Consider the following 144179-nt stretch of genomic DNA (forward strand, 5'->3'; position numbering starts at 1 on the left):
TCACCACACACTGCTGTCCTTGAATGTACAATCCTCCTGTCTCCGCCTCCCAAATACTGGGATTACAAGTGAATGCCACCATGCCCAGATTCTACTTTTTTAATAGAACTTTGTATTCTCTTTAGTTCCTTTGGAAGCACAGTGGAGATAAGTCATACATAATGTATTTTTAGTTTAATTCTTGTCAAGCAATAACTCATACACTCATTTGAGGAGTTTTCTACATTTTGAAATCTATGAGTCTTGAGTAAGCTGCTGCTTGTCTATACCTGTTTCCATTACATTCCTAAAACTAAATTTAAATGACTACTCTAACTGGCAGAGGTGGTACCATTCCTGCTGTATGACAGGGTCGCAGCTGGGAAGAAAATTCCACAGGGCTGGAAGACTCTGGCAAAACTGAAGCCATTATCCCTCTTGATTTTAGTTATAATAATGAAAATATTTATGAAATTTGAAAATTGCTTTGAATGGGGATTGCTGTTTTGTAATAGTCTGAAAATTGATGTGAATATGAATGGGAAATGCCCTAAGATGTGTGCTGGGAATAACACTAAGAATATGACTATGGGAGAACTTTCAAGAAGCTACACAGAAAAGAGCTCTTTGCTCCTCTGCTTACAGCACCTAACTCACTTAAGGTTTTAACCATGAAAGGAAAAGGTAATTTTAGGCAAATTATATCTACTATGCAAAGCTCTCCATATGTTGTTTATAAGTTAGGGGTCAACTGTGGTATTCCCCTCAGGGGGCTAACACTAATCAGAATACTTTTCCACCTCCAACATCCTCTACTTTCCTATACAGGAGTGTATGATGAATGGAAAGCACAAAGTTAATCTTACTAGAAAATGGACTGACATCAGGACTGGCATTCCTACAGAGGCAGGCAAAGAGCTCCGTGGTGCCTGCTCACTAAAGCACAAAAGAGTTCTCTTGGTAAACAATTTAATAGGTATTATAGAAAATTAGGTGTAGGCATTGTATTTTAGAGAAATAGAATAAGTTCAGTGGGGGGTTGGTGGTTGGGTCAGAATAAGTTGATAAAATACCTAGTGGTCATAATAGTATATAAAATTAGCAGTTAATTTCAGAAGTAGAGACAGTAAGTCTAATATTTAGTAGTTAAGACAGAGGATAGAATAAGTTTAAAGTTTATTATGGTGTTGTAGAGTAGTAGTTAAGTTTTGTAGTTCAATTCATTACAAATCAATTAAAAAAACAGGAAAAACAGGTGGCTTCAAGGTGTGTCTGTTATGTAGAATTCAGGTTAATGAAAAACTAAATGAAAAACAATGTATGTGTAATGTGGTTTTGAAAAACTGAATGAAAAACAAAATACATATGATGTGGTGTGCTTTAATTTGTTAGATTCATGTATAAATAAAGTATATTCTAGGGCATAGGCAGAGATGCCTTCCCCCTGCTACTAAGCATGGCATCTATCATTCTTCAATTTCGCCAACCCTACATCTCCTTCAAGACCCCTGGACTGGCCAAGGCTGAACCCCAGAACTCTAGTAATTGTGAATGTTAGACCCAAGGGGCCCCTATCATTTACTTCTTTTCTTTACAAGTAAGAAAGCCAAAGCTCAGACAAAGAAAATAACTAGCCCAGCATTGTTCAGTGTCTAGTATAGTGCTAGTACATAGTAGGTTCTCAATAAATAACTGCTAAGTTTATGATGGATACATACTTACCAACTAACTAGAGCTGGCATCTGATCTAATTAGTTGGTACCCATGCCATATAATTTTAATGTCATTCCTTCTTGAACAAATAGATGTAATAATGAATTGAGAGAGTAATAACTAAAATTACATTGTTCCTGACTTACAGATTTTCTTTTTCTGTAACTCTAAGTCTAGTCTCTAGGGTCCCCCTAGGAGCAAACAAGGCAGCCCTTGCATGCAAAGCTAACAGATAATCCAGATCTCCTTTGGGCTTAAGGCTCATTTTCTATTGGCTGCCTCTGTGATCCCAGGAGTTGGCCTGCATTATTTGGGGCTGCATGCAGAGTATATAGCTACCTTTGCATGTTAATGAGTTACAGTATCCACCCATCCTGAGGAATAGTTGGTTTGGGCCCTAAATTACCTATTTTATTGTCAAGGAGCAACTAGCTATCTGTTATTATTCTCTCAGTTTGCATCTACCCCAGGGGTAAGGGGAGAGTGGAAAATAAAAAGAAAAAAATCTGCTTTTGATATTAAATGTTTTTAGAGAGCATAAGAGAGCTAATATTAACTGCATATTTAGCATAATTTTTCTAAAAACAGTATAATTACAAAAAGACATATTATGAATTCAGTAATAATAAAGAAATTATATAGTATAATCTGATACCGTAAAAACAAGATATATTGCTTAAACCAAGATGGTCATTCATTTTCACATAAAGGAGAGGAACTGGCTCTAGAATAACAGTATGTGCAATAAAAACTGCTATTTAAAAGTGTGTGTGTGTGTGTGTGTGTGTGTGTGTGTGTGTGTTGTTGTTGTTGTTGTTGAGGATCAAAACCCAGGGCCTTGTCCATGCTAGGCAAGCTCTCTACCACAAAGCTACATCTCTAGCCATACATCTACCATTTACTTAAGTTCTCTGTGCTAAGCACTTTACATGGTTTATTTTAATACCTCACAAAAACCCTATCAGGTAGGGCTTTTATCAAATTTTATACATGAGAGCTGGCTGTAGTGGCACACACCTGTAATCCCAATACTTGGGAGGCTGAGACAGGAGAATCACAGGTTTGAGAACAACCTCAGCAAATTAGCAAGACCCTGTCTCAAAATAAAAAATGAAAATAAGTCTGGGGGTGTAGCTAGAAGTAGCACCCACCTTGGTTTAATCCCCACTACCAGAAACACACAAAAACTTTAAAGATGAAAACTAAGGCTCAGATCAAAAGAAGGAAATCTCCCCCAAAGCAGAAACAAAAGACAAAATAAACAGAACTTGAGAGAAAAAGACATGTAAGCTAGAGACTATTGGTCTAGCAATATTAACATGGTATCATGCAAATACTAGAAATGTTATTGTATTGGAGGTTGGATCCAAGGGCATTCTACCTCTGAGCTACACTCCTGCTCCTTTTTAATTCTTATCTTGAAACAGAGTTTCACTAAGTTTCGAAGCCTGGACTCTAACCTGTGATCCTTTTGTCTCAGCCTTCCAAATATTGGGATTAAAGTGTGGGCCACCATAACCGGCTGATACTGGATATTTTAGCCTTTTCTATATTTGTGAAAGAGAAGTATGAGTGTGCATGTATGTACCTGCTTGGTGGGAGCAGATTAAATAAAAGTCAGCATGAGGCCCTGGGTTGGATCCCTAGCAACTCCAACCTCCAAAAACAAACACCAATTCCTCATATTATATGGTAGAAATTTAGAAACAGATCATCTCTAATCCTAAAAAAGTAAAATAGCACTAAGTTTCAGAGTGATATCCAGTAGTTATACTCTGCCAAAAGAAATTTTTGAATAAGCCTTTGCTCCTATATGGAGGCTCTGGGGACAGAATCTGCTTCAAGGCTAGTAATAGCCAGTTCCTTTTCACACGTTCTACATGGCCCCTTACATTCTCAAAGCAGCAACATCACTTTGAGTCATTTCTGTGATTTGGCTCCCTCTTCTGCTTTCAGGAAAGAAGTTTATCTGCTTTTAAGGACTCAAGATTGGAGCTGGCCATATAATCCAGGAAAATCTCATTATTTTAAGGTCTGTAATTTTAATCACATCTACAAAGTCACTTTTGCTGTATAAAGTTACATATTCAAAGGTACCAAGGATTAGGCTATGGACATCTTTTCTGACAAGCAGGAATGAAGGGTAAAGTGGATGGGGCAGTGGAGAGCTATTTCTTTGTATTATTTTTATATTGGAATTTGAACCCAGTGTCTTTTTACCCTTGAGCCCCAGCCCTTTTTATTTTTATATTTTAAAACAGGGTCTTGCTAAGTTGCTGGGGCTGGCCTGAAACTTGTGATGTTCATGTCTTAAACTCCCAAGTACTAGGATTATAGGCATGTAACATCACACCTAGTGCAAAGTTGTTTCTTAATAGGCCCTATGCAAGTCAGCTTTCGTTACTATAATAAATACCTGTGATAAACAATTTATACTTGTATGTGGGATTAGGTAAATTTTTCAAAAAGAGCCCTCTGAAAAACTTGGAGCTGTTGGACGTGGCAGGAAACTGTGTGAGCAGTGACGGGTGGCTTGCCTTCATGGGCGTACTTGAGAATCTCAAGCAGTTAATATTTTTTGACTTTAGTACTGAAGACTTCCTGCCCGATGCATCCTTAGTCAGAAAACTTAGCCATGTGTTATCCAAATTGGCTGTTCTGCAAGAAGCAAGGCTTATTGGGTGGCAATTTGATGATGATGATATCAGTGTTATTAAAGGTGCTTTTAAACTAGTAATTGCTTAAAGGGGATCGTATGCCAGTGAGTGCTTTGGGGACCCCTTTACCTTTGGCCTGATGACTTAAGAATCTTGCAAAGGAAGCCAAAGAAGATGAGGTGCCAGGGGGTTTGGTGTGATGAGCCCTGCAACAGTTTAGCATCTCCTCTGTCCAGTCGGGATTGGCAGCATGTTGAAGAGGCTCGTGCCTACGGCGTTGTTTCTCTCAGCCCAGGAATACCAGCTCAAACGTGGCTATATCGCGTGCATGCCGAGTACACTGTCTAGTATGTCATAGACTCAACAGATACTTGCTGACTATGAAATACTTAAATTACCAATAAATATCTGTTGAATAAAGGAAAAAAAAAAAAAAAAAAAAAAAACAATTTATAAATAGAAAAGGCATATTTCAGTTCAGAGTTTTAGAGGTGTCAGTCCATGATTTCTTGACTCCACTGCTTTGGGCCTGTGGTAGCACACCATGTTGAAAAAGCATGGCTGGCAAGCAAAAGAGGAAGAGGAAGGGGTCAGGGTCCTAAAGACTTACTAAGACCCAAAGACTTACTAAGCCACGCCCCTTAATACTTTCTACCACCCCCCAGTAGTATTGGGAGAGGACCAGTAAAGGGAACCAAGCCTTTACCACATGTAGCTTTGGGGAAGACATAATATCCAAACTACAGAAGGACTTGTGATATTCTTTGAATATTATGTGCATATATTATTTTGACCAAAATGTTAAATTCAATTACCAAATTTACAAGTACTGAATTCAAATGGACTATTTTAGATAATAATTCAAACATAGTCATTATACAAGCAATCTATCCTATACAGAGTCCATTTTTGTGTTTCTAGGCAAAATTACCTAGAAGCTGCCAGGCTTGTTAAGAAATACTTGCCAGTCACAACGATAACCAGCCCCTTGTGAAAATCCTGATTTAGAGGAACCACAGAGTTCATTCAATTCATCAATTCCTTTGTTCTTCCCATTTTATCGAAGGATTTACTTTTAGCCAGACCCTTCTTGAAACAAGGTCTCACTAAGTTGCTGAGGCTGACCACAACCCTGTGACCCTCCTGTCTCAGTCTCCCAAATAGTAGAATTACAGGCATGGGCCTTCACATTCTGATTTTCTTCTTATTTTATTACTTTTATTTTTTATTATTTTTATTTTTATGTGGCATATATTGAAATTGGCATACATTTAGACTGTGCTTGATACCCTCTCCCCCTGCCTTGCCCTTACCCCTCCCAATAATAAGTGTCCAGGTTAATCACGCTACATTCATACTTTTACACATATTTGGATGTAGCTCCTCCATTAATCAACCTCAGCCTTCTTCCTCTCCTACCCTTCCTTTCTAGCTTTGCTGAGGTTTTCCCTCCATTATCTGGAGTCCCTCTGGTATCCCTAATGCTCCTTAATTTGGGCATATAAGAGAAAACACATGTCCCTTCTCTTTCTGTGCTTGGCTGATATCACTCAACATAATATGTTCTCCAGGTCTTTCCATCTTCTTTTGAATGATATGATTTTGTTCTTCTTTATAGCTGAGTAGAATTCCATTATGTGTATTTCCCATACTTTTGCAATCCATTCATCTGTTGATGGAGACCTAAGTTGGTTCCATATTTTGGCTATAACAAACTCTGCTGCTATGAACATGGGTATGCATATGTTACTGTAGTTCTCTGATTTCAACCCCTTTGGAAAGATACCCAGGAGAGGTATAGCCAGATCAAATGGTGGATCCATTCCCAGTGTTCTAAAGAATCTCTACACTGATCTCCATAGCGGCTAAACTAGTTTGCACTTCCACCAAAAATGTAAAAGGGTTCCTTTTTCCCCACATCCTCGCCAGCATTTGTTGTTGTTTGATTTCTTTATGCTTGCCACTCTGATTGCAGTTAGATGGAATCTTAGCGTAGTTTAGATTTGCATCTCCCTGATGGCTAATGATGTTGAACATCTTTTCATGTATCTATTGGCCATTTGTATGATGCTATCCCACTTGTTAATTCTTGCTTTAATTACACACACTTTGGAGGTCTTGTTGAGAAAGTTACTACCTGTGTCTATATGTTGGAGTGTTGTGCCTATGCCCTCCTCCAATAACTTCATAGTCTCTGGTCTAATTTCTAAGTCGCTGATCTATCTCAAGTTGATTCCTGTGCATGGTGAGAGGTAAGAATTTAGTTCCACCTTTCTACATATGGATAGCCAGTTCTCCCAGCACCATTTGTTGAAAAGGCTGTCTTTTCTACATCACATAAGTTTGGCCCCTTTGTCAAAGATTAATTGACTATAGTTGTGTGGGTTAGTTTCTGTGTCTTCTATTCTGTTCCACTGGTCTGTTCTTGTGCCAAAACTATGCTGTTTTCACTACTATTGTTCTATAAATAATTAGAAGTAAGGGATTGTGATGCCTCCTGCCTGATTCTTATTGCTGAGGATTGCTTTGGCTATTCTGGGTCTCTTATTTCTCCATATAAAATTCATGACTGATTTTTCTAGGTTCATGAAGAATGTTTTTGGTATTTTAATAGGAATTGCATTGAATTTATAGATCACTTTTGGCAGAATGGCCATTTTTAAAATTTTTAATGGTGTACTGTATTCATACATCATAATGGGGTAAGAAACTTCCGTAGACATATATGCACACATCGCCCAGTTAGCCCCTACTCAATCCCACCCCATTCCCTCCCCATCTCTCCTTCCCATGCTTGGCTTAGTGGTTGACATCTAATATTATAGCAATTTATCCAAAATTAACATTGATAATCTCACATAACAAATTTGTCTGATATCAAGCTTTTGATCACTTAAAGATAACATTTCAATATTTCTTTTTGTTTTCTTTCTTATCAGAGGATATTTTTAAGGTGAAACTATCATACATTTATTTATTTTTCAGAAAAAATCTATTGTAACATGAAATATAAACTCTAAATACCCAAAAAAATCTCAAAAAAGAACAAAATTAGAAGATGTACATTTTCTGATTTCAAATTTTATAAAGCTACAATAATTGAAACAGTGTAGTGCTGCTATAATGGCAGATATATAAGCCAGTGGAGTAAAATAAAAAGCCTAGAAATAAATTCTTCCATATATGGTCAAGTTATTTTTGACAAGGTTTCCTAGAACACTTGGATAAGGAAATAATAATCTTTTCACTAAATATTATTAAAAATAATAATTACATAAAAATAATAAAATTGGGCCATTACCTAACACCATAAACAAATATTAACTCAAAATAGATAAAAGACCTAAATGTAAGTCTTAAGACTATAGACTTTTAGAAGAAAACCTGGGTCATAAAACTTCACAACATTGAAATTGGCAGTGATTTCTTGGATATGATTTCAAAGGCATGGGCAACAAAAGAATACACAAGTTTCTAAAAAAAAAATTCGTACATCCAAAGACAATGTAAACAGAGTTAAAAGTTACTGATAGAATGGGATAAAATATTTCCAAATGCTATATCTGAAGGTATATTAATATTCCAAATAGAAACCCTAAAAATTAGCAACAATAAAAGCAAACAATACAATTTAGAAATAGGTAAAAGACTAAAATAAATAATGAATCTCCAAAGATAACCAATCTTAGTTGTCTGTTGGATGGAAAATCTTGTTTCTCTGGTTCTGGTGTGTGTTACCTATTTCTTCTTTGTAGCTAATCTCTTTGAGTATTTTCTCAAGCGCTGGTTTTGAAGACATAAATTCCTTCAGTTTCTGTGTGTCATGGAAGCTTCTTATTTCCCCATCTAATTTGATAGAAAGTTTTGCTGGGTAGGAAAATTTTGGCTGGAAGTTGTTTTCTTTCAGAGTTTGGAATATGTTACTCCAAGCCCTTCTGGCTTTCATGACTTGGTTTGGGAAGTCTGGAGTGATTCTAATTGGTTTGCCTCTGAATGTCACTTGGCCTTTTGTTTTTGTTACCTTTACGATTCTCTGCTTGGCTTCTACATTGGTCATTTTGACAATTATGTGGCATGGGGATCCTCTTCTCTGATCCTGTCTAAAGGGAGTTCTATAAGTTTCCTGGACCTGTGTATCAACCTCTTGCTCTATGTTTGGAAAATTTTCTGCTATTACTTCCTTGAAGAGATTGTTGATCCCTTTGGTTTCACCTTCTTTTCCCTCCTCTATTCCGATTATTCTTAGGTTAGCTCTGTTAAAATGGGCCCATATTGGGCCGGGCATGGTGGCGCACGCTTGTAATCCCCATGCTTGGGAGGCCGAGACAGGAGGATCGCGGAAGTTCGAAGCCAGCCACGCGCGCTGACTTAGGAGACCCTGTTTCGAAATAAAAATGTAAAAATCAGTCTGGGAATGTAGCCCAGAGGTAGAAGGGCTTCCAGGAACCCCAGTACCACCAAAACAAACAAACAAATAAACAAAATGGGCCCATATTTCTTCAATGTCAGATTACTGCTGTCTGATTTTTTTTTCTAAATTATAAACTATGCATTCGTTTTTGGAATAATCATCTTCTAGGAGTGAGATTCTATTCTCCATGTGGTCTAATCAATTGTTTATACTTTGAATTAAGGCGTTTACCTCAATGATTGAATCCTTTATCTCTTTTAGGCTCTCTCTAAATTCTTTTAGAAGGTCCTGTATTATTTCTACAATTATATTCCTGATTTGATCTTCTGGAGATCTCTGAATTTCTGTGTTATCAGGTTCTGATAGTATGGGGTTGTGGGCATTCATTGCTCCATTGCTGTTCCTCTTTCCCATGATTTCAGAATTTTGTGCCTTCCCTGGGTCACTACGATTTCACTTAGGGTGCTCTGTATCTCGAGTTTGTGGTAATCTCAGCCACCATTACTCCTTTACTTGGTTGTATCGCAAAGTCTCAGACCCAGGGAGTTAATCGAGTCTGCGCGAGACCATGGGGGTGCCGGGCTTGGCATTTTCCCATGGGGAGCTGAGACTAGGATGTGGTATCTTTGCCACCGCTACTCCTTCACTGGGTTGAACTGCAAAATCTCAGACCCAATGAGATTATCAAAGCTGCGCCAGTCCCTGGGAGTGCAGTACAGGGATTTCTCCTTTAGGGGCTGCGATTTCACTCATGGTTATTGTGCGCGCTGATCAGGAGCTGTCGCGGGGCACAGTGAACTCACCGTTACTGCTGGCAATATGGTGCCACTGTCACACCCTCGGCCGTGAGGCTGGCTCTGCTGGCAATATGGCGCTGCTGCCATGCCCTTGGCAGTGAGGCTGGCATATTTCTTTTCTGGTTTTGAGCTCCGTTCTGAGTCCCTTTTCTCTCTGGAGCCTGGTCCTGTGAGGGAAGATGGTGCCAGCGTGGCTCCGTGGCTGCATTGCGAGCTTGATTTCTTTTCTGGTCTCTGGTTGTTCTTCCAGTCTTTTTATCCTCTGTCCCTTGTTTTTATAAATTTATTTCTCTGTTGCTAGTGTTTTCTGGCTATTAAAAGCGCTAATTTTGTGGCAATAGAGACTGAGTTTTAGCAGGACTCGTAAATGCTGCTTTTCTCGGTTGCCATCTTCCCAGAAGTCCCCAGAATGGCCATTTTTATGATATTTATTCTGCCTATCCATGAGCAAAGGAGGTCTTTCCATCCTCCAAGGTCTTTAAGGAAATCAAAGGAATTCCAATAGGAAGAGAGGAATTAAAACTACTCTTATTTGCAGATGGCACAATCCTTTATCTAGCATACCCCAAGATTTCAACCAAAAGACTACCGGAGCTGATTAACCAATTCAGCAAAGTCGTAGGATATAAAACAAATCTAAATAAGTCACTTTTCTTTATACCAACAATGAATCCACAATGAAAGAAATAAAGAAAACAATTCCATTCACTATAACCTCAAAACCAATAAAATGCCTAGGAATAAACCTAACCAAAGACTTTACATAAAAGACTCCTACAATCAAAATTATTATTTTTAATTTTTGATACTAGGGATTAAACCCAGGGATGTTATACCTCCAAGCTATACTCCCAGCCCTTTTTTTATTTTACTTAATTTTTTGTTTGTTTACAACAGGACCTTGCTAAGTTGCTGAGGCTGGCCTCAAAGCTATTATCCTCTTTTGTTAGTCTCCTGGGCACTGGGACAACAGGTGTGCACCACCATGCCCAAACTGGATGTTTCTTCTTTAGTAGCTCCTTCCTTGGAGAAAATAAGTATAACCCAAATTATATCATACAGGTCTTAAAGCTAGGCTGACTTGTTTTCTGTCTCACTTATTATCTGTGTGATTTTGAGAAGTAACATAATTATTTTTCTTCCTCTGTAAAATGAAGAGAATGCAACTATCATATGAGACTGACATAGGGAAAAAGTGACAGAATACAAAGAACTTGGCACACAGTAGCCACTAAATAACTATTGACTTTCTCTGCTTACATAATAGTATACATAAAATGTGTTCAAACTAGCAGTGAAATAGTCCTATTGCTAATGATAAATCATAAATGTAATCACTCGAAAAGACAATTAAAGGCCAAAGAACCTTCAGGAAGAAATCATCTTGGGGATTGATGTCAAAAATATCTAGTAGGTCTAAATGTCAATAAAACTACTAACTTGCTTAAAGTAAAGGCATAGCCAGATTTATAGTATTTCCAAAAATTTATTTCTTGAGCTAATTAATCATTAAATTTGAAAGAAAAAAGTTCTAAAATCAATGTTCTTCTAACACTACTAATATCCTAGTAGTAATAATATGCTTTTGATGTGAGCATAAGGTTGCACGTTAAAGGAGTAGGAATTCATGGTAATGATAAAATGGCATTACTCTGGAAGGCAAATGTGCTTGGATCATTCTGGCTCTACTCCCCCTGAGACGAAGTGAGCATGTTTGTGGCTACAGCATTTAGTTTTCCATAGATCCCATGCAGATGTGTGAATTCAAGTGTCCTCAATTAAAGGTTTTCTGTTGCCGGGCGTGGTGGCGTACGCTTGTAATCTCCGCGCTTGGGAGGTGGAGACAGGAGGATTGTGCAGGTTTGAAGCCAGCCTTAGCTGGCTTAAGAGACCCTGTTTCCAAATATAAAATAGGTCTGGGAGTGTAGCCCGGAGGTAGATGGCCCCTGGGTTCCATCCCAGTACCACCAAAAAAATAAAATAAAATAAAATAAAATAAAGTTTTCTGTCATAATAATCAATGTTGATTTAAGAATTAGAAATTGAGCCAGGTGTGGTGGTGCATGTCTCTAATCTCAGTACTTAAGAGCCTAAGACAGAAGGCTCATAGGTTGGAAGACAGCCTCAGCAATGTAGTGCAACTCTCAGCAACATAGCAAGACCTTATTTCAAAACAAAACACCAAAGGGGCTAGGGGTATAACTTGAATACACCCCCCACTCACACACAATTAGAGATTGGTTATTTGAACAAGCAAGCAAAAATACTATATTTACCTGAAGATATATAGAATAGTTCCAGAATCTTCCTGGATAATTCTAGATAGTTATAAAAATAACCTGACCAAGATAAGCACTTCTGTTTTTATCTTAGGGATTGGATCCTGTAGATATTGAGTGAGGGTAATTAACAAATGTGGTCTGGCTAACAATACATTCTTAGAACTTAACACAAGTGAGAAAAAACCTGACATTTCAGTCATATTGCCGTAGTTACAGAAAGCATGAAACCAAAGCACCATTGCTTAGTAGGACAACTATTGAAAACTGATCTTAGTCTCAAATCTAACCTGTAAATATGATGAACTTTCACTAGACACCACCATCACATAACCATGACAGTCATGTATACTGTGTGTACCCTGTATACATCATATATACCATGACAGTAAGCATACTACACTCTAATTTCAGCTTAATATTAGAACAGGCCAGTTCTCCACTTACAATAATTATTATAAATATAATGTATCATATTTGTGAGTCCCTTTATGTAATACTTGCAAAGACCATACAAACATTAAACTAAGTTTATGCATGTCCTTATCAGAAAACATAAGCCCAATAGAAGAGAGGGGAAGCTTATAATAAATTACTCTATTCCCTAATGTACATGATGTACATTCACAAACATATCAAAGTTAATCATTAAGCCAAATACAAGGATGGAGGGGAAGGGAATGGGGTGGAAATTGGGGAAGGGCTCAATGAGTCATATGTGCATATATGCCTCTACCATCTTGTACTCCATTAAGATGTATGATTACAATGCACCAATAAAAATAACATAAAAATATAAAATAGTTACCTTGGAATTTTTACAATGTTTATTATTTAACTCCAATTTTCACCACCAACTCCTCATAGCAGTTTCCCCAAAAATAAGACAAAAGGAAATCATTTAGATAACATACAAAAAGACAATATTTATTTTACTGGGGATTGTCTACAAGAACTTAAAAAGGACTCCTAGTTGAAGATATTACCAAAAACACTACTGTGTTTCATCTAACCCTTTAGTGCCCAGATTAAAAAAAAAAACTTATCTGGACAGAATGAATGATCATCCTTACAGTGGGTTACTTAGGTATATAGAAAAAAAAATCCATATATAGGTTGAACAAAGCAGTAAATATATGTACTAGTTTCTTTAACTAGTGATGGATTAATGCCTCCAAGAGCTCCTAAGACCTGAGGACCACTTCTAGCCACAATAAAACAATAATCAGCATCTCTCCAATTTACTGCCCACTTCTGCCTTAGCTATTTTACTGCTAAGAGAGAAGGGTGGAAACAAAGTGGGATTCCTCCCTGCAGGCCACAGAACCGTCAGCACCAGCAGCACTGGGAATTTCAAAGCCTTCTCCTCCTCCTTGCCATGAAAAGAGGCTGTCAAAAGGACTTTGGGTGAGGCATTTAAGGGTCTTGCTTCCCAGAATTACAAAGACTTGGCTAGGAAGCAGTCTCATACCTACACAGGAAAACCAAGCATTCTTTCTAGTGAATAGCAGAACAAAGTAGACAGTCTATTGTGCCTGTATCCCAGCTTCAGTGACTTCTAAAACAAAAGTAGAGGAAACACCTTTACTTCTACCATTGTCATGCACTCTGACTTCCTCAGAAATGCCAGAGTCCAGATCAAAGAGGCAGAGCAACACTTGTCCCAAAACCTGTGGGAAGCAGGCATTCTTAGCCCTCCTGTCCTAAGAACAGGAATTACAAATAGCACTTCTTATTAATATTGACTAATACATGTTTGGAGAACATGTGACATAAAGTTCTCAACTTCCTACCAATAATGTGAGTCTGTGTGAAAGAAGGGGGTACCTCTAATTTCCAAATGATTCTTTAAATTATATGTATCTATAGAGGGGGGATAGGGAGAGAATGGAACCCTAATATGCAAAAAATGAGTATACATGTTGGAGCCTTGCATGGCTAGCTATTAATATAACACACAAATTTTTCTTAACCTTTTATGGCAGGGACAGGAGGAATCCTATGGCCTACTTTGTAAAGAAAGAAAAGAAACATATAACTATTCTTTTTTTCTCAAGCAAACAGCCAAGTTTTAAGTGAAAATAATATCTCATCTCAGTATAGAAAATGCATAAACAGCAAATGCTAAAAAACCTCAAACAGTTGCAGATTCACACAGAAGTTATAAAATATATCAGAATTGTTCACTGTTTCTCAGTCTACTCATACTTTACCTGAGATGCAATTAACTCCCTGCTCCTCTACGTGTTCTGAGCAGATTTAAATCCTCATTTCCAATGAATATCAAAAGACTACAAGGAAGCGAATGAGGGAGAAGGCAAAGGAGAAACTGAAAAGTCTCGGAAATGACTGGTATAAGATAAACTGGCAAGAAATGAGGAGCTCCAACTATATTGTAAACATGTTGGGGTGATCCCTCATACCTGGGGACAGGCACATAGTCAATACTTGATTTAAGTAGCAGAGGTGAAGACAAAACACATCATTAGAGACTTCTTGGATAAAATTCTAATACACAATGAGTCATGTGCAATGGACTGGAATGGTCTTGGTCAAGAAACTGCCTCTGGCCAGACATAGTGGCACATGGTTGTAATCCCAGTATTTGGAAGGTTGAAACAAGAGGATCCTGGGTTTGAGGCCAGCCTCAGCAATTTAGAAAGGCCCCGGGCAATTTAGCAAAATGCCATTTCAAAATACAAGATAAAATAGGTCTAGGGGTATGGCTCAGAGGTAGAACACCCCTGGGTCCAAACCCCAGTACCTGCCCCCCTCCCCTACAAAGGGAGAAGCCTCTGTTTTTTCTGTAGTTCTCACTGTCATGACCAATGCCTATTTTGGAGGCATTCAAAGCAGAGGAAAATGCTATGGAAGGGGTTGATGATTACAGACTTTTAATAGCCACAAACATGACTAAATAGGATCTCAAACAATAGATACCAGACTGAATCAATTTTGTTACCTATTATCTGCAAGTCAAGTTCAACTTTAGCATTTAAAGCCAAAATGAGTTCCCTCACAAATAAAATTTCTTGCTATCATTTAACACAAAAAAACACGAAGCAAGCACAGGGTCCTTAGGAATTGTCACAACTCTTAACAAGATTAATTCAACTGTTATCCCCACTTTTTGCTTTGTTCCCTAGTTGGTGGCCTTTACCAAGGATAACTGCCTTTATAATTCAATGAGCATGACTCCACTCTCTTCTCCAAAGGTCCCATTATTTTTAGTTTTTCAGTGCACAACACATAATGATCCGTAGCTCTTATGAGCTACCTGGTTTTAAGGGAGCCAGTAGTTTCAATTTCCATGTAGCAATTCCCCAGATAATGAATGGAGAAGGTGTTGGATCTTCAGAAGGTCACACTGAAGGTGAAATTAAATTATTGCCATCACTGCGAGGCTTTCTTTAGGTTTTCAATCAGCACTACTGAGTCCGTTTCTTCTTTGGATTGCTTTTCATAGATGTCATACTTCTTCCAATGCTACAGGGAGAAAAAATACAGGATGAATTTTCTAGACAATGTTCTTTCTCTGAGTATTTATGACCAATGTTTATTTTTAGGTTTTCATGCATGGAATCATGAGTGGAATATTTTCCTGGTTTTGGTTTTTGTCATTTGACCTAAGAATATTCATCTATTTGAACAATTAATGAAACAAAACAATCAAGAATTATTGTTGAAGATAGGAAAAGCATGGAATTGTTACATGATATTCAATGGCTGTCTCAAAAGATAAACAAACTTGGACATTTCCAAAACTGGAAACAGTCTTTTCAAGATGAGTAAAAGGGTGGCATGCTTTTCTTCTTCTTTCTTTCTTTTTTGTGGTCCTGGGGATTGAATTTAGGGGCATTATACCTCTGAGATTCACTGCCAGCTCTATATTATTTTTTACTTTGAAGCAAGATCTCACTAAGTTGCTGATGCTGGCCTTGAACCTGTGATCCTCCTTTCTCAGCCTCACAAGTACTGGGATTATAGGCATATACTACCATACCTGGCAATGTGAGATGCTTTACTTTAACTGCTTCACTGGGACCTTTATTTTACCTTTGTTTTCTTACCACTCAAAATTGACCATTGCTCTAGAAATAAAATAGGCTTTAAAATCAATGAACATCTATATGAATGGCAAATATATAGGATTCCCTTAAAGTCATAGTGTAGTTAAAACTTTTGAAAAGCTCTTTATTTCTTTCCAGATTTATCTAACATCTTTTGCTAGACTGCGGCATTATGTATAAAGCAACCTCATCTTGAACCCAATTCAAGCATGTCTCTTAGGGTGAAAGCCAATATCCTGGTATTTGCCTTATTTCCTTGTAACTCTCAAGAAAGGGTAAAATCTGAGTTCAGTTCTTTCATCTATAAAATAAAGTTGTTAGACTAAACCAGGGATGGCCAAACTATGGTCCACAGACCAATCTGGCTAGCTGCCTACTTTTGTCAGTAAGTTTTATTGGCATATGCCCACTGGTTTCCATATTGCCTATAGCTACTTTCATACTACAATGACAGAGTTGAGCTGTAAAAGAAACTGAACGGCTTGCAAAGCCCAAAATATTTACTCTCTGGCCCTTTACAGAAAAATCTTGCCAACCCCTACACTAGGTTATGTCTAAGATCCTTTTCTATTGACATTCTATGATTATTTAAGCTTAGGGAAAGAAAAACAAGAGCAACTTGGACAGCCTCAGATCATGCTCTTAGAGATGGCCTGGGTAAGTTAGGCATAGCCAATCTTAGAGAGTATTTAAACATGGCTTAAAACACCCAAATTGTTCTAAATAAATTATTTACTTCTAACACATCTAGTAGGGTGGCTAAAGTTAAAAATACTGACAATAAAAAATACTGGCCAGGTGTCGTGGCATGTGCTTACAATCCCAGTACTTAGGAGGCTGAGATAAGAGGATCTGGGTTTGCGGCCAGGCTCTGCTACTTAAGTGAGACACTCTGCAACTTCGTGAGACTCTGTTTTAAAATAAAGAATAAAAAATCGGGCTGGGGTATAGCTCAGAGGTAGAATGACACTGGGTTCAATCCCCAGGACCACAAAAACCCTGACAATTTCAAGGGCCAGTGAAGATGAAACATAACTAGATCTCTCACATATTGTTGGTGGAAATGGAAAATCATAGAGTGACTTGGGAAAAGTCTAATAGTTTCTTATAAAACTAAACATACACTTGCCACATGACCCAGAAATCTCATTCTTAGGCATTTATCCAGAAGAAATGAAAACATGTATTCTACATGAGTGTTGATGGCAGTTTTCTTTTCAATATAGCCCCAAAAAATGTATCCCCAGTCCTATTTTTCTGAAACAGGGTTTCACTAATTTGCTGAGAGCCTCTCCAAGTTGCTGAAGCTGGCTGTGATCCTCCTGTCTCAGCCTTCCAAGTACTGGGATTATAGGTGTACAGCATCACTTATGCTAAGTGAAGACAGCCTCAAAAAACTATGGATTGCATGATTCCACTTAAATGACATTCTGGAAAAGGCAAAATTTTAGAGACAGAGAACAAATCATTGTTTTCAAGTGTCTAGGGTGAGAGAAGAAGTTGATTGTAAAGAGGCATGAGAAGTTTTGAGGGATGATGGAAATATTTTATATTTTGGAGTGGAGGTGATGAAATTGCATATGTTTGCTACAACTCTTAATTACTTAAAAAGAGTAAATTTTATTGTTTTTAAATTACATGTCAACCAAACTGTTTTTAATGGGAAATGCACAGAAGAAATTTTTGAAAAAAATTATCTTATTCAATAAATGGCACTGGAACAATTGTCCTTTAAGCATTAAAAAACAAAGTTAAATGCGACCTCATAGACTACACAAATAAATATCTGATGAACTAAGGACCTAAATGTCTGAAACAAAATCAAGTACTACTAAAATATATAGGAAGCTGGTCATGGTGACACACACTTGTAATCCTAGTACTTAGGAGGATCATGGGTTTACAGTCAGGCTCAGCAACTTAGTGAGGCTGTTTCAAAATAAAAAAATAGGGCTGGGGGTGTAGATCAGAGGTAGAATGAACCTGGGTTCAATCCCCAGTACCATACACAAAAAAGAATACACACACACACACACACACACACACACATGAACAACTATATAAATCTAAAGTGGGAAAGACATTCTACACACAAAAATTAAAAAGTTTACTGCAAACATGAATACTTTCTTGTATACCATTAATCATCCTAAAAAGTCAAAAAATGGATGACAAGCTAAATGACTAAAATCTGACATATAAAAAACTTTATAAATCACCAAAAATGATGAATACCACAGGAAAAAAGGACAAGGAACAAGAGCTTTATAAAATAATTAAAGCCAATGAATTTATGAAAAATATAAATCTTGATATGTAAAAATAAGATGCCTTTTTCTCATCTATCAACTTGACAGTAGTTTGTAGAATTAGATGATACCATGTTGACAGAAATGTGCCCAAAGAACCATTTAGATAGACTACTGGCAGGTGTATAAATTGGTATAACTTAGTTGTAATTTCTGATTCTTGTAAAAAATTTAATTTTGCCTATTTCAGTGTTCCTGAATCTCAATATGAAAATGCATACACTATATAGGTAAGGTGGGTGTTTTATTTTACAGAATATATTTCATATTTTTATATATTTGTAAGATAGATCAACCTCCTTTCCTTTAACCTCTGTAAAGTATTTCAATGCATGAATGTGCTAAAACTCATTTAACTGGTATCCTTACTGAATATTTATCTTGTACAATCTATTAAAATGAGGATTTGTCTATAAGTCAAAGATTTAAAAACAGTACTGGGGAACTGGGGGTGTAGCTCAATGGTAAAGTATGTGTAAGGCCTTGGGTTCCATCCCGATACCCCCAACTTGACATATATGATAAAACAAAGCTACAAAAACATTTTAGGTCAAAGTCATATAAAACAAGTGGCAGGGAGGTGGATGGCTTTGACCCATGCCCTGTAGAGAAAGTTGGTTGTGAAAGCATAGTTTCGAATCTCTCCAAATACCACCATTATAAAAACTCAGACAGGAAAAATAAGTAGGGCAAGTAAGAAAGCAAAACCAAAATTCACTGACACAATCTACATCTAAATTGGACAAAAACAATTCCCCCACCTTGAACCACCAAATAAGAGTGGATGGCCAGGCATTGTGTCACACACCTGTAATCTCAGTATTTGGGCTGAGACAAGATGATCACAGGTTTAAGGCCAGCCTCAACAATGTAGCGAGGCTTTGAACAACCAGGTAAGACCCTGTTTCAAAATAACAATAAAAAGAATCAGAAGTATAGCTCAGAGGTAGAAGGTCCCTCGGTTAAATCCCTAGTAAGAGAAAAAAGGAATGGGTAGGGACAAACTTGAGTAGATACAGGACCAAAATAGTACCAGCTGTGGAAGAGAAAAATCAACATGGCATTTGAGAGGTCTGAGAACTTGAAAGGAATTCAGCTAATTTGTGAACATGAGGTGAGAATGAAGGGGGTTTGCCCTTTCAAACAGTGGTTGAGTATAAAGAATCCATGGTTAGACTAGGAATGGCCTAACCTCTCTATGAACTCTCAAAACGAATCACTCAAGACAGGTGTCAAAGCACATGCCTATAACCCCAGTACTTGGGAGGCTGAGACAGGAGAAGCTCAGGTTCAAAGGCAGCTTCTTCAACTTAGTGAGAGCCTCATTAACTTGGAGAGACCCTGGTTCAAAATATAAAAGTAAAAAGGGCCAGGGAGGGAGTGTAGCTCAGAGGGAAAACACTCCTGAGTTCAATTTCCAGTACCAAAAACAAAGAAACAAGGAAACATATATAAAAACAAACAAAAACTAATCACCCAAACCTCCCTTGCAAGACAAAGCTCCAAGTCAAAACCAGTGGGATTAGAATCCATATTGGCCTGGACAGGGATACAAGAAACAAAAAAGAATCCCGAATAAATGCAGAAGTAAAAACAGAGGGAAAAAAAAGAAAAGAAAGGATGGAGAGAGGGAGGGGAGAGGGGAAAAAGGAAAAAGGAAATAAATATTAGAGGAGATAGTCATTCACGGCAAGATTTCAGAAAGCAATTCATCAAAATGTTGAAAAATTCTCAAAAACAATACAGGATGAAGCTCTATAGTCATGAAATCAGAAAAAAAAATCTATAAAAAGCCTACATCTAAAAGTTCAGCAAGTAGTTTCATGTAAAACTGAGCAAGAGATTAATATCCTTATAGAATTAAAACTCACCAGAAATGTCCAAAAATTAATTAAAAACTACAATAAACATTTCAAGTCTAGCTGAACTATATTAATAAATTGACATGATGTGAAAAATGTAAATATCATAGAAAAATATATAAAATGTCAGAAAAAGAAAATGTCAGAAAAAGAACAACTCAGAAATGATATGAGAAAATTCAGGAAATAATTAGAAGTAAATGGAAACTATTTATTTTCAGAAATGGAGAGTAAGCTGGAAGAAATATGGGGAAATCAACATATCAAATAATTAGGCAACACTTAAAAATAAAAGATGTATGGGACAGGAATTAGGTAAGGACTAATTGGGTGATGTGTGCATGTATACCTCCGGCATTTTGTACTCTATTAAAATGTATGACTACAATGCACCAATAAAAAGTTAAAAAATAAATAAAAACAAAATTATTTTGTAAAAACTAAAAGATGTAAAGTAGCATAATTTAAATTTAGAAGACATGAAAATTATTCAAGAGGATGTGACAAATATAGAAAGCAGGTAAAGTGAACAAAAATGAGAATAGGTTGAATAGACCTTATCTGAAACAGAAGGGACCACATGTGGTTTGAATTGAGATTTTTTTCATATTTGCATATGTATATAATGAGAAATCTTGGGGATGGGAACTAATTCTAAAAACCAAGTTCATTTATGTTCTTATGTACAGAGCCTGAAGGATAATTTTATACAACACTTTAAATAATCATGAGCATAAAACAAAGCTTCATGGTGTGGAATTTTCCACTTGTGGCACCATGGTCTTCAGAACACTTCAGATTTCAATGGAATGTTCTGGCCTTTGGATTTTCAGATTAGATGTGCTCAACATGTACCTCAAAAATCAACCCAGAATGATCAACAACACCAAGATATAGTCTGGCAAATTACTGAATTTTGAAGAAATAAAAACCTTGACAACCAGGGAAAACAAAATACAGAAAGAAAATTGTGTCATCAGATATCTTAGATATTTTATGCCAGAAGAAAATGGACAACACGTTTAAGATACACAAGGCCAAGTATGTGATTTTATTCCTTGCCAAAGTTACTTTAAATTATACCTGGTGGCACACATCTATAATTCCAGTACTTGGGAGGGTGAGGTAGGTTTAAGGTTTAAGGCTATATAGGTTTAAGGCTAGCCTCAGCAACTTAGTGGGACCCTCAACAATTTAGTGACATTGTTTCAAAATAAAAATAAAATAAGGCTGGGGGGTGAATCTTGGAAGTAGAATGCCCCTGGGTTCAATCTCCCATACCCAAACAAACTTCTTTCAATTAGAAACACACCAAACTCCATCAACATGTAAATAATTCAGGAAATGCTGGCCCCAATGAAATTCTTCCTGAGAAAATATTAAAAGATGCAAACAAGGTGGTTGTGGTGGCATATACTTGTAATCCCTGTACTTAGGAGGATAAAACAGGAGGATTGAAGGTTCCTGTCCAGCTTCAGCAACTTAGTGAGAGCCTTAGGAACTCAGCAACACTCTGTTTCAAAATAAAAAAAATAAAATGGGGCTGGGGGTGTAGATAGGAGGTAGAATGCCCATGGGTTCAATTTCCAGTACCACACGCAAAAAATAGGAGCTTCAAACAACCAAAATGACAGGAGATATATCAACATAAATACCAGTAGTGAGCATTAAGAACATAACCACACATAGGAGAATAAATGAGGGCTCCATATGAGAATATTTAAGTAAATATGGATCCTGCTATGCTCTATAATAGCAGTGAAACCTTGAGCATGTTACACCTATCATTTGGGTTCCTCACTTTCTGCAACTGTACAATAGAGATAATATATACCTACTTCAGGATGGAGACAGATGAATGAGGAAAATGCTTAAAGTTTCAGAAATTATGAACTACAGTTATTATTACTGTTACTGTTATTATCTCATTTATGAGTACATGTCTATTTGTTTATTTTTGCTGTTCTTATAATGTTAAATATAGTCACATCTAGGTGACAGGAATAAGAGTGATTTTAAGTTAGGCATGATAGCACATTCTTGTAACCCCAGTACTTGGGAAGCTGAGACAGGTAGATTGTAGGTTTTAGGCCAACCTCAGCAACTTAGTGAGGCTGTCCACAACTTAGCAAGATCCTGCTTCAAAATAAAAGAATAAAATAGGGCTGGGGTTATAGATCAGAGGTAGAATGCCCCTGAGTTCAAGCCCCAGTACTGCATATACACAAAAGAGTGCTTTTATTTTTGATTATCTGAAGTTATAATTTAAATACATGATTATTTTATAAGAAAATATTAATATTTAAAAATGACTCCTGAAATATGTTTTGGTTTCTGATCATAGACCCAATATTTGGCTGTGTTGGACCAAAAAAAAAAAACAATTTGTTTCAATAATATGAACACTGAAGCAGAAACGACCTCTAAGAATACATTAATCTTTTTAAATATCTTTTTTCATTCCTAAAACTTGAATTTTTCTCATTTTTTACCATTTATCCGCACTGTGGCCTTCCCCTGAGCACTGTATTGGATATGTCCTTGTAATATAAAAAGAAAAAAAGTAAAATCCAGGTACAGTGGTGCACAGCTACAATCCTAGTACTTGGGAGGCTAAGACAGGAGGATCAAAGGTTTGAAGCCAGCCTCAGCAATTTAGCAAGTACCTGTTTCCAAATAAAAAATAAAAAGGGCTAGGGGAATGACCTTGAGTTCAATTCCAAATACCCACCAAAAAAGAAACAATTACAAAGGCTCTGGCATAGTATTCAATTTTATGAGTTACATATCAGTCTAATTTTAAAATCACTTGTAGATAAATCAATCCACAAAATTGCCAGTCTGCAATTCTATCCTTATACTACCAATTTTTAAATATAAGGTCACCAACAATAGAATAATGGCCAAAGAGAAAAAATATCATAGGTGAAAAAATAAGTGTTTATGAGACTAATTAAATTGGCTTTTGTTAATAATCTGAGCCTAGAAAAATAGTGTCTTTATATGGAGTTTGTTTGTCTGTTTGTTTGTAATACTGTAGATAGAACCCAGGGGCATTCTACCTTCAAGTTAGACCCCCAAGCACTTTATTGTTGTTTTGTGTGTGTGTGTTTTGAAACAGGGTTTTACTTGGTTGTTGAGAGTTTCACTAAGTTGTTGAGGCTGGTCTTGAAACAGGGATCCTCCTGTCTCAGCCTCTCAAGTACTGGGATTACAGGTATGCACTACCAGGCCTGGATTTTATATGGGTTTCTTACATTGCAAAGAAATAAATTTAGTAGTATAATGGAATATCACATATGAATTTAACATTATTTTCAAGATTTGGTTACAATACTTTTAAGTGCATTGTCTACAGAAGTGAAGTGGGTTTTATGCACCTTAAGCACCAGGTAAAAACACTGGTCTTCTGCATATGAATGAACCTATTTCATAGGAAGTTCTACAACATGAATTGGAGAGTCCCATACCTAAAGAGCATTGTTGCTTCAAAAAGAAAAAAGTTGAATGTGGTGCCTAGGTATCTAATTAAATACCATTTTAGGTGGCTATGGCTATTAATCCATTCCTCCCTTTAAAATTGATAAACAAGGAAAGAAATAAACTTCTATTCTGCCTAACAGGAATTGAATTTTGCACCAACCAAAGAGCTCAGAATAATTGAAAGCAGTATTTTATAGAAAATACCAGCTTATAAGTGAAGTGATAGAATGAGCCAGGCATGGTGATACATGCTGGTAATCCCAGTTACTCAACATGCTGAGGCTGGTGGATTAAAGGTTTGAGGCCAACCCAGACAAAAGAAAACATACAAATAAAAAGGGTTGGGAGTATAGCTCCTGATTTCAATCCCTAGTATCTCTCACACACACACTAAATAAATAAAGTATAGAATGAGAAAACTGCCATTTTACAATCCCTAAAGAAATTATTCGAGCAAAAATATTCATGATGTGAAAAGCCAGCTACAGTGGTGCATGCCTGTAATCCTAGTACTTAGGAGACTGAGATAGCAGCACTGCAGGTTTGAGGCCAGCCTCAGCAACTTAGTAATACTCTATTTCAAAATAGAAAATAAAAAAGGCTGGGAGTGGACCCTGGAGGTAGAATACTCCTGGGTTCAATCTCCAGTTTTTCTTTTTTTTTTTATTAAAGGTATTAGCTGAAGGGCTGAGAGGGTGCTAGCATAATACCACACTGAGTATCTCCAATGACAAGGAGAGAAATAAGGGCAGATAAAAGGAGGAAACATACTGTGATCACCTCAAATACAGTGGCCAATCATAGCCTCACATGGTGGGACAACTGGTTGCTATATGTCCACAGACAATTGATACAGTTGAAAATCTTGAATATGGGCTAATAGATATTAAGAAATCAATACTTTTTTTTTGGTGGTACTGGGGTTCCTAGAAACCCTTCTACCTCCGGGCTACACTCCCAGACCTATTTTTATATTTTTATTTGGAAACAGGGTCTCTTAAGCCAGCGCGGCTGGCTTTGAGCCTGCAGCGATCCTCCTGTCTCCGCCTCCCAAGTGCGGGGATTACAAGCGTGCGCCACCACGCTCAGCTATGAATTAATACTTTTTAAAACTACAGTAATGCTAGTTTAGGTATGGGGAAGGAAAATACTCTTAGTGTTTAAAGACATATACTCAAATAAAATTTTCAAAAATATTTGGAAGTTAAAAGGCTGCTTTCTGCTCAGGAATGTAAAACTGGCACAGTGCTAAAAATATAATTGGTTTCCAAGAAGTAGGGAGAAGAACAGATTTTTTTTTATGGATAAAAGAAGTGGAGATAGAAGTAATTCACTCTGCAGTCCCCTGCCCTCACCCAAAATATGGCCAGCTACCAGGCGTGGTGGTACACGACTGTAATCCCAGCATTCAGGAGGCTGAGACCAGAGGATTACAGTTCACGGACAGCCTCAGCTACTTAGGCCCTTTACAACTCAGTGAGACCCTGTTTCAAAAATTAAAAGACTGAAAAGTAGGGCTGGGGATGTAGTGAGGAGGTACAATGCCCCTGGGTTCCATCCCCAGTACAGCAAAAAAATATATATATATATAGCCAGCAGCCCTATGAGTCACAAGGAAAAAGTAAATAGAGAGAAATGCAGTTGGCCAAAAAGTTACTATGGTGATGAGCAAAACATCATAAAAATATTAGCAATCCTAAGCACACCCCTACTGATGACTTCATTTGTGGCTACCTCTAAGTAAGATTTTTTAAGAAGCACTATTAAAGGCAGGCATAGTAGCATACTCCTGTGATCTCAGTACTTGGGAGGATGAGACAGGAGAATCTCAGGTTCAAGGCAAGCCTCAGCAATTTATCAAGGCCTTCTGCAACTTAGTGAGACTTTGTTTCAAACTAAGAAATAAAATAGGGCTGAGGATGTAGCTTGGAGGTAGAATGTCCCTGGGTTCAATCCCAGTACCACAGAAAGGAAAGGAAAAGAAAAAAGAAAAAAAAAAAGAAAAGAAAAGAAAAGAAAAGAAGCACCACTGATGGTATAGTATGGAAGTAAAGAGTGTTTTTGTTTTTTTTGTTTGTTTTTTGTGGTTGTAGGGATTAAACCCAGAAGCATTCTACCTCCAAGCTACACTCTTAGCCCTATTTTATTTTTAATTTGGAAACAGGGCCTTGCTAAATTGATGAAAGTCTTGATAAATTGCTGAATCTGTCCTCAAACCTGTGATCTTCCTGTCTAAGCTTCCCAAGTACTGTGATTAGTCTTATGGCACCATGCTCAGGCTAAGAAGGTTTTTTTTTTTTCAGTACTGGGGATGGAACCCAGGGACATTCTACCTCTGAGATATACCCCCAGCCCTATTTTTAGTCATTTTATTTTTTGAAACAGGGTCTCACTGTGTTGCAAAGGGCCTCGCTAAGTAGCTGAGGCTGTCTAGGAACTACAATCCTCTGGTCTCCGCCTCCTGAATGCTGGGAATATAAGGGTGTGCCACCACACCTGGCCTCTAAGTATTTTGAAAGGACATAAATAGGCGAGTATGATGGTGCACACCTGTAATACTAGTGATTGCAGGTTTGAGGGCAGCCTCAGAAACTTAGCATGACCCTCATTAACCCAGCAAGATCCTGTTCCAAAATAAAAATAAAATTAGGCTAGAGGTGTAGCTCAGAAGTAGAATGCCCCTGAGTTCAATTCCCAGTGTCTGTCTGTCTGTCTGTCTGTCTGTCTGTCTGTTTCTCTCTGTCTCTCTGTCTCTCTCTCTCTCTCTCTCTCTCTCTCTCACACACACACACACACACACACACACACACACACACACACACACACGTAGGGAAACAATTCATACTTTTGGGATCCCTGGTTCTAGTCCGAGTTCTCTAGTTACCTCTATATATGACAGTCTTTTAGAAAGTCCTCTTTGGCCTTAAAACTACCAATTCACAAAGTGAAGAAGTTGGATGAGAACTTAGAGTTTTACAGACTTATGATTAAAGGGAAGTAACTAAACGTGTAAACGTACATCTCATCAGATGACCTCTAGTGCCATGTTTGCTCTAATATAACTTGGTGATCACAGAAATAAAAGGTGTCTTTGCTGCATATGTAGTTCAATTTGCAAAGATTGTTGTCATGTAAATAAAGCAGATTATTCATTTAGTTAAAACTAGACATAGCCGGGCGTGGTGGCGCACGCTTGTAATCCCTGTGCTTGGGGGCAGAGACAGGAGGATCGCGCAGGTTCGGAGCCGGCCTCGCTGGCTTAAGAGACCCTGTTTCCAAATAAAAAAATATAAAATAGGTCTGGGAGTGTAGCCCGAAGGTAGGAGGGCTTCCAGGAACCCCAGTAACACCCCCCCACAAAAAAGAAAAAAACTGGACATAAAAATGTTCTTTTCCCTTTTTCTATGTCTGGCATTTTTATTATACTTTTAGTTTTAAAGAATGGATTTTACTTAATGGTCTGCAACTACCATGAACAAAAACATCCAGGTTTTCAGTAGTCCATCTTGTCAGTATATTTGCCTCACTGAATTACAGGATTGTCTGACTCATCGGGACAAAAACAACATATTATGTTCTAGATGGCAAATTGAAAAACGCAATTTTCCAATTTCTGAAAAGGATAATTGATCTAATTTTGTTGTCAATGTTAATATCATTCACTCTATCACCAAGACTCAAAAACTTGAAATTCTTTTATTTTGTCTACCTTTCATTATCTGTAGAGAGCCACCAAGCCATTATGAGTTCCCTTTAATAATGTCTCTTACATTAATCTCTGCTGCTACCACCTAAATTCAAGTCCCTATTATCTCTCAGGTCCAGATGACTATAATATTCTCTTTCCTTGCTCATGATGTGTACAGAGATTCTTTTATTATAAAACTAATATATGCTCTTAGAGGCAATTTGGAAATCACAGAATTGCAGACAGAGAATATTATCAGTTACCGACAGTCCCTTGGCCTAGAGATGATCATTTATTCTGAGCCATTTCTTTCTACTCAATGTTCTATGTATACATTAATACATTTGTATAAAAATTACAAATACACCAAATGATGTGTGTACATATAAATATATCACTTTGAATCTTACCATTTTGTATCATTATACTGCACCAATAAAGCTCTAAGAATTAGGGCTGTAATATAGGTTTATAATCTGTTTCTTACAAGATTTTTAAGTCATTAAATGCTTTAAAACTTAACTTTTAAAAACAAATTCTTGAGCCAAATGTGGTAGTGCCCACCTGTAATCCCAGTAACTCAGGAGGCTGAGACAGAAGGATCACAGACTCTAGTAAGACTCTCATCAACCTAGTGAGACATTGTTGCAAAAAATTTTTTTAAATAGGGCTAAGGGTATAGCTCAGACTAGAATGTCCCTGGGTTTAGAACCCAGTAAAACACACACACACACACACACACACACACACACACACATAAACAAACACAACTAAATTGATGTTTCATTGATTTCTAATTTATCATGTTAGAAAACAAATGATGTGTGGGTATGATGGCACATACTCAGTACTTGGCAGGCTGAGTCAAAATTACAAGATCAAGGCCAGTTGTGGCAACTTAGTGAGCATCTGTTTCAAAATTTAAAAAATATTGCTGGGACTGTAACAGCTCAGAGGTAGAATGCCTCTGCCTTCAATAGGGATTTTTACTTTTTGTTTTGAAACAGGGTCTCATCAGGACTAGCTGGTCTTGAACGTATGATCCTTCTGTATTACAAATTTAAAAAATTTAAGAAATAAAAAGGGCTGGGGTTAGCTTAGAGGTAGAGCATATACGGTTTGAATCCCCAGTGACAAAAAAAAGAAAGCAAGAGAGCAAATGCTGTTAAGGTGTGGTGTCTCATGCCTGTAATCCTAGCTACTTGGGAGGATGAGGCAGCAGGATCACAAGTTCAAGGCCAGGAGGGGAAGTTAAAAAGATAATGTCTCCAAATAAGAAATAAAATAGTCTGGGACATAGTTTAGTGGTAGAGCATCTGTGAAGCATTTGCCAGGCCCTGGATTTGATCTCCAATACCACAAAAAGAAAAGAAAAAAAAAAGAAAACAGTGGATTTCACCACCATCTTCCAGTAATTCGCCAAAATGAGGAAACCAAAGGGAAGAGGAGAGGAACCCAGCACATGTTCTCTAGGCCTTTTAGAAAACATGGAGTTGTTCCTTTGACCACATATATGTGAATCTACAAGAGGGTGATGTTGTAGACAATAAGGGAATGGGTACTGTTCAAAAAGGAATGCCTCGCACATGTTACCATGGCAAAGCTGGAAGAGTCTATAATGTCACCCAGCATGCTGTTGGCACTGTAGTAAACAAGCAACTCAAGGACAAGATTCTTGCTATTGATTCTTGCATATTGAGCATATTAAGCACTCTAAGAGTCGAGACACCTTCCTGCAGCAGGTGAAATGAAATGATCAGAAGAAGAAGGAAGCCAAAGAGAAAGGCACGGGGTTCAACTGAAGTGCCAACCTGCTCCACCCAGAAAAGCACACTTTGTGAGAACCAATGGAAAGGAGACTGAGCTGCTGGAACCTATTTCCCAGGAATTCATGGCATAATAGGTATAAAAACAATAAATAACGTCCCCTGGGCTATAAAAATGGTGTTAATGAGTAGAAGCATGGTGTTTTCTCCCCTAAAGAAATAGTTAAAGATTTTTTAAGTGTGTCATGTATTAGCCTACTTACATTAATATTATTATTGCTGATTAGCTTATTGTGCATCAAGTGTACTCAATAGGTTAGAAAATGGCCAAACATAATTTATGAAATATTTATACTGGTTTGAAGATGGTCTAAATCACCATGGGGAAAATATGTATAAAAATAAGTGGAAGGTCAAATGTTATAAAACAAGAAAAAATCAGTTTCTCAAATATATTGTAAATAGCTAGATTTTTTTTTGGTGGTACTGGGGTTCCTGGAAGCCCTTCTACCTCTGGGCTACACTCCCAGACCTATTTTTATATTTTTGAAACAGGGTCTCTTACGCCAGAGCGGCTGGCTTCGAACCTGTGCGATCCTCCTGTCTCCGCCTCCCAAGTGCAGGGATTACAAGCGTGCGCCACCACGCCCAGCCCAATAGCTAGGTTTTTAAGGATCCAGAATTTGCCTCTGAATCCTACTACTTAACAGCATTCTTTTTTTTTAACAAGTTAGTTACTTGTTCTGAATTACTTTAACCATTAATGGAGCAGGGCTCAGAAAACAAATGTGTAAAAACATCCATCTTTGTCCTATAATATGTTACTATAGAACTCAGTAATTTGTACATAATAGCTTATCTTTCATAGCTTTGGAGATTGGGAAGCCTAAGGTCAAGATGCTGGCATGTTTGGTGTCTCAAGCCTGGTTCCCACTGCTAAGAGATGTGTTGCTGTATTCTCATCTGCCCAAAGAGGATGGGGGTGCAACTAGGTAGGAATAGGCTAGTTGCTCCAGCTCATTTGTAAAGGATTCACTAAGGTGTAGGGCCCAGGTCCTCTTCCAAGACTTCTCTTAAGGCCCTGTATCCTGTGAGGATTGAGTTTCACATGAATTTTGAGAGGGAAAAAGAGCATGGGTAGTGTTATTAGGTTTAGCTGAAATGGAAACTGGCTTCTCATTTAACCCATCTGTGTGCATTTTATCTCATTTTAAATAAACATCTCTATCCTTGGAAAAAAAGAAAAGAAAACAATGCATTTACCATCCTTATGCCATTGTCAGATTATTCTCTTATATAAATTCTATTCCTAAAAGTATAATGAAAGAATTAAAGATTCTTGTTACATTTTACCACATTGCCCTCCAGAAAGGTTGAGAATTCCTAATCTGAAAATTCAAACTCTGAAATGTTCTGAAACTGAATCTTTTTGAGCAATGACATGGCACTTAAGAAATTTTCAATTATAGATTATATAGATTCTAGATTTTAGATTAGGGATAAACAACCAGTAAAGTTTATGCAAAAATCCAAAATCTATACAATGCTGAAATCTGAGACACTTCTGCATTTAAGCATTTCAGATAAGAGATACTCAATTTATATACTCTTTTCCAGGCTCAGACACACTGCATACAAGTGCCACTTCTCCATCTACTTGTTAAAACTTGTTATTACTCTTTTTTAAAATCAGGATAGAAACATCTATCTTTCAATGCTTTGGCCAACATGTCTTAGATATACTAGTAAATCCAAACATGTTCATACAGATCATGAGTAATAAGTCTCCATCCTGCTATGAAGAGTAGAAACCACAATGGGCACTGGGAATGGTAAGGCCTGAGATGAATTGGATATAGCACTTGGCCTACCTAAGATTCCAAATGGAAAGACTCTAAATACATCATACTGACCAAATAAAACATGTAATGGGGCAATTCAGGCCTAGGTCACCAGCTTGCTTTCAAGCAATTACCTCCTCTCTCTAATCTGTTACCTCCAGACTGTTGTCAGAGTGATATTCCTAGTTCGGTATGATGGTGCCACACGCCTGTAATGCCAGTATTTGGGAGGCTGAGACAGAAGGATCACAGATTCAAGACCAGCCTCAGCAACTTACTTAGTGAGGCTCTCTGCAACTTAGTGAGACCCTATCTCAAGATAAAAATAAATACAATAGGGTTGAGAGGTAGAAGATCTCTGGATTCAATCTTAAATACATACATACATACATGCATACATACATACATACATACATATTCCTAATACCTTCTTATAGCAACTTATTCATAAGTGATCCCAAATCTTCTTCTCAGAACTCCCCTATCCCAACTTGTGTTATATGAACCTCTTAGGAGACTGTGAGGTTGCTGAAGAGGCAATGAAGTAAAATGCCTTTCCTGACAGCCTCCCAGCCTCCATGCCTTTCTTCCCTAGCCAAATCTCAAACAGAATGAGCAAGAGAATTCTGAAATCAGTCCTGGGTCAAACCTTACCTTACCAATACTTAGCTGAGTGGCCACAGCTGAGTTATTTAACCTCATTGGTCCTACTTCTCCATCTGTAAAATGATACTAATAGCACCTACTTGATAGGATGGTTAAGGCAATAAAAGGAAATCACTTATACTATCTGGTACATAACAGACTTTGAATAACTGGTTACAGAAGCTTCGGTACCTGTACAATTCCCAACTTTCAGTATCTATCACAGTAGCTATTGAAATGAAGAAAGAGGTAGTGAAAATTCCAAGAAAAATATCTATCACCGTGATTTTCAAAATATGGACTACAGAATATTTTACCAGGACAGAAATCATTTGTAAGCTCCTGTTAAATATGTAGATCCCTGGGACTCAATCCCTGACCTGCTGAACCAAAATTTCTGCAGACAGGGCTCAGAATTCTATTTCATACAAGTGTTCCAGTTGATTATGATTCAACTAAGGTTGAAGAACTGCTAGTTGCCATAGTGACCCCATTTATATACAATCATTGCCTCATCAGCTATCAGACTTGTGGAGCTACATGCCTAGTGGTATCCTATCTCCCTGGGTCTAGCAGTGACCCATTGTTTGTGAAGATGACTTAGTGAAAAATTGATTCTGAAGAAGCCTTTCCTGACAGCCTCCCAGCCTCCATGCCTTTCTTCCCTAGCCAAATCTCATCATTAGCATTGTGAATTACCCATTATTATGAGATTTGGGGATTAAAGATGAGTGGAAATTGTGTGTGTGTGTGTGTGTGTGTGTATGTATGTGTGTGTGTGTGTGTGTGTGTGTGTGTACACACTAGGATTGGCTCCAGGGGCATTCTACCTCTGAGCTACACCTCCAGTGTTTTATTTTTTTAATTTTCAAACAGAGTCTGGCTAAGTTGCAGAGTGACTCGCTGAGTTACTGAAGCTGCCCTTGAACCTGTGATCCTCCTCTCTCAGCCTCCCAAGTACAGGCATGTGCCACAATGCCCGGAAATTAGTATCAATAGAAATACTCATCACTTCGATTTATTAAGCACTTACAATGTGTCAGGCACCAATTTCTATTGACTATTGTGTATTAAATTAATTGAATCCGCATAATAACACTAGAGGCAGGTGCTATTGTTACCTCCACTTGACAAATGGGAAAACTGAGTCACAGTGAAGCTACGGAAGTCGCCTAAAGTAAAAAAGCCAGTAAATGACACAGCAGAGATTTGAATGCAATTTCACTCTAAAATCCAAGCTATTATCTAGCGTGTTTTGGTACTTCCATAAAATAACTGCCCTGTGCCTGTTATTATTAAATTTAAGATATATACAGAAACATTGATATTTATTTCATTTTGTGTCCCTATTATTTCATAGATAAGTATATCACAGAAGCCTGTAATGTTTTAACTTGTTAGCTACAAATTCTAGCATAAAGCTGAGCATGGTGGTGCACATCTGTAATCCCAGTATTTGGAAGGCTGAGACATGAGGATCACAGGTTCGAGCCCAGCCTCAGCAACTCAACAAGACTTCTCAGCAGCAAGTGAGACCCTGTTTCGAAATTTAAGAGTTAAATAAAATAGGGCTAGGGAGTATATCTTCAAGGTAGGATGATTCTGGGTTGAATCCCTACTACCCTCCCACACAAAAATTGAAACCAACTCCAATAGTTAGGTAAGGTCTGCTCTACTTCCATGTGTTTAGAGTTCAGTCTCTGAGACAATTTTAAGAGTCTATTAGTCTATGAAGCTAATTTTACAAAGCAGGCTCTTCCTTCTGTATGTTTGTATAAAATATTTCACCTGCCCCAGAAAGAGAAAGGAGCCCAGAGATTTGAGATGGGCAAAGTGCTTTGGAGACTTCTTAGTTAATATTCTTCACCTGATATACAACTTAAATCTACTTTTTCTATAATTCTTTAAACAAAACATAGTTGAAAATAACCAATTTATTTCTTTTTTGGTATTGTAGGTTCAATCTACATCCTGGCTCTATTTTGTTTCTAATTTTAAAACATGGTCTGCCAGGCGTGGTGGTGCATGCTTCTAATTGCCGTGCTTGAGAGGCTGAGACAGGAGGATGGCAAAGGTTCGAAGACAGCCTCAGCTACTTAGTGAGGCTCTCAGCAATTTTGTGAGACCCTATTTCCAAATAAAATATAAAATAAGTCTGAGAGTATAGCCTGAAGGTAGAAAACCCCCTGGGTTCCATCCCCACTACCACAAAAAATAAATAAATAAAACATGGTCTAAGTTACAAAGGGCCTTGTTAAATTGCTAGCACTGGTCTTGAGCCTTCAATCCTGTCTCAGCCTCCCAAGTAGTAGGATTATAGGCGTGTGCCACTATGTCTAGCTAAAAATAACCAATTTCAAAATGAAATTGTGATACATGGTACAACATAGTAACCTTTTTTTGTACTAGGGATTGAACTCAGGGGCATTCTACCTGAGCTACACGCCCAAGCTCCTAATTTTAAACAGGGCCTTGTCAAATTGCTGAGGATGACACTGAATCTGTAATCTTTTTGTCTCAGCCTCCCAAGTGTTGGGATTACTTGTGTAGGCCATTGTGCCCATTTCAACATGGCAAACCTTGAAAACATGATGCTAATTGAAATAAGCCAGATAGAAAAAGACAAATATTGTATAATTCCACATATATGAGGCCCCTAAAAGAAGCAAATTATTAAGACAGAAAATAGAGTTGACAGGGGAGAGGGGAATTATTGTTTAGTGGGCACAGATTCTGTTTGGAAGGATGAATAAGTTCTGGAATTAGATAATAGTGATGGTAGCACAACACTGTAAATCTACCTAATAACAAACTGTACACTTAAAATGATTGAAATAAGCCGGGCGTGGTGGCGCACGCTTGTAATCCCAGCATTCGGGAGGCTGAGACCAGAGGATCGCGGTTCGCGGACAGCCTCAGCTACTTAGTGAGGCCCTCTGCAACTTAGTGAGACCCTGTTTCAAAATAAAGAATAAAAAATAGGGCAGGGGGTGTAGCTCGGAGGTCAAATGCCTCTGGGTTCCATCTCTAGACCCGCAAAAAAAAAAAAAAAAAAAAAGATTGAAATAGCAAATTTTACATTATATCTATTATGCCACATTTTAAAAAAATCTCAAAGCCTCAAATAATATCAACTTTCACCCCCCCTAAAAAGAGTCAGTGCGTACCAATGTATCATCATTCTGGTCTCCAAACATTTCTTTAAAAATCTTTCCAGGATCAGGAATTGGAGGGAATATAATAATCTTGAGCCTGTAAGAAAACAGAGACATTTTAGATCAAAACTTTCAGTAAATATAAGAATCCCACTTAAATACAGTCATATTAAAAGAAGATATGGACAAAAGTCATGATATACAAGTGAATTTGAGTGACAAGGCAGTTGGAAAAACGTCCTTTAAAAGGGTCATAGGAAGGTCCTAAATTCATTAAGTTTGGATGGAGCAAATGGACCAAGAGGATAAGCAATGTACCTTTGTACTGTCATTTAAATAATAATAGTACTTTAAATAGATCAAAATGAAGCTTGCTTTTTATAATATGGGGGTGGACAACTCAGGAACATGGTACAATTCTCTTTTTCTTTCTTCTCTCCTCTCCTCTTTCTGAGCCTTAGAGTCCCCTTAGGTGGGCCTGCCTCATCTCTCAGGGAGCACAGTCTTTGATCCTCTTCTCTAGTACATCGAACTAGGTTTCTCATTCACTTTATGATCATCTTCTTTTAGTCTTTTTCAACTCATATGCTAAGGACTCCCCAAATCATATCTCCATCCTTGAGCTCTCCCATAAACTCCAGATTTGTGTATATGATTGCCTATTTAACATGTCCATCTGGATAACAGGCATCTCAAATAATATGTTCAAAACTGAAGTTTTCACCTTTCTCTGGAAGCCCTAGCATTCAGTTATTCAAGCCGAAACTGTAAGATGTGCACTGGAATCCTCACTCTCCCTCCCACCTCCACAGATATGCAGCCATCAACAAGTCTTATAGACTGTATTTTCAAAATATATCCTGCACCTGACCACTCCTTACTGTTCTGTGGCTAACCCTCTAGCATAGGCTGCTTTTATCTTTCTTGCAAAACACTGCAATGTCTCCTAATTAACTGACCGGCTTCCATTTTGCCTGTCCATTCTTTACTCAGCAACTATAGTGATCTTTTATAGACCAGTACATCAGATCACATCCTTCCCCTTGCTTAATGTGCTCCAATGTCTCCTCTTATGCTTAGGATGAGATCTCAGTTCCTTGCTATGGCCTGCACGATTTCATCTGCCCTTGTCTCCAGCTACTCTCCCCCTTGTACATTCTACTCCAACCAGACACACTAACCTCACTCCAGTCCGAGGACCTTTGTATTTTAAGTTCCCTTAGCCTACTATGTTCTTTGTTTAAATATCTGGATGGCTCACTCTTTTATTTTATTTAGGTCTCTCTCCAAATGTCTCCTTCTAGCCGGGCGTGGTGGTGCATGCTTATAATCCCAATACTTGGGAGGCTGAGGCAGGAGGACTGCAGGTTCATGACCAGCCTCAGCTAATTAGTGAGGCTTTCAGCAACTTAGAGAGACCCTGATTCAAAATAATGAAAACTAGGACTAAGGGTTGATCTTGGAGGCAGAATGCTCCTGGGTTCAATTCCCAGAAAAACGACAAAAAATTTCACCTTTTGGAGAGGCCTCTTCTGACCATTCTATATAAAATATGTCTCCTCTCACTGTCTGGCCCAACCCCTACCAACTTTAATTCTTACTATGTGAAATCAGTGTGTGTGTGTGTGTGTGTGTGTGTGTGTGTGTGTGTGTGTGTGTCTCCCTGACTAGAACATAGATAGAGACATTTTCTTGTTCACTACTACAATCCCAGCACTTAGAACAGGACCTGGCACATAAACAGACATTCAATACATAATATGCATATTGAAAGAAGGTTTCAATAAACATTGATAAAACAATGTTGATAAAACATTGGCTCTGGATCCAGCTTAATAGCCTTATTTTGACTTGAGGTACTAACTACAAGTGTAAATATCAGCCCATACAGTGAGATAGAGAAAATCAAACACTTTTAAGTATTGAATACCATATATTAATGACAACCTGGTGAAGTCTTCTTTCCAATAGCATTAACAACAGCCTGATTTGCTGATTTTTTTTTAATGTTGAAATCTAACACAGGGCTTCAAAAATGCTAAGCAAATGTTCTACTGCTGAGATATAGCCCCGAGATTGACACTAGGAGAACTCTACCTCTTAGCCCTTTTTTCTATTTTGAAATAGGGTCCCTAAAGCTGCAGCATCGGCCTTGCCTCATGGCAGGCTACAATGCCAGCTTCTAATGTGGAAGCCCAGCAAAGACTCTTAAAGGCAACAAAAACAAAGGGCCAAGTGACATTCAGAGGCAAACCAATCAGAATCACTCCAGAATTCCCAAACCAAGTCATAAAAGCCAGAAGGACTTGGAGTAACATATTCCAAACTCTGAAAGAAAACAACTTCCAGCCAAAAATTTCCTACCAAGCAAAACCATCTATCAAATTAGATGGGAAAATAAGAAGCTTCCATGATAAACAGAAACTGAAGAAATTTATGTCTTCAAAACCAACATCTGAGAAAATAGTCAAGATTAACTACAAAGAAGAAATAGGGAATATACACCAGAACCAGAGAAACAAAATTTTCCATACACCAGACAACTAAGCAAAGAAGAGTAATAAGTATTTCAAACAAAAATAAAATTTTAACATGTTAGGAATTAAAAGTTATCACTCAATAATCACACTGAATGTAAATGGCCTCAACTCCCCAATAAAAAGACATAAAGTGGAAAAGTGGATTAAAAACCAGAATCCATCCATCTGCTGCTTACAAGAAACACACCTGACAAGTAAAAATAGGAACAAACTCAAGGTAAAGGGCTGGAGCAAGGTAATTCATGCTAACAGAACTTGAAGGCAAGCAGGAGTAGCAACTATGATATTAGACAAGTTAGACTTCAAAATCAAACTTATTAGAAGAGACAAAAAAAGTCATATTTTACTGGTAAAAGGAATAATCCAGCAAGAGGAAATAACAATAATCAACATCTATGCCCCAAACATAGGTGCTGTTACTTTCATAAATCAAACTCTTTGTGACATGCAGTCACACATAAATCCCAATATAATAATACTGGGAGACTTCACACCTCTCACAACACCAGACCAATCTTCCAGACAAAGGGTCAGTAAAGATGCCTCAGAACTAAAGAACACCATTAATCAAATGGACCTGTTGGACACATATAGAATATTTTACCCAACTACAGCGGAGTTTACATTTTTCTCAACTGCTCACAGAACCTTCTCCAAAATAGATCACATCCCGGGACACAAAATGAGCACTAGAAAATTCAAAAAATGTTACATACTTCCCTGTCATTTCAGATCATAATGGAATGAAACTAGAAATCAACTATAAGAAGACCCAGAGAAACAACATAAACATGTGGAGACTGATCACCACACTTTTGAATGATGAATGGATCATAGAAGATGTAAGAGGTAAAATCAAGAAATTTTTAGAAACAAATGAAAATAATGATACAACATATCAAAACCTCTGGGACACTTTGAAGGCAGTATTAAGAGGAAAATTTATAGCACTGAGTGCTCACATAAGAAAAACAGAAAATCTTCAAATAAATAACCTAACAACACACCTCAAAGCCCTTGAAAAGCAGGAACAATCGAACCCTGAAGCCAGCTGAAGACAGGAAATTAGAGCAGAAATTAATGAAATAGAGAATAAAAAAACAATACAGAAAATCAACAAAACCTAAAGCTGGTTTCTTGAAAAAGTTAACAAGATAGATAAACCACTAGCCAACCTAACTTAAAAAAAGGGAGAATCAACCCAAATTATGAAGATAAGAGATGAAAAAGGAGACATTACTACTGACAGTGTGGAAATCCAGAGGATTATCAGAAACTACTTTGAAAAACTATACTCCAACAAAATGGAAAATCTCGAGGAAAGTGACAACTTTCTAGATAAATACAACCTTCCTAAACTGAGTCAAGAAGATATAGAACACTTAAACCAACCAATAACAATCAAAGAGATTGAAACAGCAATAAAGAACTTACCATCAAAGAAAAGCACAGGACCAGATGGCTTTCCTAGTGAATTCTATAAAACCTTTATAGAAGAGCTAACCCCAATACTCCTCAAACTATTTTATGAAATATAAGAAACTGGGACTCTCCCAAATACATTCTATGATGCCAACATCACACTAATACCCAAACCGTATAAAGATGGTTCAAGGAAGGAAAACTACAGGCCTGTATCTCTGATGAACTTGGATGCAAAACTATTAAACAAAATACTAGCAACACACATTCAAAACCACATCGAAAAAATCATACACCATAACCAGATAGGGTTTATCCCATGGATAAAAGGCTGGTTCAACATATGAAAATCAATCCATGTAATTCATCATATAAACAGAATCAGAGACAAAAATCACATGATCATTTCAGTAGATGCGGAAAGAGCGTTTGACAAATCCAACATCCATTTATGATTAAAACACTGCAGAGAATTGGAATAGAAGGAACATACCTCAACATCATAAAGGCAATCTACAATAAGCCCACCGCCAACATCATATTAAATGGGGAAAAACTTCAAGAATTCCCCCTAAAAACAGGAATGAGACAAGGATGTCCATTATCACTACTTCTCTTCAATATAGTACTAGAGACTCTAGCCAGAGCAATAAGGCAAGAAAAGGAAATCAAATGAGTGCAAATAGGAAAAGAAGAACTCAAACTTTCACTATTTGCACATGACATGATACTATATTTAGAAAACCCAACAAACTCAACCAAAAGGCGTATAGAACTGATCGACAAATTCAGCAAAGTGTCTGGATACAAAAATCAACCTTTAAAAATCAGAAGCTTTCCTGTACACCAACCATAAATCCACTGAAAAAGAAATTCAGAAAACACTTACACTCAGGATCTCCCACAAAAATTAAAATACTTAGGAATAAACTTAACCAAGGAGGCAAAAGATCTCTACTAAGAAAATTATAAAACATTGAAAAAAGAAATCAAAGAAGATCTTAGAAGATGGAAAGATCTTCCATGTTCATGGACTGGCAGAATAAATATCATTAAAATGGCCATCCTTCCAAAATGATCTACAGTCAAAATGCTTTTAATATACTGACTAAATATAGAAAACATTTCTTGTCCTGTGGGGAGATGGAGGACAGACACCAAGTGGCTTCATATATTATTTTTAAATTCCTTGAGCATGTGGAGCAATGTCTGCAAGAATTAGAGTAAACTGTCCCCACTTCCACAAAAGAAAAACCAAAACAAAACATAAAATAACTATGCAAACAGTAGTAACCATAGCAACTGCGCTAGCAGCAACTGTCAAACCTGCCTGGGCAGGTGACTTACCTTTTCAGGTAGAGCAGAAGGACTATGATTGCACTGGCAACAATGACTGGAATGATGAGTAGCATGGTTATATAGAATGTGGAATTGGGCTTTTTACCTAAAGAATGGGAAGCAAACAAAGATGTGAGAACTAGAAACATTTTAGTAATAAGCCAGGCAACAGCACCATTAGATTGTGAGATCACAGCTATTTATGCTTCCTACCACAAACTATCTTCCCAAACCCTTTTTATATGCATTTTTTGTATGTGTGTGGCACGGGTGATTGAACCCAAGAGTGCTCTACCTCTGAGGTACATTCCCAGACCTTTTCATTTTGAAACAGGCTCTCACTAGCTTACCACACACTGGTCTTGAACTTAGGATCCTCCTGTCTCACCCTCTCAAGTATCAGGATTACAGGTATGTGCTACCCTGCCTAGCTAAATTCTTATCTTCTACCTTAATAATTAAAAAAAGTCTAGCTCTGGTGCCTGAACTTTCCTGGATGAGTGAACACCTTAAACATTATCTGTAATCAGGATATCTTTCATTTCAGACTTTATTAAGAAAGATGTATTGATTAAATGTGTCATCTCATTAATAGCGGCTATCTTTTCTTATTATTTACTTACACTACCAGAACACCTAAAGAAGCCAGTAATGGTGGCATACACTTGTACTTCAGTACTTAGGATGCAGAAAAAGGAGAATCACAGGTTTGAGGACAGCCTCAGCAATATAGTGAGACCCATAGCAATTTAGCAAGACTCCCATTTCTAAATTCAAGAATAAACAAAAGGGCTGGGGATATAACTCAGAGGTAATGCCTCTGGGTTCAGTCCCTAGTAACAATAAAAAAGAAACATATAAAGTGATACTAACAACTACTACTACACTACTATTATTCTAAGAATGTCTACTAAATGTCTGGTACCATACTAGATACTTTGATATACTTATCTCCTATCTATACTACAGAAGTAATATTATCTCTACACAGATGAGACTGAGGCGGAGAAGTTTATAAACTTGTCAAAAGGATTTAGTAAATGTTGGAGTCAGGTCTCAAATATAATATGGTTTAATTCCAAAGCCTACCTTCCTAAACCTACCACATGGAATGTCATTTTTCTATTTATAAGTTCAACTTTCCCACTAGAGCATGAGCATCTAGAAGGCATCATGAGGGCCTAGTATCATTGTTTAGGTGGCCTCTGACACCAAGTGATTCCTGCCTCCTGACAATGACACTCTTATGTAATCCTCTGTCCTTGGGCACAGGCTGCACTAATTGACTTGCTTCCAAATAATGGCACAGCAGCAGTGCTAGGAGGTTATTTCCAGGATTAAGTGATAAAAGACCAAGGTCTCCACAGTGCATGTTACTCACACATTCTAATGTAGATCACTCTCTTAGGGAAGCCAGATTTCATGTCAGGAATAGCCCTATGGGGAGGTCCAAATAGTGAGGAACTAAGGGAAGTCTCTGTATTAGTTCCCAAGGCTATTCTAACAAATGACCAGGAGCTAGGCGACTTAAAAGAATAGACATTTATTCTCTCACACTTTGGGAGGATAGAAGTTCAAATCATGGTATTGGCAAGCTGTCCCTCTAATAGCTCTAGACATGAATCCCTCCTCACCTCTTTCTAGCTTCTGGTGGCTAAGTGCATCACTGTGCTCTCTGCGCCAACTCTACATAGCCTTTTCATATGTGTCTGTGTGTCTGATCTTTTTTTTTTTTTGGTGGTACTGGGGTTCCTGGAAGCCCTTCTACCTCCGGGCTACACTCCCAAACCTATTTTTACATTTTTAGTTGGAAACAGGGTCTCCTAAGCCAGCGCGCGCGGCTGGCTTCAAACCTGCGCGATCCTCCTTCCTGTTTCTGCCTCCCAAGCGCGGGGATTACAAGCGTGCGCCACCACACCCGGCTATATGTCTCATTTTTTTAGAAAGATATGAATTCTTATATTAGGGGCCCACTCTAATCCAGTATGGCTTCTCCTGAACTCAATCATAGCTGCCAAAACCCAATTTCCAGATAATGTCACGTTTATAGGTATGGGGGTTGAGACTTGCACGTATCTTTTTTGGAGGAACATGATTAAATTTGCTACAGCCTTTACCTAGCAACCAGTGAAGAACAGAGGCTTTACAACAGTCACATGATAAGCTGAAGTTTATCACATGATAAACTCCAGTGCCAGTCAAGCCCTCAGATGAGATTACAGTCCTACTTGTAGCTTCACTGCCACTTCATGAACTATTCATAGATTTTTGTTTGTTTGTTTGTGGTACTGGATATTGAAGCCAGCCAGGGCATTCTACCCTGAAGGTACACTCCCCAACCCTTTTTTATTTTTTATTTTGAAACTGAGTCTCTCTAGGTTTCTGAGGGTGGCCTCAAACATACTATCCTACTATCTCAGTTCCCCAAATACTGATATCACAGGCATGTGTCACCATGCCCAGATTATTCAAAGATTCTTGACTAAAATAAAATTTGAGATGAAAAATATGCACTGTTTTAAGTTATTAAACTTGGGGTAATTTGTTACGTAGCAATAGATAACTGATATAACCATGCCTGGTACCTAGCTTATTCGGCCTCTTAACCAATAGGGAAGTGACTTCCTTCTTCAACAACCAATCTCTCTGACTTTTACACAGCTCTTTTAAAATTTCTTAACTTGGTTCTCTATCATCCACTGAAGCCACAAAAAAAAAGAAATTATTCCTTTGACAATCCCACAAATATTAGAATTCAGCAATTATGACTTGTCAAGGTGATTTTATAAGTTGTTCCTCCTCACCAAGTTTTAAGGTTCTTCTACATCCTGATTACCCTTTCCAGTGTATTCCAGTCTGCCAATGTATCTCCTGCAACCTGGCATCTGGACTGAAATACTGTGCACTTCTTTTTTTGTTTTTGTTTTGTTTGGTTTTGTTTGGGTGTCGGGGATTAAACCTAGGGGCATTCTACCTCCAAGCTACACTCCCAGCCCAATTTTTCATTCTTTATTTTGAAACAGGGTCTCATTAAGTTGCAGAGGGCCTCACTAAATAGTTGAGGTTGTCTGTGAACCGTGATCCTTCTGTCTCAGCTTCCCAAGTACTGGGATTACAAGAGTGCACCACCAGACGTGAGTCTATAGTACACTTCTGATGAGGCCACACCACTTAGCCCCACCTGGCAGGTGCCCCTTGTGCTGGGGGGCTGCATCAGCACTGCTACCAAGTTCATGCATGCTTTTTAGGGATATGTGAGATATTTAGGGATATTGGTTCCCATCAAGATTGCAGTCCAGTAAAGCCCTGTTTGCAACTCCACAACATACAAACAAAGCTCAGGACTTTTCAGTCCTGTACTTAAGCCTGGCTTGCTCCACGTCTCCACTAGCACTCGCAAATAATTTTTTTTCCAAACCAAGACACAGGTTTATCTTTATTAAATGCCATCAAGATCACTGCTTCGCCCCCCTTCCTCCCCCTCCTCCTCCTCCTCCTCCTCCTCCTCCCCCTCTTCTTTGCAGTACTGGGGAGTGAATCCAGTGGCATTCTACCTCCAAGCTACACTCCCAGCCCTATTTTTTATTCTATATTTTGAGACAGGATCTCACTGAGTTGCAAAAGCCCTCACTAAGTAGCTGAAGCTGTCTGCAAATTTGTGATCTACCTATCTTAGCCTCCCAAATGCTGGGATTACAAGCATGCGCCACCATGCCAGGCTCACACTGCTCCCCTCTTGATGCTATCAGCTAGCATATAGGATAGTCCTCTAGCATGGTGCCACCTGCACATTTGATCATGCCTGCTTTCTATATGTTTGTTAAAGTTGTCAATGAAGGTGGAAATAGGACAGAAATTTGGACTGTGTTTTTCTAACAAGCTATATATTGTCAATTAACCCTGGGTAATTTGATAGCAATTAAACAGAAATAAATTGTGATTATAAGTACTCTGTATATCAAAGAAGCATGATGATCCTCTTCCCCAGTCTTTTTTTCTGCTTTAGCCTAGCTTCTAGGTATCAAGGCTTTAAATTTTAACAAAATTCTGTTTTCTTACCTATACTCATCTCTTGACTCCAATCACTCCAAAGTTTGTCGTCCTCATAGCATAACTTATTTGTTTTGGCTCTTATTCTGACTGTATAAAAAGCATCAGGAAGAACACCAGGAACCATGAAACAAATTGTACCCTTAGATATAAAATAGAAATACACAAAGAATATTACTAGCTTATTCTTCTTCTGCTATTGAATCATAAGAGAACTATCTGCCAAATTCTGTATATGATTAAGACTTTGGATTGCAATTCAAATTATCTGACTTTGACTCCTGAAAAAACTGGCAATGACCCACAGAACAAGAGTTGTTTTTCCTAAAGCAGTTCAAATTTATGCTGTGCTGGCCTGCCCCACACCCAGTTACTTGGAGTCTAAGCTCAAATAGCTAAATCTGAATTTACTGACCTCTATGTTATTTCTCCGAAATTCAGGATTCTGACATTTGTCCTCGTCAACCTTAAAAATAAAAAGAATGAGTTCTAAATTTTTAGAATACATTTTGCTGGACGTAGTGGTGCACATCTATAATCCCAGATCTTGGAGAGACTGTGATAGGGATCGCAGGTTAGAGGCCAGCCTCAGCAACTTGGTGAGACCCTGTTTTAAAATTAAAAAATTAAGCCGGGCATGGTGGCGCACACTTGTAATCCCCGTGCTTGGGAGGTTGAGACAGGAGGATCGCACAGGTTCGAAGCCAGCCTCAGCTACTCAGTGAGGCTTTCAGCAACTTAGTGAGACTCTGTTTCCAAATAAAAGTATAAAAAAAAGGTCTGGGAGTATAGCCTGGAGGTAGAAAGCCTCTGGGTTCCACCCCCAGTACCACACACAAAAAAAGAAATTAAAAAATTAAATACAGATGGGGGTATAGATCAGAGGAATAATGCTCCTGGGTTTAATCCCCAGTACCATACCCACACATATACACATAAACACACACACACACACACACACACACACACACACACACACACAACACGTTTTGCATCATTTAGTCGTTATTTGTAATACTGGGGATTGAATTCAGGGACATTGATACTCTAAGCCACATACCCCAGCCCTTTTATTCATTTGTTTGTTTGTTTTTAAAACAAGTTCTTGCTATTTTGCCATATTATGTCCTTAAACCTGCAATCTTCTTATCTTGGATTTTCATTTATTAGGATCATAGGCATGTGCCACATCACTTGGCTCATTAAGTCATTTTTAACAAACTTTCCTTTTGTCCCATTAAAAAGAAGACTAGAAGCCGGGCGAGGTGGCGCACGCTTGTAATCCCTGCGCTTGGGAGGCAGAGACAGGAGGATCGCGCAGGTTTGAAGCCAGCCACGTGCACTGGCTTAGGAGACCGTTTCCAAAGGAAAATGTAAAAAAATAGGTCTGGGAGTGTAGCCTGGAGGTAGAAGGTTTTCCAGGAACCCCAGTACCACCAAAAAAAAAAAAAAAAAAGAGGACTAGATATAGTGGATAAATTTTGGTCTTTTAATCGTGCTAGGTCAATTACTATTCAATGAGAAAACAGAATCTTGACCACACCTCATACTATTCACAAGAACCAATTACAAATATATTGCAAATATAAATATGGAAAGTAAAATCATTGAGTAACACATAATAGGCCTTAAAATGAACTCATAGAACATCTTTATGACCAAGAAAGACATTTCTTAAACAGTATCAAAAAAGCCCCATTAATAAGCAAAAAAATTTTATAAAGTGGCCTATTTTGTTTATTTTTGTGGTACTGGTGATGGAAGCCAGGGATATTCAATCTTTGAGCTACACTCACAGCCCTTTGTATTTTTTGTTTTGAAACAAGGTCTCTCTAGGTAGCTGAGAGCCTTATTATGGTTGCTGAGGTTGTCCTCGAACTTGTGATTCTCCTGTCTCAGTCTCCCAAGTATTGGGATTATAGATGTGTCCACCATGCCTAGTTAAGTGGTCTACTTTAAGTGCAAAACTTCCACTCATCAAAATATTTTTACTTAAGCCGGGTGTGGTGGTGCAGACTTGTAATACCAGAGCTTGGGAGGCTGAGACAGGAGGATCACACAGGTTCGAAGCCAGCCTCAGCTACTTAGTGAGGCTCTCACCAATTTAATGAGATCCTGTTTTCAAATAAAGTATAAAATAGGTCTGGGAGTATAGCCCAGAGATAGAAAAGCCCCTGGGTTCAATCCCCAGTATCACAAAAAACCAAAGTAATTTTTAATTTATTTACCCTATTGGGAAAATAAATAGGCAAGACAAAGAAGGGAAGATCACATTTGCAATTTCTGACAAAGGTCTTATATAAACTTTTTTCTCTGCAAATTGTTATGAATATGACAATATTACAAAAATACTAACATAAGACTTGAATAGGCACTTTACGAGAATATGTGCAAACTCCCAGTAAACATACAAAAAAGCGCTCAACTTGATCATCAAGGAAACATAAACTGAATCCACAGATGATGATACACACACCTACTAGACCATAACACATGTTGGTTAGGACCCGAAGGAAGCATCTAGAAGTCTCAATTTCTGCTTAATATTGTAAATTGGCCCAATCATTTTGAAAATTATTATTATCTACTAGAGATAATCATATATAACTTTATGACCCATTGATGCCTATATATGTCCAATAGTAAGTGAATAATCATACATTTCTGTTCATAATATCCTAAAGTGAAAACTGTCCATACCCATGAGAGAAAAGACAAATCAAAAGTGGTATATTCCCACAATGGAATGCAATGGGAATGAGTCATCTGCAACTATGGGAAACCATACTAGAGAATCTTATAAACACACTGTTGAGTGAAAGAAGGCACACACACACACACACACACAAGAGTACATTCTGTAGAATTCTATTTATAGCAAGCTTTAAAAGCAGCAAAGAACCAAGTCTGTGGAATTAAAAGATAAGATAGTAGTTGCTCTTTGGGAGAGAAACAATTGAAAGAAGACATGGGAGCTTCTGGGGTGCTGGTTACCTAGGTGAAAAGTCATTTTTGAAAATTATTTATGAGAAATCATTGAGCTAGATGCTAGAATCTATATAAATTTTCCATAGTAGATTATATATAAATAAAAAGTTGGATTTTTTGTGGTACTGAGCATTGATCCTAGAGCCTCATGCATGCTAGGCAAGCATTCTACAATTGAGCCACACCACCAACCCAATAAAATGTGTGTGCATGTGTGTGTGTGTGTGTGTGTGTGTGTGTGTGTGTGGTACTGGAAAGTCAATCCAGGGACATTCTACCTCTCAGCTACAACCCGGCCCTATTTTATTTTGAAACAGGAACTATCTAAGTTTTGGAGAGTCTATGTTGCTAAGGCTGGCAGTGAACCTGCCATCTTCTTGTCTCAAGTTCCCAAGTACTGGGATTACAGGTCTGCACCACCAAACCCTGCTCAATAAAATGTTTTTGAGAGGGTAGAGAGAGCGAGTCATCGTTATTGAATCTATAAAATACAAAAAGTGAATAGGCTTGAAGAAAGTAAAATGCAAAATTCTCATCCACACAATTTAAGTCACTTGCTATCTGGTGAAAAAAATCAGTTCCTTAAATAAAAGTATTTTTTTAAAAAGAGTGAGAAATCAATGCATGATAATCCATTATTTAGCCAGGCGTGGTGGAGTATGCTTGTAATCCCCGCCATGCTTGGGAGGCGGAGACAGGAGGATCGCGCTGGTTCGAAGCCAGTCTCGCTGTCTTAAGAGACCCTATTTCCAAAAATAAAAAAGTATAAAATAGGTCTGGGAGTGTAGCTCGGAGGTAGAAGGGATTCCAGGAACCCCAGTACCACCAGAAAGAAAGAAAGAAAGAAAGAAAGAAAGAAAGAAAGAAAGAAAGAAAGAAAGAGAGAAAGAGAAAGAAAGGAAGGAAGAGAAAATCCATTATTTAGTTTAAACAGTCAAGTCCTATCAGAAATGCCTCAGCTGGACATGGTATCAAACTCCTGTAAATCCCAATACTTGGGAAATTGAGACAGGAGGATCAAAGGTTCAAGACCAGCATCAGCAACTTAGTGGGGGCATAGGTCAAAAGTCAAAGATAGAATACTACTAGGTTCAATCCCCAATAACAACAAAGGAAGAGAGAGGGAAAGGGAGGAGAGGGAGAGAGAGAGGAGAGAGAGAGAAAGAAGAGGGGGGGGATGAGAAGCCTCAACATGAAACAAAGCCATTAATTGTGGCATTCATCACCATTCACTAAATAGTATCTACCAGCATTTGTAAAAAGCTGAAAGATGAATGGAATAATGAAGAATCATGCCTTCTAAATTACGTACAAGGACAGAGGAAAAGCATTTGGAATCAGAGGCCTGCAGGAGTATTACAAATGTCAACTACCATTTGAGGGATCAAGTTGCAGACTGGTGACCCTCCTCCCCAGGCTCATTCCTCAAATGTATAAATTCTAAAGCTAGAAAATCATTTGGTACATTTAAGTCACTAGCTCCTGTTCAAATGTAAATTTCCTTGCATAATTTACCAGCTACTCCATACCTCTGAGGGAAGGAAAACAAGGGCACACAGCACGAAGTAGATAGTTTGCAGGGCTGGGTTAGTAGAAAACACAAGTCACTCTTTATTTCTGATTCTGTCAATGAGGTACCTCCATCCATATCACCTGTGTGATGGTACCCCTTCAACCTCCTCAAAGAATCTTACAAAAAGAAAAAATATCCAACCAGCAGAGCTCAAAATCAGTGAGCATACATAGAAATGATGACATTCTACAGGAGGAAAGAGCTGATGAACATCTGCTAGGAGAATATTAAAACTCAATCACATAAACAGTTAATTCAAAGTAGACTATGGTTCTGATTTAGAACTAACTTCCATAGTACATCTGTTATTTTTAGTTTACAAGTTTGTACAAAATTTTAATAAGACAACACAACTTTATTAGGTGATAGCTATGCACATGGTGGTACACCAAGTATTCTTGATCAAAGTTAAATACATGAAGACCAACCAACCTTTGAAGACATGTGGACTTAGTAGCTGTGTGGCCTGGAACAAGTTACTTAACTTTTCTGAGCCTTCATAACTCAGAAAGATGTAGGTTACAATAGCGTCTGTTTCATGAGTTGTTACAAGTTTGTAAGCACATAGAATATCTTTCTGAATACAAATAAATGATGGCTATTATTAAGGGAAAGTATTGAAGTGGTTTCCAGTAGTTAATACTACTAGCTTTGGAATTAGAACTTTGCCTAAACCTTAATTCTACAGCTTACTAGAAATGTGACCTAGGAGTAACTATGTTTTCACATTTGTAAAACAGAAACCAAGTTAATGTGAGCTACAAATGAGACAATTCAGATATAGCACTTACTAATATATCCAGTACATAGTAAACATTCAGTACATTTTAACTGCTATTAGAAACAAGAATAGCACAAAGCAGACTCTGACTCTTTCCACCAGGAGTTTATATTTTCAATGGAGAAAAAAGTCATACATTTTATCAGGTTTTAAGCAGCAGGTCATAACTGAGGGGCAAAATGAATTAATATAAGTAGCATGAGTCTCAGGATTCCACACAGAAGGAAAGATTAAAGGCTAGAATCACCAGTAATATTTCAGTTTTGAGACAAATAGTTTCATTGTAAATCCAAGCATCACACCCCTCCCCACGTGAGTCTCTGTGGTATTTCTTGGGGACACCATGGTTTCTGGTATGAATGATTGTCACATTTTGGCTAGCAGATTCATCTGCAAATGTCCAGAGAGCTCTGTTCTGCTATAGACCTGACCCCTCCCCTCTGGAGTTACAGCCTGTCAACACTGGCTTATTTTAGTAAGCATTTTGAAAGTTTCATGATGAGCTAAAACAACCCAACTAAAGAATTTGCCCACATAAAAGATGTCAGGCTCCTTTAAAAGCCAGCATTAAGTCAGGTGTGGTAGAACACACTTGTAATCCCAGTACTTGGGAAGCTGATACAGGAGAATGGGTTCACAGACAGTCTCCACAGCTACTTAGTGAGGCTTTCTGCAATATAGTGAGACCTTGTTTCAAAATGAAGAAAAGAAATAGGGCTGAGGGTGTAGCTCAGAGGCAGAATGACCCTGGGTTCCATCCCCAGTACCGCAAAAAAAAAAAAAAAAAAAAAAAAAGAAAAAGAAAAAGAAAAGGCAGAAAAAAACATTTTTTTTTGCATTTAACATCTAAAACTCAAATGCACAAGGGCCCAAGCAGGTAGAAAACACGTGAATGGTACAGTCTTCATGGTCTTGAGGCGCCACCTTATGGAAGTACATTTTGAGGATGGCATGATTTTAAATCTAGGCCAAAAGTTATCATTTAATAATCAAAGAAACTAACCAACCCCCATTTTATGGTCCCAACAAAAATGTATAAGGATCTGGATTGTGACCTCTTCTTTTTTCTCCCTTTGGTACTGGAGATTGAACTCAGGGGAATTCTATCTCTGAACTATACCTGCAGCCCTATTTTATGTGTTATTTGGAAACAGGGACTCACTAAGTTGCTGAGGGTCTGGCTAAGTTGATAAAGCTGACTTTGAACCTGTGATCCTCCTGTCTTTGCCTCTCATGTACTGGGATTACAGGCCTGCACCATCAAGCCTGGTTTGTGACCTCTACATGATCATAACAAAGGGACGAATGCCCTGACATTATACCACATTCTGATCAAGGCCCCACAAGGGTCTGTAATGAGTATGTTTTTTTTTCTTCATGAAGTTTGCATATTATAAAATTATTATGTAAATGAGCAAGTAAATTCCAGAACATTAGATTCTGAACAGAATATATATAATCCATTAGTGACTACTCAAATTTGATTACTTTCCTTGGCACAAACTCCAAGAAAACAGACTGGACTTATCAGTTTCTGAGCATCTATATGCTCTGATCTGTGCCTGGTGCCTAGACATCTTTTCCTACTATATTTTGACCACATTGATCTCCTTGTTTTTTCACACATGTCAAGCTCATGCTTTCCTCTGTCTTTGTGACATGTTTGCCTCTGTCTTTGGAATTGCATGCTTGCAATTCCAGTACTTGGGAGGCTGAAACAGGAAGATTGGAGTTTCAAGGCCAGCCCTGGCAACTTGGTGAGACCCTCAGCAAGTCTATGAGACTCTGTTTAAAAGTAAAAAATAAATATGGGCATTGGTGGTGCACACTTGTAATCCCAGTATCTGGGAGGCTGAGATAGGAGGATCGTAGGTTCACAGCCAGCCTCAGCTACTTAGTGAGACTCTGTTTCAAAAAAAATAATGAAATAGTTCTAGAGCTGTAGCTCAGAGGTAGAATGCCCCTGGGTTCAATTCACAGTAGCAAAAAAAAAAAAAAAAAAAAAAAAACTAACTTACCCAGTTATATACTTTATTCTAATATGTAAGCTTCAGGAAAAAAAAAAAACATGTTCATCAGGTATCAGGTTCACTGACATCCCTAGCACATAAAAGTTCCTGGTACATGGTAAATAGTTAAAAATTTTGGTGAGCAAACAAATTAATGAATGGCTTGAACCGATACTACCATATATCCTCAAACCTTACAAAATACCCTATTTTAGACAGAAAGTTTTATTATTGACTGGTTACAAATGTAAGACATCTATTTCATTGATATTTCAAAGTAAGAAATTAAAGTGAAATAAAAATATCCAAAGAAAAACAAAAACAATCTAAAAAAACACTTACGTAGAAATGACTATGCATCTCAGTTTGGCTGTTATTGACTTCCACTTCATAAGATAAGCATCTGCTACTAAAATTCTGTGGATTTTCCCATTGCACATATAAGACACCAGCTTGGAAGAAGAGATTTGTAATACATGGAGGGCCAGGTCTCACTGAAAGAATAAATCAAATTAGTTTCCAAAGTTTACTTTATTTTATATGTATGTGCGTATATATGTATGTATATGTGTATATACATATATATATATAAAATGTGCATATGTACACATAATAAATAATGAAGATTCACAAAGTTAAATCAAAATAGGACTGATACTTTTAATGACTTTGGATGATCAGATATATAGTTTTATTTATTTATTTATTTTTTTTGCAGGTCTGGGGATGGAACCCAGGGGCATTCGACATCTGAGCTACACCCACAGCCCTATTTTTTGTTCTTTATTTTGAAACAGGGTCTCACTGAGTTGCAAAGGGCCTTAGTAAGTAGCTGAGGCTGTCCAAGAACCACGATCCTCCTGTCTCAGCATCCCAAATGCTGGGATAACAAGCGTGTGCCACCACACCCAGCTAGATATACAGTTTTAGAATTTCTGATTAGAAGCAATCAGTAGATTAAAAACTGCCTAGTAAAATGAATTTAAGGAACAGCTTTGGGAGCATATGGTAAATGTCATAATCTCTGCATTTGATTAGACAATGCCCAGGTTCTAATCAGAAAATCTAGCTGTAACAGAGAGAATAAAGAAAAGAAGTACCTGCATCTAGATATGCTTTCTTGATGGGGGTACCAAGGATCGAACCCAGGAGTATTCTACCTCTGAGCTATACCCCAGCCCATTTTATTCTTTTTATTTTGAAACAGCATCTAAGTTTCTAAAGACCTCATTAAATTTCTGAGGCTTGTTTCAAACCTTTAAAACTCCTGTCTCAGCCTCCCAAGTACTGAGTTTGCAGGCATGTGCCACCACCACACCTGACTCTAGATGTGCTTTTACCTAATAGGTAACAATGATCCAGTTACAAGGGGTTTCGATTAGCTGTCACTCACTCACGCCAAAGACCACAGTTAAAATATTACCCTAGTCTCCAGCATATGCCATAACATGAATGAGCACTGAAGACATTAAGCTAAATGAAATATACCAATCACAAAAGACACTTTTTGCTTTGAAACAAGGTCTTTTTAGGTTACTGAGCATCTCACTTAATTGCTATGGCTAGTCTTAAACCTGCTATTCTCTTGTTTCAACCTCTTAGATACTGGAGTTACAGATGTGTACCACCACACCCAACTTTGAGGTCCATTTCACATTGGTCAATATTCAAGTGTTTAGTATGAATGACCCTGGGTTCAATATCACGTATCAAAAGATTATTCCTAATATCACAACTGATTATATCAACTTTAATGTAAGCTTTTTCTATCTAAGAGATTTTTCAGGAACTATATGAGCATAATGAGCAAAAAGAATAGATCCTAGAGTCAGACAGCCTGGGTTCCAATTTTGGTTGTACAGTTATTTGCTCAAAATCTGTGTACTCCTAAGTAAACAAGGGCAAGCATCTGATATGTGAGGTCTTAATAAACAGAATTCCCAAGCTTGCTTCTTTAAAAAGGACCCTTAAAGAAAGATCTATGTGAATACATTCTCTTGATTTAGGAAGATCAGATGTTAAAACCAGAATTAGCCGGGCGTGGTGGCACACGCTTGTAATCCCAGCATTGGGGAGGCTGAGACAGGAGGATTATGGTTCTCAGACAGCCTCAGCTACTTAGTGAGGCCCTCTGCAACTCAGTGAGACCCTGTTTCAAAATAAAGAATAAAAATAGGGCTGGGGGTGTAGCTCGGAGGTCAAATGCCTCTGGTTTCCATCCCCAGACCCACAAAAAGAAAGACTAGAATTATCATTATTTTTATTGACTGTTCAAAAGATATAACATGACTTTATCCACACTATCCTTTAGGACTTTTGAAACTTACCATGGGAAGTTAACGGCACTACATTGAAGGATGGCCTAATTTTTCCTGCATCATCCTTGACCATTATTTGGACACTGTGTTGTTCAAAACTGGAGTCTTTCACTTTAGTCAGATCAAAGGAACAACCGATGTGTTGACCTTCTCTATAGATGTTTTCACACTGAAGAATTTTTCCCAGGCTCTTGTGCCTACAAGAAACAACTTTTTGCATTATTTTGAATAAGGCATTCATGAGATATGGGAAGAATGATTTTAAAGATTGAAAGAGATGTCCATTTTTAGGGTTTGTCTGGTGTGTGTGTGTGTGTGTGTGTGTGTGTGTGTGTGTATGATACTAGGAATAAGAACATTGTACTAAAGAGTTGCATACCCAGCCCTTTTTTATTCTTTGTGGCATTATAGATGGAATACAAGGTGTTACCGACTAGCTCAGTTCTGTGGGGGGCAAGTCCACTAGCGGTCGGGGGCCTCAGAAAGATGGGACAAAAGGCAGGCGAAGTCCTGCAGATCCTTATCTGCAGCGGTCCTTTTCCCTCTATGAATTCTTTAAGTTTTTAGTCACGACGCTTTGGAAAAAGGACCTGAGGTGGACAAAGGCTTCTTGAGCCAATGACACTTTATTATGAAAAACCCAAGAAATTTATACACTTCACCAGTAAAGTTAAGAGAAAGGGGGGCGGGTGTCTCTCAGCTGGCTGTTGGCCTTTGAAGAATTAAATTCTGTTTCTCTCCAAGGTCTTGCAGATAAGCAGCTCCAGGTGGCAGCCTCCCAGGATAGTCGAGGCTTGGGAGCTTCTCAGGGGAATCTTCTTTTAACCCTTCCTGGAACTTTCCATCTTTTGGGCTCAGTTCATATAACAAGTGTGGGGAGATTGGGTAATTCAGGTATTGGCATCTTATCTTCTGAATCTGAAAGCTTAAGCATACTCACAACACAGTTTGGCAGACAAAATACCACAAACAACACCACAAGGTTTTTAGTTCTAATTGTCAGATGTATTTTCTTAACTGCTGAGCACTCTTTTTTAAACAACAAGCCTATTAAAAGTCTACTTATCTTTAATAATTCACTTCCCTGTCACAAACTCTCTGCAACCTGCTTTTAACCTTCTAATTTCTTTCTTTTCCAGTTGGAACTTTCTTATGATAAGCTCTTTTTCATGCAAAAATGCTTTTCTTACTCTTACGGTATTTCCTTTTCTTCATACATATATATATTTAGAATGTCTGTCCTTTATTTTGTCATATTCATTTCTAACTATGCGGCCATTTTTTCTGTCTCCTGGAGTGCTCACACTGAGATAAAAGTTAACAGTCTTTTTCTTTGGGTCTATTATATTTGGGCAGCTAAGTTGTTTCTTTAAGGTCACACACAAAGTTTTTTCTCTGTCTCTTGGCAGGATTTGCCAGAGTTAACGATGAAGGTCGGAGGCCATTTGTGATTGCTGCAGCTGGGGTGCTTATCACAGTACCTGAATTCTGGCCAGTCTCTCATTATTGTTGAGCAGAGCCAAGGACGTTTAAACAAATTATTAGAAAGTTTATCTCCACGGACTCAGTTTCTTTTTATAGTCCTAATTTCACATCACTGGAGCAATTCGTGTAGAAAGTTAAAGGAAATATTAATAGTCATGAAGGGTAAAAGTGGGGGATATTTTGGCCAGAGACGATACCTCTTTCTCGGGGCGTTCTGCCGATTAACTATGTGGAGTGGGGGGTCTCAACACATAGATGCCGAGGCAGCAGGATGTCTTGGCAACAAGGGCATTCTGCCTTTGAGCTACACCCTCATCCCTATTTTTTATTTTTTATTTGGAAACAGGGTCTCACTAAGTTGCACAGGGCCTAAGTTGCTGAGGCTGGCTTTGAACCTGCAATACTCCTGTCTCAGCCTTCCTAGTACTGGGATTATAGGTATGCACCACCACACCTGGATCCCCCTGTCCTCCTTTAATTTTTATTTTAATACACGGTCTTGCTAAATGGTCCAGGCGGGCTTCATACTTTGATCCTTCTGCCTCAGCCTCCTAAGTCACTGGAATTATAGGTGTGTATCACCATACCCGGCTAAGATATTTTCCAAATCATACTTAATAATGGGGTTTATTTCATGTTCTAAGGGGAAAAGATTGTTCTTTGCTGATGGACACAGGTCCAATTAATAGCTTTGGAAACAATGGAGTCCTGGCCTTCTGCTTCTGTATGACCATAGTTGGTATGAAGCCAAAATGAGAGCTTTTCTGCTTCTTGAAAATGCCTATGTGCTGAATTCCATGGTCCCTCTCTGCCCACTCCTTCTTTATTATCTGGGCTTGCTCCTCCCCTTCCTCCCTCTTCCCAACAGGTCATATTCACATTCTTCTTTATTTCAGACTCCATCATCCACTCACTCTGATTTAGCACTCCCATCTTTCCATTATGCATTCTATTCTAGGGATTCCTATTCCTGACTGTTCATCTCAGAGGTAGTTCCACATTCTAAAGTGTCTAAAACATGCCACACTCTCTTCCCCACCCAATCTGCCTTTTCTTCCAACCTTTCCACTTCCATCATTTGGGGCTCATTTTCTTTAGGCCCCTTAGATACTTTGAAATTACCAGGTTCCTTCCTTTCCCTATATTCTACTACTGACATTTGCTTGCAGAGCTTCTTGAATTCTCATCTTCTGTGTTATTCTCATCGCTCAGACCTTGATTCATGTTCACATCCCTTCAGGCCTCCCTCCTTCTCCAGATTGACCTTCCTGAACTTCACTATGAATATCTTTCCAATGCTGCCAGACCAACCTTTCAGAACACAATGGTTGGTGTGTGTGTGTGTGTGTGTGTGTGTGTGTGTGTGTAACTGGGGATTGAAGCCCAGAGGCATTCTACATCTGAGCTATACCCTAAGACCTATTTTATTTTGAAACAGGGTCTCAGTAAGTCGCTGAGGGTTTCGCTAAGTTGCTGACCCTGGCCTTGAACCTATGATCCTCCTGTCTCTCCCAAGTACTAGTATTACAAGCATGCAATACCATATCCAGGTCACAATTTGGCTTTGCATGCTATCTATAATGTAGTACTGCTGTTTTCTTATTTCCTCTTCTACACAGGTCACTGGCATCTTGAATGGTACAGATGGGCAGGATGCTCATTATATGCTTCTGTCTAGGCTGTATCGCCAGACACAATGGGAATTGTATAAAGGCTCTGCAAAACAAGGAAGATAATTTTTGTGGTACTAGGGATTGAACCCAGGGGCATTTTATCTCTGAGATATATCCCTAGACAATTTTGCATTTTATTTTGAAAGGATCTCATCAAGTTACCATTCTGGTATCCTGCAGTCTCACACACCTACAATCTTCCTGTCTTCAAGCCTCCCAAGAACTGGGATTATAGGCATGCATTACTGTTAACTAGCTAAGAAAAACAATTTTCTTTCTTTTTTTTAATGTGGTACTGGGGATTGAACTCAGGGGCATTCTACTTCTAAATTGTAACTCCAGCGCTTTTTCAATTTTTGTTTTGATACAGGGTCCTACTAAGTTGCTAAGAGGCTGGCTTTGAACCTGCAATTCTCTAGTCTCAGTATCCCAAGTACTGGGATTCCAGGTGTGAGCTACCATGCTCAGGTCCCACTCTTCTCCTTCTTTCATTTTGAAATAAGGTTTCACTAAGTTTCTTGGGTCCCACTAAGTTTCTCAGGGCCTCTAAGTTTCTTGGGGCTTTGATAATTTACTGAGGCTGACCTGGAATCTGGCTTCCTGTCTCAGCCTCCCAAGTACTGGGATTATAGGTGTGCACCACTATGCCTGAAAGGAAGACCATTTAAAAAAAATGAATGAAAAGTACCAGATCCTTGGCCTACTGTCTCAAACTCATCTGTAGCCATTTAAAATGCTGATTCTGCCGGGCGTGGTGGCACAAGCTTGTAATCCCCACGCTTGGGAGGCGGAGACAGGAGGATTGCGCAGGTTCAAAACCAGCCGCTGTTTCAAAAATATAAAATAGGTCTAGGAGTGTAGCCCAGAGGTAGAAGGGCTTCCAGGAACCCCAGTACCACCTAAATAAATAAATAAATAAATAAATACTGATTCCTCAACTTCTCCCAGAGCATCTGAGACAAATTCTTCAGAATTTGGCTGTGAATAAGTTTTTTTTAAAGTTTCAGATCAAATTTATTTATTCCTACAAAGACTGCAAAGAAATGCTTCAGCATAGAAAATATTCTTGCCACTTCAGAGTTCATAAAAACCTTTTTCTTGTAATTTCAGGTCCTTGTGGTTTATGAAAAATATGTTTTTTTTTAAACTTAACTGATTGTCACAGCTGGTTTTAGGATCAGACAATCCTGGAATGTTTTCCACCCACAGCCAAAACAGAAACTAAGAAAATATGATACTTTTCTTATATAACTAAACAAAACTATGCATAAATTATTTTTATTCTTTTTTTTTTTTTTTTTTTGCAGGTTTGGGGATGGAACCCAGGGGCTTTTGACCTCTGGGCTACACCCGCTGCCCTATGTTTTATTCTTTAATTTGAAACCGGGTCTCACTGAGTTGCAGAGGGCCTCACTAAGTAACTGAGGCTGTCTGCGAACCATGATCCTCCAGTCTCAGCCTCCCTAATGCTGGGATTACAAGCGTGCGCCACCATGCCCGGCTAAATTATTTTTTAAACAACGAATGTAACTCTTCTAATAGGCAATCTTTAGGCTCTTTTAATTTTTTTATGTGTTTTACAAAAACTCAAGGACATGAGATGTGAAATTTTATAACAATTTTGTTAGAATTTAAAAAGAATAATAAAAGAAATACTGCTTTTGAATAGATAACCGTTTTGTGAAAGGTTAGATGATAATTTAAGATAGTAAGTGACCTCTGTTAAAATCCACAATCGACTTCCTCTGCAGAATCACACTGCAGACGTGAGGAGGAAATGGATAAATTAAAGACTATCTTCCAACTCTGAAGATGATTACCATGGTTAAAAATTCCCTAAAATTCATTGCCCTGGCTAGTCTGTAGCTATTCAGGTCAGACTTCTTTCAATGCCAGACCGTCTCTGTCAGGACAACAAATCACTGCCCTGGGGCTTCAAAGAATTATTTTGAATTCAAGAAATAACTCCAGATTTGCTGGCAGGGCGTTAGGAAAACTGACTTCGGCCGTCTGTATGATGTGATTTAGTCTGGTTCCTAAACCATTTCTGGGGGTGTGCTAATGAGCACTGTGTCTTGACTTTGTGCTTTCGTGGTTTCGACTGCAAAGGATCTATCTAGGGGATAACAGAAAGGGAAGAGAAATGGGTTTGTTGCCAATTGCACATGTAGAGGAAGAGCAGTATCATGTGCAGACGTATCTACAAGGGGGTGGGCATGCATCACAGATACCAATAACAACAGCTACCACATATTCACTGCTTACTCTATACTTGCTAACAGTTACTAATGGCTTCAAAAACTTTTCATACAATAAGAGCCCTCACAACAGCCCCATGAAGTAGGCACTGCTGGGCATGGTACCTCATGCCTATAATCTCAGTACCGGAAGGCTGGGATAGGAGGATAACAAGTTCGAGGCTAGCCTCATCAATTTAGTGAGGACCTCAGCAACTTAGCAAAACCCTGTTTCTAAATAAAAAACGACTTGGGCATGGTATTGCATACCTGTAATTCCAGTACATGGGAGGCGGAGACAGGAGAATTGCAGGTTTATGGCCAACCATAGTAACTTAACCTGACTCTCACTAACTTAGTGAGACCATTTCAAAATAAAAAAATAAAAAGGACTTGAACTGTAGCTCAAAGGAAGAATGCTTCCAGGTTCAATCTCCTGTACCATACCAAAAAATAAAAAGGGCTGGGAGGTATATTTTATTTTATTTTTTATTTATTTTGGTGGTACTGGGGATAGAACCCTTCTACCTCTGGGCTACATTCCCAGATCTATTTTATATTTTATTTGGAAACAGTCTCTTAAGCCAGTGAGACTGGCTTCGAACCTGCACGATCCTACTGTCTCCACCTCCCAAGTATGGGGATTACAAGCGTGTGTGCCACCACGCCCGGCCTGGGGGGTATATTTTAGAGGTAGAACCATCCCTGGTTCAATCCTTAGAAGCACAAAAAGTAGGCACTATTATCACTATCTTTATTTTACAGGCTATAAAACTGTAACTCAGAGAAGGCACTTGCCCCAAATCATACTGCTAGGAAGGAAGAGAGTCATGGTTTGTACCCAAGCAGCATGGCTTCAGAAAAAACAAGTGAGAGCACAGGATAGAAACCTAGACCAACACTGTCTAACAAAACTTTTTGAAATTATGGAAATGTTGCCTGTGTTGTCTACCAAGATAGCCATTGGCTACCTATGATACTGGCTAGTAAGACTGAGCAAGTTAAGCTTTAATTTAATTATGTCAATGCCACATACGTCTACCAGCTGGAGAGCAGTTCTGTGAATGTGTATGATAAAGATATGATCTTTGATACTGGCCCCCATTTAGTGCTAGTGAGCTGTCACTTTCTTGAGCCACCTCCAGTTGTTGTACAGGTTGTGCCCAAAAAAAAGGCATCAAGAATGGGCTGAGAGCCAGCCCAAACACCACCTGCTATGTGTTTTGACTGAGCCCAAATGGAAAGGAACATTTCTGTCCAGAGAAAGGGACATGCTTTTTCAAAGTGGGCCGTCCAGTTTTTTCTAATTCTTTCATTTAAAGGAAATATTCTTTGTGTATTTCACACTGGGACTGAGTTTGTGTTAGTATGTCCTTAAGGCACTCCCTCAGTTTTGTCTTATCAAAACCCCAACGATTATGCCTCCATCTACCTCTAGTGCCACCTGATTCTAACAGCTAGGCTACTTTCCCACACTGTCTGCCATAGAATGAGATACAGGGTTTTGTTTTGGCTTTGTTTTTATTTTGTTTTGGTTTTCGTATTTTTTTTTTGTATTGGCCCCAAGGGCATTCCACTTCTGAGCTCCATCTCCAGTCCTACTTTATTTTTAATTTTTAAACAAAGTCTTACTAATTTGCTGAAGTTGTCCTTGCACCTACAATCCTCCAGTTTCAGTCTTCCAGGTACTGGGATTACAAGCGTATACCACCACACTAGGCAAGATAGTTTTATTTTTTAAGTATACAGTTATTACTTCAACAAACAGTCCTTATATGCCTTCTGAGTATTGGTACTGTATTAGATAGTGGAGCTCTAAAATGTCAAAAGATACCACCTCTACATTTGAAGACCTGATGGTCAGAGTAATCGTTACCATAGAGAGATACTCTGGATGTAACAGCAGTATCTCAGAATCAGATGGGGAAAGAGAGGTAAGAAATTTTTCAGTAAAATCTGGACAAGATGCCCCATGAGATTAATATTAAAAACAATCAGGGAATTTCAAGAAGAGGTCATTTTTGAGAAAATAAAATCATCATCTGGAAACAAAATATAATGACAACCTCTGGTACTAAGCCCAATGACTGTCTCACATAACCCCGTTTTGGCAGCCACTAGCTAGAATCCTCCAAATGATCTAACTGGGTGGAAGAAAAACTATTTCTAAAAACACACAAGTCGCATAACACTTCATTACTCAAAGAAGATCTCTATGATGAAAATTATAAAACATTAAAGAAACTGAAGAAGTTCTTTGAAGATAAAATACCTCCCATGCTCTTAGATAGGCAGAGTAAGTATTATCAAAATGGCTATTCTACTAAAAGTGATCTAGAGTCAATGCAATCCCTATCAAAATACCAATAGCATTCTTCACAGACCTAAAAAAAAAACAGTCCTAAATTTCATATGGAGAAACAAAAAATCTAGATTAGCCAAAGCAATTCTCAGCAATAAGAACCAGGCAGGATTTTTTTTTTTTTTTTTTTTTGCGGTACTGTGGATAGAACCCAGGTGCATTCCACCTTCAAGCTATACCCCAGCCCTACTTTTTCATTCTTTACTTTGAAACAGGGTCTCACTGAGTTGCAAAGGGCCTCACTAAGTACCTGAGGCTGTCCATGAACCACAATCCTCCTGTCTCAGCCTCCCAAGTGCTGGGATTACAAATGTGTGCCAGCACTCCTGGCTTTCAAGCAGGATATTTCACGAGAGAAATATAAGTGAGATAGTTTTAAGACACCTTTCCTTTTTCCCCTGTCCTGTATATAGATAAAAACTCTTTTTTTGTGTGTGTGGTACCAAGGATGGAACCCAAGGGCATTCTACCTCCAAGCTACATTCCCAGCCCTATTTTTATCCTTTATTTTGAAACAGGGTCTCACTAAATTGCAGAGGGACTCCCTAAGTAGCTGAGGCTGGCTGTGAACCTGTGATCTAACTGTCTCAGTCTCCCAAGTACTGGGATTACAAGCATCGTGCTGTCACGCCCTGCTGATAGAAACTCTTTAACAGTACTACCTGAAATAACTGGTGAGAGCAAGAGGGGCTAAATAGCACAGTAAACACAGGATACTACCAACTCATAAACCACTTCTTAAAAGCCTATTGTAACAGCCCTTCTTAGACTTCACTGTAGCACCAAAAGGGCCAGGTGTCAGCCTCTGGCTTAGGTCTTCATTTGGCCCCTTCACTTGCAAGTCTCTGGAGAGTCAAATCCACACAGGCCTTCTCTATTTTGATTCTTGAACTATAATGCTTCTAAAGTTCTTCGATACCTTAAATCCTCACCTCAATCCTGGATGTGCTCTAGCTCTGGCTCCTACCAAGAATTCAAAATTGTGTGAGGCAGTAAGGGAACTAAGACAGGGCCCCTGCAGCCTGAAGCAGGCTACCACCCAGTAAACAGGAAATGACCACACAATGTGCTGAGCACTATGACATGCAAAAGTACATAGTTCCATGGGACACAAGCAAAGGGCATCTATCAAGACTTGAGAGGTTAAGTAAGGCTTTCTGGAGAGGAAATGGTGTGTGAGCCAAGCTGAAGACAAATGAGAGGCATTAGGTTAAAGGGCAAAGCATGGGCTCTGAGAGGACAGAATTTTTCCACTATTCTGGGTGACTATTCTCTGTGAATTACACTACTCTGTGAAGAGGCAGTCTGCAGAAGTAAAAGGCACATATGGACTGGACAGAAGGCCGCCAGACGGGGAGGGACGGAGGGAGGGAAATGAGGCAAGAGCCAGAGGGGTTGACAGGGCTATAAAGAGTTTGGACTTTATCCTTAAGATACCATGGAATCACCACGAGTTTTAAGGAAAGGAAGAACAAGCCAAAATTGGTAGAATAGGTTTTCTGTAATCCCAGGTCCTCAGGAGGCTGAGACAAGAGGGTTGCAGGTTCAAGGCCACCTTCAACAATTTAGCAAGATACCTCATCAATTTAGCCAGCATATTTTTTGTGTGTGTGGTACTGGGGGTTGAACCCAGAGGCTTTCTACCTCCGGGCTATACTCCCAGACCTATTTTATATTTTATTTGGAAACAGGGTCTCACTAAGTTGCTGAGAGCCTCACTAAGTAGCTGAGGCTTAGCCAGCATATTTTAAAATAACAAAAAGAGCTACAGGTGGCAGAGCTCAGACATAGAATGCCCTTGGGTTTCTCCACTAGGTTCCTTCTGGCATCACCCTTAGTGTTTGCTAGTATGCGCAAGACTGTGGGCTCAATCTTCAGTGCCATAAAAGAAAAAAAAAATGAAACAGACATACAGGCCAAGTATTACACACCTGCAATCCCAATATTTGGAAGCTTGTAGCAGGAGGATCACAAATTTGAGGCTAGCTTCAGCAGCTTAATAAGACCCTTTTTTCAAAATAAAAATAGAAAAAGGGCAGGGATATAGATCAATGCTAGAGCACTTGCCTAGCATGTGTGAAGCCTTAAGTTCAAGCCTCCGTAACACCAAAATATAATGAAAAGAACAAACAATAGGTACCAAAAGCTGGCAAGTGAAACTACAGAACCTCAAAATCAGGGAGGAAAAACAAAAACCTGGGAGGAAGGTGAGTGCAGCTTCGAAATTCCAAAACTCATGTGGTTTGAGGAGGCAGGCATGCTTAACACAATTTAAACATTACACACTATATACAGACATTGGGATATCACATAGTATCTCAAGAGTATGTATAATTTTGTTTTTATGTAGCAAATAATAGTAAATTCAATTTAAATAAAAATAAACACACAGATTTTAGCATTCTGTTCCATGATGTAGCCACAAGTGTTTTAATATACCAAAAAATTATCATCAAATCAGCAGGCAAATGGATACTCCCAGATGATTTACTTACTTACTTATTATTTTGTGGTGCTGGGGATCAAACCCAGGGCCTCCCACATGCTAGGCCAGTGCTCTACCATTAAGAGACATCTCCAGCCTTGATAGTCCAGAACTAATGGTCATGGTTATCCTTAGCTTTGGAATTCCTGGACATGTCCTCCATCCTCATTCTCTCAGGGCCAATTTAACAAGCCACAGTGAGGGGAACAGAGCCAGGTGGAGGACAGACTGTTGAAGCTAGTTCTCTTCTTCTCTACTCAATATCCCCAATTATCAAAGTAAAGAGTGATGGTGAAAGGGTGGATAATAGGGGTTAAAACAGTTGGAGGGAACAGTTCTAAAGTTCTACAGAGGAACAGAGGAAGGATAGTATATACTGATTCATTGTACATTTCAAAATTAGTAAAGAAGAGTTTAAAATTCCCAACACATAGAAATGATAGTATGTGAGATGAAAATGTTACTTTTCCTGATTTGACCATTACACATTGTGTACTTGTTTCAAATTACAACACTTATACCCCATAAATATGTACATAAATTATATATGTCAGTTAAAAAGTCGGTCTAGGGATGTAGCTCAGTGGTAGAGCACTTGCCTAGCATGCGTGAGGTTCTGGGTTCTAGCGCCAGCACCTCAAAACTACACACATAAATACAAATTTAAAAAGTAATTTGTGTATCCACGAGGCTTTGGGGGCCTTTAGAAAGAGTAAATAAGCCTGCTTTTAAAAAATCCCCATTCCTCAAAATTTTTTCTCCAGAGACCAGCCTCTGAGAAACTCCCTCATCTGTCTAGTCTGCCCCTCTTTGAAGCCTCCCAGCATCTCAGGCCACCTCCTCCACTCCATCCCAGCTCCCTACAAGAATCTTTGTCTCCAGGTCATCCTTGGGCATACATTGCCTTATAGTGACAAAGGTAACTATGTGGGGTACTGTCTGCTCCTCTATATTTCAGATTTTAAGAGCAAGAGAATAGCTTTCTTGTTTGCTGCCCATTGAATGTTTACCCAAAACTCTACTATGCTGAATAGTCTTACTGAATTGAACTGGATTAAGCTGGCTTTTTCTTCCTTGTTCTGTTGCCAATAATTCTAGGGCTTAAAGGTGAAGAATTGATCAGAGTTATTTAGAAATTTAAGAGTTTGTGCTTATTATAGCCACAAATATCAAATGCTAAAGTATTATATATCAAAATTATTTTGTGAGAAGCTAAATTTCTTGTTGAGTCATGTCACTGTCATTTCTAAAAGTAGACACCATTAGCTAGAAGTGGTGGTGCATGCCTATAATCCCAGTACTTGGGAGGGTGAGATAGAAGGATTGTAGTTTCAAGGCTACCCTCAGAAATGTAATGAGACTCTTAGTAATCTAGTAAGACCTTGTTTTAAAACAAAAAATAAAAAGGGCTGGGAGTGTAGCTCAGAGTTAGAATACCCCTGGTTCAATCCCCAGTAACTAACTCACTCATCCTCTCTCTCTCTCTCTCTCTCTCTCTCTCTCTCTCTCTCTCTCTCACACACACACACACACACACACACACACACACGAGAGTCCATATGCTCTAGATAATATTTTGGCATTTTTAAAATAAAACTTAATAAGCAATTACCATATAAATCAGTATGCCCTCTTGGGCATTTGTTAAAGAGAAAAAAGTTATGTTCACATATAAACATATCCATAAATATTTACAGATTTATTTATTTATTGCAGTACTGAGGATGGAGCCCAGAGGGATTCTACCCCTGAGCTACACCCCCCAGCCCTTTTTTATTCTTTATTTAGAAACAGGGTTTCACTGAGTTGCAAAGGGCCTAAGTAGCTGAGGCTGAGGCTGTCTGTGAACCATGATCCTACTGTCTCAGCCTCCCAAATACTGGGATTCCAAGCATGTGCCACCATGCCCAGCTTTATTTATAATAGTAAAAATAAGCTAGAAACAACTGAGATGCCCTTCAATTAATGAATAGCTAAAGAAGTACACACATGTAATCTTACTCAGCAATAAAAAGGAATATATTCTTTAAATGTACATCTTGTGTGAATGTCAACAGCACTATGCTGTACTTGTAAAAGCCAGTTTTCAATGGTATATATTCTAGCATTCTGTTACAGGAACACTCTTGAAATGACAAAGTTATAAAGATGGGGAATATAGTAGTTGTTGGAGGTCAAAGACTTGGGAGAGAAGAATACAGAAGGAAAGGGGATACAAAAATTGAGTGTGGCAATAAAAGGGCAACTTGACATATTTTTATAATGATGGGATCATTCTATATAAGTTATAAATTGCACATACATAAATGCATGTAAAACTGGTATGAATAAGGTTGTTGACTACCATTAGGCCAATTTTCTGGTTTTGATATTGTTTATTCTAACACTGGGAAAAACTAGGTGAAAAGTACATTGGGTCTCCTTACACATTTCTGCAACATCCTTTGGATCTATAGTTAGAAATACAAAGCTCTTTGTAAGTAGACATCTAAAGCAAGTGCCTTTTCCACTGAATCAAAGTACACATCTTACTGCATTTGCAAAAAAAAAATGTTTTGTTGTTGTTCTTCTTTTGCAGTGTCAGGGATTGAACTCAGGGTCTCATACATGTTGGGCAAGCACCCTACCACTTAGCCACATCCCCAGCTCCTGTTCTTTAACTAAGTTGAATACAAAGGTTTCCAACACAATCACAGTCAGTCCTCAAGTAACTATACTGAACATACATACTCACCAATAGTAAAGAGTGTAATTAGTGTCCGGACTTGCATTCCTTCCAGGAAGCCAAGAACACTTCATGTAGCTCAGGTTGTCCCAAACACATTGTAGCTCAGTCACAGCAGACTCGGGATCACCTAGAATATTCAGTCCAGAATTTAGATGCTTCTTGTCTTGAACTACAAACTGGCCAATGGCTCAGTGGCATGGGGGTGGTGAGGGTGTTTTTTTTTTTTTTGCCAGAAAACTAATCTCTTCTCTAAATATCTCAACCCATGTTACCCAGAAGGTACCCCAAATATGATTTGCTCCCAACCTTCTCTCACCTCCTTATACAAATAAAATATCTTTACTAGCCAGGTACAGTGAAATATGGCTGTAATCCCAATATTTGGGAGGCTGAGATGGGAGGATCTCAGGTCCTCAGCCAGCCTCACAATGTAATGAGATTCTCTGCAATTTAGTGACACACTGTTTCCAAATAAAAAATGAAATAGAGTTTGGGGTGTAGCTCAGAGGTAGAACACCCCTGGATATAATCCCCAGTAAAACACACACACACACACACACACACACACACACACACACACACTTTTGCTATCCTTGAGGGACCCTAACTCTTCTACTGGAGAGAGAGGTTTAAAGTCAATAATTCTTTTTATAAAGTTAATATTTCAATCACAAGGAATTGCTATGGAATTCCTAAACAAATGCAAAAATACATATAGCTATTTTATTTCATTTCTGTTTGTTTTGGTGCTTGTTTGTTTGTTTCTTTTGGTGCTAGAGATAGAAAGCAGGGTCCTATGAATACTAAGCACATGCTTTACAACTGAGTCACACCATCAGCCTCAACCCTTATTTTTTTTTCTTGTGGTGCTGGGGAATAAACTAAGGGCATTCTACCTCTGAGAAACACCCCTAGCCCTTTATATTTTTTATTTTGAAACATGATCTCACTAAATTGCTGAGACTGTCCTTTAACCTGTAATCCTCCTGTCTAAGCTTCCAAAGTACTATATTACAGGCATGTGTCATTGCACCAGGCTACATTTTTATTTTCTTAAAAGCATTGGATCTGGAATCTGAAGACCTAGAGCAAGTCACTCATTTCCCTTCCTTCTCATAAAATGGATCAGTATAATAATACATGTGTTACTCACTTCACAATATAAGTTTGTAACACTAGAGTTTAGGGGAAACTGTGTTTATGTATGCAAATATGTGCTCGTTTTTCAATTTATTGATTTATTTACTTATATTTTGGTACTGGGGATTGGACTCAAAGCCATTCTACCTCTGAACTATACCCTCAGCCTTATTATATTTATTTTGAAACAGGGTGTCACTAAGTTGCTGATCCTCAAACCTGTGATCCTCCTGGCTCAGACTCCTAATTTTTTTTTCAACTTATAAAACACTAGAACTAAAAGGCACTGTTATTCAATCTATCTGGGAGCTTATTGAAGGCAGAAACATACTCAGATTTATCACTGTATTGTCAGTGTCTAGCACACTGCCTGGCACTTAGGTGACTTAGCATAACATTGAGAATTGAATGAATTAATACAAAGCATCTGGGTTCGTTCTCTAATACTGGAGAGAATGCTTTCAATTATTACCTTCTGGGGGCGAGATGCACTTTTCCATCAAAATGCTAGGCTTCTCACTTTCATTGGTGCTACACTGTGACCCCACTTGCAGACAAATCCTCTCATTTAGGGGCACTTCTTTTAAACGATGAGTTTCTGGAGCAATTTTCTGAGATTAGAAATACAAAAAAAAGCATTGCTGCAGCAAATACACAAAAATACACTTAAATAATAAAATATCGCCATGCCCTAAGTGTAAAAAATAAGCTCAAATGATAAATATCATTGATTCTCAAGCAAGGATAATTTTGCTCTTCTGATATCCCTGAACACAGTAATGTCTAGAGACATCTTGGGTTGTCAAAATTTGGAAGGTAGGTGACTACTGGCATCTAGAGAATAGAGGTTAAGGATGATGCTGAACACCCTACAATGCACAGGAAACTCCCCTTCCTATAAAAAATTTATTCAGAATCAAATAAGTCTGGCTATGGTGTTGCCATCGACAAGGCCTGGTGTAGATTAAAGAAGATTTCCCACATATTAAAAGTATAAACTTTATAAAACTTACCTATAAAGCTACCATGCAAACATATTTAACTGACAAAAAGCAATTTTAAAGGAAACATCATATGATTAAAGAAAACAATCACTGAAAGCAAGCAAATGCAGTATACCATCAAGATCAAGGTAAAAAAAAAAGATTGCTTGAGGAATCCAGTAATCAGGTGGATAAAGTACTGTACACCTGTAATCCTAGTAATTGGGAAGCTGAGACAGGAAGATAGCAGTTTGGACATCAAGCTCAGCAACTTAGTGAGACCTTGTTTTAAATTAAAAATAACAAAGGGCTGAGGATGTAGCTTTGTGGTAGAATACACATCAATCACCAGTATTCCCCACACAGACATACAAACAAAAAGAATCTAGTAATCAACCTACAGAGATCCTATTTCAAAACAAAAAATAAAAAGGGCTAAGAGTGTGGCTCAGAGATAGAATGCCCCTGAGTTCAATCCTCAATGCCACCAAAAAAAATTAAAAATCAGTAATTGTGGTTACATTTTGAAACTGAAAACCAAGGGCAGGCTTTTCATTTGATATGTTTTCTCTAACTTTTCACTATTTTGGCTATCCTACATATGCATATAAACTTCAGGGGTTACAATATGAACTGAGTATATATAGTCTTAGTTCTTAAAATTAGATAAACTTCCATAAGTTGATGGTAACCTATACACCTTATACAGACATAAGCCACAAATCTAGTTATTATGATTTAGAAGGATGAAACTAACAGACTCTCTAGAAAATTCACATTTCCAAAGTTGACAGCTCCAAAAAGAAGACTTCCTGTTTTACAACTGGTTCTGACTCAAGTTTCAGATAGTATTTCCTTTTACAAGACAGATTCCCAAAGTGGGAAATACCACCACCCCCCCCGGGGGGGGGGTTGAAACAAAATACATAAAAAGACACAAATTTGTCACTGTATCCTTCTATTTATTTGTTTAAAGAAGGTAGATTTCAACCAGACATGATGACAAATGCCTGCAACCTCAGTACTTAGGAGGCTGAGAGGAGAATCAAAGGTTTGAAGCCAGCTTCAACAACATAATTAAGCGCTGTGCAACTTAGTGTGACCATTTCAAAACAAAAAAATATATAAAAGGGTTGGGGGTGCAACTCAGAGGTAGTGTACCCTGATTTCAATCCTCAGTACCCCCTGTACACAGAAGGTAGATCAGGGGGGAGGGAGCACTGAGATTTTTTTCCTGAAAAGCAGGCAGTAAGACAAATAAGGTTTAGAACCTATGTTTCCTATGTTTTATAATGTGTTGATGGCCATGAAGGGGAAAGTTGGTCACAGTCAGCTCTCTCTAGCATCTCAAGCAGCTTCTGTGATGTTTCACATGCTAGCATGAAGGCATCTGGGTGTTACCTCCCAAACCAGGACTTAAGGGTTACCCTCTGAGAAGTAGCTAGCAAACAGTGAACAAACCATAGCAACAACATGAGAAAATCACTTTTTAAGGACAGAATAGTGTGTAGGCCCAATCAAGGTAGTACTCTAAAAAAGGGAGTTGAGCTGGGCATGGTGGCACACACCTATAATCCCAGTACTTAAGAGGGCAAGACAGAAGGATTGCAGGTTTGAGGTCAGCCTCAGCAACTTAGCAAGATCTCAGCAACATAGAGAGACCCTGTTTAAAAATAACAAGGGCTAGGAGTATATCTCAAAGGTAGAAGGTGCCTGGGCTCAATCCATAATATCACAAAAAGTGGAATAGGGCTGGTCATCCTGGAAGAAAAAAATATCTTCAAACTAATCCTGGCTGGGAGGAAAGAAAAGGTGACTTAGCTACATATATCCCTCAATGAGCCACACTGACTCCAAATCCTTGTGTTTTCTTGTTTTGAAACTGCATTTGCCCTTTGAGGACACCAGGAGAAAATATATACCATATATTAGAGTTTGGGGGTATAGCTCAGTGGTAAAGTGCTCACCCAACATATGACAGTCTCTGGGTTCCAGCCACAGCAATACAATTTTTTTGTTTAAAACTCCATAAAGTACATGATGTACTTAAACATATCTAAGTCAACCACTAAGGCAATAATGGGAAGGAGGGATGGGGAGGTAATGAGGTGGGGATTGAGTAGGGGATACCTGGGTGATGTGTGCATGTATGTCTACAAAAGTTTTTTTTTTACCCCATTATGATGTATGAATAAAATGCATCAATAAAAAATTAAAAAACAACAACACAAAAGAATCATCATGAAAAATAGTATCCTCTCTTTCTCTCTCTCTCCCTCTCCCTCTCTCTCTCCCTCTCCCTCTCCCTCTCCCACTCCCTCTCCCTCTTCCTCTCCCTGTCCCTCGCCTTTGTGGTACTGGAGATGTATCCAAGGTCATTCTACCTCTGAGCTATACCCCCAGCTCTACATTATCTTTAATTTGCAAACAGGGTCTTGCTAGGTTGCTGAAAGTCTCACTTCTTACTGAAGCTATCCTCAAACCTTCAATCCTCCCGTCTCAGCCTCCCAAGTACTGGGGTTACAAGCATGCGCCACCACACCTGTTTTTTTTTTAAGTGAACATTATATTTATTTATTTATTTATTTAAATAATAAAATGTTCCAGGAAATTGAAAGAGATAGAATTCTCCCAAATTCCTTCTATGAGGCCAGTATCACATTAGTTCCCAAACCAAATAAAAATACCTCAAGAAAGGAAAATTACAGACCAATATCCTTGATGAACATAGATGCAAATATTCTACACAAAATACTAGCTATACGCTTCAGAACCACATCAAGATAATTGTACATCGTGACCAAGTTGGTTTCATCCCAGAAAATCAAGGCTGGTTCAACATACACAAATCAATACACGTTATTCACCACATAAATAGAACTGAGAACAAAAACCACATGATCATATCAATAGATGCTGAAAAAACATTTGACAAAATCCAACACCCATTTATGTTAAAAATACTGTAGAAAATTGGAATAGAAAGAATGTATTTCAACAACATTAAGGCAATATACAATAAACCTAAAGCCAACATCAGATTGAATGGGGGAAAACTGCAAGAATTTCCTCTAAAATCAGGAACAAAACAAGGATGCCCACTATCATCACTCCTTTTCAATATAGTCCTCAAGACTCTTGCCACAGCAATAAGACAAAAGAAAAAAATCAAAGGAATTTGAATAGGAAGAGAACAATTAAAACTATCCTTATTTGCAGATGACATGATCCTTTACTTAGAAGACCAAACAAGCTCAACCAAAAGACTAATGGAGCTGATTAAACAATTCAGCAAAGTAGCAGAATACAAAATCAATCAAGAAAGAAATTAATCAATCAATAAAGAAATTAGTTGCTTTTCTTTATGCCAACAATGAATCCACAATGAAATAAATAAAGAAAACAATTCCACATTCACTATAACTTCAAAACCAATAAAATACCTAGGAATAAACCTAACCAAAGATGTAAAAAACCTCTACAATGAAAACTATAAAACATTAAAGAAATAAATTGAAGAAGATCTTGGAAGTTGGAAAGATCTCCCGTGTTCATGGATAGGCAGAATAAATATCAAAGTGGCTATTCTGCCAAAATTGATCTATACATTCAATACAATTCATATTAAAATACCAAAGTCATTCTTCATAGACCTAGAAAAATCAGTCATGAATTTTATATAGAGAAAGAAAAGATCCAAAATAGCCAAAGCAATCCTCAGCAATAAAAACCAGGCAGTCGGCATCACAATCCTAGCCCTCAAATAATACTATAGAGCAATAGTAGTAAAAACAGCATGGTACTGGCACAAAAATAGACAGACTGACCAGTGGAACAGAATAGAAGATACAGAAACAAATCCACATACCTATAATCAATTAATCTTTGAAAAAGGAGCCAAACTCATACAATGGAGAAAACATAGCCTTTTCAACAAATGGTGCCGGGAGAACTGGATATCCATTTGTAGAAAGATGGAACTAAGTCCTTACCTCTCGCCATGTACAGGAATCAACTCAAGATGAATCAAAGACTTAGAAATTAGACAAGAGACTGTGCAGTTATTGGAGGAGGTCATAGGCTCAACACTCTAATATATAGGCACAGGCAGTAGCTTTCTCAACAAGACCTCCAAAGTGCAGGAAATTAAAGCAATAATTAACAAGTGGGATGGCATAAAACTAAAAAGTTTCTTCTCATCAAAGGAAACCATCAAGAACCTAAAAAAGAAAGCTTACAGAATGGGAGAAGATCTTTACCTGTAACCACTCCGATAGGGGGTTAATATCAAGAATTTACAAAGAGCTCAAAAGACTACACTAGCAAATCAAACAATCCAATCAAGAAATGGGCAACTGAAATGAATAGACACTTCACAAAAGAAGAGATACAAAGGGCCAATAGATACATAAAAGATGTTCAACATCATTAGCCATCAGGGAGATGTAAATCAAAACTATGCTGAGATTCCATCTAACCCCAATCTGAGTGGCAAGCATAAAGAAATCAAATAACAACAATTGCTGGCGAGGATGTGGGGAAAGAGGAACTCTTCTACACTGTTGGTGGGAGTGCAAACTAGTTCAGCTCCTATGGAGACCAGTGTGGAGATTCCTTAGAAAACTGAGAATAAATCCACCATATGATCTGGCTATACCACTCCTGGGTATTTGTTGAAAGGGGTTGAAATCAGAGAACTACATAGCATATGCATACCCACGTTCATAGCAGCACAATTCGTAATAATCAAAATATGGAACCAACCTAGGTCTTCATCAAAGATGAATGGATTGCAAAATTATGGGAAATACACACAATGGAATTCTACTCAGCTATAAAGAAAAACAAAATTTTATTATTTGCAAGAAGATGGAATGACCTGGAGAATATTATGTTAAGTGAGATCAGCCAAAAACAGAAAGAGAAGGGACTTATGTTTCCTCTAATATGCCCAAACTATGGAGCATTAGGGATATCAGAGGGACTCTAGACAATGGAGGAGAAACCTCACCAAAGCTAGAATGGAAGGATAGGAGAGGAAGAAGGCTGAGGGTGATTAATGAAGGAGCTACATCCAAATTTGTGTAAAAATATAAATATAGCACGGTTAACCAGGACACTCATTCTTGAGAGGGGGGAAGGGAAGTGGAGGGGAGGGTACCAAGCATAGTCTGATTGTATGCCATTTTCAATATGTTCCACATAAAAATAAAAAATAAATTAAAAAATAAAAAATAAAGTCATCATTTTATTATTTATTTATTTATTTACTTATTTTGTGTTCTGGGGAAGGAACCCAGGGGCACTCTACCTCCAAGCTGTACCTCTAGCCCTTTTATCTTTATTTTGAAACAACGTCTCACTAGGTTTATGAGAGTCTCACTACTTGCTGAGGCTGTGCTTGAATCTGCGATCTTTCTATTTCAGCCTTTTGGGATTATAGGCATGCACCACCATGCCCATCTTATAATGAAATTTTAAATTACAAAATGCTTTAGTACATAAATGTGTATCTTATTTTTAGGCAGATGAATAATAAGGTAACTTAGAAAAGTGATTCTAGGAAGAAAGATCTTAAATAACAAAAAAGTTTCTCTCAAAGTTGAAGATAAATAATATTAACTTAGTATGAAAAAGTAGGAACTCTGTCAAGTCAACTCTGTTGTCAAGTCAAGCATGCCTCTCTTGTTCAGACAAAGAACTAAAGTCTTTGCATCAGATCTTGATGAGATACATGTGGTGTTGACTCATTCTACTGGTAGCTGCTCGATGACATTATGCTCCACCCCTCAGGGAATCTGGCCTCCTTTGAAAGAGTTATCAAAAACCAAGGCCAAAGTCCTAAACTCATTTATCTCATTTTTGGTTCTAGGGATTGAACCCAGAAACATTCTACCTCTGAGTCACACCCCCAACTCTTATTTTGAAACAGGGTCTCACTAAATTGCTAAGGGTCTAAGTTGCTGAGGTTGGCCTCAAACTATCAATTTTCCTGCCTCAGCCTCCCAAGTACTCGGAATGACAGGTGTGCACTGCCATGCCTGGCTAGGACTCATGTACGCTTGGCCTTAGCTAGACTGCACCTTTCCCAGCTCCAAAATTCCTGTTAGGAGGAAAGGAATTCAGCCTCAGTTTTAGCCACTCTGTATGCCTAAACAAAAGAAGCTTTTGAATTATTCTCCCAGTGGGACTTGCCTATCTCTTGATGATGAAAGAAATCTAAAATCCTATGTCAGATTCTTCTTCTACTTGCCAGATTGGGAAACTAATAGACACTGATAAAGCCATGGTGGAATCTGTGTGTGATGGTGCAGTCCTGTAATCCCAGTACTTGTGAGACTGAGAGAGGAAGATCGCAGGTTTGAGGCCAGATTAGAAAATTTAGTAAGACTGTTTTCAAATAAAAAACAAAAAAGGACTGGGGAATATCTTGAAGGCAGAATGCCGCTGGTTTCAATCCCCGGCACTAGACACACACACACACACACACACACACACACACACACACACACACAAAGAAAAGAAAACATGGTAGAGAGTAGCCCCTGTCACTAATCTTTTCTTTTTCAAAAATTAGTTGCAAGCCAGGCACAGTGGTGCACATCTATAAGCCCAGTACTTGGGAGGCTGAGACAGGAGGATCACACGTTCAAAGCCAGTCTCAGCAACTTAGTGAGATCCTGTTTCCCAATAAAAATATAAAGGTCTAGTGGCTTAGCTCAAAGGTAGAATGGTTTTGGGTTCAATCCCCAGTACTAAAAAAAAAATCATCTGCAAATCCCTGTCTGATAAGCTTTAGCAACTTGTAACCATTGGATGTTTGCATAAGCTTCCTAACATGTACAAACCATAAAATGCCACAATTCCAATAGGATTTAGGTGTATATACACCCCAGTCTGCCTCTGATGTTGATGCTATATCCAAAGAACAGAATATGGGAAGAAAATGTTCCCTGCTACTCATTTGCAGCTTTACGATGGTAAGCTCCAAGAGATCCTGACAGGAAATCTCCCATTACTGATTGAAAGGATATATGTGAATTTATCACAACTGTAGGATATAGGACATCAACCTCATGGAATGGCTAAAATTAATGAGCTAGCCACGGGCAGAGGTTACCCTTATTTTTTTCTTGGTACTAGAGATTGAACCTGGGGGTATTCTACCTCCAAACTATACCCCCAGTCTTTATTTTTTGTTTTGAAACAGGGTCTCACTAAGTTGTCAAGAGCCTCACTAAACTGCTGAGGCTGGCTTCAAACCTGTGATTCTCCTGGCTCAGCCACCCAAATACTGGGATTACAGATATGTGCCATCATGCCTGGCTAGAGGTCAACCTTTATGGTCTTCATCTGATTTCTTCAAATGAAGGGAATATAATTAAATGACGGTATTTGGCTGAATTATATAACATTCAATAATTTTGTCCTATTTTTATGTTTCAACCTAATAATATTAATAACAATATCTGGCATTTACTTAAGCACTATCCATGTCAGGTACATTTTAAACCTCTCCTCTTAGCCAGGTATGATAGTACATACCTGTAACCTCTGTACTTGGGAGGCTGAGACAGAAGGATGACAGATTCAAAACCAGCTTCAGCAATTTAAGGACACTTGAGCAACCTAGAAAGAACCTATTTCATAACAAAAATAGGCATAGTGTGGCCAGGCATAGTGACACCACTTGTAATCACAGAATTCCAGAGGTGGAGACGGGAGGATTGCGTTTCTTGGACAGCCTCAGTTTCTTCGCGAGGCCCTTTGCAACAGTGAGACCCTGTTTCAAAAAATATAAAGACTAAAAAATAGGCCCGGGGGTGTAGCTTGGATGTAGAATGTCCCTGGATTCCATTCCAGTACCACAAGAAAGAGGGCTAGGGGTAGAGCTCAGAGATAGAATGCCCCTGGTTTCAATCCCCTGTACTATAAAAAAGAAAATAAATAAATCTCTCTTCCTTTAATCCACATGCCATCTACATGAAGTAGGTGCTATTATTATTCTCCATACACTCCATCAACATTTCAAAAGCAAGGAAAAGTGGCTGGATGTGGTTGCACACACCTTTAACCCCACAACTTGGGAGGTCGAGAGAGGAGGATTACAGGTTTGAGCACAGCCTCAGCAAGTAGTGAGGCTCTCAGCAACCTAGCAAGATCCTGTTCCAAAATAAAAATAAAATAGAGCTGGAGGTGCAGCTCAGAGATAGAATGCCCCTGGGTTCAATACCCAGTGCCACACACACAAAAAAAACCAACAAGGAAATGAAATCACAAGAAAGTGACAAGTGACTGTACTTGCCCAAGGTCACACAGCCTGAAAGAAGAGACAAAATTTGAAATCTAGTTCCAGAAAACACATTGCAATGTTTCAGCAACTTACCTTATCCTGTTTGTCACCAAAATGACTAAAATACCTTAGACTACAATTTGGACTGGCTCCCTCAGGAGGGTTCCAAGTCCATATGATGGTACAGAGGTTTTCAACAGAGACGCTCAAATTCGTCACAGGTGGCTGAGCTCCTGTTCAAATTAAGCACAAGAAATAAATTTATCAATATCAGCCAGTATTATCAATGGTTGATTTGATCTATTTTCCCATATACTAAAGGTCAAGAATAATAACAGCTGAGTTAACAATATCTAACATTTACCAAACCAGACACTGCTATAAATACATATATGAATCCATTTAATCCTCACAGTAACTGGGAAGATAAGCAATACTATGAGTCTCATGTTCAGTAGACACTTGTTTTTCAAATATTTTCAATCTGTCATTTGTTGACCCATAGATGCAGGACCCTGAGATTAAAAAAAAAAACCTGCAGACACAAGGGCCAACTGCACTTGCTGTGCTATAAAAATAAATAAGAGTATATTTGGGCTAGGATGTAGCTCAGTGACAAAGCAAGCACAGTGTCCTGGGTTCAATTTCCGGTCCCCAAAAGAAAACAAACAAACAAGCTAAGTAGAGAAATAAAAAGAAGAGGAGGAGGAGGAGATGATGATTAAATACTAGCATCTCCAAATTGTTGTCATCTAGAAATTCAGTGTTCCCTAAGCAAGGGGTCCACATCTCACTTAATACACAGCATTTCTGCTAGTTTAAAACGCTTATCTTTAATTGTGTTTGCTAACATTATCTAGTTAATTGTTCTGTTTTCTAAGTTTTTCCAAAGAAATACTGAGAAAGAGATTGAGCAGTCTTTATTGTTCCCCTGAGGTCTGACAGTAAGCAGCTGGAGCTGGAACTTGTACTACTCTAAAGAGGGAAAGGAAAGAGGAGAAACTGCAAGACCATTTAAAACTTTCCTGAGAATGACTCCTAGGTCCAGGACAGTCAATATCATCCCTAGAAACTGGGTGGGAGTACACAGGAACTCTCTGTGTTATCTTAGCAAAATTTCTGTAAATCAAAAATTATTCCACAATATGGATGGAGGCATAGCTCAGTGGTAGAGAAAAAGCTGAACCAAGTGCTAGGTTCAATCCACACAATGGCAAAAAAAATTCAAAATAAAGTTTATTAAATTCATTTAAAAATCATCCACCCAGGAGACAGATGGGGTGGCACACACTTGTAATCCCAGCATTTGGGAGGCTGAGACAGAAGAATCGTGGTTCATAGATAGCCTCAGCACTTAGTGAGGCCCCTTGCAACTCAGTGAGACCCTGATTCAAAAATAAAGAATAAAAAATAGGGCTGGGGTTGCAGCTTGGATGTAGAATGTCCCTGGGTTCTATCCCCAGTACCACAAATCACCATCATCATCATCACCATCATCATCATCCACCCAAATTTTCTAAAGTATCAAACTAAATTGTAATTAATTAAGAACTATAGTTATAGGGTTTTACCACTAAATCCAAATTTATTAGAAGGAAGTAAATGATAAAGATTAGAGCAGAGATAAATAAAAAGTAGAAATATAAAGAAAATCAAGCCAGGCAGGGTGGCACGGGCTTGTAATCCCAGTATTTGGGAGGCTAAAACAGGAGGATTGTAGGTTCACGGCCAGCTTTAGCAACTTATGAAGCCCTCCACAACTGAATGAGATCCTGTTTCAAAAAAAAATAAAATAGCCAGGTGTGGTAGTGCACGCTTGTAATCCCGTGCTTGGGAGGCGGAGACAGGAGGATCGTGCAGGTTTGAAGCCAGCCGCACTGGCTTAAGAGACCCTGCTTCCAAATTTTAAAAAAAAAGTATAAAAAATAGGTCTGAGAGTGTAGCCCGGAGATAGAAGGGTTTCCAGGAACCCCAGTACCACCAAAATAAAATAAAATAAAATAGGGCTGGGGGAGTAACTCAGAGGTAGAATTCCCCTGGGTTCCATCCTAGTACCACAAAAAAAGAAAGAAAATCAATGAAAACTAAAGTAATGAGGTATTTTTGCAAAGATCAACAAAAGTGACAAAACTTTCTAGCTAGATGGACTAAGAAAATATTGAAACTACTAAAATAAGAAATGAAAATGGGTAAATTACTTGATTCTAAGAAATAAAAAAACACAATCTGAAAAAGTTTACATCAATAACTAAGGCGACCTAACTGAGGGAATGGGAGGGGGAAGAGGGAAACTCTCTAAAGCACATGATGTACTTAAACAAACATATCAAAGTCAATCACTAAGCCAAGCATGGGAAGAAGGGATGGGGAGGGAATAGGGTAGGGATTGTGTAAAGGCTAATTGGGTAATGTGTACATGTATGTCTCCACCATCTTTTATCCCATTAAGATGTATAACTACAATACACCAATAAAAATTTTTTAAAAAGAAATAATTTGATCCCTAACATTTACATAAAGTAAATTTGATACTTAACATTTACATAAAGTAAAATAGTTAAAACTTTAAAAAGTAAAAATAATAAATTGGATAACCTAAGTAAAATGAGCAAATTCCTAGGAATATAAAATCTACCAAAACTAAGTCACAAAGAAGTATAAAATCTGCTGGGTGTAATGATATATACATCTGTAATTCCATTACTTGGGAGGCTGAGACAGGAAGATTCCAGGATACAGGACAACAACATAGGGAGACCTTGTTTTAAAATTAAAAACAAAAGGCTGGGGGTGTATCCCAGAAGTAGAATGCCCCTGGGTTTAATCCCCAACAAAAAAAAAAAGAAGGATAATATCTGAATAAACCTGTAAGTAATAAGGTAAAAGCCTCCTAAGAAAAGCCCTGGTCCTGATGGCTTCATGATTAAATTCTACAAAACATTTAAAGAAATTATAATAAGTTCTAGAATGCTTCTAAAAATTGGAGAATATTTCCTAACCCATTACATGAGGCCAGTGTTACCTGAAACCAAAACCAGATAAATACAACTACAAGAAAAGAAAATCATAGACCTGTATCCTTTATAAACTGAGACACAAATCTTAAAAAAAAATACTAGCAAACTAAACTTAGGAACATATCAAAAGAATACACATCATGGCCATGTGGGATTTATTCATGGAAGGATGTTTAAACATACAAAAATTGAGCAATCTAATATATACTTTATGGACATAATTAAGGGGAGAAAAAACACATGACCATCTCAACTGGATGCAGAAAAAAAATTTGAACAGCCAATCTCTATTACCACAAAATCAGCACCTTTCATAGCCAGAAAACACCATCACCAGAGAAACAAAAAAATCACCAGCCCCAGAGAGGAGTAAGTCTCAGAACGGAGCTTGGAGCCACAGAGGAGATACACCGGCCTCACGCCCGAGGACGTGGCAGCAGCGCCTTACTGCCAGCGGCAGCGGCGAGTTCACCGGACGGCCCTAGACCAACGCACTCAACAGCCCACCAGGCTCCAGAGAGGAGAGGTGGACAGCGAGCTGAGGTGAGCCGCTGCGGATCAGCCGGGAAGAATTTGGCAGATTTCTCGGCGCAGGGAGCATCTAAAGCTCCCAGAGGCTGGGCTCAGCACACTCTGCAGGGACTCAGAGCGGACCTCAAAAACAGAAAAGAAATACACCAGCCTCACGGCAGAGGGCGTGGCAGTGGCACCATATTGCCACCGGCGGCAGCAGCAGCAAATTCACCGAGTCCAAGACAGCTCCATCTGCGTACTCAACAACAGTGAGTAAAATTGTGGGCCCCAGAGGAGAAATCCCAGTACTGCACTCCCAGGGACTTGACCCAGTGGGGAGTGGCGGTGGCAGAGATATCACACCATAGGAGAACGCCCAACCTGGCACCCCCCCCATGGTCTAAAGCAGCCTCGATTGACTCCCAGGGTCTGAGACTCTGCGATACAACCCAGTAAAGGAGTAGTGGGGACCGAGATACCACAGACTCGAGATCCAGAGCACCTTAAGTGAAGTTGTAGTGACGCAAGGGAAGAACCCAGAGAAGGCACAAACTTCCGAAATAATGGGAAGGAGGAATAACAATGGAGCAATGAGTGTCCGCAACCCCATAACATCAGAACCTGATAAAACAGAAATTCAGAGATTTCTAGAAGATCAAATCAGGAAAATAACTGTAGAAATAATAGAGGTGTTTCGAAAAGAATTCAGAGAGAGTCAAAAAGAGATAAAGGATGCAATTAATGAAGTAAAGGCCTCAATTTAAAGTACAAACAACCGATTAGACCACATGGAGAATAGAATCTCGCTCCTAGAAGATGATCGTTCAAAAATGAATGCATAGTTTCTAATTTAGAAAAAAAATAACCGACAACAGGAATCTGATACTGAAGAAATATGGGCCCATTTTAAGAAAGCTAACCTAAGAATAATTGGAATAGAGGAGGGAAAAGAAGGTGAAACCAAAGGGATCAACAATCTCTTCAAAGAAGTAATAGCAGAAAATTCTCCAAACATAGAGCAAGAGGTTGATACACAGGTCCAGGAAACTTATAGAACTCCCTTTAGACAGGATCGGAGAAGAGGATCCCCACACCACATAATTGTCAAAATGACCAGTGTGGAAGCCAAGCAGAGACTCTTAAAGGCAACAAAAACAAAGAGCCAAGTGACATTCAGAGGCAAACCAATTAGAATTGCTCCAGACTTCCCAAATCAAGTCATGAGAGCCAGAAGGGCTTGGAGTAACATATGCCAAACTCTGAAAGAAAACAACTTCCAGCCAAAAATTTCCTACCCAGCAAAACTTTCTATCAAATTAGATGGGGAAATAAGAAGCTTCCATGACAAACAGAAACTGAAGGAATTTATGTCTTCAAAACCAGCGCTACAGAAAATACTCAAAGAGATTAACTACAAATAAGAAAAAGGTAACACACACCAGAACCAGAGAAACAAGATTTTCCATCCAACAGACAACTAAGATTAGTTATCTGTGGAGATTCATTATTTATGCTAGTCTTTTACCTATCTCTAAATTGTATTGTTTGCTTTTATTGTTGCTAATTTTTAGGATTTCTATTTGGAATATGAATATACCTTCAGATATAGCATTTGGAAATATTTTATCCCATTCTATTAGTAACTTTTAACTCTGTTTACATTGTCTTTGGATATAAAGTATTTGATTTTTTAGGGAGTTTGTATACCCTTCTGTTGCCTGTGCCATTGAAATCATGTCCAAGAAATCACTGCCAATTTCAGTGTTGTGAGGTTTTATGCCCCAGATTTTCTTCTAAAAGTTTATAGTCTTAAGATCTATATTTAGGCCTTTTATCTATTTTGAGTTAATATTTTTATATGAGGTTAGGTAATGGTCCAATTTTATTCTTTTTCAACAATATTTAGTTAAAAGATTATTATTTCCACCACCAAATGTTCGTGGAAACCTTGTCAAAAATAACTTGACAATATATGGAAGAATTTAGCTCTAGGCTTTTATTTAACTCCAATGGTTTATTTATCTGCCTTTATAACAATATTACACTGTTTCAATTATTGTAGCTTTATATGGTTTGAAATCAGAAAATATATATCTTCTAGCTTTGTTCTTTTTCAAGATCGTTTGGGGTATCTAGAGAGTCCATATTCCATATTAGGATAGATTTTTTTCTGAAAAAATAATATATAAATATATGATAGTTTCACCTAAAAAAAAAGAAAATAATATTCTCTGGTAAGAAAGAAAGCAAAAAGAAATATTGAAATGTTATCTTTAAGTTATCAAAAGCTTGGTATCAGACAAATGAAACTGTTATGTGAGATTATCAATTTTAATTTTGGATAAATTGCTATAATACTAGATGTCAACCACTAAGCCAAGCATGGGAAGGAGGGATGGGAAGGGAATGGGGTGAGGATCGGGTAGGGGCTGACTGGGCGATATGTGCATGTATGTCTACAAAAGTTTTTTGTATCCCACTATGATGTATGAATACAGTGCACCAATAAAAAATTAAAAAAAAGAAAAGCAACTTGACAAAACTAGTGACTTGGGTTGAGGATTTAGCTCAGTGTTCTGCCTAGCATAGGCAAGATGCTGGGTTCTATCTCTAGCACACAAACACACAAAAAAATTCAATGAACTTCCATGTTAAAAGAACACTCAACAAGCTAGGAATATAAGGAAATGATTTCACAATATAATATATATAAATAGTTATATATATTATATAATATATAATAACATGAAAATGCCACAGAAAACATCACATTCAACAATGAAAGAAAGAAAGCTTTGCTTAAAATAATGAAACAAGCCAGGTGTGTTGGCGCACACTTGTAATCCCCACGCTTGGGAGGCGGAGACAGGAGGATCGCGCTGGTTTGGAGCCAGCCTTGGTTTAAGAGACCCTGTTTCCACATAAAAAAGTAAAAAAAAAAAAATAGGTCTGGGAGTGTACCCTTGGGAGTGTATCCCAGAGGTAGAAAGGCTTCCAGGAACCCCAGTACCACCAAAAAAAATGAAACAAAGATGCCCAGATCTGCCACTTCTATTCAACATATTATTAGAATTTCTAATCAAAGCAATTAGATAAGTAAAATAAATAAAAGGTATACAGTTGGAGAGGAAAAAGTAAAATTATGTTTGTAGATATTTTCTTACATGTAGAACCATAGTTTTACACCAAAACACTATTTGAATAAATGAATTCTACTATGTATCAGGATACAAATTCAACACAAAAATCCAGTGATATTTCTATATGCTAACAATGAATAAATTGAAAAGGAAATTTAGAAAATAATTCCAGTTAGGGTAGAATCATAATAAAAAATATTTTATTCAAGTCTCTACCTGCTCTTCATGTTTAATTTTACTGTGGTGTAGTGATTAGGTGCACAGACTGTGGACCCAGACTGCCCAAATTCACATCTCAGCTCTACTCTTTACTAACTGACAAGTTACTTAACCTCTTTTTTCCTCCAGTTTCTCACCTAGAACTTGAGGATGATAATAGTAACCTGTTACAAAGGGTTATTATGTGGATTACATGAATTACACAGGTAAAAGTGCCTAGAACAATTCCTGCACAGAGCAAGTGCTATCTGCTTTTTTTAAGAGAACATAGTTCTAAACAATTGTTACGGCTTTCTGTGAAACTGTTAGGTACCTATGGCCTTGGAAACAGAACAAGTATCCCTTCTGGCTTCCTTGGGCTTCTGCTATTAACCATTTCTTGGGGGTTGATCACTGAGTTCAGAAAGAAAAGAAGGAAGGAGAAGGAACCCAAGCATCATCTCTAGCTAAACTGCAAATCCCAGGAAGTCCACAGTTATCTAGCAGTGCATGCTATATAAATTAGGAGCTAACACAATGTCTTTAATTTTAAAACTTTTCACTTAGCTTTTTGCTCTCTCCTGTGTAGTCACAGAAGCTGGCACAGGCATACACATTTCGGGAAAAGTTAAGGAAATCACAAGAGTCACATATGAGTCATCAACCTCTTTTGCTCACCAACACATGTCCATTTTTTCTTGCAACATCTTTCTTAGTCTCCTAAATCACAATAATGTGCTCCATTGAGCCCTACTACGTAAGTAGACACCAAGAAGTCATGGTACTGGCCAGGTGTACAGAGCACTGCTTTCAAATGGAGACCTACATCTTCCAATTTTCATGGAGCATCATACTCTGGTAGCTCCTGTACCCAGTCACATCACCCTGCTTGCTGCTCCTCCAGTGTCCTTTCCCTCAGGCTGTGCCCCACTCAGGGTTTTCAAGGGCGAATACAGTTCATCTGTCTGGATGAACTGATGACTTTGCCAACCATCTGCCTGCCAAGCCAGGCTCCTTACTGACCACAAAGAGGCACTCTATCCTCATGTTGGGGTCTCTGCTCCTATGAAACCTTACCCTCCACACGCACACTGGGAGTCACTTCTCTGTCTACTCAAATCCCAGCCAGCCTGAAGGTCCAGTTTTTTTTTTTTAAATCTCTTCCATCAAACTACCTATTCTCTGAAACTTTCTTCTGGATGTCCGTAGCACTTATTGTTTGGACTATACAATTCAACTACTATAAAGCCAGTCACCAATATATGAAAAATTGTTTCTTTTTGTATGTGTGTGGTACTGAGAATTAAACCCATCAGTGATGTTCTTTACCAGGAGTGACACCGTCAACCCTTTTTATTTTACTTATTTATTCATTTAGTTATGTACTTATTATACTACTGAGATTGAATCAAGTATCATTCTATCTCTGTGCTATTCCCATAGTCCTATGTTTTTTTTATTTTTGGAACCAAACCTTGCTAGATTGCTGAGGCTAGCCTTGGACCTGTGATCCTCCTTTCTCAGCCTCTCAAGTACTGGAATTGCAGGAATGCCTTATCACATGCTACTTATTTTTTTATCTTGAAACAGTCTAAGATGTTGAGGGTCTTGCTAGCTGCTGTGGCTGGCCTCCAATCCTCCTATCTCAGCATTCCAAGTACTTGATAACAGGTGTGTGCCAAGGCACCTAGCTGATCATTTGCTTCTTAATAGTCTGCATATACTTTTATAGGTCTCAACCAGTCTAGCTCTGCTCCTCTAGGAGGGAACCAACTCCTATGCTGTTGGAAGATTCTTCTCACATCTATTAAGACAGGTACTGAGTGCAGTGGTTAAGGGCACAGCCTCTGGAATCAGGCTGCTGGAGTTGAAAGCCTTGCTCTTGCACTTTATTTGAGCAAGGATCTTAACCTCCCTGTGACTCAGGTTCATCATATATAAAATGGAACCCATAACAGCAGCCATGGCTCAGGTTGTTTGTAAAGATCAAAGGAAATATAAACAAAGCACTCAGAAAAGTGCTGGACAGAAAGCAAACACTATATAAATACTGACTGTAATTAAGACATGCTACAATGCGGACTATTGAGTCAAACAGACTAACTTAGTAACCTGAACTTGCTTAAACACTCAAAGGATTGGAGCTGGAGAAACTTTTAAAACTCATGGAGTTCAACCTCTTCATTTCACCAATGAGAAAACCGTAGTCCAAGGGACCGGGAGATGACTATCTCAGAGTCCCACAGCTGCTAATGTCAAAACCACTAAAACTTGAGTCTTGTGACTGGAGATTGTTTTTTTTTTTCACCATACCTTAATGAGATTCTATTGCTATTTCTAATAGGGAGGGAAAGTTTCTGTATTCTAAGTAATCAGGTCACCAACAAATGATGGTGGCAAAATTAATTTGGGATTTGCCAGTACTGTTGTTTCAGGTGTGTGTGTGGGAGGAACTCTGTAGGAAGGAGAGTGCTGGAGAGGCACTGTGAAAAAGGAAGCTGGGCATGGAGGTACATGCCTGTACTTGGAAGGCTGAAACAGGAGGATTACGGGTTCAAGGACAGCCTCAGCAAGTACTGAGACTCTGAGCAACCTAGTGAGATTCTATTTTTTAAAAAAAATTAAAAGTTCTGGGGGTATAGAATGCCCCTGTGTTCAATTTCTGGTATCAAAAAAAAAGAAAAGAAAAGAAAATCAGGAGACTAATGAGATATGCAACCTTAGAAAAATTTTTCCCTACTCTGGACTGCAGTTTCCCCATGTGCTTATGGAAATCTGGTGTCTCCAGCTGAACTAGAGGCACTTTGGAGGCAAGGATTATGTTGCATACTCTAAGGTTCTAAGTCAACTTTCAGAGCTGGGCTCAGCACTAAACAAATCAGACGATTTAATTATTGAAAGCTGGTGATATAGCTCAGCCGCAGCGCATGTACCAAGCATGTGCCAGGCCTGGGTTCCATCTCCAGCACTGTAAAAAAATGTCAACTGACGAGCTTCAAGTCTCCCTCAGGTCTTAATCGAATGCTGCCCTTTCAGTAAGGTCTTCCCATTACACCCCATTGACAGCAGAAAACCATGGCCCTATCTTGTTTTTCTTTACAGTATTTAGTGCCACCTGACAGGGTATCTGTAGTGTGTGTGTGTGTGTGTGTGTGTGTGTGTGTGTGTGTGTGTGTTACCGGGGATTGAATCCAGGGACATTCTACCTCTGAGCTACATTGCCTATCCCTATTTTATCAGTTATTTTGAAATAAAGTGTAAGTTCTGAGGGCGTCATTAAGTAGCTGGGGCTGGCCATGAACCTGGTATCTTCCTTTATCCGCCTCCCAAGTACTGGGATTAGAGGCATCAGGCATGTGCCACCACGCCCAGCTACATATCATATTTTTACACACACTCCCACTCTGCCAATACCATATTAGCTTCATGGGGCACCAGACTTGATCTGTTTTGCTCACTGTGACATTCTCAGACCCTTAAAAAACTGCCTTGCACAAATCAGACACTCTAGGATTTGTTGACCGAATTAATAGATGGCATCAAAGTTTCCTAATTAAAATTTCAACTTGAGTTCCAAAGCACAATGATAAGAGTGCAATGAACAAATCATTGGTATTTGTTTGGGTCAATGTGACAAAATCTCTAAAATTTGGCACACTCCTCAATTTTCACAGTAACTATTGCACAGGAGTGGGGAGACAGAGAACTTTCTGAACAACCTTTGCAACGTTTCCATAAATCTGAAATTATCTCAAGATATATAAAGTTTAGTAAAGTAGGGGAGCATCTGCCTGGATCCTGCTGGGGTTCCCCTCTGGATTTCTTAGACGCCAGAGCAGGTGGTGAGCCTCAAAACCTTTTCTATAATAGGGATCTTCAGAACTTCCTGACAACTTCCAACTCTCAAAGCCACGGTGGATCAGAGCGACCTCGGTACCAGAAGCCTCAGGAAGTTCCAGGATCGCCCGAACTTGGGTCGCCTTCCCTGCCAAATCCGCGTTCCATATCTCCTCCCGAACTCACAGGCGAAGCTACAGGCAAGTTTCAGTCCCATCCCCGGGCAACAGCCTCCGTAGCTCTTCCCGAGGGCTTTAAGAAAGTGAGCAGGCCAGCCGTCGTCCTCCTGCTCGGCCGCCTACACTTTTGGGTCCCCCCACTTCGAAACCATCTCCAGCGCCGGGACACGGACACCCGGGAAGTTGCAGCCGCCAGATGAGGGGGGCACAGGGACGGCCCGCGGCGTGCGGCCTTTCACTGCGGTGCCCTTCCGCACCCCAGCCCCTGGCCGCCGGGACCCCTGGCCGCACTCACCTGTAGCCGCAGCGCCTGCGCAGAGCAGCATCGCCCACAGCCCGCAAAGCCGCACTGACCGCTCCATTCGGCCCCTTGCCCGGGATCCAGGCCGGCCCGGCAGCCTCGGCAGTCTCCGCCTCCGCGCTCCCGCTCCCACTTCCCGGCTTCGCTGCCCGCGCCCGCCCAGGAGCTGGGGGCCGGCGCAGACGGGAAGGCCGCCCCGCCCACGGCCGCAGGTAACCCGAGCCGAGCGCGCGGGTGGAGACCATAGGGCGCCAGGCGATCTGCCGGTTCCCCACCGCGCGACACCTAGCCTCGCTGCGGGGACGCCACCGGCCGGCCGCTCCCGAGTCCAGTCCGACCCAACACAACTTCCTCAATGCCGGCTGTGTGGCCCAGCAACTGTGCATGCCTGGCCTCTGCCCCCGCCCCAGCCCTGGAGTAAGCGCCGCCCGTCTGCTCTGCGTCACCGCTGGATAAGACTTGGAGGGCCTCGAGGTGCCAAAGGCTGTGCCCTGCTGGTCGCTGGCTCATCCCTGGTTTGCTAAAATCAAATTCCAGAGTTAGTAATACTAGCTCTACTTTACTGGGTGGACAGGAAAGTCCAAATAGGGGATTTGGTGGCGCCTGTAGTTTGTGAAAAGCGCGAACAGTGTATTAGAAAGCTAGTAATCCATTGCATTTCCAAATATGGAGGATAGGACCATACAATGTATGTTTAAAAGCACACAGCCAACTTTCTATATATTTATTTTCGAAGACACATATTGAAAACAGCATGAGTCAGAAGGCTTACATACATTGAATGCATGAAAATGGGTACATGGGTACTTGTGAGAGTCTGAGGATGCGGAAAACGAGAACCCTTATGAGTTTCACACCGCTGCTGTAAGAAGTTACCACACATTGAATGACTTAAAACATTGTTTTATTGTATTACAATTCTGGAGGTCAGAAGTTGAACAGAACTAAACTGAAGGTGTGGGCAAAGCCTGGTGCGGTAGCCCACACTTATAATCCCAGTACTTGGGAAGCTGACTTTAGTAGAATGGCAGATTCGAGGCTAAGGCCTTATTTCAAAATAACAAAATAAAAAGGGTTGAAGCTCCAAGGTTGAATGCCCCTGGGTTCAATCCCCAGTACCAAAGAAAAAGAAAAAAGAAAGATGTGGGCACAGGTGCAGCATTCCTTCTCAAGATTCTAGAATTGAATCTGTTTTATTGTTTTTCCCAGATTTCTAGATCACATTTCTTGGCTTGTTTCTGTACCACTGCTTGATTCCCTTGTCATAGCTCTTTCTCTGTCTCTGACCTTTCTATATTCATTTTCCCCTTATAAAAACCCATGACATAGGGTAGTGGTGGCACACACCTGTAATCCTATTGACTCCAAAGGCTGAGGCAGGAGGAATGAAAGTTCAAGGCCAGTCTGGCAATTTGGCAAGAACCTGTCTCAAAATAAAAAGTAAAGAGCTGGGGATATAATTCAGTAGTAGAGTGCCCCCTGGCTCAATCCCCAGTATCTCAAAAAAATGGATTAGATTGGGCCTCCCACATAATCCACAGTAATCTTGCCATCTCAAAAGTTTTAATTCAATTACATCTGCAGTCATGCAAAAACATGCACAGGAGCTGAGGATTATAGCATAGACATCATTCAAAAAAAGGATTATTCTGTCACTTTCTCCCCCTAAAAAATCATGTCTGAATTGATGATGAGATTTACTAACTAAGGTATATTTGGGGGCAAATGAAGCCAATGTATATACCTGGAAGCAACTGCAAAATATATAGCCCTAAAAAGACTGATAATGTCCTTAGTGTCAACCCAATCCAACAAGCATCAGGTTGTTTAGCGCAGTCCAGAAAACAAAAATTCTCATGTTAAATAAATATTTAAGAAATCCTTCTAGGCACTGTGGAAAATTTTCACTAAAAGCAAACCTCTTTTATTTTAAAATTGGAAACATGGTCTTACCAAATTACTGAGACTGGCTTTGAACCGGCAATCTTCTTCTCTCAGCTGTGCACCACAGTGCATGCTTGATGGGCTATCATAAGGTTAAGAAGATGAAATTGTGAGATACAAAGGTTGCCTTATGACATAGAAGGAAATAGGGAGGCTACTAAGGAAAAGGTCTGCTACATTGAATTGTGAGACATTGATTTTTTTTTTTTTTTTTTTTTTTTTTGCGGTTCTGGGGATGGAACCCAGGAGCATTCGACCTCCGAGCTATACCCCCTACCCTATTTTTTATTCTTTATTTTGAAACAGGGTCTCTAAGTTGCAGATGGCCTAAGTAGCTGAGACTGTCTGCAAAACACAATCCTCCAGTCTCAGCCTCCCAAATGCTGGGATTACAAGCGTGCGCCACCATGCCCGGCTCAGGACATTGATTTTTGCCATTAAAGTTTCAGTATAAATCCCTGCATATGTGTGTGTGTGTGTGTGTGTGTGTGTGTGTGTGTGTGTGTGGTGTTATTGAATGAAAAAACTATCAAAGCCTATAGAATTGAGAATAAATCCCTCTGCAAATAGGTCAGCCACTCTCTAAGTCAAGGCCACCCCTCCCCCATCACCACAGACCTATACACTTGTTGACATTTGCTATAAACATTATACAATAAGTTTATAATAACATTTCCAAAATGACTATGTCATCTACCATTTAAGGAGTCTCTAGCTGGAAAAGGCCATGGGTTCTGGCTGAGAGCCATCATGGGCACTGCCCAGCATACATAGAGCAAGCATATAATAAAATGAACAGTAATAACAGCAAATGATTATGAAAATAAGGGTTGGGATTAGTTGTCCACCTCCAGAAAAAGCCATGAGAAGTTGAGCCTTGTGAGGAAAAAGACAAAAGGCAGCAAGGGGGGGGGACCTGATTTCCTTTCACTGAGCTCATTCTGGCCTATTGTCTGTGAGTAACAACAGGTTCCCTTTCCTTACAATCTCTTGAGCATCCAGAAATAATTTTTAAAAGTTTATTTTTTTCAGCTGAGTGTAGTGGTACATGCTTATAATCACAGTATTTGGGAGACAGAGGCAGGAGGATCACAGGTTCAAAGATAGCCTCAACCACTTATTGACACGCTCAGCAACCTAGCAAGACCCTGTTTCAAAACAACAACAACAAAAAAATTAAAGAACTGTGGATATAGCTTGGAGGTAGAACACCACTCACTGGGTTCAATCCCCACTACTACACAAAAAGACACTTTTTGGAAAGAATGCTGTTTTTTTATCATAAAACCTTTATTTGTAATCTCTGTACTTTTAGTCAAAGGGCATGAGGGATTGAAGTAGGCTATTACTCTGGTGTGCAGGCAGAATGAAGACAAATTAGAGGATTTCCAGGAACTGGAATAAACAAGAAACTCTCAGTTTGGCTTTGAGTAATTAAAATCATGGTGAGGAAACACAGAGTTTAACCTTAACCCTTAAAGTCCTGAAGTGAGGCCAGTCACTTCTCTAGCTTTGCTTCCCAGCTGGCTGTGGTTCTGGACTGACCTGCCTACCTCGGCTACTCTATGAGCCCTTGCCATCTTTCTCCTTCTCTCCAGGGCTTTCCCCTTCTCTGTACACGCAGATGGAAAAGAGTAGAGGCAAGGCAATATCAAACAGAAAACTGATGTCCTTTTTATAAAGTAAAGTCTCCCTCTACCAGCGAAAAACATCCTCACAGGTCCAGAAAGAATAGACATGCACATACACCACAGGTTTAGTTGAAAATGCTGGTCTCTGCTTTATAAAAGGCACAAATGGTCCTGTTCCTTTTATAAAGCAAAATCCAAACAGATCCACACCATGCTGCAACACAAAGAAAAAGGGGAAGTCAGACAGGGAATTTCCCTCCTTCTGACTCAAGAGCAATGGCTCCCAACCAGGGCAATTTTGCCTCCAAGGAGACATTTAGGAATGTCTAGGGATGTTTAGGGATGGCATGACTGGAGAGGAGTGTGTTCCTGGCATCCAGTGGGTAGATGGCAGGGATACTGCCAAAGATCCTACAATGATTGCATGAGACAGCCCCCACAGGGAAGGCTTATCCTGCCTAAATGATGCTTATACCAAAGTGAAGAAGTCTTGAGCTAGAAAACATTTTGTTCTCTTTTGTACTTGGACCCCACCTACATATTGTCCCCAGGCTTTCCAAAATATCAGAGAGATAAATACTAAAAGTATGTCTTGACAACACCCCCCACCGCTGTCTCTCTTTTAGTGTGTGTGTGTGTGGGGGGTATACAGGGGATCGAATCCAGGGGCCTTCTAACTCTGAGGCTTCCCCCCAGCCTTTTTTGTTTTTTATTTGGAAACAGGGTCTCACTAAGTTGCTAAAGCCTTGCTAAGCTGCTGAGCCTGGCCTCAAATCTTCAATCTTTCTGTCTCCCAAGTACTGGGAATACAGGCATAACACCATATCTGGCTTGGTTCTGGGAATACACTATGCCTGGCATCATACTGGGGATTGAACCCAGAGGCACACTACTACTGAACTACATCCTAAAACTTTTTTAATATTTTATTTATTTTACTTTATTTAATTTTATCCTTTGTGATACTGGGAATTGAACTCGGGGGCATTCTACCTCGGAGTGCTATACCCCCAGCCCGTGATATGCTTTGTTTTGTTTTGAAACAGACTCTGGCTAGGTTGCTGAGAGCCTCACTAGGTTTCTGAGACTGGCCTTGAACCTGTGATACTCCCATCTTATCCTCACAAATACTGAGATTACAGGTGTATGCCACCACACACAGCTCCTTTTTTTATTGAGCCAGTATCTTGCTGAGTTGCCCAGGACGATCTCAAAACTGCAATCTCTCCTGAGACTTTAGCTGCGACTCTCCCCTTCCTTGTATCTAGCACCCCTAAGCTCCTCCATGCCACTGCCTAACCATGCAATCATTTATTAGATTGTAAATAGTCTCTTGGATCTATTTCCTCCCCATTCAACACCTCCCCAGACCTATTTCAGGTCCTTATCACTGGTCCCTTCCATAGATTCCCAAATTTATTGGCTTCCCGCCCCCCCCCCTTTCAAAGAAAAATCCTCAGCATCCTCTGGGCACTTCTACCATTCCCTTTAGGATATTACAGTCCTCCTGGATTGGTCCAGCACTCCCAACCCCAGTGAGGTATGACCAGCTTTGAGAATCTATGCTTAGACTATTTATAGCAATGGTCTTCAAACTAATCCTGAAGACCTACTCTCCTTGTGTCAGATATTCTCATATGCAAATCAGATTGTTTCATTCCCTGCTACCATAAACAACTTTCTCCTCTTTCTCCTCCTCATCCTCTTCCTCCTCCTCCTCCTTCTCCTCCTTTTCTCCTCCCCCTCTTCTTCCTCCCCTTCCTCTTCCTTCTCATCTTCCTTCTTTCTGGTACTGGGGTTGAATCCAGATGCATTCTACCTCCAAGCTACACCTCAGCCCTTGTTATTTATTTGCTTATTTATTTATTTATTTATTTATTTTGAAACTGGTTCTCACTAAATTGCTGAAACTGGCCTCAAATCTGCAACCCTTTTGTCTCAACCTCCCAAGTACTGGGGTTACAGGTGTGTGTAATCATACTCAATGTCCCACCTTAAGCTTCTTATATGACACTCTCATTTAATGTCACAAAAAGAAGTCCCAACTCCCTTTACCCATAGGCTTCCCACTCTAGGACAGATTGATTGCCCAGACTTTCTCCAGCTTCCTCTCTAATGGGAGCTCCCAGGTCACTCAGCGCTCTAGCACCAGTAGTTAACTAATCACCTTCAGGATAAATGTCCCTTGTGAATAATTTTACTATTTTGTTGTGTGCAGGAGATGGGAAACAAGGCATTATGCTTGCAAGGCAGGAGCTCTACCACTAAGCTAAACTATAGCCCCCTTGTATGCACTTATGTTTGGTCTTCATATTTAAATTTATTTGGCTTTAAATGCCAAAAATGGAAAAACAAAACAAGCAAAAAAATCCCAGCAGATATTGCCTAAGTCCCCAAATATCTAGTTTCTCTAAAGAAACCAAAAGTTATCACCAAGCAAGGGTCTCATTCTTGTAATCCCAGTATTTGAGAGGCTGAGACAAGACGATTGTAGATTGGAGGACAGCCTCAGCAACTTAACAAGACCCCCCATTTCAAATAAAAATTATAAGGAGATGGGTTTGATGGCACGTATTTGTAACCCCGGCATTTGGGAGGCTGAGACAGGAGGATTGCAGTTCACTGACATCCACAGCTACTTAGTGAGGCCCTTTGCAAACCAGTGAAACCCTGTTTCAAAATAATGAATAAAAAATGGGCTAGGGGGTTAGCTCGGAGGTAGAATGTCCCTAGATTCCATCCCTAATATGGCAAAATCATAAATAAATAAATAAATAAATAAATGGACTAGAGGTAGGGTGGAGCTCAGAGGTTGAATGGCCCTAGGTTTCATCCCCAGTACCAGAAAATAAAAATAAATGGCTGGTAGTGTAACCAATCCCTAGTATTAGAAGAAAGAGAGGAAAGAAGGGAGGAACAAAGAGAGAGAAAGAGGATGGAGGGAGAGGGGGATGAAGGAAAAAGTTCTGTTGTATTGGACTTATGTTCCAGTGTGCAACCATGTCACATTTTTTGTAACTCCTTTTAACCCCTAAATGCAAACAAATAAAGGCTTCTAAAACAGGGCTTACAAAATGCAAAGTATGCAAAGGTCAGGGAGTATTTTTTTACTTTTCATGGATCAACACTTAGAAACTATAGGCAGATACTGTTTTAAAACTCTTAATTGCGAGACCCCTGGAGAAACCAGAGAAACCTAGGTCTGGTGTGCCCCGCCTGACCCCTGGAAGAGCCAGGGCCCATGTCGTAAGACCCTGGGTCCTGGGCCGGGGTCAGGCGGGGCGCGCCGGACCCCGGAAGAGCAGGGGCCCGGACCTCGCGGAGCACGCCAGATCCCTGGAGAAACCGGGGCCCGGTCGTAAGACCCTGGGTCTCGGGAGGGGGTCAGGCGGGGCACCCCAGAAGAGCAGAGGCCCAGACCTGGGCCCAGGGCCAGACCGCATGGAGCACGCCAGATCCGTGGAGAAACCGGGGCCTGGTCATAAGGCCCTGGGCCTCGGGCAGGGGTCAGGCAGAGCACGCTGGACCCCCTGAGAAATCGGGGCCGGGTCGCAGGACCCTGGGCCCCAGGCGGGATCGCGGGGAGCACGCCAGACCCGTGGAGAAACCGGGGCCTGGTTGCAAGGCCCTGGGCCCTGGGCGGGGGTCAGGTGGGGCACGCCAGACCCCTGGAAGAGCCAGGGCCCATGTCGCAAGACTCTGGGCCCCAGGCGGAGTTGTGCGGAGCACGCTGGACCCCTGGGGAAACCGGGCCCAGGTCACAGTGCTACTGAGCGCCTGATCCCACAACCTCCTCAAGCCATACATACTGTTTTCTCTTATTAAAAAAAAAAAAAGGAAAAGAAAAAGAAAAAAGAAAAATATCGGAGTGGGGTCAAGAAGGCCGTGGCGGATGCCAGTATACTGGAGATGCAGACAAAACTTATCCAAATGAACTAGAACTTTTGGAAAAATTCCCCGCGAAGGAGGACTGCTTCTTCTCTACATTGTTAAGAATTTTGGACATCACCTGTAAGGAGAGAGACTTTAGCGGAGACCAAGGAGAAAGGCGGTGCTGAAAGCAGTCTCTGCGTTGGTGGTGGAGACTTGTATTCAGGAGAAGCAGAAATCGGAGCCTACCAACCTTATTTTTTTTTAAAAGAAATTACACCAAATGTCGACTGCTACCGTCACGCATGCTTAGGAACACTGGACAACATTCAGAGTGGAAAAAGAGCTTGGGAAAGATTTGAAATGGTGGAGGCAGTGGCAATGGCAGTGGCCAGTACTCAGGGGAGGCAGAGATCTGATGCATTATACCTGGAACCTTTGAAGTAATGACCCCAGAGACAGAATGCTACCACCACCACGCACCCTCGAGAACGTGGGAAAAATGGCTGGGCGAAGAGGGTGCTCAAATTGGAGCCTCCCAAGGGGTGAGGCCGGCGACAGACACAGCAAACCTGGGATTGGAGCCTGCCACGAGGCAAGGCCGGTGCTGGGGCCAGTGAGGCCGGGATCGGAGCCTGCCATGAGGCAAGGCCGGTTCTGGGTCCTTCGGGGCCAGGATCGGAGCCTGCCGAGGGGTTAGGCCGGAGCCGGGGCCAACAAGGCTGGGATCGGAGCCTGCCATGAGGCAAGGCTGGTGCTGGGGCTTCCAAGGCCGGGATTGGAGCCTGCTGACGGCTTAGGCCGGTGCTGGGGCCAGCTGCCGGCATCGGAGCCTGCCATGAGGCAAGGCCAGTGCTGGGGCCTCTGAGGCTAGGATTGGAGCCTGCCTTGAGGCTAGGCTGGTGCTGGGGCCAGCGAGACCAGGATCGGAGCCAGCTGAGGGGTTAGGCTGGTGTGGGGGCCAGTGAGACCAGAATCAGGGCCTCCCATGAGGCAAGGCCGCTGCTTGAGCCAGCAAGGTCTGGATCAGTCCACGGGGTAGCCAGGCCACTACTGGGGCCATCAAGAGTGGGATCGGTATTTGCAACGCGGCATGCACAGAGAAATATCACAGAAAATAAGAACCAGATGCTCCCCCTAATCAGTAAAACTAGGAGGGAGGGGGCAACAGGGAGAGGTCGAGCTATAGAAAGGGCCCTATAGTGATGCAATTAAGGTGACCAATCAGAGGGTATGGAATAGTGGAGGATGGAGCCTCCTTATAATGCAGGAGGTACATAAACAAGTATATCAAAGTTAATCACCAAACAAGCATGGGATCGAGGGAGGGGGAGGGAATGGGATGGGGACTGGATGAGGGCTAATTGGATGATATGTGCTTGTATATCCTCTCAAGTCTTGTATTCCAATGTGATATATGATTATAATGCTCCAATAAAAATAAATTAAAAAATAAAACTCTTAATTGCATGATAGCAAAAAATCCAAAAGTAAAAGGAATTGCACAGGTACTATTAATTGTTGGAATCTCCCAAATGCATATGTTCTTTATTTCATTGCAGATAATAAACTTTGGATGATTTATCTATTATTATAAGCTTTACTTGAGTTAAAGGCAACAATATGCTTTTACTTGCAATTTAATTATGCAATGAAATTTGTCATGTCAATTTAAAATAGCTTACAGTAATTCCTTTTATATATACTTCATATTATCTTTTTAGGCATATAAGAAAACTCATCATTTATGAAGTTTAACAATAATCAGAAAATATTCTTCAAAAGAACAGCTAGGTATAAAGCTCATAACTGCCAGATACTTATATTAAGAACATGAAAACAAGGCATTAAATAAAAATAAGAGCATCTCAGTAAAAAAGTGCTATAGAAGGAAGTGAGCAAAAAGCATGCCCTTACATACTTTCCCAAAATGATGTAAACTGTACTTTTTAGGCACTTACCTCTCAAGTTTCCTTCATCAACAATATACAGCAGGACTTCTGACATCCAAATGCTACTGCAGGAAAATGACTAAGGCAACTACGTGCAGAAAAGCACGTGTGTAATGCACAAAAACGAAAAGATAGCATTCCAATAGTAAAGGTTCGCACTGGTAGTTGTTTGATACCTGGATGTCTGGGAGTGTCTATTTGTAATTAAAAAATAAAAACCAATTATGTCACTAGAGTCACATTACAAATGGTACCTGCTGTGCAGAATCTTTCATTTTAAAATGACTTTTAAACATGCAGACATTGCTGTATAGCTTCTGTACTTCAAACTAAACAGCCAAACAATTTTGAGAGCCAAGTATTTCTCCTAAACCCTAGTGTAAAACAGATGCATTATAAATATGGAATGTTTTCTCTAGTGCTGGTTTTGAAGACATAAATTCCTTCAGTTTCTAAATACTCAAAGAGATTAACTACAAAGAAGAAATAGGTAACACACACCAGAACCAGAGAAACAAGAGTTTCCATCCAACAGACAATTAAGATTGGTTATCTGTGGAGATTCATTATTTATGTTAGTCTTTTACCTATCTCTAAATGGTATTGTTTGCCTTTATTGTTGTTAATTTCTAGGACTTCTAGTTGGAATATTAATATACCTTCAGATATAGCATTTGGAAATATTTTATCCCATTCTATTAGTAACTGTTAACTCTGTTTACATTGTCTTTGGATATACAATAATTTTTTTTTATTTTTTAGGGAGTTTGTATACTCCTCTGTTGCATGTGCCATTGAAATCATAACCAAGAAATCACTGCCAATTTCAATGTTGTGAGGTTTTATGACCCAGATTTTCTCCTAAAAGTTTATAGTCTTAAGACTTATATTTAGGTCTATTATCTATTTTGAGTTAATATTTGTATATGGTATTAGGTAAGGGTCCAATTTTATTCTTTTCCATGTAATTATTATTTTTTAACAATATTTAGTTAAAAGATTAATATTTCCACCACCAAATGTTCGTGGAAACCTTGTCAAAAATAATTTGACAATATAGGGAAGAATTTAGCTCTAGGCTTTTATTTAACTCCAATGGTTTATATATCTGCCTTTAGAATAGTACTACACTGTTTCAATTATTGTAGCTTTATATGGTTTGAAATCAGAAAATATATATCTTCTAGCTTTGTTCTTTTTCAAGATCGTTTTGGGTACCTAGACTCCATATTCCATACTAGGATAGATTTTTTTCTGAAAAATAAATATATAAATATATGATAGTTTCACCTAAAAAATAGAAAAAAATATTCTCTGGTAAGAAAGAAAGCAAAAAGAAATATTGAAATGTTATCTTTAAGTCATCAAAAGCTTGGTATCAGACAAATGAAACTGTTATGTGAGATTATCATTTTTAATTTTAGATAAATTGCCATAATACTAGATGTCAACTACTAAGCCAAGCATGGGAGGGAGGGATAGGGAGAGAATGGGGTGGGGATTGGGTGGGGTCTGACTGGAAAAAGTGTGCATGTATGTCTACAAATGTATGTATCCTACTATGATGTATGAATACAGTGCACCAATAAAAAAAATAAAAAAAATATGGAATGTTTAACATAGATATTGGGTTTTGAAAATTACAATCTTCAAAATTTCCCATGTTTTATGATATTGCATAGCTGAAAATACATCTAATTAAAAGTGTTCTTTCTTTCAAGTAGAATTTTGCTTCAATCTCCTTCAATTTTTTCTTTCATACTGTATAGTGGATCCACAAGTTTATTTTGCATTAAATCTTTAAAGTATTTTACAGTTTTCACTCTTGATTCTAAAGTAGCATCTTCATCACATACAAAAATAATTTGAGGATGCTACTGAAAAGCTGAAACAGTCCACATGTGGTTGACTCCTTCTTCTATTGCTTTGTACAGGGCAAATGCCTTGTGGGCACTTGTTATAAGGATCATCACCTCTCTAGCATCCATCACTGTCCCCACACCAACAGTTAGTGCAATATTTGGTACTTTTGATAAATCTCCATCAAAATATTTAGCATTTGCCAAAATGATGTCCATTGCTAGAGATTTTAATCTTGTTCTTGATACTAAACTGGATCCTGGCTCATTGAAAGTGATATGTCCATCTGGACCAATTCCTCCAACAAAAAGATCGATTCCTCCAGCTTCTTTTATTTTCTTCTCAAATGTTTCACATTCTGCTTGTAAATGTGCAGCATTCCCATCAAGGATGTGAGCATTATTAGGATCTATATCAATATGCTTAAAAAATTATTCCACATATAAGAATGGTAACTTTCAGGATGGTTTCTTGGAAGTCTTACATAATCATCCATGTTAAAAGCCTTCACATACTTAAAAGAGAGCTCTCCATTCTTGTGATACTCTATTAGTTTTTTTTTATAACATCCTAATGGTATACTCCCTGTTGGTAAGCCCAGTGTGAAATATCTGTCCTGTCCAGGTTTGAACTGAATGATGCGATTACAGATGTATTTGGCTGCCCATTCACTAGCCAATTCATAATTATCAAGAATTACAAGCCTCATTGTGATACACAGCTTTCAGCACAAGAAGTTCAAACCAGCAGGCGCTGGAGCAGTGGAACCAGCAGCGCTCAGCAATCCGCGAGCGACCCACTGGGACGGAGCCCATTTTTATCATTATTGTTATTATTACTATTATCAGTAGTTCTATGGATTAAACCCAGGGGTGTTCTGCATATAAGCTATACCACCAGCCCTTTTTACTTTTTATTTTGAAACAATGTCTCAACTAAGTTGCTTAATATCTTGCTAAGTTGCTGAGGCTGTCCTTGAACCTGCAACCCTCCTGTCTCAGCCTCTCAAATAATGGGCCTTTTTATTTTTGAAACAGGCTCTTGCTAACTTACCCAGGCTGGCCTTAAACTTGTGATCCTCCTGCCTCAGACTCTGGAGTAGCTTGGGATTATAAGCAAGTACCACTACACCTGGCAAGATTTCACTCTTGCCTAGAGGCAAGATGTTCAGTGAAAGACTGAGGAGTTGGCAGCCAGGGATAGGGACAGTCTTCAGGCAAACATGCCCATTCTGCCTTATAACAATCAGGACTCAAGGGCCATGAGGCCGATTTCTCCCTGGGTAAAATTACTTGGGGTGCTGCTCTATGCAAGAGTATTCCCTGGAGCCTAGAAGCCCTACTGTCATTTGTTTCCCATAAAAGCACCCAATATTACCACCAGATGCTCCTGACCTCACCTCTTCAGGCTGTTAACCCTTTTTCTCTGGAACAGGCCCTCTTCTGCTTTCCAATCTTTCAGTCCCTGAAAAAAGAAAGACCTTTGTATGGTAGCATCCAAGGACCTTTTTTGGCTTCCTGTTCAGGTGGTACATCATTGCCATGATCCCAACATTTCAGCCAGAATCCCCGGCAACCTCCTCCCCCCCCTGTAGTGCTTGGGATGGAACCCAGGGCCTCCAGTATGCTAGGCAAGCACTCTACCACCGAGCTACACTCCAGCCCACCTGTGATCTTTTTATGGCATCCTCTCCATCATGCATTAAAACCCTAGCCCAGGCAGGACTGGCCCAATTTTTACAAGGGCATCTTTGAACAGCCATACCAGTGTATCACCATTTAACTCACTCTCATTAGTATCTCAGCCTCAGTCCTCTAAAGATTCAAATGGAGCCAGATGTGGTGGTGCACACCTATCATCTTATTAAGTACTTGAGAGGGATGCTGAGATAGGAGGATTGCAAGTTCAAATGCAGCCTCAATAAAATAGCAGAATTCTCAGCAACCAAGGAAGATTTTATTTCAAAACAAATATATACCTGGCATGGTGATGCGCACTTATAATCTCAGTACACAGGAGGCTGAGACAGTAGGATCACAGGTTCTAGGACAGCTTCAGCAAGTAGTGAGACTGTCATCAACCTAGTGAGACCTTGTTTCAAAATAAAAATAAAACAGAGATGGGGTGCATCTCAGAGGTAGGATGCCTCTGGGTTCAATCCCCAGAACCACACACACACACACACACACAAAAAAAAATTTTTTTTAAATGTTCCATTACCTTATCAGTTGCCTGATTCTTCTGGCCCTAACAGGTTTCCATTGTTCACCTTGAAAGTAGGGGGTAATTAACATTTACATGTAACCAGAGAAACCTCCAGTCCCTCTGGCCTTAATCAACAAAGCCTCTCTGAAAAATGTACTCTTTACATACCAGCGACTGCCCGACTGCCCGGAGAATCAACACTCAGATTTGCATATCCCAATTGCATCCCCAGATGTCTCTTTGCATATCTGGCTTTTGGATAGATCCCTATGCAAACATGAAATCCAGGCCTCACTTTTCCCTAGAGAAACTCCAGGCTTCAGGAGGCTTAACAAAACCCATTCTATTGTGGTCTCCACATTACTCTATCTCTCCCACACCCCTTCACCTGGATTGACTCTTCTGACCTTGGTCAGTCTTGGAGCACATTGCCTCTTACTTTGTCTGTGGCAGACTTACCTGATACTGTGCTGTGGCTATGTGGATTCTGGGCCAAGGGAGAGCACTCTGCCTGTCCACTTCTCAGCTCAAAAGCAAGGGCCACTAAAAATATACTGTGAGACTATTGCATCAGTAAAAGTATAACAAAAAACAAAGGCCAGTTTTCTCATTGCTCTTCATCACCCATGTCCAGGACGGTGCCAGTCTTTCAAAATTTGATGAAATTTGCTTCATGACAGTGTACAGGTTATTTTTGTATATGTTCAATACACATAGAAAATGTATATTCTTCAATTATGGCCCAGTGTTCTACATATGTTCATTAAGTCGAGTTTATGGCTTGTATTGGTCAAATCAACATACTTTCTATTTTTGTTTTATGGCCTCTTGGACCTACCAAATACTGAGAGAGGTGTATTTAAAAAGCTATTTCTGGGCATGGTGGCATACACTTGTAATCCCAGTACTAGGGAGGCTGAGAAAGGAGGACCGCAGGTTCATGGCCAGCCTCAGCTACTTAGTGAGGCCTTCCACAACTTAGTGATACAAGAACCAAAATAACCCCATTTTGTTTCTGTCAGTCATTTTTCACTGTTTCACTTACCACTCCCTCCCTTTCTTCCCCACTATACAAAATTAAATTGTTTTGTTCAAGACTGAGATATTAAGATCTTGCTAAACAAGATATAGATAACCACTAATTCTGCTTCTGTATGATTGCTTGCTTACTCTAGACTCATCCTGAGGCCACTTGTGTGTGGTTTTTCCTTTATAAGCCCCTCTCCCTTGCAGACAGCACATTCCTCAAGTCAGATTTCTAGACTGAGGGTACCGCCGCTGTTGGTCATAAAGGCTATAAATAAAGGTAATAAAGGCTTCAATTGGCACGTATCCCTAGACTCCCGAGTCTCCCATTCCTTGCTTAAGCTGGGTTATAACATTTGAAGGCCCCAATGAGATTTCTTGGGAGTAAATCAGAGATTCCAGTGGAAATCAAATTCTTGCCTCCCCTTGTGGTCCTTTGGGCTGTCTGAGGGGGTAGAGGGGAGCTCTTGAGAAGATGTTCCTCAGCCTCACTCTCTGACATCACCCAAATCTACGATTGGACACCCTCTGGTGAAGCCACTTGGATTTCTGGTAGGTTGACCAGCTGGGGAGTTCGGACAAGTTAGGTGCAGCCGCTCACTCTGACTCCAGGTTTGGGACGAGACGTCGTCCTGGGCCCCTGTCAGATTTTCCGTTTTATCCAAATATCTGTTGTCTCTTAATCCTTGTGGTTAATTTCATTTTGTGGTACACTTTTGTGTTGCTTTGTACATGTGCTTCACTCGGCATAGTCGATATCATGGGGCAAGGATCATCAGCATCCTCATACCCCACTGTCTTTCAGATTCTGCCTGCCTTCAAACCATTTTCCCAAGCACCGGCCCAAACTGGGACCTCAGTGATAAGAGGTAAGGAGTTTCTGGACCGGGATCACCAGACTCTTCTCCATGTGGTCCGAGAAGCTGCTCAGAATCACACAAATTTGTCCAAAGTAAGTGAGACAATTCAGGGGCCCTCTGAGGCACAAGTGCCTTCCTAGAAGGTCTCCTGGAAGCCTACCAGCTTTACACGCCCATAAACCTGGAGGCCCCTGAAAAGAGATGAGTCATTAATCTAGCTTTTGTCTCCCATTCAGTACCAGATATTAGAAAGAAACTACAGAAATTGGAGGACTTTAAGGGTAAGGTGCTGTCTGAGTTGATGGAAATCGTCCAGTGAGACTTCAATAACAGATTCTCCGGAGGATAGACAGGGTAAGCGGCTGGCAAAAATTTTATTAACTACTCGCCCTGGTGGGTCCATTGGCTCCAGAAGAGTGGCCTGAAAAGACAAGAAACAACATCAGGAGCGTCCTACACTAAATAAAAACAATGTGCCTACTATAAGGAGGAGGGCCACTAGAAAAATGAGTACCCTGATAAAAAGAAGGCCTATACCCCGGTCCTACAATTAGCAGAGACTGAAGAGTACTGAAGGGGTTGGGGCTTCTTCTTATTGAGCCCCCAGGATCCCAGGGTAACTTTGGATATAGGGGACACACCTGTTAACTTTTTTATTTTTATTTTTTTGGTGTTACTGGGGTTTCTGGAAACCCTTCTACCCCTGGGCTACACTCCCAGACCTATTTTATATTTTTTATTTAGAAACAGGGTCTCTTAAACCAGCGAGACTGGCTTCGAAACTGCATGATCAGCCAAGCCATTATATGAAACCACACCAGAACAGGAGAGGAGGTATGTTGGGCAGAGGTGGAAGAAAATGCTTTTAAGGCTCTAAAGAGGGCCCTAACACAGCCGTCTGCATTGGCTCTCCCTGACCTTGACAAACCATTTCAGTTGTATGTTGATGAGAGAGGGGGCATAACCCAAAGCCTGGGACCCTGGAAAAGGCTGGTAGCCTACGTTTCCAAACGTTTGGACTATGTTGCCTCAGGATGACCAAACTGTCTAAGGGTGATAGCTACCACAGCTCTGCTGGCTTAGGAGGCTTCCAAGCTAGCGATGAGCCAAGAATTTCAAATAGTGGCACCCCATGCAGTAGAGACTGTTATTAGGTTTTCCCCAAACCAATGGATTTCAAATGATCCATTGACCCATTATAAGACTTTATTCTTGATACTCAGAGGGTCAAGTTTCTCTCCACGTTGGCTCTAAATCTGGCCACCCTATGACCAGATAGTGACCCACCCATACCCGAGCATGACTAAATTGAGGTTCTCAGTGATTTCCAGGGAACAATATCCGACTTAAAGGATTCTCCCTGGGAACAGCTGGATAAGGAACTCTTCACAAATGGTAGCAGATTCATCCTGGACAGTGTCTGGTACACTGGTGCAGCTGTGGTGATGGCCAACAAGGTAATATGGGCCCAAGCCTTGAGAACTGGAACTCTGGCACAAAGAACAGAACTGGTTACCCTGACATAAACCCTCCAGTATGGAAAAGACTATTAATATTTACACAGACAGTCACTATGCTTTTGCCACTGCCCATGTATATGGCATCATATACAAAGAAGGAGGCCTCCTAACTTCAGGAGGACGAGAAATCAAAATGTCCCTGAGATCCTAGCCCTTCTGGAGGCCATCTGGCTCTGCAAGAAGGTAGCTATTATCCATTGTCGAGCCCATCAAAAGGGAAACTTCCCTGAGGCTCAAGGCAACGATTTGGCAGATCAGACGGGAAAAGAGGTGGCCCTAAAACCAGTGGGACCTCTACACATTTTGCCCACTGTACTTGACCGATTCTTTCCCACTCAGCCAAAATACTCAAACCAGGATGTCAAAAGATAAAAGGAGGCTGGAGCGGAAATTGAATCAAATAGCCGAGCCATACTTCCCAATGGAAAAATTGTCATCCCTGAGGAAATAGGAAGGACCATTGTCAGCCAGACACAGTTCCAACCCTTTAGGAGAGACCAATCTGTAGGTACTCCTTAAAAGAGACTATTAAAGCTAGGCATGGTGGTGCACACTTTTAACCCACGCATTTGGGAGGCTGAGACAGGAGGATCACGGTTTGCAGACAGCCTCAGCTACTTAGTGAGGCCCTCTGCAACTTAGTGAGACCCTGTTTCAAAATGAAGAATAAAAAATAGTGCAGGGGGTGTAGCTCAGAGGTCAAATGCCCCAGAGTTCCATCCCCAGTACCACAAAAAATAGAGACTATTACACTGAGGGATTGAGTAAAAGAATACAAAACACAGTAACCAGATTCTCAAGTTAACCCCTGGCAGCACATGCCAACTTCAGAGGTCCCTGGTTGTAAGGAACCTCACCTGGTGAACATTGGGAAGTGAACTTCACAGAGGTAAAACTTAACAAATATTGCTACTGGTATCTCCTCGTCTTTGTACACACTTTCTCTGGTTGTGTGGAAGCATTTCCTACCTGAACAGAGACAGCACAGGTAACAGTTAGGAAGCTAGTGTTATAAATTATTCCTTAATTTGGCCTACCTTTAACTATGGGGTTCGATAATGGCCCAGCTTTCACATCCAAACTTAGCTAAAATCTCTCAAAATTATTAGGGGTAAATTGGAAATTACATTGTGCTTATAGGCCACAGACTTCAGGGCAAGTAGAAAGGATGAACAGGATGCTAAAAGGGGTCCTAACCAACTTAACTCTGGAGACTGGCGAAAACTGGGTAGAACCCCTCCCCTTTGCCCTTTTCTGAGCCAGGTGTACGCCTTATATACAAGGCCTAACCCTCTTTGAGATTCTCTTTGGTAGACCACCACCAGTTTTACCAAAACTCATGCCACTACATTATGATAATGTTGTGACATGATCAGTTCATTTTTGGCATTGCAATCAGTCCCGGCATAGACTAAAAAGAACGTTGATGCAGCCACAAGTTACCTGCCCTTCACTCACACCAGTCAGGAGACCATGTTTACATCAATCAGAAAGCTGCCTTCTTCATTGTTGGAACCCAGGTGGACAGGTTCCTAGACTGTAGTACTTAGCATGCAAATCGTAATCAAGGTGGCAGGAAAATCCGCTTGAATTCACTGGACCCATGCTAAGCCAGCTACAGACCAGCTGAAAAGCAAAAACTAAGTGACATGGATGATCTCTCGGACTAACTGCCATACTAAGATAAGACTCATACAAAAACTAGTCTCTGAGCTGGGCGTGGTAATGCACACTTGTAATCCCCGCGCTTGGGAGGCTGAGACAGGAGGATCGCACAGGTTTGAAGCCAGCCTCAGCTGGCTTAAGAGACCCTGTTCCCAAATAAAATATAAAGCAGGTCTGGGAGTGTAGCTTGGAGGTAGAAGGTTCCATCCCCAGGACCACCAAAAAAAAAAAAAAAAAACCAAAAAACAGTCTCTGCCTAAAATGTTGTTAATCTTATGTTTTTACTCTTAATAGGTCTCCAGGCTATAAAAAATGTTCCGTATGTCTACAGATTCAGAATAGTTGAGACTTATGAAGATAAAGATAGGTGAAAAGAAAGAATAGCTGGGACCCAGGATTGTTCCCCAAGAGGTTGTAACAGCCAGGTTACTGTACCAGTGTCCCTTATATCTGTAAGCAAAAATGGCAGGCCTTATGCTTGTTTTACTTATGACCAAACAAAAAGTTATTGTAAAAAGCAACAAGATGTATATGGGGGTTGTAAGTTTTGGAGCTGTCACATTCATGAAGCTTATGTAAGTAACAGTGCCTTTAAATAGGACCCCCAACATGGATCCTTTATCATTTCTTCTCCCGTCAACCCTAAGTGGTCACAAGGAGTCCATAGAAAGCTATATCATAATTCAGTTTTCAGTCCTACCCATCAGGTCATATAAAAATAGAGAGTCCTGGTTCCCACTAGCCAAGAGATACAACTGGTAGCCTACATATTGGATTCTGAACATCAACTACAGACTCAAATTACAGGAGCCAATTTAGGAAATCCAGGAAAGTCAGTTCAATCTCACTCTATTACTTATCATTCCTGGTTCCAGTTTCTACAAAGTACTCTCATGTTTTTAAATGTTTCATGGATACAGGTGGATTCCTCAAATTGTTTTCTGTGCACCTCCCTCTCCCATCCTTTACTAGCCGCAGTCCTTGCAAACTTCACTGGTGTAATTCATTCTACTTCTCTCCCCACAACTTGCCACAATTTCTCTCAAGTTCTTTTGTGGCTCCCTCTTCATAGACTAAGCATTTCCACTCCAGTAACCTGCACCAACTCACCTGCCTTCCAGTCATCCTTATGGTACTGTGCAACATATATGATGAGTTCCCCACAGATAGCCCCCCTCCTGGATATCATTTCTGGTGAATGGAACCCTCTCCCAATGCTGCAGCAGGGAAGAATCCTGCATAGTAGCGCTTGTAACTCCTTAGCTCACCTTCTATGGTCCGGCGGAACTAGCAGATCTTTTATACCCCACCCATCATGTCTGAAGGACAGCCTTCCTGCCGATATTGGCAGGCGCAAGTTCAGTATTATCCTTCGGGGCCACAGGGTTGGCCAAAGGGACCCTTGGACACCATGTTTTCTTAGCCCAGGATTTTAAAAACAAACTTAGGATAGCAGTCGATGCCATCTTAAACTTCATTGAATCCCTTCAAAAGCAAATCACCTCTGTGGCAAAGGTGGTCTTACAAAATCAATGAGCATTAGATTTATTAACTGTAGAAAAGGGCGGTACATGCCTCTTCTTTGGGGAGGAGTGCTGCTACTTTATTAATTAATAAGGCCAAGTTGATAAAAAAAAGTAATATCCTTAATAAGTTTAGCAATGACTTAAAGAGCCAGAGTGTCTGATCCATAGAGCTGCATAGGGAACTCCCTCCTGACCTGGTCCTCCCTTGGTAGGACCAATTGTTACTGTCTACCTTCTATGCATGGTGGCAACCTGCTTCCTCAAGTTTATAAAATCACATGTTAATGAAATGTCTCGGGTTTTTTTTTTCCATCAACTCCTACTCCACCAATACACACCATGGATACACTTGGAGGGCCATAGAAACAAAGATTTTGCTTCAGTATTCACAAAAACCAGTAGGAAATGGAAGAACCAAAGTAATACCATTTTGTTTCTGTCAGCCATTTTGCACTGCTTCACTTACCACCCCCTCCATTTCTACCACACTGTACAAAAGTAAATTGTTTTGTTCAAGGGTGAGACTTTAAGAAGTAAATTGTTTTGTTCAAGGTTGAGACTTTTAAAAGTAAATTGTTGCTGGGCATTGTGGCACATTCTTGTAATCCCCGCACTTGGGAGGTGGAGATAGGAGGATCGTGCAGGTTCGAAGCCAGCCTCATTGGCTTAAGAGACCCTGTTTCCAAATGAAAATATAAAAATATGTCTGGGAGTGTAGGCTGGAGGTAGAAGGGTTTCCAGGAATCCCAATATCACCAAAAAAAAAAAAAAGTAAATTGTTGCTGGGCATGGTGGCACACAGTTCTAATCTCAGCATTCAGGAGGCAGAGACCGGAAGATGGGGACAGCCTCGGCTACTTAGTGAGGCCCTTTGCAACTCAGCAAATTTTTGAAACCCAAAAATAAAGAATAAAAACTTAAGGCTAGAGGTGTCGCTCAGAGGTAGAATGCCCCTAGATTCCATTCCCAGTACTGCAAAAAAAAGTAAATTGTTTTGTTCAAGGTTGAGACATTAAGCTCTTACCAAATATAGATAACCACCAGTTCTGCTTCTTTATGATTGTTTGCTTGTTCTATGTTCATCCCAAGGCCACCTGCGTGTAGTTTTTCCTTTATAAGCCCCTCTCCCCTGGCAGATGGCATGCCCTCAAGTCAGATTTCTGGATTAAGGGTACTGCCACTGGCCAGCTAATAAAGGCTTCAGTTGGCACCTATCGCTGGAATCCTGAGTCTCTCATTTCTCTCTTAAGTTGGGTTATAACAGTGAGACCCTGTTTCAAAATAAAGAATAAAAAAATAGGGCTAGATATGTAGCTCAGAGGTAGAATGCCCCTGGGTTCAATCCACAGTACCACAAAAAATAAAAAATAAAAAGCTCTTACAATGCACCAATAAAAATATTTTTAAAAAAAGAACAGTCTTTTGGTCAGGGCTCACTAGAGTAACTCACAAAAAACATATATGGTAAAAGGAGATTTTTTAAATCAGCTTATGGTCCAAAGCAGTGTAGTCTCAACTTTCTGACTGTATGTAGAAAGCCAGAGGAATCTGCAGCTGGTTGAGTAGTCTAAGAGCTGGATTGTCAGAATCAGAGATACCACTAATTCAGTCCCAGTCAAAGGTAGAAAGGCCAAGAAACTCTCCCCCCAAAAACAGTAGTGATGGTCCAATTCAATGAGCCAAAGCCTGATATCTCAGACGAGAGCAGATGCACTTTCCTCAGGAAGAACCATCTATATTTTCATGTGGCTTTCTCCTTCTTTTATCCGGGTCCTGCACTTATCAGAACCGTGCCACCTACATTCCAGGCAGGACAGTTCCTTCAATCTGCCATCATCACATCAATACACCCAAAGTCACGTAATCTTAGGTGTTTCATGATCCATCAAACCTACAATCTAGACTAGCCATCACAAGTCCACCCCTTGTCAACTTGACTTCTAACCTGTCTCTTTAAATCATATTAATCTTCAAATAAACACAATATCAAAATCTTACCTAGTATGATATCACTATCATACATACAACTGAAAACATACCCATTACTTCCCCTGAATAGGAGGCAAAGTTTTCTGAGTTATGCTTATGCATAATACTTAGATACTGTAATGTAGATTTAAGTGCCATTAAGTACTGATATTAAGTTCATCAAAACTATGCTACATAACAGAGGAATAAGGGATGAGATAAAGCAGAGATATCTGATTTAATACATGTAAATACACACATATTCTTAACAAAATAGGAAATAAATATTTATGGCAGTTACATTCCTTGTTTCTGTAGCTGATCTAGTGGCCAGAGTTGGGACATATAACTACCTTCTTCTATTACTCATTCTATATTACCTTTACCTTCAGCCATCATTTCAACAGCACTTCAACTAACACTTGATTCTTTACCTGGAGGGGTGACCCACATATTCATTCATGGAGGGTCTGAGACATTTATCATCCTGCCTGGATTAGGTTGCTGTAGTTTTCCACTGACTTTAATAACAAGACATAGCTATTCTAGGAGACACCCTAAGTGATCTCCTGCTTCCCAGGTATATTTATCCTTACCTCTATTGCACAGTAGTAGTCCAATTTCCCCTTGACAATCTGGGTCAATCACCCCTGCCAACACCATGACTGCATTCTTAGCCTGTTGACTCAAAGGCATGAGGAGCCCAAAGTGGCCAGGAGGAGTCTTAACTTCCATTTTAATGGAATCATTGTTGTGCCTCCTGGTAGAAAGATTCCTTTTCTGGAACTAAGATCTGGAGGTCATCAGAGTATAAGGTTGCAGGGACAAGAAGCCAAAATTTAACTAGTGGGTCACTAGAAGTAATGGTGAGTGGTAGCATTCCCATTTCCACCCCTCAATTCCCGGACCAGTAAATTCTGGCTATAAGAGAAACAGTACCATAGAGTGGATGCTGATTTAGAGATTACACAGCCTTCTGGAGAACATTGTCCCAGCCTAGCAAAGTATTGCAACCCAACTGGCATTGTAACTGAGTCTTCAAAAGGCCATTCCAGAGCCAAATGTGATGGTGCACATATGTAATTCCAATAGTTGGGAGACTGAAAATGATTGGAGATTCAAGGAAAGCCTCAGCAAGTTGTGAGACTCTCATAAACCTAGTGAGACCCTGCTTCAAAATAAAAATAAAATAGGAATGGGGGTGTAGCTCAGAAGTAGAATGCCCCTGGGTTCAATCCCCAGTGTCACATACAAAAAAGGCCACTCCACCATTCTATTAAACCAGCTGCTTTAGGATGGTGAGGAACATGGTAAGACCAGTGAATCCCATGAGATTGAGCCTATTGCCACATTTCTTTAGCTATGAAGTGAGTTCCTTGGTCAGTAGCAATACTATGTGGAATAAATGATGGTGGGTAAGGCATTCTGTAAGTCCACAGATGGTAGTGTAGGCAGAGGCTTTATGTGCAGGGAAGCCAAATCCATACCCAGAGTAAGTGTCTATTCCAGTAAGGACAAAGTGCTGCCCCTTCCATGATGGAAGGGGCCAGTATAGTCAACCTGCCTGCCACCAGGTTGCTGGATGATCACTTTGAGGAATGCTGCCAAATCGCAGGCTCAGGCAGATTGGACACTCAACAGTAACTGAAGCCAGATCAGCTATGGATAGTGGAAGTCCATGTTGCTGAGCCCATGCATACACTCCATTACTGCCACTATGGCCACTTTGTTCATGAATCCATTGAGCAATGACAGGGGAGGCTGGGGAAAGAAGCTGACTGCTACCCACAGACCAGATTATCCTAGCCACATGATTGCTAAAGTCCTTCTCTGCTGAGGTCACCTTTTGATGGGCATTATCATGGGAATAAAATATCTTCACATTTTTCACCCATTTGGAGAGATCTATCCACATACCTCTTCCCCAAATGTCTTTGTCATCAATCTTCCAATCATGTTCTTTCCAAGTCCCTGACCATCCAGCCAAACCATTGGCTATAGCCTAGGAATCAGTGAATAACCATACATCTGGCCATTTTTCCTTCCAAGAAAAATGCACAACCAGGTGCACTGCATGAAGTTCTGCCCACTGAGATTTCCCCTTACCACTGTCCTTAAGGGATGCCCCAGAGAGGAACCGTGTGCTACAGCTGTCTATTTTTAGGTAGTGCCTGCATATCATGCAGAACCATCTGTAAACCAGGCCCGAGTTTTCTCTTCCTTTGTCAACTGATCATTTGGTATACACCAAGAGACCATAGGTTCACAATAGGGGACATGAATATTTTGGCCACCTTTTCATGTAACTTACGTGTGCCTTGAGGACCTACTCAGACCCAGTTACTTATGTGCCACTTCCATTTGATGATGGATTGCTTCTGCACATGTCCAACTTTATAGTTTGATGGATCTGATAACACCCAGTTCATGATGGGCAGCTCAGGTCACATGGTAACTTGGTGGCCCAAAATTAAGTTCCATTTTCACTAAGGCCCAGTAGCAGACCAAGAGATGCTTCTCAAAAGGAGAGTAATTGTCTTCAGATGACAGCAAGGCCTTGCTCCAAAACTTCAGGAGCCTCCTCTGTGATTCACCTATGGGGGCTTGCCAAAGGCTCCAGACAGGATCTCTATTGGTTCTTGACACCTCAAGTATCTTAGGGTCTGCTGGATCATAGGGCCCAAGTGGCAGAGCAGCCTGCACAGCAGCTTAAGCCTGTTGCAAGGCCTTCTCCTGTTCTGGGTCCCACTCAAAACTATCAGCCTTCCAAGTCACCAGGCACATGGGCCAAAGTAACACACCCAAGTGAGGAATGTGTTTGCATCCCAAAGCCAAATAGGCCCACCAGGCATTGTGCCTCTTTCTTAGTTTTGGGAGAGGCAACTAAGGTACAACAACTTATTCTTTCCTTCAAAAGGGATATCTCGGCATGCCCCATCCCACTGGACTCCTAAAAATTTCACTGAGGTAGAAGGCCCTTGAATTTTGTGTGTGTGTGTGAGTCTGGGGATGGAACCCAAGAACATTTGACCTCTGAGCTACACCCCGTGCCCTATTTTGTATTCTCTATTTTGAAACAGGGTCTCACCAAGTTGCGAAGGGCCTCACTAAGTAGCGGAGGCTGGCCGTGAACCGCAATCCTCCTGTCTCTACCTCCCGAATGCTGGGATTACAGGCATGTGCCACCATGCCCAGTGCCCTTGAATTTTAGTTGAATTTATTTCCCATCCCCTCACTCTCAAATGCTTCACTAACAAGTCCAGAGTAGTTGTTACCTCTTGTCACTGGGTTGGATCAACATAATGTTATCAGTGCAACAGACCAGTGTAATACTTTGTGGAAAGGTGAACATTATTTCTGTGAAACAAATAACAACACAGGGATGGAGAGTTGATATACTTCTGAGGTAGAACAGTGAAGGTATACTGCGGTCCTTGCCAGATGAAAGCTTGCTTGTCGTGGGCCTTACAGAGAGGTATGGAGAGAAAGGTGTTAGCCAAATCAATAGCTGCATACCAAGTACCAAAATACCAGGAGATGTTTTAATCTGTTTAAGGAAGGAAACCACATCTAGTATAGCACCTGAAATTGAAGTCACTATTTGGTTCAGCTTATGATAATCAATTGTCATTCCCAAGTTCCACCTGTCTTCTGCACAGGCCAAATAAGGAGAGTTAAATGGCGATATGGTAGGAACAGCTGCCCCTGTGGGTTTTTTTTTTTTTTTTGCTGTATTGAGGATTGAACCCAGGGATATTCTACCTCCAAGCTAGACCTCCAGCCCTATTTTATTCTTTATTTGTAAATAGGATCTCCATAAGTTGTGGTGGGCCTCATTAAGTAGCTAAAGCTGGCTGTTAACCTGTTATCCTCCAGTCTCAACCTCCCAAGTGCTGAGATTATAAACATATGCCACCATACCCAGCTGCATCTTCTAGTCCTTGATGGTGGCACTAATCTCTGCAGTCCCTTCAGGTATGAGATATTGGTTTTGATTCACTATTTTCCCAAGAAGAGGTAGCTCTAATAGCTTCCATTTAGGCCTTCCCATCATAGTATCTCTGACTCCACAGACTAGAGAACTAATGTGGGGATTCTTCCAAGTACTATGTCTTTCCAAATTATACTTTCTGGGACTGGGGCAATAAGCACAGGATGAGTTTGGAGACCTACCAGATCCACTGTGAGTAGGACCTTGGCTAAAACACCTTTGATTACCTAACCTCCATAAGCACCTACTTTGACTGAAGGACCACAATGATGTTTTGGATCTTCTGGAATCAACATTAATTCAGAGGCAGTGTCCACTAGTCCCCAAAAGGTCTGATCATTTCCTTTTCCCCAACATGCAGTTACCCTGGTGAAAGATTGACCCTTTGGGGAAGGATAGAAGATTAAAAGTAGGACTTTTTGGTTCTGTACCTCAAGGGTTGAACCTAGCCCCCACTTCTGTCAAGGGATTTTGGGTCTATGTATTGGCTCAAGTCTAGGAATTGGTTGAGGAGCCAGTGATTCCCTTTTGTTGTGATTTATGTCAGACTTTGGTTCACTTATCTTGGATTTTTTTCTGCTTATATAAATCAAATAAGAATTTGATGGGTTTCCTATTTCACTTCTGGAAACACCATGATTAATCACCCAAAGCCATAGATCAGTGATCCTACTGTTTCATTTTCCTAAGTACTGGGATTACAGACATAAGCCACCACGCCCAGTTTATATATGTATTTTCAAGGCTATTTCATTCAATGCCTGAAAATCTAGAATTGTTAGTTACCTAGTGAAACAAATCATTTATAACTATGAAGTAACTTTCATTAATCTAGTACAGTACTGCTTTTGTCTTAAAGCCCATTTTGACTAATCTTCATAAGTTTTATTTTATTTAGTATGTGTGTGGTATATTTTTGTTCTTTCTTTCTCTCTCTCTTTCTTTCTTTCTTTCTTTCTTCCTTCCTTCCTTCCTTCCTTCCTTTTTTCCTTCCTTCCTTTCTTCTTTCTTTCTTAGTACTGAAGATTGAACCCAGGGACATTCTACCTCTAAGCTCTAATCCCAGTCCTGTTTTTATTTTAATTTGAAAGAGTCTCACTAGGTTGATTAGAGACTCACCACTTGATGAGTCTGTCCTCAAACCTGTGATCCTCCTGTCTAAGCCTTTCAAATACTGGGTCAGCAAGCCCAGCTCATTCTTACTTTCTCTTCTGAAAATAAATTTATTTATTTATTTGTACTGGATATTGAACCCAGAGGAGTTTTACATCAGAGCTATACCCCACGCTATTTTCATTTTTTTCTACTTTAAACAGTGTATTTCTAAGTTGCTGAGGCTGACCTCAAATCTATTATCTTCTTGTGTCAGCCTCCCAATTACTAGTATTACAGGTGTGTGCCACCAGGCCTGACTGAAAAATGTACTTCTGGAAACAGCATAAAGTGATAAAATGTAGGTTGAGTTTTTTCTGTCTAATAAAAATAATGGTCATTTAACTATAGAATTTAGGTTTTAAACTTACTTCTAATATATGTATACTTATTTCTATCATCTGATGTGCTTTCTGTTTGTCTCATTTTCTTGTTTCTTTTTGTTCTCTCCTTTTTTGAAGTCTTTGAAATGTTGTGAGGTTTTGTTTGTTTGTTTCTCTGCTTTTGCATTATACCAATATCTTTAGCCAGGCATAGTGGCACATGCTTATAAATCCCATTACTTGAGAGGCTAAGATCAAAGGATCATAGCTTTGAGGCACTCTACAACTTAGTGAGACCCTGTGTCAAAATAAAAAATAAGCTGGGTGCTCACTTTGGCAGCACATATACTACATAGGAATGATACAAAAAAAAAAGATTAGCATGGCCCCTGTGCAAAGATGGAATGAAAATTCATGAAGCAGTCCATATTTAAAAAAAATAAGTGGAGTATATTGGCACATACTTGTAATTGATCCCAGTACTTGGTAGGCTGAGACAGGAGGATTGTAGGTTCATAGCCACCTCAGCAACTTAGTGAGAGTCTCAGCAACTTAGAGAGACCCTGTATTAACATAAACATTAAAATAGAGCTGGGGATTTAGCTCAGAGGAAGAATGCCCTTAAGTTCAATCTCCCATGCCACAAATAAAATAAATAAAAATAGGGCTGGAGGTGTATTTCAGAGGTAAAGTGTCCCTGGGTTCATTACCCAGTACCACAAAAAGTTTAAAAAAAAGAATCTCTTTGATCTTTTGTAAAATAGACATAATAACATCTAGCTCAAGGTTTATCATAAAGATTGCATGACATGGGAGATGTAGAAACTCACATGAAATATTTATGCGGTATCTAGCACATAATAAATACCAGGAACTGGGAACTAATATTAGAATCTCTAGTACTCTTTCATCTTCGTAGTTCCCTCCTGGTGTGCTTGCGCTTCTGCTTTTCTTGTTCTCCTTTCTACCAGCATTGGCCCATTTGTTCTCAGCCCTTTGTCTTTCATTTCTCTTTGCTCAATTTCCTGTTTCCTCTTACACTTTATCCCTAGGCTAGTCTGCATCTTCAATCTGCAATGATGAAGCTGTTCCGGGGGACAGGAGGAGGGTCTGCAGTCCCTTGTCCACTGACTCCCGTTGCACAAGATGGTAAAGCTACTGCCCAACCTGCTGTCAGCTCTATATGCCACTCCAGGCTGGCCATGGTGAAACTGGATCATGAGTGTCTTTTGTTGTTGTTGTTGTTGTTGTTGTTGTTGTTGTTGCTGGGGATTGAATCCAGGGCATTTTACCTCTGAGAGACAACCCCAGCCCTATTTTATTTTATTTTTTATTTTTTGGTTTAAAACAGGATCAAGCTGAGTTGCAAAGGGCCTTACCATTTTATTGATTAGCATTTAGCAATACCAAGTTGTTCAGGCTGGCTGCAAATCTGTAATCCTCCTGTCTCACCTTCTCAAATACTAGTATTACAGGCATGGGCCATCATGCGTGACTGGATCACCAATTGCCATGAATGGATATCAAGGCAACTGAGCTATCCAGCAAAGATTCACATGGATTCTTTGCACCTTTCCATATGGAGGAAACTGGATCCCTACTGTCCACTCTGAAGGAGCCCTGCTATGGGAGAGTGAGTGTCCCCTCACTAGGAATTTGTATATGCACAAACAAGAGCCCGGAAAGAGGAACAATTTGTACTCAAACAAAATGTGGTTAGAGGAAAATGTTGTCATCATTGTTCTAACAGAACTGCAGCTAAATTTAGCAAACCATATATATATATTTTCTCGATGGTTGGAGTAAGCAACACATTTTCTCTTCAAAAAGCCAAAAGTCCCCAAACCAAAGTCTCTTGTCATTCGCTATTTGATTGCCGTGGAGATCCCATACTCTAGTTGCTTTAGATTTTTGCTTCTCTGTCCTTCGTAGCATGACATTCTTACAAGATATATTGTGCCCCTGGAGGAACTCTAGCACTTGGTGGAGTGTTGGGTGCTTTTTTGTTCCCTGGTGATTTCCACACTTGCATTGAAATAAACAAAGATGCTGAACTTCCATATTTCGAATGTGTCTAACTCAAATTTTCAATCCTTTGATGGCAACTGACCATAGGTTTTCATTCTTCACATTAAGTTTTAAATAACCCAGGCATGATGGTGCACACTTGTAATCCCAGGACTTGGGAGGCTGATACAGGAGGATTGAATATTTGCAGTCAGCTTAAGCAGCTTAGACTCTCCTTCAGAATATTTAAAAAAAAATAGGACTGGGGTGCAAATCAGGTAGAATGATCTTGGGTTAAATTATTAGTACCAGAAAAAATAAAGTTTTAGACAGATGCTGTTGTTATTCCTTGAAATTTCTCTATAAAAAAGTACTATTTCACCGGGCATGGTGGCGCACACTTGTAATCCCTGCACTTGGGAGGTGGAGACAGGAGGATAGCGCAGGTTTGAAGCCAGCTCTGCTGGCTTAAGAGACCCTGTTTCCAAATTTTAAAAAGTATAAAATAGGTCTGGGAGTGTAGCCCTGAGGTAGAAGGGTTCCCAGGAACCCCAGTACCACCAAAAAAAATGTACTATTTCAAGCCAGGTGTGGTGGCACACACTTATAAATCCCAGCATTTGGGAGGCTGAGACAGGAGTATCACAGTTCATGGACAGCCTCAGCTACTAAGTGAGGCCTTTTGCAACTCAGTGAGACCCTGCTTCAAAATAAAGAAGAAAAATAGGTCTGGGGGTATTGTTCAGCGGTAGAATGCCCCTAGGTTCCGTCCCCAGAAGCGCAAAAGAAAAAAAAAAGGTGCTATTTAAGCTGGGTGGTGTGGGAGAATACACCTGAAATCCTAGTACTTGGGAAGCTGAGGCAGGAGGATGGTAGGTTCGAGGCCAGCCTCAGCAATTTATATATAGAGGCCCTCCTCAATTTAGTGAGATCCTGTTTCAAAATATAAATAAATAAATAAATAAATAAATAAATAAATAATGGCCAAAGGTGTAGTTCAGAGGTAAAACACCCCTAAGCCCAATCTCCAACACCACAAAAAAGTGCTATATTACCTTATGGTATAGATAAAATACAATCTATTCCAGACTGTTAACACAGGCAATAACAAAGTTCCTCTTTATGATTCAGGAGCTATAAAAATAAATTGTATATAATCTATCTTATCTTTCTTCATTAATGAGAATGTTGCTGCCAGCATATTAGAACAATTAATTACTGTAATAATTTTTTTTGGGGGGGGAGTAAAAGGTTTATAGGAAGCAGCAGGGAATGGGGCAAGGGTGGCTGAACACCCCTAAAGGGGCTGGAACTCGGGGTCCAGCAGCTGTTGCCTTCAGGTGCAGGCTGCTTTCCTCCGGAGTCCACGCGATCTGCCAGAAGGGAATAGAGAAAAGTGGCTGAACACCCCATAGGGGCTGTCGGAACTCCGGGGTCCAGTAGCTGCCTTCAGGGTCACTACCCGAGTGTCGCCCGAGCCAAGTGCCCATCAGTTGCAAACTACTTTCTCCCAGAGTCCACGTGATCTGCCAGAAAAGAGGTACAGGTCACCCCTAGGGGCCTGGCCAGCCATGATGTCCAGCAGAGGCCTTCAGGTCACTACTCGAGAGTCGCCCGAGCCACGTGCCCTCAGATGCACTCTGCCTTCTCTCAGTGCCAACACGACCTGACCTGCAAGAGAGAGAACAGCTCCCCAAAAGGGGAGGGGGTCCCGAGCGGGAAAGTCCCCCAATTACTGTAATAATTTGTCTTTACAATTTTTACAACCCACAGGAAAGATTGGAAGAGTAGAAGGTGAGATAAACAACTGGAAGCAAACACATAGGAGTGTAGAGTAAAATATCTAAGATGAGAGACAGTTTTAGTAAAGAGTGGGGAAAAGGAATAGAGAAAAGACAGAGATGCAGAGACAGAAAATATGAAAGAAAGGAACAAGAAAGGTAGTATATCTTTCTCTCTCTCTCTTTCTTTTTTTCTTTCTGTACAGGATATTGAACCCAGGGATATTCAATCTCCAAGTTACACTGCCAGCCCTTTTTAATTTTGTTTGGAATCAGGGTCTTGCTGAGTTTTTGAGGCTGGCTTCGAACCTGCAATCCTCCTATCTCAGCCTTCCAGGTACTAGGACTACAGGCCTGTGCCACCATCTCCAGCTTTATTTTTATTTTAAAGCACAGTCTCACTAAGTTGCTGAGGCTGATCTTAAACCTGTGACCCTCCTGTCTCAGCCTCCCAAGTACTGGTATTACAGGTGTGCTTCACCACACCTGGCTGAGAGAGGGTCTTTCAATTTTAGTATTCAGAGAATTTTTCATGGTGCTAGAGATGGAATCCAGAGTTTCTCACATGCTTGGCAGCACTCTACCACTGACCAACAACCCCAGTTCAAGACAAATATTTCATTGGAAATGACTGAGGGAACTGGACATGGTGGCATATGCTGAGACAGGAGGATCATATTAACATTGTTAGCCTCAGCAACTTAGGCCCTCAACAAGTTAGTAAAACCTTGTTTCACACTAAAAAAATAAAATAGGGCTGGGAGTGTGACTTGGAGGTAGAATACTCCTGAGTTCAACTCACAGGAACACGAACACACACACACACACACACACACACACACACACACACAACTGAGAGTTTTCCTTTCCTTAGTATGCTCTAAATTAGTGGTTCTAAAGCTTTCTGATATTGCTGCTGCATGTGATGGTATAATCTCTAATCCCAGTACTTGGGAGGCTGAGACAGGATTGCAGGTTCAAGGATAGCCTAAGCAATTCAGTGAGACTCTATTTCAGAATAACAAATAAAAGGATCTGGGCATTCAGTTCTATGGTAGAGAACCCCTGGAATTAATTCGTACTATCACAAAAATAAATAAATAAAACAAGGTAAAAATAGGCATAAAGATCATAGGGAGATGCAAATCAAAACCATAAGTAGACACTACTTTGCACCTATCAGTATGACTATTGCTTTATTTATTTATTTTTTATTTTTTATTTTTTGGTGGTACTGGGATTCCTGGAAGCCCTTCTACCTCCAGGCTACACTCCCAGACCCATTTTTACATTTTTATTTGGAAACAGGGTCTCCTAAACCAGTGTGCGCTTCGAACCTGCGCGATCCTCCTGTCTCTGCCTCCCAAGCGCGGGGATTACAAGCGTGCGCCACCACGCCCGGCTATGACTATTGCTTTAAAAGTAGAAAATAACTGATGTTGGAGAGCATGTGGAAATATTGGAACCATTATACAGTGCTAGTAGGAATGTATAATGGTACAAATGCCATGGAAAACAGTATGGAGGTTATTAAAAAAATAAATGTAGGGCTGGATGCAGCTCAGTGGCAGAGAATCTCCTTATCATGTGTGAAGTCCTGAGTTTAATTCCCAGTGACACACACATACACACAGCAAAAATTAGACGTGGAAATGCCATATGATTCATCAATCAAAATTCCTAGGTATATACCCAAAAGAGAGCAGGGATTTGGACAGATGTTTTTACATTCACGTTCATAGCAGCATTATTAAGAATAACCAAAGAGTAGGAACAATCCAAATGCCCATCCATGGATTAACGGATATAATGAATGTGGTATATACATATAATGGGGTATATCCAGTCTTTAAAAAGAAAGGAATCCTGATACATGCTACAACATAGATGGACTTTTCAGACTTTATGCTACAATACTGTATTATTACTTTGAAGTCTCATATGAGGTATCTGGCATAGTCAGATTCGTAGAAGCAGAAAAGAAAATAATGGTTTTAAGGAATTGGGGAGAGAAGACAAGGGAGTTATTGTCTAATGTGGACAGTTTTCAGATTGGGGTGACAAAATCCTGCTGGACATCATGGTGGTGGTTGTAGAGTAATAAAAAGTGTACACTTACTTTATTATTTTCTTTGCAATACCAGGGATGGAACCCAGGGGCATTCTCCCTCTGAATTACACCCCCAGCCCTATTTTTTTAGTCTTTTTATTATTTATTATTTATTTATTTTTACGTGGATCATATTGGAAATGACATACATTCAAACGTACTTGGTGCCCTCCATTTCCTCCACTTTCCCTCCCCCTCCCAACAATGAGTGTCCAGGTTAACCATGCTATATTCATATTTTTACACATATTCAAATGTAGTTCCTCCATTAATCAACCTCAGCCTTCTTCCTCTCCTATTCTTCCATTCTAGTTTCGCTGAGGTTTCCCTTCCATTATCTGGAGTCCCTCTGGTATCCCTAATACTCCCTAGATTGGGCATTTTAGAGAGAATATATGTCCCTTCTCTTTCTGTGCTTGGCTGATCTCACTTAACATAATGTTCTCCAGATCTTTCATCTTCTTGCATATGACATGATTTTGTTCTTTATAGCGGAGTAGAATTCCATTGTGTATATTAACCATAATTTTGCAATCCATACATCTGCTGTAGGAGGCCTAGGTTGGTTCCATATTTTGGCTATTACGAATTGTGCTGCTATGCATACGTTACTGTATAGAGCAACAGTAGTAAAAACAACATGGCATTGGCATAGCAACAGGCATACAGACCAGTGGAACAGAATAGAAGATAGCCTTTTTATTTTTGAAACAGGGTCTCACTGAATTGTGAAGGGCCACACTAAGTAGCTGAGGCTATACTCGAAGTGCTATCCCAGAACTGACATCCTCCAGTCTCCACCTCCCGAATGCTGGGATTACAAGTGTGCCAACCATGCTCAGCCCTACTTACAATTTTTAATGTCGTATATCTTGTTGTATATATTTACTACAATAAAAATCAAGGCTGAAATTTTGTAATATGTTAGTAAATACCTTGTATTAATGCATTAACACAAATGTGCTTTATATGGGTCTGGTACCTCTAATCATCAGTATAGGGTTTTTTTTCCTTGATGACAATAGAAAGACCTCATTTAAATAACACAAAATTCTTACTACTTTGTTTAAAAATAGTATTTATTAAAGATTCTCTCATGAGGTATTTGGCTGGGTGCTGGGAGGTTTAGGAACTTGGGTCCTGGCTCTTTGTTTTATTTAACTGAGGACCTTGGGCAAGTCACCTCTTCTTCTCTTAATCTCTCTGTTCCTCCGTCTCTCTGTCTTGTTAAAATTGCTGTAATACTTGCCTCACAGGGTTGTTGTGGCATTAGTTAGAAATAATATCCGTAAAGCATTTAAGGTTTGTGAAAAGGGCGCTATATAAATACAAAATAATATCTATTAAAGTTGGCTTATTTGTGAAAAAAGGTTAATGCATGGTTCCTTTTTATTGCCTATAGTGCATTGTATGACTAATCTTCCCTGAAAACATGCTAAAAGAAAGAAGCCCGAACCCAAAGACCACATGTCTTGCTTTTACATTTATATGAGATGTTCAGAAGACAGAAAACATTGTAATCGCTGCCTAGAGCTTCAGCAAGGAAAAGGAGGAGTAACAACTAAGGGGGACATTAGCAAACAGCACAGGGCTTCTTGGGGGCTAATGAAAATGTTCTAAAATTGATTGTGATGATGGTCATATACTCACCCAGTATACTAAATGCTATCGAGTTCACTATAAACAGGTATATTATATTTTATTAAAGCTGTGATTAACTAGAAAGGTTAATGAAAACCAAAACAACACAAAAAGACCCTTGAGGACTCTTTCTCCTGATTTACCTAGGAAACTAAATTGTTATTTTTTATATTAAGGGTTTAACAGAGGGACTTTCTACCTCTGAGTTATATCTCCAGTCCTAAGTTGTGTACACCAGTCTGCGATCTTCTTGTCTCAACCTCCTAAGTGCTAGGATTACAGGTGTGCACCACCACGTCCAGCTGGGAAATAAAACCAGGGTGGAAAGAGTGGTAGGTTTTCTGTCAATTGTTTAGTAAATACTGAAAACCATCTGTGGGCAGGTGACACTGTTGAAAATAGGGCTGGGGGTGTAACTCAGAGGTAGAATTGCCCTAGGGTTCAGTTCTATTTGCCACAACTGAATGTATTATTACTGAAGAATTAATGATTCTGAAAATAAAATTTCATAGTAGTTAAGAGTAATCCTAATATATGGGAGGCTGAGATAGTAGGATCCCAGTTCGCAGACAGCCTCAGCTACTTAGTGAGGCCTGCCACAACTTAGTGAGACCTTGTTTCAAAGAAAAAAATAGGGCTGGGGTTTTAGCGCAGAGTTAGAATGCCCCTGGGTTCCATCCCCAGTACTGAAAAATAAGAGTAAAGGCTCTGAATCCAGAATGCTTAGTAGGAACTCTGGTTCAACCACTTCCTATTTGTGTGATTTTGTGCAAATTACTCAACTTCTCTGTGCCTCAGCTTCCTCCTTTTGAAAATGGGGGTGATTACGAGGATAATGGCAACCACTTAGAGAGTAGTTGTGAGGATTTAATGTATTCAGGCGTGTAAAATGCTCAGAATAGGGCCTGACATGTAGCAAATGCCCAATAAAATGAATTATTGTTATTTCCAGAAAACGGTGGACAACCCACCGTTTGACAGACAACCATTGAATATTATTCTAATAATACTTGTCTGTGGGGATATTGGGAATTGCAACCAGGGGTGCTCTATCACTGACATGTACACCCAGCCCTTTTATTTTTTTTTATTTTGAGACAGGATCTCACTAAATTATCATGTGCTGGCCTTGAAATTGAGATACTCCTTTCTCAGCCTCCTAAACACTGGTACTATAGGCATACACCACCACACCCAGCTCAAAGACACTTCTTAACCAAGCTGTAACCCTTATGATAGTAGCAAACATAGCAGTGTACAGTAGCACATATTCAAGAATGTCACCGCACCATTGGTTTTAGGTATCATGACTGTCAAGGATGGGGTTAAAAAAGCAAGAGAAATCAATAAAAATTTTAATTAAAATGTTATTTAATTAAAATGTTACATTTTGGGGTAATGGAATTATATGGGTTATTTTTATTGTTTTCTATTTTTCAAAATTATTGTATTACTTAAAATTTTTTTTGTGGTACTGAGATGGAAACCTGGGGCATTCTAGCTCCAAGAAACATCCCCAGCCCAATTTTGTCTTCTTTATTTTGAAACAGGGTCTCACTGAGTTGCAAAGGGCTTCACTAAGTAGCTGAGGCTGTCCTCGAATCATGAGCCTCCTGTCTCAGCTTCCCAAATGCTGGGATTAAAAGCATGTGCTACCATGCCCAGCTCATTTTTAAATATGTTTTGATACTGGGAATTGAACACAGATAAATTCTACCTCTGAGCTACACTCCCAGTCCTATTTTACTTTTTTATTTGGAAAAAATGTTTCACTAGATTGCTATATTGCTGAGACTAGCCTTGAATTTACAATATTCCTGTCTCAGCTTTTCAAGTACTGGGATAACAGGTGTGTACCACAATGCCTGGCTTACTTTTTAAATAATTTTATTGTTATTTTTCAAATATACAGAAATCTATAGGGATCACCATATGAACACATATATATCTACCACTTAGCTTTATCAAGCTGCAGTCCTATGCCATATTTAACAGAGTTTCCTGCTGTTACAGTTTGGATCCAGAGTGTCCCCTAAAGGCTCATGTATTAAAGATTTGGTCAAGCTAGTGGTGCAATTGGGAGGTGGTAGGAACTTTAGGAGGTGGGGCCTAGTTGGAAGAAGTCGGTCACTGCGGGTGTGCCTTTGAAGGATATACTGGGATCCTGGTTCTTTCCCCTCTCTTACTGCTTCTGGACTTCCATGAAGTGAACAGCTTTGTTCTACCACACCCTCTACACCTTGATGTCTTGCCTCAGCACAGGTCCAAAGTGATGGGGCCAAGTGACCATGGACTAAAAACTCTGAAACCATGAGCCAAAATAAATCTGTCCTCCTCAGAATTTGATTATGTCAGATATTTTGTCACAATGGCAGAAGGCTTCCTAATACACCTTTTTTCTTCCTTTTCCTTCCTTCCTTTTTTTCTCCTTCATTAAACACAGGGCCTATGTATTCTAAGATCATGTTTAGCTTGATTACTGAGCTATACCGCTAGCCACTGTCTTTAAGAATTCAAACACTGAACAGGCATTGTGGCACATGCCTATAGTCCCAGCTACTCAAAAGGCTGAGGCAGGAGGATTGTGAGTTTGAAGCCAGCCTGGGCAACATAGAAAGATGTCATCTGAAAAAAAGAATTGTACCATTATAGTCAGAGTTGACGATCCCTTTCCAGAGTCCCTCCTATGCCATCTAACTCTAGAGGCACTGTTATTTTGAATATTTTTATACTATCAGAACAATGAGGGTGTTTTTTATTGCTGAACACCAATATGTCACTTTATTATTTGGATTATTTTCCCATTTTTCACATACCTGTCAATGTTTGCGCAATAAGGAAAGTGAACCAGAACTGGAAGCAACTGACCAAATCAGTTGATAATTCTGAACCTTCTAAACACACATTAACTTTGTCCTAGTATCTTTAAGTCAATTCAGTTTTACAGCTATTCTTAAAATTGGTGTCAAGGTTGTAATATCTTTAAATAAAGATAGAATTGCCAGAAATACATAATTATATATCTTATACATGATTATATATAATATAATTTATAAATATACTATAATTATAATTATATTACATTACATATAATATCATTTGTAACCCAGAGGGTCAACCAACCACACACAATTAATAAGGCTCTAACACAGCTTTGTAGCATAAATGGTCAACACCGCTGTTCCTAAAGTGAGCAACATATATACATCTGAATATAAAGAAAAACATTGAAAACTAAACATATATGGGCTAGTAAAAGGTGATATTCTAAGGCTATACATAATCACAGGGAAAAGTATTTACATTACTTGGAAAACAGCTGCAACAAAAAAATTTATCACCAATGCCATTTATAAACATCTTTCCCATGTTTAATGAAGATATACGCTCACCATCTATGTGAACTACCCATCTTATTTCTGACCCTTTATTATAAGATCCATGTTCAAGAGTTTAAAGAAAATGTATTTTATGGCTTCACCCACACATCTATTCGCCTAGCTTTCAATAAGTATCACAACGAACTAGTGCTGTAGCTTAAAACATACCTAGCTAGCCTAGGCCTGTCTAGAAAGTAAAATGAGCATTTTAAGTATCATTTGTACTTAGCATAGTCAGATATACTGTGAAAATCAGAGTTCTAAGTATGTTAACCTGAAATTGGCAGAATTGGTGAGTTTGAGCTGTCTGTGACCACGTCACCAGTGCCCCAGAGCTCCACCAGCCCGCTGACTCACATGACCAGATGTGGCACATGTGTCATGAGGGTGTTTTTAAACAATACAAGATTGTTGTGCATATTTTAAAACTATATACATACATACATGTCACTGTTGACATGATTTACATTATACATTAAATGAGACTATAACAGCAATAAAACATATTAAAAATAATAAAAATAAAACTATACACAAATGGTAATCTGCATATATCATCTCAAATGTGCCTTTTTCATTCAACATTTGTTTTTGAGGCTCACCTCTGTTGATTCATGGAGCTCCAATTCATTTGCTTTCTTTTCTGTAGCATGTTCCAGAGCACATAACTTAGGTATCCATTGGGGGACTTTATATTATCACTTTTTACCTATTAAAATGTTGTTATAAACATTTTTGTGGTACTGGAGATTGGACCCAGGGTCATTCTACTCTGACATACACCCCTATCCCTATTTGATATTTTTGTTTTAAAACAAGGGTCTTGCTGTGGCTGGCCTCAAATCTGCAATCCTCCTGTCTCAGTTTCAGAAGCAGTAGAATTACAGGCATGCACCATCATGCCCAGCTGTAGACATTGTTTTCTGAGACAGGGCCTTACTATGTTGCTGAGAGTAGCCTCAAACACCTGGAATCTTCTCCCACCTCAGCCTCCCAGGTGCTGGAACTACAAGCATGTGCTACCACACTAACTTTATGAACATTCTTGAGGACATATGCAAGACTTTCTCCAGATATCCTTATAGAAACCATTTGCATCTTCAACTTTGTTAGATATTGTTGAATTGTCTTATAAAGTGGCTGTATTCTCACTAACAGTGCACAAAAGTTTCTGCTGCCTCATATCCTTGCGAAAATGGCGATATGTTGTGCTATTAAAACTGTTATCAGAGCCTGGCATCGTGATGCACACTTGTAACCCCAGCTTTTGGGAGGTGGGGACAGGAGGAGGTCTGCTGGCAGCCTTAGCTACTTAGTGAGGTCCTTTGCAAAAAAAAAAGTCAGTTTGATGGTTGAGAAACAGTAGATTCTGGACAGCACTTGTAATGCTGTCTGGCATGCAGTAAGGACTCAATGGAAGGGTGTGTTAGTAACATCTCCATGATCCATACGACAGATGGGCACCTTTCCATTTGTTTACAGGTCATTAAAGTTTCCTCCTCTATGAAGTACTTTTTTGCAGTACTGGGGATGGAACCCAGGGGTATTCTACCTCCGAGCAACACCCCCAGCCCTCTTTTTTATCCTTTATTTTGAAACAGGGTCTCACTGAGTTGCAAAGGATCTCACTAAGTAGCTGAGGCTGGCCAGGAACCATGATCCTCCTGTAACTTCCTCTCAAATGCTGGGATTACAAGTGTGTGCCACCACATCGGGCTTATGAAGTACTTCTTTATGTGTTTTTCCCAATGGCTTTTACTAGGCTCTTTGCCTTTTCTCTTGTTGAAATATAGAGTTCTTTATATTCCCTTGCAGTAATCCCTTGTTAATGCAATCTGTGACATGAACTCCATTGATGGTACTTTCTTTTGTCATTCAGAAATGTATTTTTTACCTTAATGCACTCAGATTTATCATCTATCTATAGCTGCTGCAATAGTGGTCCAGAGATCTGGGTATGGTGGCACACACTTATAGTTCTAGTACTTGGGAGGCTGATACAGAAGGATCACAGGTTCAAAGTCTATCTCAGAAACTTAGCAAGAATCTCAGCAATCTAAGGAGAGCCTGTTTCCAAATAAAAAATAAAAGAGGCTGGGGTATAGTTGAAAGGTAGGATGCCCTTGAAGGTTCAAGAGGAAGGGTAAAAGAAGAAGGTATCTGACAGTTGTCTTTTAAGGATGATTCCCAGTAGCTTCCATATGACATTTGCTTTTATATTCCTTTGGTCAGAGGTTAGTCATGGTAGTCTTCATTCTGGATGGCCATGTTACCAGTAAAAAATTAGGAGTTCTAGCTGGGCATGGTAATGCAGGCCTGTAATCCCAGTACTTGGAGGCTGAAACAAGAGGATTGCAGGTATAAGGATAACCTCAGCAATGTAGTAAAAACTTTCAGCAATCTAATTGTCGCGTCCCTAAGGCTCCGACCTGCAGAGCCCCAGGAAAGAAGACACAAACGCCGAGTCTGCTGATGATACTTCTTCTTTAATGCTTCCCCTTAATGCTTCCCCTCCTTAATGCGCACAGCAGGCAAATATATATCAGTCTCATAACCCCTCCCTCATCACTCCACCAACCCCAAGCTTCCCACAGCTAGGACATGCACATTTCTAACCCTCTCATAGGCGGGCTGGTGGTAGCACGAGGCGCTGCATCACTGATCATCCGTAGGACGCCTGATAGGGCTCACTGCGCAGGCTCAGGGCACCGCCAGCCTCGTGAGCCTCGTGACTTGGCAACATGCCTAGGCACCATCTTGAGCTACCGCCCCATCCCGGTCTAGCCGAGCAGGCTCCGACACTAATAAGACCCTATTTCAAAACAAAATATAGAAAAGGGCTGGGAGTATAGCCTAGAAGTAGAATGCCTCTGGGTTCAATCCCTAGTAACGCGCACACACACACACACACACACACACACACACACACTGGGAGTTCTATCACTGTGAACATAGAGAAAGATATTGGGAGATACTAACAGTCTTGTACACTAGATTTGACTCTTATGCCATTAGAACATACATCACCTGCATACCACTCTCAAATACTTCCCTTTTCCTTTTTTTACCTTAATTTATTGCACTCTCATCTATGCTTTTCATTCATCCATTCACATAGCAAATATTTATTAAGCATTCGTTATGTCCCAGAAACTGTTTTAGAAGCTGAAAATACAGCAATAAACAAGACAAAGTTTTTGCTTTCATGGACCTTATATTTATATGTGTGTGTGCGCACATGTGTGTGTGTGCACGTGTGTGTACACGCACATGTGTGTGTGTTGCTAGAGATTGAACCCAGAGGCATTTTACCTCTGAGATATACCCCAGCCCTATTTTACTTTTTATTTTCAGATAGGGGCCTTGCTAAGTTGCTGAGGGTTTCACTAAGTTGTTCAGACTGAACTGGTGCCTGCAATGCTTCTGTATCACCCTCTCAAGTACTGGGATTATAGGTGTACCAACACATGTGGTCTTATATCTTATTTGAAGGAGATGAACCTCAAATCGAAAAATGCTTTACTATACTGATAGAGGGTATTAGATGGTACAGAGAAAAATAGTGCAGGTTAAAAGATGAGGAGACCTGGGTGTGGGATGAGTACTTATTATTTTAAGGAAAGCCTCTGTGATGAGGTGACATGTAAGTAGCAACTTAAAACGAGGAAGACCACTATGGTGTCATCTGGGGCAAGAGCATTCTGGGTAGAGGCAAGAATAGGTACAAAGCTCTGAGGTAAAAAATGGACATGTTATATGCAAGAGACACTAAAGAGGCCTGTGTGACTGGAGTATGGAAAGTAAGAAAGGGAGAGTGGATGTTTTCTAGACCTGGTAAAGTGCCAGACCAGCCAGGACTTCATACGCATTCACTTTCACTTGGAGAAGAAAAGCCATCAGAGGATTTGAACAAACATGATATTATGGTCTTGTTTTTGTGTTTTATTTTTCATTAGTAAAAATGGAACCAAGAGCCTCATGCATGCTAGGCAAGTGCTCTTACACTGAGATACACTCAAGCCCTTACCTTACATTATATTTTATCTGCCCAACCACAGCAGCCTTCTAACTTATCTCCCTGCATCCACCCTTTACTACCTAAAAGTCCAACAATCAAATACAATCCTTTTAAAATATAAGGTAAGAGCCACACATGGTGGTGCATGCTTGTAATCCCAGCATTTGTGAGGTTGAAACAGGAGGATCGTGGTTCGCAGCCAGCCTCAGCTACTTAGTGAGGCCCTTTGCAACTCTATGAGACCCTGATTCAAAATAAAGAATAAAGCCGGGCGTGGTGGTGCACGCTTGTAATCCCCGCGCTTGGGAGGCAGAGACAGGAGGATCGCGCAGGTTCGAAGCCAGCCGCGCGCGCTGGCTTAGGAGACCCTGTTTCCAAATAAAAATGTAAAAATAGGTCTGGGAGTGTAGCCCGGAGGTAGAAGGGCTTCCAGGAACCCCAGTACCACCAAAAAAATAAATAAAGAATAAAAATAGGGTTGGGGTGTAGCTTGGAGATAGAATGCCCCTGGGTTTCATCCCCAGTACCGCAAAAAAAAAAAATATATATATATATATATATATATATATATATATATGTATGTATTATAAGGTAAGAAACTGTGCATGATAGTCCACCCCTATAATTACAGATTACAGCTTTGAGGCCAGCCTCTGCAACTTAGTAAAAGTAATTTGGAGTAGGATCAAAGTGTTAAAGGTGGTGAAAAAGGATAAGTACATGTATATTTTGAAGCAAGAGCCAAAATATATGTACTGTTGAAATGAATGCAAGGTCTGAGAGCAAGTAAGGAGGCAGATCTGACTCCTTTGTTTCTGGTCTGAGTAACTTATTGATAGGCCATGCCATTTACTAAGTTAGGGAATTCTTACAAAACAATGAGTTTGCAGGATAGAAATCAATGGTCTTATTTTGACCATGCTACATTTGAGATATGCTAGGAGAGAGGCCCGTATGCAAATGGGCATGGGATCCCTGTGGCTAGAAAAATTGCGTTTGGACACAAAAAGCTGGGAACTGCCATCATATACATGACCACGAGAGTGGGATCACCAGGAAAGGCAGCGAGAAGGCTGCTTGATCTGGCAGGAGGAGGATAAACACATTCTCTTTTGGTTCTTCTATATTTTTTCAGTGAAATCAGAAAGAAGATCACTTGCTGACAGTGAGATTGAGGAGACAAAAGAAAGTTTTAAGAGAGGATAGATGACATAAAATAGCTATTTGTGATGTTATATTTTACATTTCCAGGTGTTTGCTGTAGGAAGGGCTTTTGAACTTTCCAATGAGCAATTTTGCTGTCATAACTCACCACTGTAATGAGGAGAAAATAGCATTTTAAGCTAAAAGACATGTAGATAAATACTTATAATTATCCTAGCCGGGCATGGTGGCTCACGCTTGTAATCTCAGCATTCGAGAGGCTGAAACGGGAGGATCGTGGTTCGCGGATAGCCTCATCCACTTTGTGAGGCCCTCCACAACTTAGTGAGACCCTGTTTCAAAATAAAGAATAAAAATAGGGCAGGGGATGTAGCTCAGAGGTCAAATGCCCCTGGGTTCCATCCCCAGATCCGCAAAAAAAATTATCCTGTTAAAAAAATAAGCGAAGGAAACTGACTTATTAGACAACATAGAACAAAGAAACAATAAAAAATTAAAATGTTCCATTAAATGAATAAAATAAAGTAGGGAAGCTATCACCCTTTTCTTCTTACATAGAAGTGACCTCAAAGAGTGATTTACTTAATGCTTCTTTTTGTCACCATGGGCTAACTCCTATGATGGTTGGCTACTTGTCTGATTTAAAGAAAGAATGCTGCTGTCTAATATCAAAATGTGCATTAGTCTGCTTTTCTTGTTGCTGTGAGAAAAATACCTGACATGAACAACACAGAGGAGGAAAAGTTTGTTTGGCTGAGAGGTACAATCCATAGATGGCTGGCTCCAAGGCAGACAGCATGGTTGCATCATGTGGTGGAAGAAAGCGGAACTCAACTCAATGGAAGCAAAAAGCAGAGAGAGAGGGAGAGGGAGAGGGAGAAGGAGAGAGAGAGAGAGAGAGAGAGAGAGAGAGAGAGAGAGAGAGAGAGAGAGGAAACAACCAGGGACAGATATATTCCCCAACGCCAGACCCCCAATGACCTACTTCCTCCAGTCATGACCCACCCACCTAAGTAACCACACAGTAAATTTATTCAAATTATGAATCCTACCCAGGTGTGGTGGCACACACTTGTAATCCCAGCACTTGGGAGGCAGAGACAGGAATATTCCAGAATCTGCAATTTAGTGAGACCCTGCTTCAAAATAAAGAATAAAGCCGGGCGTGGTGGCACACGCTTGTAATCCCCGTGCTTTGGGAGGCAGAGACAGGAGGATCATGCAGGTTCTAAGGCAGCTACGCTGGCTTAAGAGACCCTGTTTCCAAATAAAAAAATATTTTAAAAATAGGTCTCGGAGTGTAGCCCGAAGGTAGAAGGGTTTCCAGGAACCCCAGTACCACCAAAAATAATAATAAAAATAAAATAAAGAATAAAATATGGTGTTGGGGTAGAGCTCAGAAGTGAATGACCCTGGGCTCAATCTCCAGTAACACACACACACACACACACACACACACACACACACACACACAATGAAATAAAACAAATTCTGAATCCTTCAGTGGATTTCTCCACTGATGAGATTAGAACCTGGATTCAATTATTTCACCTCTGAACATTTTTGCATTGCTAATACATGAGTGTTTCCAAAAGGCATTCTATATTCAAACTATTACATAATAGAAGTATAAGCAGATCATATGGCTAGAAATCAAGGAGCAAATGCCTCCAACGTCCTTGGAAGATTTGTTGGGTTTAGCCACAATCAGAAAATGTGGCTCCATGCTAATCCATGCCTAAATGTCCAGTCTAAAGAACAATGAAACAAAGGGGCCAGGCCTAGTCTACTATTTCCCATTTTCTGTTCTATATCTTCTTTCACTGGGGCCAGATGATGTTGTACCATTTATGCTCTCCTCTTAGTCGACAGCAGGAAACAGTGACATACATTAAAATGTGGTAACCTTCCCTAATCTACAGAAGTTATGTTCTAAGACCTAAGTGGATGTCTGAAACTGTGGATAGTACCAAATCATATATACATGTTATGTTTTTTTCCTACACATACTCACCTATGATAAAGTTTAATTTATAATTTAGGCACAGAGAGATTAACAGCAATAATAATAACATAGAAGAATTATGACAATATGCAAATGTTATTTAAAGCATGAATTAGCTGGGTATGGTAATCCCGTAATCCTGGTACTTGGGAGGCTGAGACAGGAGTAGTGCAGGTTTGAAGGCAGATTCAGCAATCTAGCAAGACCCTCCTCAACTTAATGAGATCTTGTTTAAAAACAAAAGACAAAAAGGGTTGGGGGTGCTCAGAAGCAGAATGCCCCTGGGTTCAATCCTCAGTACCAAAGAAAAAGAAAATTTATCAATCATTTATCTCTTGCATTTTTCATTAAATATTTCCAGACCACAGTTGACCATGGTTAATTGAAACTGTAAAATTTAAAGGTACAGATAAGTGGACTTATAAAAGCACAGATAACAAGACTACTGTCTTGTTTCTCCAATGCTAGATGAAGGAAGAGGCAAACTGGTCCGTGGTTTATGCTATATATTAAGAAGAACAAAAATGTGTGAAGGACATTTACTCTGGTCTACTATGCTTATGGAAGATCTTTCTTTGGAGTCTTCAAATTTGCTTAACTATCCAGGAGAGAAAGCAGTATGGACAAGGACTTGAACTAAAATGGCATAAACATAGATGAAGAGGTAGGATACATTCAAGAACCGTTTAGGAAGTGAGATCTGCAGGATTTGCCTAACTAGATTTGAGGAAATAAGAATGAGGATTCTAAAACAGTGTAGTTTGTTCCTATGTCAAAGCTGGTCCACATATTTTTGTCTGTGACAGAAACAAGTAGTAATTTAAATTTTTACCCCCACTACTGAAGATTGAACTCAGATGTGCTCTACAACTGAGCTATACTCTAAGTCCTTTGTATTTTGAGACAGAGCCTCTCTAAATTACCTAGACTGGCTTCAAACTTGTTATCCTTCTGCCTCCATCTCCCAAGTAGCTAGGATTATACACACACCACCATGCCTGGCTGGCTTTTATATACTTTTTGTTGTTGTTGTACTGGACATCAAACCCAGGGGAATTCTACCTCTGAATTACACCCTCAGACTTATATTTTGAAACAGAGTCTCACTAAATTGTGGAGGGCCTCACTAAATTATTGAGGCTAGCTGAAAATCTGCAATCTTCCTGTCTCAGTCTCCCAAGTACTGGAATTACAAGCATGCACCACCATGCCCAGATTACATTATTTTTGTATGTGGGTCTGGGGATGGAAACCAGGGGCATTCTACTTCTGAGCTACATACCCTGCCCTATTTGTTATTCTTTATTTTGAGACAAGGTCTTTTTATTCTTTATTTTGAGACAAGGTCTCACTAAGTTTTGGAGGACCTCACTAAGTATGCAGGGATTACAAACGTGCGCCACGACGCCCGGCTCTTTCCCTTCTTTAGAAGAAGTAAATTTCCAAATATCCATCATCTCTTTCCACTAATTTGGTAGAGGACTTAATGCTCCAATTTTATCTTCAATTTTAATGTTTGCAATAGAAGGTTTAGTATCTTATAGACTCCTAAGGATGTGGAACAATGTGGATGAAGACTAGAGGACTCTTAAGAATTTATTTTTATTTGAGGGCCTGAGGGTACAACTCAGTTGTAGAGCATTTGCCCAGCATATTTGAGGCACTGTGGAAAAAAGAGTTTAAGAGATTGGAGCTGAGCATGGTGGCACCCACTTGTTTGGAACTCTAAGAGAGGACTGCAGGTTTGAGGCCAACTTCAGCAACTTGGCAAGACTCTCAGTAACTTAGAGGGAGCCTGTATCAAAATAAACACAAAAATAAAAATGAAAAGATAAAAAATAAAGATAACCAGACTCCTTTGGATTTTATGTCCAATACCACAAAACAACAACAAAGTTCTAGTGAGCATTGAGGTAATTTATGCCTAGCAGCCGGGTGTGGTGGCCCACACCTGTAATCCCAGTCAGTACTTGGGAAGCCAAAACAGGAGGATTACAGGTTTGAGGGAAGCCTCAGCAACTTAGTAAGACCCTGTTTTAAAACAAAAAATAAAACTGGGTTAGGTGTGTGTAGCTCAGAGGTAGGATGCCCCTGGGTTCAATCTCCTGTATCCTCTCTCCTTTTTTTGTAAAGTATGCATTGCACTTAGAAGAGTGCCTAGCACATGTTTAAGTACACCACCTTCTACACTCCTTCTCTCATTCCTTTCTTATTCACTGACTCTTAACGATCCCATTTATGCCCTTAGGCAGATTCTTGTTTTTATGACTGCTGCGGTGGTTGTATTTTGGTTAGATATGGTTTTATTTATACCAACCAGAGAAAAGTGGGTTTTCTATGGCTCAAGAGTGAGTCCTCGCCTGCGCAAGTTAATTCCTGGCATTAGTCAACTTGACCACATGTCTATCTCTCAATAAGAAAACAAAAAACAGCTGAACAAAGACACTTGAGCAGGAAGGGAGATCCTTTCCTGGCCTGTCTACTAAGAGTCTGAATCTTTTCATTTTTACCACGATATCATAGTATTCAGGAGGGTCCTCCTCAGGGAAGAAGCAGGTTATGGGTTACGGTAAGAAGCAGGGAAGGAAAAGCAAACAAGCCAGGGAGGGTGACTGTGAAATTGAACACGGCTTGCTGAGTGTGGTGGTGCACACTTGTAATCCCAGCACTTGGGAGGCTGAGACAGGAGGATCGCATATAGTTCACAGCCAGCCTCAGCTATTTAGTGAGGCCCTCTGCAGCTTAGTGAGACCCTGTTTCAAAATAAAGAATAAAAAATAGATCTGGGGGTGTAGTCTGAAGGTATAATGCCCCTGAGTTAAATCTCCAGTGCCTCAAAAAAAGAAGAAATTGTACCTGTCTTATTTTTTACATTGTGTATCTTAAATGTTTTATTCCCTCTCAAAGTTTAATAAAAAGTCTCTTCTTTTGATTATCATTGTTTTAATTTATATTTCTTTAATGATAAGTGGAAAATTTGTTCATATATTCATTGACCATTTGCACTTCTCTCCTGCAAATTGTCTATTCATGCCCTTTACCTATTACCTTTACTTGTTTCTTTAAAAATACTCAGAGTAGAACACAAGGTCCACTAGGCAAAATCACTGACCACATTACAAACCCTTTCTAAACTTTTTTTTTTTAATTTATTGTGGTACTGCAGATTGAACCCAGAGGCATTCTACCTCTGAGCTACACCACCAACTCAATTTTATTTTTTATTTTAAAACAGGGTCTCGCTGGGCGTGGTGGTGCACGCTGTAATCCCAGCATTTGGGAGGCTGAGACCAGAGGATCGCAGTTCGCGGACAGCCTCAGCTACTTAGTGAGGCCCTCTGCAACTCAGTGAGACCTGGTTTCAAAATAAAAAATAAGAATAGGGCAGGGGCTGTAGCTTGGAGGTAGAATGCCCCTGGGTTCCATCCCCAGACCCCAAAACAAAAACAAAAACGAACAAAAAAGAAACAGGGTCTCCCTAACTTGCTGAGAGTCTTGCTAAGTTGTTAAGGCTGGTCATGAATCTGTGTTCCTCTTGTTTTAGCCTCCCAAGTACTAGAATTATAGGTGTTTGTCATTGCACCCAGCAGCCCAAGCACTTTTTAAAATTTTACTTTGAGACAATGTCTCACTAAATTACGCAGGATAGCCTAAAATTTTGATCCTCCTGACTCAGCCTCCCAAGTAGTTGAGATTACAGGAGTGTGCCACTGTGCCAGGCCTATCCATTTCCTTTTTTCTTTCCTTTCTTCCTTCCTTCCATCCTTCTTTCCTCTCTAACCTGATTTCTCCTTCCCCTTCTTTTTCTCTTATTTCTTTCTTTTTTTGTGGTACTAGGGATTGAATCCAGAGGCATTCTAACTCTGAGCTACACACTTAGCCCTATTTTACATTTTTATTTTGAAATAGAATCTCACTAAGTTGCAGAGGGCTTCATGAGGTTGCTGAAGTTGGCCATGAATGAAGCTGAGACTCTCCTGGTTCAGGTTCTCAAGTACTAGCATGTGTCACAGTGCCTGGTACTAGAGCACCCAGCCCCTTCTTTCCTTCCTCCCTTTCTTCTTTTCTTCCTTCTTTCCTTTCTTCCTTCCTTCCTTCCTTTTTTTGTTGTATTGGAGAATCAAACCCAAGAATACACTATCACTGAGCTACATCCTTAGTCCTTTTTAGTTTTTATTTTAGGACAAAGTCTTGTTAAAGTGCCCAGGCTGGGCCTCAAATTTTCAATCCTCCTGCTTTAGACTCCCAAATTGCAAGGCTTACAGGTATATGCCACTGAGTCTGGATCCTACCCATTTTCTTATTGTAAAAATGTCACCTGATTTTTTAATAAGAGCTCATTTTATATAATGGATATTGATTCTTAGTCTATAATATATGTTTACAAATGTTTTACTCTTATTTTTCTTTTTTATATGATCTTTATATTTTTTGTGGTACTGGGGATTGAACCCAAGGTCATTAAACCTCTGAGCTATACCCCCAGCCCAATTTTATTCTTTTATTTTGAAACAGGGTCTCACTAAGTTGCAGAGGGCCTTGCTAATTTTCTTAGGCTGTTCTTGAACCTGCAAAAATCCTCCTGTCTCAGCCACCCAAGTATTGGGATTAAAAGTATATGCCACCACATGTGGTTTAAATTTAAATTGTATGATCAAATGTATTAAATTGTTTTCCTTTTTGACTTCTAGATTCAGAGTCCTCACTAGAAAGTTTCTCTTCAGTCGGGTGCAGTGGCACACACCTATAATCCCAGTACTAGGGAGGCTGAGGGAGGAGGATCAGAAGTTTGAGACCAGCATGGGAAATTTATGGAAACCTTGTCTCAAAATAAAAACTAAAAAAGGGCTTGGGGTATAGGTCCATGGTAGAATGCTCCTGGTTGCAATCCCTAGTACCATAAGAAAAAAGAAAGACGTTTTTCATCTCCATTGTACACATAGTGAAACATACTCAATTCTAGTTCTCCAAAGGTTTTGTTTAGCTGGGCATGGTGGTAGTGTATGTCTGTAATCCAAGTATTTGGAAGGCTGAGACAGGAGGATTACAGGTATGAGACTAGCCTCAGCTACTTAGCAAGATTCTCAGCAGCTTGTGATATCTGCCTTGAAAAAAAATTTTAAAAGGCTGAAAATGTAGCTTGGACTTAGAATTCCCCTAAGTTTAATCCCCATATCAGAAAAAAAGATGAATTAAAGCTCTTTATAGGTAGTAGTCACAATATAGTTGGTTTAGTTAGTGCACTTGCTGATTGCTAGAGAAAGACTTCACTTCACCAGGAAGTGGAAAAGATAGCCATATAGATATTGAAAATGGATTTGAACACTCTCAGGTAATTATATATGACTAACCTGCAGATGGGGTGCCAAGTTAGGAAAGAAGATTAGGCAGACCACGTCTGCTTATGGATGCAAGCATGTGAAGGGGCATATAGCTGCAATAGAGGGAAAAACAGCCAGTAGTGGAAAAGAGAAACCTCCCACTGGATTTAGCAGTGAGATGACCAATGGCAGTGTCCTTGAAGATAAACCAGCTGCTGGTAGCCATCCAAAAGTCCACTGAACCAGGCCTCCTTCCATGATGCAGTTCTCAATGTCCACACTCCTGATACCAGGAGCCTGGTACAATTTTGCTGTGGGGGGTTGCCTGTGCATAGTGCAGTATCTAGCAGCATCCCTATCCTGTATCAACTAGATGTCAGTAGCAAACTCTTCTCCCCACAGTTGTCATAACCAAAAACTCCCCAGGCATTGCAAATTGTCCCTTGAATGGAAAAATCACCTCCAGTAAGAACCACTGCTTGGGCCAGGCGTGGTGACGCAATGCTTGTAATCCCAGCATTTGAGAGGCAGAGAAAGGAGGATCGTGGTTCTCAGACAGCCTCAGCTACTTATTTAGAATCTGTTTTACAAAAAAAAAGGAAGACTAAAATATAGTACTGGGGGTGTAGTTCAGAGGTGCAATGTCCCTGGGTTCCATTCCCAGTACCGAAGCAAAAAAAAAAAAAAAAAAAAAAACACACACACACACACACACACACAAAAAAACCCACTGCTTGTTGGGTCTCAAGGATCATGGGAAACACATATAACCAAAGAAGAAATTAAGTGTGCAAGATCAGCCAGGAGGACCATCAGGGAGGTTGGGGTCCAGGTAATTTAGTCTGGGCCAGTTGGCCCAGAAAGGGAAAATATAAAATACCTCATTCCCCACAGGGCCACATCCCAGTAGAGAGGGTGGGGTGGTGTCAAGCCTGGCTTTCTAGGGACATGCCACTGTCAGATCAGGAGGAGAAAGAAACACAGCAAGGAAGCAAGGACAGAGATGGACTTGCTCATGACCATTTGAAGGAAGAAGGTCTTGCTGAGGAGTATCTGGAGGGGAGGGCCATGGAGAGCAGAATGTTATTCATCCCTGAGGTAGAGCTCAGATCTTGCATGGATAGAGGGAATTATAGTCATTCCAACCTCAAGACTCAAACAGTGAATGAGATCTGTCAGATCCTGGCTAAATATCAACTCTAGTTGCAAGTGCTGCAGGACCCTGCAGAAAAGTCCTTAGGTGACATGGGCTTGGAGTTACAGGTCCTGGCTGTGGGAATTGATTCAGACAGATGGTAGACATTGAGAACCTATATGGGAGTGTTCATGGAAAGGAAGTGCTGAGTGGTGAGGAGGACATGGTCTAGGAAGGCTCTGGGAAATAAGGGCCAATTTTTTACCACAAAACAAGAAACAGGTAGACTTCAGTTTCAAGCCCCACTATCTGAAGTGAGAATTAAATGTCTTTAAAGATCATCGGTAGCTGGGCATGGTGGCGCATGCTTGTAATCCCAGCACTTGGAGGCTGAAACAGGATGATCATGCAAGATCAAAGCCAGCCTCAGCTGGTTTAAGAGACCCTGTTTCCAAAGAAAATATAAAATAGGTCTGGGAATGTAGCCCGCAGGTAAAAGGTCCCTGGGTTCCATCCCCAGTACCACCAAAAAAAAAAAAACAAAAAAAAAAAACAAAAAAAAAAACAAAAAAAAAACCCAAACAAACAGAATAAAAAAGATCATCAGTACCTGGGCATGGTGGCACATGTCTGTAATCCCTGTATTTGGGAGGCTGAGCCAGAAGGATATTAGGCTCAAGACCACCCTAAGCAATGTATTGAGACTCTTAGAAACCTAGCAAGACCCTGTTTTAAAACAAAAAATGAATTAGGCTGGGGGTGTTGCTCAGAGGTAGAGCATCCCTAGGTTCAATGTCTAGTACAAAACATACACACACACACACACACACACACACACACACACACACACACACACAATTTTAATTGGTTTGGTAATTTCCCCTAAAATATCAAACCCAAGGGCACTCCACCTTGGAGCTATACTCTCAGCCCTATTTTATTTTGATTTTGAAATATGGTCCCACTAACTTGCTGAGAGCTTCATTAAATTGCTAAATTTGGCTGCAAACCTGTAATCCCATTAGGAATCCACCATGCCCAGCTCCCCTAATAGGTTAGAAGGTGGGGAAGGGAAACTGAATTTCCCCTAATTCGTTAGAAGGTTTGGAAGGAAAACTCTGTTTCTGAAGGTAAACTCTTCCTTAATCTATTTCCATAAAGTAAAAAAATTCAGGGAAATCTGGATAAGAAGTATAAAAGGGACAGGGCTAACATTCAGCTGAGATATACCCTATGGCAGAACTGTTGTTAATAGCCAGAATTTGTGTATATTCACCAGTACCCATACCACACATGAAATAAGGTCCCTGCATAGGGACACAGATCTCCTTTGTACCATGAGATCAAGGAGGCCAGATGTGACCTGTGGAATATCAAAAGGCAAAAATGGCCTAAAATTGACCCATCCATTATCCATACCTTCCACCTATAATGGAAGGATGGGTCTAGAATTTGGGCTGGCAACATTCTCCTATGTTTTGGGGGAGACATTGTACTTAAAGCCAGCACTTATATGAATGTGACCATTATGTAGATATGCCAGACATCATTTTCTCTGTTTTACATACTTCTTTAAAATCTCGCAATAACATTAGGAAGTAGATACAACAAATACTTCCATTTTACAGATGAGGAAAAGAAGACATCCAGGGATTAAGCAATGTACCTGAGGTCCCACCGCTCAGTAAATGACAGAGTTAGGATTATGACCCAGTTAGTCTGGCTTCAGAATCTGCACACTTCATTAACAACTATGCTATAGAGAAGGAAGCAGTGTCAAAACTCTTGAAATGATGATAATGATTAGGAAAAGTAGCCAAAGCCCCTGTGTAGGCTACAAGGATCCTTAAATACCTTTTCCCTCTAACCCCCGCCAGCAGAACAGTGTCATCTAGAATCAAAGAGCTATAATAAAACATATCTAGGGAGCCTTGTAGTGGTGGTAATTCTAACAGAAATGAAAAAAAAATCATAAGATGGTTAAACCAACAGGGAGAACTGGAGTTTTTCTTCTGGAAGATTCTGTTTCTAGGGCTAAAAGTTCCATTCTGATGTATGACTACAATGCACCAAATTTTTTTTTTATAAATTCATTACTTTGTCCTTTATGGATTATACTTTTGGTGTTGTATTTATAAAATATTTGCCAAATTGATTTTTAAAAAGTCCCATTCTGAGTTTTGTTTTTTTAACAAAAGAGGTGGTGATGGTGGGTTTACCATACTTTAAAAAAATATCTAAACAAGCCGGGACTGGTGGTGCATGTCTATAATCCCAGTACTTGGGAAGCTGAGACAGGAGGATTGCAGGTTCACAGTCAGCCTCAGCAACTCGGCAAGACCCTCCACAACTTATTAAGACCCTGTTTCAAATAAAAAGCACTAGGATGTATCTTCCTTTTTAGATAGACCATCCCTGGGTTTAATTTCCAGTATATATATATTCACACACACACACACACACACACACACACACACACACACCTGTAACAATTTCCACGAGCATTTCTCTCCCACGTGACCTACATTGCATTCATCCAACCCTGCGAGGTTGCAGTGGAACAAAGTGCACCAATATTTGCTTCTGAAAGTCCTTATCTTCTTTATTCTACTTGTTCTGATAAGGATAATTTTCTTAACATATCCTCCTCTCTCATCTTTTTTCACTACAGGTCTGTGTCCAAATTTAATTTGGGATGTGAGGGCAGCCATAGTACTATTACCATGCTATTATAGTAGCTTTGGAGTCATCTTAAAATCTGATTACACCACAGTAGACTACTAGGCAGTCTGTATCAAATGACTCCACAACTACATTGGTGTTGCTTTTGCCTCTCAATCAATATATTAAATGTTCAACTATATCAGTCCTAGGCACTATTATTCACTTCTATCAAAAAGACATACTGTTAGCCAGGTATATAACTATAATCCATCCTTGGGAGGATGAGACAGAAAGGTGGCAGGTTCGAGGCTAGTGTCTGCAACTTGGCAAGACCTTCATAAACTTAGTGAGACTCTATTTCTGTTAAAAAAAAAAAACAAATAAAAGGTCTTGAGGTTCAGAGGTAGAAGGCCCCTGGGTTCAATCCACATAACGCACATACACACACACACATGTTTTCTGCATAAAAAGAAAAGGCTTGTTTAGTCTATTTGAGTCTAAGCCTAAAATAGGAAAAGGGAGTCTGAGAAAAACAACATAGAGAATGTTACTTAATTTTATATGTGCTTTATTTTTGCTTTGTATGTTCTATGTAGTAGTGTTTGTTTTTAATGCTCAGAGTTTATATAAGAGTTGAAATAAGGAAAAACTTTTAAACTTCCTGTTAACAATTTTATACCAAAGGTAATTCCTCAGCACAAGCTAGTTCTTACCATCCTTAATGATCTGCTCATCCCATCTCCAAGAAGGTTTGGTTTTGGTTATGAAAGGCTTTACCTTTTCAAGCATTTTGATTGTCATGGGTTTGCTATTATCAGAGTATCTTTTTAATGTAAATATTTCTTATCTCCCTCCACCATAATCCTTTTTTGAGTTGGGATATCTATCTTCCTGTCTAGCACATTAAAAGGTCTCCAGAGGTATTTGTTTTTCTACGTTAGTTTTGTTTCCTTGAGAATACTCAAAATCACTCATTCTGTGCCAGGTTCTGGAAAACAGAATAAAATACTAAGGAATACTTTTAACAAAAGAAGTGCAAGACTTAGATACTGAAAATTATATACCATTGTTAAATAAATTAAATAAGTGGGAAAACATCTGGTGATTGTGGCCATTTAAGATGCTGTTACGATGTCAGTGCTGTCCAAATTGAATTACCCTAATACATACCATAATACCAGCCAGCATTTTGAGGCAAAGTCTAACTAGGTTGTG

At 39.7% G+C, this 144179-nt stretch overlaps 1 protein-coding gene and 2 pseudogenes across 3 annotated transcripts; 1 reads left to right on the forward strand and 2 right to left on the reverse strand.

Annotated features, from left to right (window-relative positions):
• Positions 1–15229: 15229 nt before the first annotated feature.
• IL13RA1 (interleukin 13 receptor subunit alpha 1) lies at positions 15230–88306 on the reverse strand (the record flags this gene model as incomplete). Its single annotated transcript, XM_080718402.1, has 11 exons — positions 15230–15322; positions 34668–34752; positions 39965–40061; positions 44015–44147; positions 44421–44471; positions 51699–51850; positions 53684–53871; positions 66651–66771; positions 68257–68395; positions 77154–77293; positions 88240–88306. 11 exons carry the CDS (start codon positions 88304–88306, stop codon positions 15230–15232), a joined length of 1266 nt encoding a protein of 421 aa, XP_080574528.1.
• On the forward strand, positions 19273–29148 carry LOC308279418 (large ribosomal subunit protein eL21-like; annotated as a pseudogene). Its single transcript has 2 exons — positions 19273–19329; positions 28678–29148. The product of its transcript is annotated as a large ribosomal subunit protein eL21-like (transcript).
• An 11069-nt stretch (positions 88307–99375) lies between the features above and the next one.
• Positions 99376–100211, reverse strand: LOC308279113 (glucosamine-6-phosphate deaminase 2-like; annotated as a pseudogene). The gene has a single exon. The product of its transcript is annotated as a glucosamine-6-phosphate deaminase 2-like (transcript).
• Positions 100212–144179: the final 43968 nt, after the last annotated feature.

The sequence above is a fragment of the Muscardinus avellanarius genome (genome assembly GCF_963383645.1).
Source record: "Muscardinus avellanarius genome assembly, chromosome: X".
NCBI classification, from domain to species: Eukaryota; Metazoa; Chordata; class Mammalia; order Rodentia; family Gliridae; genus Muscardinus; species Muscardinus avellanarius.